The sequence below is a fragment of the Lynx canadensis genome, chromosome B4, assembly GCF_007474595.2.
Source record: "Lynx canadensis isolate LIC74 chromosome B4, mLynCan4.pri.v2, whole genome shotgun sequence".
Classification (NCBI taxonomy): Eukaryota; Metazoa; Chordata; class Mammalia; order Carnivora; family Felidae; genus Lynx; species Lynx canadensis.
Genome location: NC_044309.1, coordinates 110990815 through 111101985, shown reverse-complemented (window position 1 = coordinate 111101985; position 111171 = coordinate 110990815). Strand labels below are relative to the sequence as shown.

At 40.5% G+C, this 111171-nt stretch overlaps 2 protein-coding genes across 7 annotated transcripts; both read left to right on the top strand.

The window, feature by feature from the left end:
- Positions 1 to 10285: 10285 nt before the first annotated feature.
- Positions 10286 to 108147, top strand: POC1B (POC1 centriolar protein B). Of its 6 annotated transcripts, none has more exons than XM_030323351.2 (12): positions 10288 to 10533; positions 11195 to 11279; positions 32250 to 32421; positions 37583 to 37762; positions 55114 to 55221; positions 55357 to 55472; positions 56629 to 56762; positions 58926 to 58994; positions 60401 to 60553; positions 67942 to 68022; positions 102431 to 102649; positions 106543 to 108147. In XM_030323351.2, exons 1-12 carry the CDS (start codon positions 10519 to 10521, stop codon positions 106645 to 106647), a joined length of 1437 nt encoding a protein of 478 aa, XP_030179211.1. In that variant the 5' UTR covers positions 10288 to 10518; the 3' UTR covers positions 106648 to 108147. The 6 variants fall into 6 exon arrangements, with proteins under 6 accessions (XP_030179217.1, XP_030179211.1, XP_030179214.1 ...); XM_030323352.1 differs by lacking the exon at positions 10288 to 10533 and adding an exon at positions 28545 to 28683 and having other exon boundaries at positions 11026 to 11279; XM_030323353.1 differs by lacking the exons at positions 10288 to 10533; positions 11195 to 11279 and adding exons at positions 19211 to 21300; positions 28545 to 28683.
- On the top strand, positions 11576 to 14031 carry LOC115519410 (polypeptide N-acetylgalactosaminyltransferase 4). Its single transcript, XM_030323350.1, has one exon. The coding sequence runs from the start codon at positions 11824 to 11826 to the stop codon at positions 13570 to 13572; it is 1749 nt and encodes a 582-aa protein (XP_030179210.1). The 5' UTR covers positions 11576 to 11823; the 3' UTR covers positions 13573 to 14031.
- Positions 108148 to 111171: the final 3024 nt, after the last annotated feature.

Below are 111171 nucleotides of genomic sequence, written 5' to 3'. Positions count from 1 at the left end.
TCGTGTCCGCCCCCCCCCCCTTACAATTCACTTTCCGTCCTGGCCCCTACCTGATCCCAGTCCCTCTTCCTCTTTAAAGGCCATGATTAGATGGCCTTGTATTTAGTCCTTCCTTATCCCCTGTGGTGCATAGTTTTTCCCTCAATCTCACTGGCATCCTGCCATTTCTATCCTATTGGGTAATGGCCTTGCATTTTGGTTGGATTTACCTGTTCTCTAGAGTCTGTGGAGGATCCTGCATAGTTTAATTATTTGGCATTTGATGGGGTTTCGGAGTTTTGGGGGAGTCAGAGCTGATGGCCAAGAAGGAATTCTTGAGACGTCTTTGGTGCAAAACAGTGATTTTATTAAAGCACTGGGATAGGACCTGTGGGCAGAAAGAGCTGCACTGGGGTTGTGAAGGGTAACTGATTATATACTTTGGAGTTGGGGGAGGGAAAGGCAAAAGGGAGGCCCCAAAAGGACTTTGATATGCTAAAGAGGACTCAGAAAATACCAGAGGCCTTGCTATCGTCAAACTGAGGCTATTTTCCCTCTAATAAGGCATTAACATGAAAACAGTAGGAAGTTCCCGGAGAATAGGTATGCTGTGTATTTGCTTCAAGTATTTGTCAGTGAGCTGCCAGTTATACAGACATTTAATTTTACCTGCCATTTCCTTCCTGCCTTTGTTCCCCACATCACTATGGAGGGGAGGGTGATGTAGGAAACTGAGTCTATAAGGTTTCTAGAGATTAGGCTATCGATAAGATTGTCTTTTTCTTGTAATTTACTAAAATGTTGGTAAACTGATGGAGACTCGTGTCCTGCAGGACTGTGATCTCCAGGAGTTAATTATTTGTTTTCCCTTTTCCTTTGTTCTTGGGTGGCTGGGAGTGCCTGAGGAAGGTCACGTATCCCACTGTAAGGAGCTGGGGGCGGGGGGGGGGGGGTGCAGGGTCAGGTAGAGGGTAGGGGGTGTTGCGGGTGTCATCGTGCCTTAGCTCCCTCATCAGCGTTGACTGGATTAATTAATATCGACCTAATCCAACCAGTACATGCCACTTCCCTGACTGTGGGGATTTCTTCACAGGTGTCCTACTCCACAGGAAATGCAGGAGTTTTTGGTTTTTTTGGTTTCAGGAAATGACCCTTTCCCCGTTAGAGTGAAGAGGGAGCATGTAGTTACAGGTGTTACTGGCAGCCATCCTGTAGCCAAGAAGAATGCTATTGTGAGGAAGAAGCTAGCAGAGAGGGAGGGCAGAGTCAAGAGAACCCCTGAGACACAGAGCTGTGGCTTTGATCCAACTGTTTCCGAATCTGTTACGCTCGTTTGGTTTCAGTGTTACAAACTAAAACTATCTGTAGCATTTGTGTTGACACAAAAGCAGAATTCACCGGGTGCAATTAGAAAACGTCTTACTCCTTTTCTTCTGCTGCTCATTCAAAGCCACCCTAAAGGTTACTTCTTCACCTGTCCCTGGATGAAATATTGGTAGGGTGCACGGTGGGGTGGGGGTGGGGGGCTCTATGACTTATCTGTTGTCTTACTGATGAGAAAATATCTTCTAGCTCCTTCTCATTGCAAAACAGTTTTATTTCGATAATTAAAATATCCATTTCGACGTGATAGATCAACCTCTGTGATTCATTCAACACGAAGCCTATCTCTTCCCCAAACTCCAGCCCCTAGAAGCTGCAATGGGTGCAGGATGGGGAAGTGGAATGTTTCCCCATGTAACACAGGGGATGGTGGATTCTATTCGCATCTGCTGCGAGGTCTCTGGCTCCTTCTGAGTTAAAGCACTGGAGGGAGGAGAGGATGAAACAAGGAAGAACTTACTCGAAAGTAATATGGTGCTGGATCCTGCTCTTTAAATGTTTAATACGAACTTTCCCTGGGTTTGAGCCCCAAGAGAACTATTTTCACGGGCACTACTGTGGGTTCTCAGAGGACCTCGCTGGGACCGTTCAGCTGTGCTCCCTGTGACGTGAACGGTGCATTTGTCTCCGCATGTCACCCTCATGGCCTCTCCAGCTCCTGGGACGCCGGCAGTCCATCCTCTTACTGGGTTCATGGCTTCGCTTCAGGCTTTGTCACGCTGCAGGCCTGCTCTCTCTCCCCCACAGGTCACATCTGGTCCTGGAAACACGCTCTTGTATCCTTGCCCCCAGTGGGGAGAATCTGCTCAGGGCAGCCTGGTCTGTGCCCGCAGAGCAACTGGCCAACCACAGCCTCTTGCCTTTTGCTTTCACAGGCATGTGTCACAGGGCATCATTGTGTTGAGCGGATCCCAAGAGGTACATATCTGGAAGATACTCTAATTTCCTCTCAGTAGGCTTGAATGCAGGGAGAGATATCCTTACCCTCCCCTGATAGGTGGGAAGGGAGGCTGAGGAACAAACACACTGACTCTCTCTCCACAAAAATCCTCTTATTTCCAAACTCAGCCTCTAGACACACAACTGGTTTATTGCGTCTTCTTTCCAAGTCCTGCATAGGTGTTCCAGCCCTTCCCATTAGAATGTGGGGTGCCTACCATCTCTTGTCTTGTGGCCTCAGCAGAAACGGAGACAGAAAGGGTGGGAAGTCTCCCTCGGCAGCATCCTAACCTTTATATGCACCTTACTCCAGGTAGAACTGGGGTGGAGACAGATCTCACACAGATGTGCGTTAAAGTGTTGGTAGTACATCAGTGTACTCTATTACATCAATTCTTCTACCGAACTGTAAACTTTGAAAGTCAGTGATCCAGTCGGGTGGACAGAACTGGAAACTCGTGGACCAGAGTCAACTGGCTGAGGGACCTGGAGAACTTATTCTCCAGTTCCTGTTTCCATAGAAGGAGGGGCTGCCTTGGAGGAATAGTCCTGGCCTCTCCCCTTTTGCTTTCCTTGTCCTGGGGTGCAGTAGGCTCGAGGGGGGTGAGGAGTGGGGGTAGAGTTTTCCCGAGAGTTGGGAAGAGAGTGGGGGAGCCCACTCAGCTCAGTCTCTGCCACTCTCCCCTCTCTTCACATCCTTCTGTCTGCAAAGTGGGAATGTTCTCGTTTGCTCTCTTGGCTGTAGGGTAAACTCTGCCTTGTTGGGGGGGAAAGCTGGGTGGGGGAAGAGGAGGCTTAGTTCAGTTGAGGAGCCTACTAGCAGCCCTGTTTGGCTGTACTCTTAAGCCAAATCCTTCACTGTTGTATCGTCAGTATCATAGCTGACGTTTGACTTTCATCTACAGGTCACAAACCTGTAGCATTCAGCTGCTTCTCTATTCTGGTGGGAAAGAGAGGTCTTCGCTAGGCCTCACTTAAATACCATCACAAGCTACAGAAATTATTTTTTTCCCCACATAAATCTTTAAAAATTTCCAAATCAGCATACAACTTTAATAAAAAATATTTATCTTCATTTTTGAGAGACAGAGAGAGCAAGAGAGAACTCAAGGGAGTGAGGGGCAGAGAGAGAGGGGAACAGAGAATCCAAGCAGGTTCGAGGCTCCAAGCTGTCAGCACAGAGTCCAATGTGGCGTTTGAACCCACGAACTGTGAGGTCGTGACCTGGGCCAAAGTCAGATGCTTAACTGACTCAGCCATCCAGGTGCCCCGAGCATACAACTTTTAAAATTAGGGACATTTTAACTGAAATCTTGGATTTCTAGCTTATCATAATAATTTCAATGATTGCTAATCCTGGGGCTGCATGTCTCATGGAAACCATTCCCTAGATGCTGTGCAGCAGCTCCCCCTTTAGAAGAGGCCTGCACTTTCCCCTTCGCCCAGATTACCAGCTCGCTAGAGTTGCTAGATTTAGCAGATAAAAATGCAAGATGTCTAGTTTAAAGGTGAAGTGCAGATAAACATTGATTTTATTATTCTTAGTGTAAGTATGTCCTATATAATTCATGCAATTCATTTACGGCACCTCATACTGTATCTGGCAACCCTGTGGTCTACCCCCTGCCCCCATCCTTGTTATCTGCTTGGGTTTAGAAGGTAAGTAAGTTTCCTACCCTTGTACCCATTTTTACTTATCGTTGTATGTTTAATACCTAATATACTTCCTGGAGCCTGGTGGTGTGCTCAATCAATAATGTTTGTGGAATATAGTCTGGGGACCAAAATTCTGTCCCATAAAGAATGTCACTGAGTCTCATCAGATGAATAAAAAGTGGTAACCTCTTGCTGAGCTCATCATGAATAAAGATTACACACTTGTGGTTATTCCTGGAATTCCTGACCATCGGCTTGTGGGCTTGACTGGGTCACTCACGGAGTTGGGCGTGTCCAATGAGCCTTTCTGGAGCCCTGGTTTCCCATCTCTTCATGGAAGGAATTGATCAACTTGCTCTCCAGGATCTCTAGCAAACTGGATGTTTCTGATTTCTTTCTTGTTTTGTATATTCATCACAGAAAAAAGATTAGCGTGTGCAGAATTTGACATCGGTATTTGTCAGCAGCACCAGGAGAAAAGTCAACTAACGATTATGTAATTGGTGATGATGAATCAGTGGACATATGAATAGATTGCTGTTTCATGACCCAGGCGCTATCTCAAGAACTTCTGATCTAATACAGGAAATTGAAGCATAGAACCTTAGAAATGTATACAGCATACTACTTTTTTTTTGTTTGTTTGTTTTTTGTAGTTTAAGATGTCATTAACTGACCCCCACCATGATTTGGTAACAGCTACTTAGAGGGAAAATATATAAATTATCCCATCTCAAGTGAATTCAAAAACTAAAACAGTGATTATTATTATTTTTTGAGTACAGTTGACACACAGTATTACATTATTTTCAGGTGCACAGCACAGCGATTCAACTTCTCCATACGTTATGCTATGCTCACCGCAAGTGTAACTACTATCCTAAAACCATGATTTTTTAAATAAAAAGTATGTCTTATAATGAAGAAACTTTGCTATATATGGTACATTTAGGGATTGCTAATTATCTGAAACCTTGTGAACACCAGGAGATCAGGCCATAAGGGTGAATCAACATTTACAGAGCACGTATGTGCTAAGTGCTTTCATTTAAATCGAGGTTTCTCAACCTCAGTGCTATTGACATGGGGCTTGTCCTGTTCATAGCCAGGTGTTTATCAGCACCCCTGAGCCCAGTCTACCAGATGCCAAAAGTACCATACCCCTAGCTGTGACAACCATAAGCGTCCCTAGACATTGCCAAATGTGAGGTGGGGGTAGGGTGTCCTAGTTAAGAACTACTGATTTTAATCATCCAATTGAATTAAATAATTCACAACAAGGCAGTAGAGTAAGGTCTCTGAAATCTTCACTGTGCCAAGGTCATGCTCTTGTCCATGCAGACCTGGGTAGGAGCCCCCTCCTTTGTCACTCTGGTTCCCACTTAGCCTCCTGGCTGCCCAAGCAGTGTGGCCTATGCCAGATGTCTCACCAGACTTGACCATAAAACAGTTTCTTCCTGTGTCCCCTCTCGTGAGATTCGGACTGAGTCTGTGGGGCTGCAGAAGCTAAGATATCACAGTGCTGTTGTCTGGCCTGCCTCCCTCTGCCTTCTCTGATGAAAGGTCTTGACTCAAACCTTGAAAGGGTCAGGAGACAGAGGCGTAAGAATCTAACTCTTAACAAGCACTTACTATCTGCCAGGCAGCAGGTGGTAATTCTACCTATATTATCTCTGTGTTGCTAAATTCTAAAAGGGATGGCTCTCCTTTCTTTTAATGGAAATGAAAGGTTTTGGGCTACTGTCTGAGCTCTTGTAAGGTATATGTAGGTTCACAACCCTCTCTGAAGCTCTCCTGGTGTAAGGTGAAACCAGCTCCCATATGCAGAGGGCAGGAAGACACCCAAGAAAGAGTCAGGTAGGTGGCAATTATAATATCAGCAAAGGGAATTTACATAAGTGAATAAAAAGTGGTAAGGAAAAGATAAGAGGCTTGTCTTGGGTGGTAGTAGGGTAACGGGATCCCTGGACACGTCCTCCAAATCTTAAAAGCTTATAAAGAGGCCCTAGCTGGCTTGTTATATATACCATGCAGGTGTTTTCAACATCACATCCCCCTCTCAAGGCTCTGTCCTTGGAGCATCCCTTGGGAGTGGGAGAAGCAAGCAGAACTCACTTTGCAAGGACAGCGGAGAGGGTGAGGAGCCCCTGAGTGCCCAGGTCCAGCTCACTGCTCGGTGTACAATGTGGTGATTTGCTATTCGACTTGAAATGCTCACCACCGTAAGGTTGGTTAACACATCCTCTCCAACGCATCATTACCATTTTGTTTTTATTGTTGTTGGTGTTATGGTAAAAACGTTGAAGCTCTACTATCATGTCAACTTTCAAGGATCCAATACAGCGTGAGGTTGCCTTTACATTTTGTTTCCGCTGCGCAGAAGCTTTTTAGGTTGCTGTAGTCTCATTAATTTTTGCTCTCGTTACTGAAATGATCTGGGAGGCAGAGGAAGAGGGCGGCCTGTAGCAGGGCAGAAGACATAAGGACAGAAAGATGGGAAGATAAATTCTATTGGGAGGATACCATGGATAGGATTTGGAGACTGAATGTTGATTGAAATAAATCATTGGTGGTGTTCAAAACAAAACCAAAAAAAGGGTAATGCTTTCATGATTCAAACAGATCTGGTACTTCCTTTCTAGGTACTCTCCTATACTCTGGAGCAACCGCCTGCAAACAGGCTACAAAGTAGTTTCATTCCAAGTAACCACACAGGAAGGTGAACAGTAGATGGCACTTGTGTGCTATCCCTGAATTTTCAACCCTCGAAGGCAACCAACCCAGGAATGACTCCTGCTAACATAAAAACAAATTTTTATAGTGCTCAAGTACAGATGGTCAGTTTCTAATCTGAAGGGAATCTGGAAAAGGAGAGCTAATGAAAGGATCAGTTTTGTCTTATGCAGTACCTTGCCCCCAATGATAGCCTATAGATTTTTAAATTTTGTGGATTATTGTGGCTTTCTTCCAGATTAATAAATTTACCATTTGGGAGTGGTCCTAAATTATTGTGACAAGTGCTATTACATGAATTCAAGCAGGCTTGAGGTTAGGAAAAAAAAAAAAAAAAATATATATATATATATATATATATATATCCCCAACTTTGGCCATGTTTCTAAATATCTATCTCTGACATTTTGCTGGTTTGCAAAGGTGAGGAACAACAAACAAAACAAAATCAAATCAAATATGGAAAAGAACCATGGGAGGGGCCATTGGACTAATAAAAGAGAACAGTGGAATGGAAACAAAGAAGTTCCTTTTGGTGGGGGGGGGTAAAATTTACTGTTAGGCTAGGATACAGAATTTTACATGTTTGCAATATGCCTGCAACCATGCAAAAGGCATCAGGACTTAGTAACTAAGAATGGGGTCTGGAGGCACCGACTAAAATCTGCACTGCCTAGCTGTGTACCTGGAGCAGGTAACTTGATGTCTCCGCACATCAGTTTCCTCATAGAGGAATGCACATGGTGATTAGAGCACCTCTCTGACAAGATTCTTATGAGGATTGAATGTCAAAATTTGCAAGGTACTTAGAAGAGCATTTAGCATGTAGTGAGCACACCATAAGTATATGAAAAAAGTATTTTATTTAAAAAATTGTTTAATTTTTTTTTCTCTTTCCTTTTCTTTTTTTTTAGTTTTGAGAGAGAGAGAGAGAGAGAGAGAGAGAGACAGTGTGAGCAGGGGAGGGGCAGAGAGAGAGGGAGACAAAGAATCCAAAGCAGGCTCCAGGCTCTGAGCTGTCAGCACAGAGCCGGATGGAACTCACAAACTGCTGCTGCAAGATCGTGACCTTAGCCCTTAGCCAAACATGAAGACTGCTTGACTGACTGAGACCCGCAAGCGCTCTGAAAAAAAAAAAAAAAAAAATAATAATAATAATTAAGTCTACATTTAGGTAATGGCCCAAGAGGTGATGTATTTTTTGATAACTAGAAAAAAAGCTTAATTGTATTTTTACTAAAAGACTTAGAGAAAAATCTGTACTTTAAAACTTTTCTTTTGAACTAGTTTCTACATTTTTACCTTATTCCTTTTCTGGTAATCTGCTATACCCAAGATCAGACATATCTTGGCTACGAGAAATAATGAGGTCTTGGCCATTCCTCAGAGTTTCTAGAATTATTATTTTTATTGTAGTCAAAAATACATTAAAATAAAATGTAAACTTTATTCTTAAATGTACGATTCACTGGCATTAAGTACATTCACAATGTTTTGGACCATCACCCATCTCTATTTCCAGAACATCATCACCTCAAACAGAAGTTCGGCTCTGATTAGACAGTAATTCTCCATTCTCTCTTATCCTCGCACCCGTGGCAGCCTCCATTCCACTTTCTGTCTCTATGAATCCAACTAGCCTTTGTGTCTAGCTTATTCAGTTAGCATAATGTTTTCAGATTTCACTCACGTTGTGGTATGTATCAGAATCTCATTCCTTTTGGGGCGCCTGGGTGGCGCAGTCGGTTAAGCGTCCGACTTCAGCCAGGTCACGATCTCGCGGTCCGTGAGTTCGAGCCCCGCGTCAGGCTCTGGGCTGACAGCTCAGAGCCTGGAGCCTGTTTCCGATTCTGTGTCTCCCTCTCTCTCTGCCCCTCCCCTGTTCATGCTCTGTCTCTCTCTGTCCCAAAAATAAATAAAAAACGTTGAAAAGAAATTAAAAAAAAAGAATCTCATTCCTTTTTATGATCAAATGACAGTCATTGTATGTCCATACCACATTTTCTTTATAGATTCACTGTTAGACATGTGAGTTGTTTCCACTTTTGGACTGTTGTGAACAATGTTCCTATGAACCTTGATGTCCAAGTATCTGTTCTAGCCCTTGCTTTCAATACGTTTGGAGTTATATGCCTAGGAGTTAATTTTTTGAGGAACTGCACAACTGTTTTCCACAGAGCTACAACGTTTTACACACAAACCAGCATCCAGCATTATTTTTAAGCATGTCAGATGTCAGTCTTGTTTGTTTGTTTGTTTGTTTGAAGTCAAACCTAGTCTGGGAATAAGCAGCAAAGCTCAGAGTCCTGTCACAGTTTGTTGGTAAGTTGCTGGTATCGACACTCTTGATACATCACCTCCTAGACTACAGCAATGTTTCTCAATGTACACAGCTAAGACTTCTTTATTATATTTATAGAGCCCCGATCCCACCCTATGCATGTTGAATCAGCATCTCTGGGAATGGGGTCCCCTAAATGATCGTTATACATACTAAAATATGAGACTCAGAAACCTAGTCTGTTGAGTTCCTGAGGGCAGTGAAAATGTCTCAGTCACCTGCGTACCCCTCAGAGCCAAACAGGAGATAGTCAGCAAATTTATACTTGAATTGAACTAATACTGAAACCTAAAGCTATTTCCTGTCTGTTTAATTGCTATGTGCGGTGTTTACTAAAACTAAATTCTATCACTAGACAACTAGAGAACCCGCAATTAAGGTGTGTACTATACCTTTCATTTACATAGAATATGTGTCTTACCGGCTGTGGTCTATTACGTCATTTTTTTGCTGCCAAGAATGTTTATTTTATATGTAATTTTCAGCCGAGTCTTTCATGCTTTGAGGTAGGGGAAAAGAGAATATGGGTTTAGAATTGGAAGATCTGACTCTGTAATCTTTGACAATTATATGTAAACTATCTAGGAATCAAGTTTGCAATTTGCAAACGTTGGTAACATTTTATAACTGCATCAGCGCCATGGCGTTGCCGAAACGCCAATGATATTGTGTGTAAGAAAGCCTGCTATACAAATGGCTATATTACTATGTAGCCTAATAATTTAAACAAAACAAAAAGTTTCTTTCTAAGGCTTCCTGCAGACTTTAAACTTGTTGCCGAGGAAATTGGCTGCTCTAAAGCATACACTAACGAGCAGATTAGAATAGAAACACATAGCAGAAAAAACATTAAGTAGATGCACAACATTCATTCATTCATTCATTCATCTCTCCAGCATTTATATCACGAAGGGTATTGTGTGAAAAATAGTGATTAAGTAAATTAAAATCTGTCCTCCAGAGGTTTAGTTCCTGTGCGTATACGAATACTTAGCAAGCTGCCCCACTTCAGACCCAAACTCCTTTCCCCAGTCATTAAGCTGTCGGGGTCCCTCTTCAAATTCCTGGGCGCTGTCTCTTTAACGTGTAATCGAACTCCGATTGCATCGATCACAGACTCCTTGCCCTCTCCCTCGCCTCGGTTTCCTTGCCACCGCGGTGACTGCCCTCTTTCACGGTTTCAAGCCGCGGGCAGTGCGAGTGTTAGTAAACGTTGGCTTTCGTGCATTGTCACACCTGACCCTGGAGCGTCCCGCCTGCCTGCTGGCCTGGGCACGGTTTCCTCCGGCGCGGGCGCCGCCTCGGGGCTCGACTGGCCACGCCTGGAGCGCGGGGTTTGACTGGGTCGCCGTTGTTGTAGTGACCGGGAGGCGCCGCCGCTCTGGGCAGACGGTTCCGGGCGCCGCACGGTCCCCCCTTCCCGTCCCGTCCCCTCCCTTTCCCCGGTCCCCCCCGCCGGCTGGAGCCCGGCGCCGGCCGCTCCTCCCATGGCCTCCGCCCCGGTAAGGAGGGGCTGGGGGGCGCCTCCCCGGAGCTGGTGCCGCGGGGCCGCGCTAGCACCTGGCGGGAGGTGGAGGCAAGCGTCCGCAGCCGGGTGCTGAGCCGCTCGCCCCGCGCCCCCCGCCCCGGGGGCGTCCACGCCTCACTCTCCGCTCCGGGGGATCCCTGGATCCCGGGCCGGAGATCCTGGCGCTACCTGGCCGGATCCCGGGCGCTTCTCCCGGCGTCCCGGAGCTCGGGACGGAGCCCGGGCAGCCCCATGGCCCCCAGAATTCTCGGAGGGTTCCAGTGGAGCGCCTGCGTCAGAATCACCTGGCGGGTTTGCAAAAGCCCAGGAGCCGGGGCCCCGCCTCGTGCCGGTGGCTCCGGCGCCGGGGCCCGGGAACGTGCATTCCGATGAGCCGTCCCGGTGGCCCCGCGCGGGCGCCCGACTCTGGGGAGCGGCCCGAGCGGTGGGGGCGGGCTCCGCGCGGGCGGCAGGCGCTCGGCCTCGCCGAGTCGGGGTCCGAGCGGGCGCTGGCGCAGGGCCCTCGGGCTCCGCGGGGCCAGCGCCCGTGTGGCGGTTCCCGGGCCGGGCCCCGGCGGAGGCGGCCGCGCTGACCCCGCGACGCCCGCGTCCCGACGGCTGCACCTGCTTTCACAACCCGACGACTTTCTTCCCAGGAGGACCCCGTTCTGGAGCGGTATTTTAAGGGCCACAAAGCTGCGATCACGTCCGTGGACTTCAGTCCCAACGGCAAACAACTTGGTAAGTTGCATTCTCTCCCCCTCTTTGTGATGCGGCCAAGGCTCAGGTGGTCGGAAACCTTGCCTCCTGTCCACGCGGGGCCGCGGGAGAGCCCCCGAGGACCCGTGTGGGGGTTGAGAGCGCCGCAGCCTCGGGCACCTGGGTCGTGCCCGTCCTGGCCCCCAGCCCGGCCCCGCCGAGTCGCCTCCGGGCCCGGGCCTGGCCGAAGACTTTCTCGAACTAACCGCCAGGAGGAGTGAGTGGGAAGGGGAGGGGTTTGTCCTCGGCCCAGGGAGGGTGGGGTGTTGGCCAGAGAGTTTGTGAAAAGTTGTGAGACCAAGTGGAGGAAGCGGAGAGAGAGGAGTTGGGGCTGTGCCGGAGGCCAAGGACCGAGAGGTCTCCGGTGACCGCTGCGAAGCCCCTGTGGCTGGAAAGAAGCCGAGCGCCTGCGTGAAAGGAGGGACGTGCTCGGAAGTTCGCTCCTACCTGAGCCGGGACCTCGATCTGCTGGTCCGAAGTCCTTCCCCTGCGTGGTGGCTCTGGTGGCCGCGTCTCCGCCTTAACCATGAGGATCCGGATGGCCGTGAGGTGGACCTGGGCAGGCAAGAGCTGCCTGTTGCTGGCGCTTTTAACAGTGGCCTATATCCTGGTGGAACTCTCTGTCTCTACTTTCCATGCCTCCTCAGCAGCCGGCCTTGCCAGGGAGAGGGGGCCCAAACAGCTCTCAGGCCCCTGGGAAAAGGCAGAGGAGTTGTCTCGACCGCTTTATGAGAAGCCCCCTGCAGATTTCCACGCACTTGGGGAGTGGGGGAAAGCCAGCAAACTCCAGCTCAGCCAGGATGAGCTAAAGCAGCAAGAAGAACTTATTGAGAGATATGCCATTAATATTTATCTCAGCGACAGGATTTCCCTGCACCGCCACATAGAGGATAAAAGAATGTATGAGTGTAAATCCCAGAAGTTTAATTATAGGAGACTTCCCACCACCTCTGTTATCATCGCTTTCTATAATGAAGCCTGGTCGACCTTGCTCCGCACCATCCACAGTGTTTTAGAAACTTCTCCTGCAGTCCTCTTGAAGGAAATCATCCTAGTGGATGACTTGAGTGACAGAGTTTATTTGAAGACACAGCTTGAAACTTACATCAGCAATCTCGATAGAGTCCGCTTGATTAGAACAAATAAGCGTGAGGGGCTGGTTCGAGCCCGCCTGATTGGGGCCACTTTTGCCACCGGGGATGTCCTCACTTTCCTGGATTGCCACTGTGAGTGTAATTCTGGTTGGTTAGAACCACTTTTGGAAAGAATTGGGAAAGATGAAACGGCAATTGTATGTCCTGTGATAGACACCATTGATTGGAATACTTTTGAGTTCTATATGCAGACCGGGGAGCCCATGATTGGTGGATTTGACTGGCGCTTAACCTTCCAGTGGCATTCAGTCCCCAAACATGAAAGGGACAGACGGAAATCGAGAATTGACCCAATCCGATCTCCCACCATGGCTGGAGGACTGTTTGCTGTCAGCAAGAAATATTTTCAGTACCTTGGAACATATGACACTGGAATGGAAGTGTGGGGGGGTGAGAACCTGGAGCTATCTTTTAGGGTGTGGCAGTGTGGAGGTAAACTGGAGATCCACCCGTGTTCCCACGTGGGCCATGTATTCCCCAAGCGGGCGCCATATGCTCGGCCCAATTTCCTACAGAATACTGCTCGGGCAGCGGAAGTGTGGATGGACCAGTACAAAGAGCATTTCTACAATCGAAACCCTCCAGCAAGGAAAGAAGCTTATGGTGATATATCTGAAAGAAAATTACTACGAGAACGGCTGAAGTGCAAGAGCTTTGACTGGTATTTGAAAAATGTGTTTTCTAATTTACATGTTCCAGAGGATAGGCCAGGCTGGCACGGAGCTATTCGCAGTATGGGAATCTCTTCTGAATGTTTAGATTATAACTCTCCTGACAGTAACCCCACAGGTGCCAACCTTTCACTGTTCGGCTGCCACGGCCAAGGAGGCAATCAATTCTTTGAATACACTTCAAACAAGGAAATAAGGTTTAACTCTGTGACAGAGTTATGCGCAGAGGTTCCTGAGCAAAAAAATTATGTAGGAATGCAAAATTGTCCAAAAGATGGGTTCCCCATTCCAGCAAACATTATTTGGCATTTTGAAGAAGATGGAACCATTTTTCATCCCCGCTCGGGACTGTGCCTTAGTGCTTTTCGGACACCTGAGGGTCGCCCTGATGTTCAAATGAGAACTTGTGATGCTCTAGATAAAAAACAGATCTGGAAGTTTGAGAAATAGAAGAGCACAACAGCACTTTCTTCCTGAGCGGACGGACAATAGCTCCAAGAAAAGTCAAAGAGCCTTTAAAGAGCCTCAGTGAGATTGTGTTTTATCAGAAATCACCCACTGGTCATTTCAAGAAAGTCAAAGAGCCTTTAAAGAGCCTCAGTGAGGTTGTGTTTTTATCAGAAATCACCCACTGGTCATCTGCGAGAGCTCTGTGAAAGCTGTGTTTCATTTTGGTATAGAACGCTGAAAATGGGTGCACAGAGAGCTGCTGTTTAATATTTCAAAGTGCCTTACTTATGGGTTGTTTTATTTAAAAGCTTTGTCAATATGGTTTTTTTCTCCTCAAAGAAGTTGACTGTGAATTGATATACACAAAACATTTAAGTGCCAGACTTAATATTAAAGACTGTAAAAGTCCAAGCAGAAAGAGCGATGATTTATGTTGATGGATAAGTTCACTGCCCATCTCTTTAAAAACAAAACTCAGGGGCGCCTGGGTGGCGCAGTCGGTTAAGCGTCCGACTTCAGCCAGGTCACGATCTCGCAGTCCGGGAGTTCGAGCCCCGCGTCGGGCTCTGGGCTGATGGCTCAGAGCCTGGAGCCTGTTTCCAATTCTGTGTCTCCCTCTCTCTCTGCTCCTCCCCCGTTCATGCTCTGTCTCTCTCTGTCCCAAAAATAAATAAACATTGAAAAAAAAAAAAAAATTTAAAAACAAAACTCATAAATGTGCAGTTTGAGCTATTGCTATTCTTATTGTATGAGGATTTGAATTTCTTTTAGCCAACACATTAGGTGTCATTTTTTTATTTTAGTTTTCCTTTAATCAACTAGAAATCAAAGGAAGTTGATCTTAAGGAGAAAGGCCTGGTTTAGATGTACGTTTCATTGGAAGAGGGCATTAGTTTGAATGTGAGTTTAGAGGTCTTTTTAACATGCAGACATCTCAGAAAAATATACCCACATCTGAATGAAACGGGGAGAGATTTACATTCCACACTTGGTAAACTTGAGCTATTAGACTTAACTGGCCTGTATTGATACCTCATTTTGCTCTGATTTTGTAAGCTGTCCTCTCTGTGAACTCTTGTGTGTGTGTGTGGGGGGGGGGGGGGTTTTCCATTTTCTGATTGCACTTCCTTAAGTTATGATTGTACTGGAAAGGGACTCATTCACAATACTGTGCTTCCCTTTGTTAATGCTTAATTGTTTAAAGTAAACATGATTGTGGACTCTGCAAAGTTAAAGCCAACTGTGTTTACTGAAATGTGTGAAACTGAAAGTGGGCCCGGTGCTGCAAAGGCTGTGGAAGTCTTCTAGGAGTTCTTCCTGGTGAGGACATTTAAGGATTTCTCTTAAAACAAGGAAGAAGCTTGCCTGTTGCCTGGACGCTGCCGATTGCTGCCCTGCAGCCTGTTTTCAGCACCTAGCACCAAGCCTGGCACTTAGGCAGCTTTCAGTAGTATGTGGGTGAATGAATGATGAATGAATGAATGAATGGCTCAGCCATGGAATGTGATTTTGGTCATGTCGTTTGACCAAAAGACTCCGTTTGGGCTTCAGTTTTCTCGTCTATAAAATGTGGGTGCTGGATTAGATCTCAAAGATCCCTTCCAGCTGTGAAATGTGATTACACATTACAATCACTCGTGCAGTCTTTACAACACTTTTTATCTCTTCACTTTTAACACAGATAATGTTGTTAGGCAATAATCAGTCCAGTTAAGAACCTGGAAAAGGGGGATACTTTTAAAATTAAGTGAGCCGAGCTCAACTGAAGTGGTTTATTTTGGATTGAGTGGAAAGTTGTTGTGGTCAGTGTTTGTATTCATTTTATTTGACAGTTGTTGAACCAATTTTGTTTTTATCTTTAATCTTTCAAACTCTAAAAGTAATCTTTTGGGCTGAGAATATAAATATTTTCCCAACAAAATTAAGAAGTAACTATACTTAAATATATATATACACCACTCATTTTGTTACAAAGCTATATCCAAGAATCACAGGCTGAATTTAGAACCAGATCTCAATTAGTTCACTTTGGTCTACATTTATGAAAAATGCATACTCCATAGATAGTCCACAGTACTCTTAAGTAAAGTTGTTTTCAGTGTGTACTTGATGACTGGAGAGAAGGAACTTTGCAAAATCGGAATTTAAGAAAAACTTTTAGGATAGCCATTTCAAAAAGTAAAAGTGCTATGTATCTTGATTATTTTTATTTCTCCTTTGCTTCTCACAATGAAAATGTGTTAATAACTTTCGTGAAGTTATCTAGCAACCTTGAGGTTTATCAAAGAATTATCCAAATTTCATGTGCAAGGTACATGGCCCTGGGTGTAATTTAAGAAGGATTTATAATAATACTCTGCATTTTGCAAAAATGGTTGTTTGACAGCATTTGTTCTCCTAAACCTACTGTCTCCCCTTGCCCAGTCTACTTTTTAATTTAAATCGCCCTTTATTTACTTATTTGTACTTGTTAGCCGCCCCCCCCCCTTCAAATGGAAAAACTAAAATTGATTATTCTGGAAGTACTTATTGGAATTACTTTTACCCCAGTATCTTGCTGCTCTTGTCAAAAGATAAAGGGGGCATTGAAAAGTAAAGTACTTAATTTTTTACCTATTGCTAAATTGTAGGATGTGACCCATTATTTTGGAAGAAATTTTAGGATAGTGCTTTATTTAGATCAGTAACTTGAAAGAGTCTGGTTGTTCATTCCTCATGTAGTGTAGGTAACAGAAGGATGAGACTTTCACGCTTTTGTCTATAGGCATTGCCAATTTAATTTAAAAAAACATACTGTAAATCTACAAACAATGTCTATTTTGACGCCCTAATTCCCATTTATTGGTACCAAAGCTCTCTTTTGCTGTAGACAGTTAAGAGTTGACTTTTTAAGTTAGTTTACATATTAATATCAGTTTCAGTAAAATATTTGGTAGACAAGAGGTTTCTACTTCAAATGGTCGTTATGCCATTCAGTGTCCAGCTCTATGAGTACATTAAGTAGGCATTTCTAGCAGTCGTCTTTCAGACAAATGATAATGATCATCTGCAGGATCTCTAGAACTCACAGTAACTTGTTTGTGAAAGACAATTTGTTTACTCAGTAGTAGTAGGTTCCTGCATATTCATTGTATGTTGGCAAATCAAACTTTTCTAGGTTGGAGCCAAGAGGTTATTTTTAAGTTGTATAGTCTTAGTGGTTTTAGGATCTCAATTTTAACTAATAAAATATTTGGTTTCGATTAGTTTGTCCCTTTTGTTAAAATTTTTTTTAATGTTTGTTTATTTTTGAGACAGAGAGAGACAGAGAGTGAGCGGGGGATGGGCAGAGAGAGAGGGAGACACAGGCTCCAGCTCTGAGCTGTCAGCACAGAGCCCAAAGCGAAGCGGGGGCTTGAACTCAGTGAGCGAGCGAGTGCAAGGTCATGACCTGAGCTGAAGTTGGACGCTTCACTGACTGAGCTACCCAGGCATCCCTACTTTGTCCCTTTCAATTGCTGTTTTAATAATATTTGTAAATGAGCCCAAAAAAGGTTGAGGTTCAGATTAATCTCTTTTGAACAATGAATTTTTTTCTGTGTGTTGAGCAGTTCCCATCCTTTTTTTTCCTTTTGTTAATGATTTTTTGCAATATTAAGACATAAAATAAAATGCATTGCTAATTATTTTTGCAAATGGATTCTGATGATTTTAGTCTATGGGATCATTGTTTCTATGTACACATTTGTTGATGGTAACAGAAGAGAGTTAAGCTTGTAATTATTTAGCTTATTTGAAAATACAGACAATATTAAAAAGTCAAAGTTCCTGCATTATTTTGCAAGGTGTCATTACCCTACAAGTATTCTGAGTGGTGTTAGCACTATTAATGTCTGCGTTTACTACTCATAAACAAACAGGAAATGACTGGGGAGCTCTGGGGCTCACTGGGGGCTCTGTAAAAGGAAGCAAGTGAACACCTGGGCACATTAACATGAATTTCAAAACCTTCGGCTAAAAAGAAATATATCTATTCTGTAAACCACATAGCCTCACATTTCCCTCAACCATCGCTCTGCATCCCCCCATCCGACGTACAATTCCTTTCCACCAGCCACATCTCTTCTTCCTCTTTAGTGATTCTGCCTAATGCCCCACACCCATGCCTCTCCCGTGCCTGAGACACTTCTTGGGAATCACTATTGTAAAGACTCCGCTTTATACATCAGATGTCTTAATAGCCACATTTAGGATGCGTACAGTTGAGCTAAACATATTTTTACTGATCTTTTGGGGTTTTTTAATGTATAGTTTAAAAAGTTACTGTAAATATGTACGCTAGAATCTTGCTGTCTTACTAAGTGACTGCAACCCTGTGCAAATCATTGTATCTCACCTTCAGTTTCATGAAAGTAAAAAATGACTGGAAAAATCATAGACAGTACAAAGTGTTTGCCAGGGCCTGTGGCAGGAAGGAATAGAGAATGATTGCTAATGAGGATGGGTTTTTTAGGGGGTGGGTGTGTAATGAGAATGTTCTGGAATTAGATAGTGACAATGGTGGTACAATTTTGGGTAAAACACTGAATTATACACTATAAAAGGGTGAAGTTATAGTATATGAATTACATCTCGATTATAAAAAAAAAAAAAATCTTAAGGGGAAAAGAAGAGGCTGGAGAATTTCATGTATTCCAAAAAAGATTTCTGTATCCCTCTGTGCCTACCAGACTTTAAAACCGGCCAGCAGGATTTATTAACACTTGAGTCATTTTGTAATTTAACAGAGTTAAGAAAGTTAGATATATATGTGAATTAGACCATGAGTGAGAATCAGTATTGGAATTTTTTCCTAAAATTTCAGAAAAACCTAAATCGTTTTGACCAGGATGTAGGGATTATTATAAAAGGTGAAATAAATTCCTGAACTGAATAGTTGTCCAGGGTAGAAGTGAAGAGTAGACAAGTCCTTACAGCTTGCTAATAATCAGACATGACTTTTCCTTTTTTATGCCAAGCTCGACCACTTTCTCAGGCTGGCCCAGGAGAGTTGTCCACTGAAGGCTAGCAGTGCCCTTGGCTGTCTGGTCACCATTCTGACCCTCTTATTTGCACTTATCTGATCCTGTTCAAAGGGGGAATGATATATAAAAAATAAAAGTTCCCCATTTATCGAGTGGAACTTTATTTAGTTAATGCTACAGCATGCCAGATGCTGGCTTATGCTCTGGGTGCACACACACAGAGGAGAACAAAACAGGTGTGCTTCTTCACATGGTGTGAAGAATCCGTAGTCTGATGATAGAGACAAATATTAACAAGTAAACACACAAATCGTGTGCAGGTACAACCTGAAACAGGAAAAGGGGTGCATGCTGTGAAGAAAAGGAAGAGTGCTTTGAGGAATAACAGTGGCGACATAAGTTTATGGGGTCAAGGAATACTCCTTTGTGGAAGTTAGATTTAACTCAGGACCTGAGGGAGGAGTTAGCCAGGCAAAGACTAGAGAAAGAATTGCATATTCAAAAACCAAGAGTGGGAAAGAACTTGTCCTTGATTAAGGAAAAAGAAGAAGGCCAGAGGCACCTAGCTGGCTCAGTCAGAAGAGCATGGGACTCTTGATCTTGGGTCATGAGTTAGAGCTCCACATTGGGTGTAGAGATTACATAAACAGGAAAACTTAAAACAAAATTACTTAAAAAAAAAAGAGAGAGAGAGAGAGAGAGAAAGGCCAGAAGGGGTAGAGGCTGTAAATGAAGGCAGAGAGAGAGCTTTAGGGGATGAAGTTGCAGGGGAAGGCAGAGGTAGTAAGGCCTTGGAGGCTAGAGCAGGTTAAATAGGGGCCCTTTAAAAGATATGTTTAAGTCCCTGAAACCTGTAAATGTGACTTTGTTTGGGAAAAAAGTTCTTTCCAGATGTAATTAAGTTAAGGATCTCAAGAAGAGATCATTCTGGATTATCTTGGTGAGCCTTGAATCCAATGACAAGTGTTATTAGGAGAGACACAGAGGAGATAAGAGAAGAAGCCAGAGGCAGAGATTGGAGTCATGCAGCCAGGAGCCAAAGAGCTTCTGGAGGCACCAGACCTTGGAAGAGACAAAGAATGGAATCTCCTTTAGAACATTAGAGAGAATCCTACCAATGCCTTGATTTTGTACTTCTGGCCTTGGGGACTGTACGAGAATAAATTTGCTTTGTTTTAAGCCTCCAAGATTTTGGCAATTTGTTATGGCAGCCCTAGGAAACTAAGGCGGAGGCCATGTTTTAGGATTTTGTTCTGAGAGTTGTGAAAAGTTGTTGAAGAGTGTTAAGGAAGGGAATGGCAGAATCTGATTTAGACCTCAAAAAGATCACTCTGCTCTGTGGATACTGAACTATTAGTAGAGAAGTCAATTAGGAGATATTTTAGTAATACCAGCAGGAGTTGATGATGGTTCAGACTAGGGTGGTGCTCTGGGAAAGAGAGAAATTTGGGAGTTATTAGCATACAGATGGTATTTAAAGTTGTCAAAAGTTCAGAAATAACAGAAGTAAAACTGAGGAATCCCTGAAATAGTAATTAGTTAAAGTTTATTGTGCACATACCATAAAGATAGTTTGCAAACTGGGAACATTCAAAACATGCAGTGAGGCTCAGGGGTATGTTATAAAGCAGCTTATATAGTGAGAAAGCAGTGACTTTATTCTTCACATTGATTGCTTGTAATATTAGAGTTCTCTTAAATGATAGGGTGTTGGTCAGTAGTTACCTTGGGAAACAGTTCAAGTTTTTGCTTGTGATTTCCAGAGACATAAGCAAGAAATGACCTAGGTCAAGTTAGTTTGACAAAATAAGCTAAATTAATCTTTGTTTGTGTGATTAAACTATTTTTGTCTACTCAGGGAATTTTCAAGGCTGGCCTCCATTTGTTTTTGACTTCAGCAAAGTCATGGGAATATTTGAGATCACCTGGGAAGAACATAGAACCATGAGGGCAAATAGCCCAAGTTTAGTCCTAAAGATCCCAAACCTTTAGACAAGAAGAAGAAATGGCAAAAGAATCTAAGAAGAAATAATCAGAAAGATAGAAGGAAAGCCATGACAGTAGGGTCTCATGAAAGCCAAGGTCTAGGGTGGGGGAGAAATGTGGAATTGAGAGGAGATGTTAAATAGTCATTAGGAGAGTAGGGAGGGAAGTATTGCAGAATTGAGCACTACCGGGCAGTGTAGAGATCCAGGTGACATTAGTGGTTATACATTTACCGTGTTTCTAATCTGTTTGGGGGTGTGTCTAGCTACTCTCACTGGTACAAATATAGGTCCAGAAAAGCCAGAGTGACTGGGATTTAGCTGGGGAAACTTGAAGGAAGGAGGGAGAGTCAGGGGATTGAATGAATATATGTGTGAGAGGGGGCTTATCAGTAGGATAAAGAGAGAAATGAAGGTGATGAAAAGAGAGCCTCCATGGAGAATATAGGTCAATGGATTGGAGAGATATAGAAATTACTTGACTAAACTGTAAGGAAAGCAGCTTGTCAGAGGATGGCAGGCTTCGGATTCATGATCTGGGAAGTGTTCAGTTTCTGCTGATGACAAGATGCAGGGTGTGGCCATGGAAGGAATTGCCAAGGAAGCGTGGAAGAAAAGGGCCTTGGAGCATTCTGGTTGTCCCCTTGGTCTGAAATGCTCTTCACTTCCTCACTCTGCTTGGCTGGCTCCTTCTTGTCCTTCTGCCTCTCCTTAAAATGCTACTGATAACTCCATCTGAAGTAAGTATTCTACCTCCACACAAAATTCTCCTTATGACTTCCTGATGTAGCTTTCATGTCTGTTGGCACAATTTAAGATGTCATGTTTGCCTGCTTGTTGACTTGTTTTCCTCCTCTTCATCTGAGTGTCAGCTCCCCATTTAGAAAGTTTGCCTATTTTGTTCCTTAGGATTTCCCCTGCCCGGCCCGCAATGCCTTATGTGGTGTAAGGGTGAGATATCTGTTGACTGAACTAATAATATCAGGAGCTAGAGAGGAAAACTGTGACGTGAGGTAGGTGAAATGTGAAAGAGAAAATGATCGTCACTTGAAAGGGTTTCAGGGAACTTGGGGTTCCCAAGCAGAGTTAAGCGTAAGTGGTTGAGGAGGAGGGACTTTCAAGGAGGAGGATGTGGTTATAGGGAGATCATCTACCGGGAGTCCCCCTGGCCCACTGGCGGCTTTTGGGAAGGAGAGAAGGCATGGGTGTCAGGGTCAGCTAAGGCGACATCCAGAGAGTTATAGAAGTTGAGAGCATGTGGATGATGACTGGAGGAACTCAAGGCCTAAACTTCTGGTCATGACTCGGAGAAACAGAACATAAAGTATGGTGGATTTATACTTGATAGCCTTTCAGAAGGTGCTAGGCTCTTGGGTTTCACAGGGTGGGTTGGGAGGTGGTTGGAGGAGAGGGGATGGGAAAAACCAATAACCTGTGAAGTGTTCCCATCCTTTTTTATGGATGAAGGTTCAGGAACTTTCCTGAAGCTATATAGCTAGTAAGCAGCACAGCCTGTCTGGGCCTGGATTGGAGTCTAATTCTACAGCCACATTCTTTTCCATTAGGCCAGCTTCTCAGAAGGCAGCACTCAAATTTATTCAAACATTAGAAGAGTTTAAAAGTACTGTCACATGGTTTGTAGAACCCGAGCCGCACTTTAGAAGTTTCCATTTAAAATTGTATAATTTTAACACTGAAGTTGTCACTTTCCTCCCTTTTTTCCCTTCAAGGTTATGCTGTCATGGACCCAATTCCTATTAGCCCTTGGGTTATTTGTAGAATAAATCATGGTAAAGAACAAGTTAATTTCTTTCTTTTTTTCACTGAATAGAAGCAGAATGAAATTTGGAAGTTCTAAGTTGTTTTCTTCACAGTGAAACCATAATAAAAGTTTGCCAGAAATTCTTTTCCTATTATGGTTTTTGATGGCAACCTGTGTAGTAGCTTCGTTAAAGTTTCTCCCACTGTTACAGTTCAAAAACTTATTCCTAAGTGTTAGTGTCTGCAGAGCACAGTATGTCTCCACTTCCAAGGTACATCAGAATTAAGTGAGAAAGTGGTTAAAAAAAAAAAAAATCAGATTCCTCAGTCTCACTCCAAAGAATGTTTAATTTACTGGAAGTACACATTTTAAACAAGGTTCCCAGTAATTGTAATAGGGATAATCCATAAATGCCCAGTGCTTCTCAAAACACTGGGTTATTGGTTAAATGCCCAGGCTTTGGAGACTGATAGAACTGGGTTAAAAATGGACTACATTGCTTTCTGCCTCCATGACCTTGGACAAATTACTTCACCTCACTAAGCCTCACTTCCTCATCTGAACAAGAGGGATAATGATAATTACTTGCCTCGTTGTGAGGATTAAATAAAATAATGCTTATAAAAGTATTTGGCCCCTAGTAACAACTCTGTAAAGGTGTATGTTGTTGTGATTGTCCATCGTCCTAGAGACGTGGAATTTGAGTAAGTTAAATTAAGTTCTCCTGATTGTCATTACTGAAGATTATTTTTAAAGCACCCACAGCTCCTTTTAGACCATGCTTACACTAGCAAGATAATGACTTAGTGTCAGCTAGAAGGAAAAGATGCTTAAATATTCCCTCATTCAGGGCAGAGGAATTTTAAGTTAGTGCCATCATTTATTTATATTATTACATAGTGCTTGGATAGCACAAACTAACTCTGAAAGTATTAGATAGAGATGAAAGTTTATCTAGTGAAGATTAGAATATTATCTTTTTATTGGGCAGCCCTTTCCTTTTTATCTAAGCTTATAGATGTGTATGCTTGGGAGTGATAATTTTTTTTCTTTTTTTTAAAAAAAAATTTTTTTTTTCAACATTTATTTATTTTTGGGACAGAGAGAGACAGAGCATGAACGGGGGAGGGGCAGAGAGAGAGGGAGACACAGAACCCGAAACAGGCTCCAGGCTCTGACCCGTCAGCCCAGAGCCCGACGCGGGGCTCGAACTCCCGGACCGTGAGATCGTGACCTGGCTGAAGTCGGACGCTTAACCGACTGCGCCACCCAGGCGCCCCGATAATTTTTTTTCTTAAAAAAGTCATAGAGATCTCCTCACAGATTTCCTTAGAATATGTCCTTGTTTATTTTTCCTTGAAGAAGGCCATCTAGAGTTTCTTTTGTGACCTAAAGACCAGCATGAACCTGGAAATGCTATAGGAAGTACAAAATCATGGTGCCCTCAAACCAGAAATCTGAGTTAACTTCTGGTAGTGGAGTATAAGTGAGACATAATCAGAGTCCAAAATACATAGAAGGACCCCTGAAATAGTTGAAAAATTCAAGAATTTCTATATGAAGGTGATTTGGATTACTAGGACTTTCTTTTTTTTTTTTTTTAATTTTTTTTTTCAACGTTTTTATTTATTTTGGGGACAGAGAGAGACAGAGCATGAACGGGGGAGGGGCAGAGAGAGAGGGAGACACAGAATCGGAAACAGGCTCCAGGCTCTGAGCCATCAGCCCAGAGCCCGACGTGGGGCTCGAACTCACGGACCGCGAGATCGTGACCTGGCTGAAGTCGGACGCTTAACCAACTGCACCACCCAGGCGCCCCACTAGGACTTTCTTGAATATGGGATGGAAAGGCCTGAGAGGGAGATGATCCAAATGCATAAAGCTGTGAAAGACACTATATTGTGAACACAGACCTTTTTGTGAGTTCAAAAACATGTACTCTTTGACCCATCAATAATTTTTTTGGGAATTGATCACAATGATGTATTTGTACACATCAGAAATGACTCGTGTATATTACCGCGTCATTTGTGAAAGGGTAAATAGGGTAGACTGGTTAAATAAATTAAGGTGTGGCTGCACAATAGAATATTATGTAGCTATTAAAGAGAGTAAAGCACACTTCTCCCTCCGATCCTGACAGAGTAATTGGTAGCCAAACTTTCCCTCCAGCCTAAAAACAACTGTAAAATGACACAACATATATGAGGCAAGTGAATTCAGTCATCAAGCAACAGAGAGTGCAGAACTGTAACAGTCCCTGCGAGGCAGAAGGGAAACACACACGGTGAGCCCGCAGCCGACTTGGCTTCCTTCTCAGAGGCACTCTTCCTGCAGAACAGCCAAGAGGTAGAGCCCAAGCAGCAACATGCCACCTGGACCAAGCAATCAAAGTAAATCTCACCAATACCGGGACAAACAGACACAAACACCCTGCTATGATGAGGGCACAGTACAACCTGTGGATTCCTATAAAAAATACGTATCCTGAATCTAATCATGAGGGAATATCAAGAAAAAAACTGATGAACATCTCACAAAAATAACAGGTCTGTAGTCTTTAAGGGTATCTGGTCAATAAAGAGAAAAAAAGGGCTTAGGAAATCTTTCTTTAAGGTTTTGGGGCACCTGGGTGGCTCAGTTGGTTAAGCGTCCGACTTTGGCTCAGGTTGTGATCTCATGGTTTGTGAGTTCAAGCTCTGCATCGGGCTCTGTGCTGACAGCTCAGAGCCTGGAGCCTGCTTTGGATTCTATGTCTCATTCTCTCTCTGCCTCTCCCTCACTTGTGCTCTCTCTCTCTCAAAAATAAATAAATGTAAATAAGATAAAATAAAATAAAATAAGGTTTTATTAAAAATAGGAAAAGAATGGGTCACCTGGGTGGCTCAGTCGGTTAAGTGTCTGACTTTGGCTTAGGTTATGATCTCATGGTTCCTGAGTTCGAGCCCTGGGTCAGGCTTTGTGCTGACAGCTCGGAGCCTAGAGCCTGCTTCAGATTCTGTCTCCATCTCTCTCTGCCTCTGTGCTCTATGTGTGTGTGTCTGTCTCTCTCTCTCTCAAATATAAATAAACATGAAAAAATAGGAAAAGAATAAGACAGCTCTATGTACTAATACATCACGATCTCCAACATATTATACTAAGTGGGCTGGCAAAGGAAGATAGAGAAGCAAAATGCAGAATGACAAATAACATGCTACCATTTGTATAAAAAATACATGTAAATAGGCACATATTTGTTTAAGCACATAAGAGGGTACTCAAGAAATGGTTAACATTGGTTTGCCTCTAGGAAGGGGAGCTAGGTGGCCAAGGTCCAGAAGGAGATTTTGGTAAATACCGATAACGTGCATTTATTACCAGTTGGAAAGATAAAATAATTTAACAGCAAGCTCACAAACTGGAGGCACTACCGTTTGTTTCTAAGGATTTAGTATTCCTGATGGAGCAAACCTCTGAGTAACTGCAGGTTTGGATAAAACAAGGAGTGAGAGATCTTAGGGTGGCTCAAGTTATTGCTAGTTAAGGTGACACAGTAACTATTGGCCTTTTGGACGTGATGGAAAGCAAACATGTTCTCCTTGGTGCGTTCCTTGGTACCTCCAGAGACATAGCACTGGCCTGGGTGCACATGGACTTTGTTTTGTCTTTTGTCCTAATGAAGATTTCCTGAAACCGTGAATTATTGTTAGGGGATAAAAATCATTTTTTCAAGGGTAGATTTCCTAATTAACCTTTTCTCTTAACTTCTTCCCTTTGACATTTTATCTCAAAATAGAGCAGTTGGATGACGAATCATATAAGCTTTGGCATTTGAAATTAGGTGGTGGTGTTTATTTAGGGTGTGGTTCAGTGGAAATGAAGGAAAGTAAATTCCACGTTGACACTTTACAACATTGATATCCGTAGTCCAGTACCTTTCATTATCACAGTATTAGAGTTTAGTGGGATAAGGTTAAGGAAGTAACGAAAAATGTGGAAGAAATAAAGAGTGTATCCTGAGCCACACAGTGGTACTTGGGACATCTTGGCTTCTGGTATTTCGTAATTAATAGGCCTCTGAAGTGCCCCTTTGCCCAAAGGTGAGGCTGTCCCTGTCCTATGAACCACCTTTTCCTTCTGCTGTCTCACTTCTCTTCACCGGGCCTCACACCAGGATGGCAAGCAAGTGCTGCTTTAATGTGGGCATGCAGCTATTGACTCTATATTTGTAATTTTGAGTATCCACTCTGGTTAAGATGCTCTTTTCCTTTTCCGACAAAATATGTGAAGTCTCAAGTCCTGTGTCACCTTCTCAGTTAAGCTTCATATTCTTATCCCTGTGACCTCCCTCACCCCATTAATTGTTGTGTCACCATGATCCTTTAATACCATTTTTTCCTGCTTCTTATCATGTTGAGTGTTAGGGACCCTGTAAACCCTCAATGAATTAATGAATCAGTTGTATACATTAACTCTTTCCACAGCCTCCCTCCCATCTCTCATCAACCAACACCAACCAGCTCTGATCTCACCACTTCACGGACGCAGTTCTTATTGCCAAATCAACAACTTGTCCTCGGGCTCAGGGCCAGTTTTATGGGCATATGCCCTGTGTAGTCACTTAGGACTGGTTTAATGCCCTGCTATCACTGTCCTGAAATTCTTAGCAGTTTTTCAACGAGGACCCCCACATTGACATTTGATGCTGGGCCCCGCAAATTATGTAGCTGGTCCTTTTCAGGCCTGATGTTACTCTAATTTCTTGAAAGCATTTGATACGGCTTGTCACCCTCTCTGAATACGTCTTGAGTTCCTGGACAGCAACATCTGCTTGTCCCCTTCTGTTTCATTTACGGCTCCTTTAGGTACCTTCAACCTCTTCTTCATCTAGATTCACTCCCCAAGTGATCCTACGCAGTGTCCAGTCCTTCTCTACACAGCGACTGCTGCTGACGGTGGCACAAAGAAAACCAATAGTAATAATGGGTACCTTTGAGTGTCTTCTGTGTGACAGGCATCGATTACAAGTATCATTTCATGTAATACTTAAAACACCTTGTTTGTAGATTCAGTGTCGCAGGCATAGAAAGGCTGAGTAACTTGCCCAAGGGTACATAGCTTGTAGACGATAGCTTGGATTTGACTCAGGGAGTCTAATTCTATAGTTTGCTCCTTTAACCACCACAGTGAACACTTAAAATCTCTCCCTGAGCTCTCGGTGGGTATATCCACCCCCATACTTGACATTTCCACCTGTATGTCTAATGGGCATCTTCAGCTTACTGCATCCCGAAAAGAACTCTTGATTCCCACCCCACGCTGCCTCACTGTCAACCTCCATCTCTTTTGGTTTTTCTTTTAAACACATTATTTTTTAAAAGTTTATTTACTTATTTTGAGAGGCAGAGACAGTGCAAGCAGGGAGGGGCAAAGAGAGGGAGAAAGAGAGAGAGAGAGAGAGAGAGAGAGAGAGAATCCCAAGGAGGCTCCTCACTGTCGGCGCAGTGCCCGTCATGGTGCTCGAATGCATGAACCGTGAGATCGTGACCTGAGCCAAAATCAAGAGTCAGACACTTAACTGCCTGAGCCACCCTAGTGCCCCTCTTCTGGTTTTTCTAATATCATTAAATGGCCCTGAGATTCATCTGGGTGCCCCGTCCGAAAGCCTGGCCTGGTTGCTTCTGCTTTCTTCCTTCCTTGTATCGAATCCAGTAGCCACCTGCACAGGCTCTACCTTTAAACATACCAAATATTGACCACTTCTCCCACTTCCGTGGCCTCCAGCTTAGTCCAAACCACCACCTTCTCCTGACTGGATTATTGCAGTAGCCTCCTAATTGATTTTCTTCTTCAATTCTGCCCCCCTACACCCTGTATATTCTGCACAGAGTGAGCAGGGTGATATTTTTAAACATTTTTTCTAAATGTTTTATCGAAGTATAAGATATGTACCCAAATTGGACAAGTTGATGAATTTTCACAATGTGACATGCCCATTTAACAAACACTCAGAGCAAGAACCATTACTAGTGCCCCCAGGAGTACCCCCTTGTGCTCCCTTGTAGCTACTATTCTCCCTCTACTATTCTTTCTCTATTATTCGTCAGTCTTTTAACTACGTTATTGTCTCAGGCGGTCATGCGTGGGGTCCCGTCTGCCCCGAGTGTGTTCTCCCTGCACATGTCAGTTTGAATCACCCCTCACTGCACTCAGGTCTCTGCTCAAATACCTTTTCCTCAGGAAGGATCACGAACTGCTCCGTACAACACTAAGGGTGAAGAATATATAAAAGTCCTGTGAACATCTGTGATACTATCAGTGAACCGTTTCGCAATGAGCGATGTCAGCGCCCGCCAGGCCGCCTCTCTGTTCTGCTCAGGTTCGTCGGGTTCATCAGATATCACTGTGTTGGAAAGTAGGACTGAGTGTCATTTTTATCTTTGTGACAGGTAGCAGCTCTTCCAAGCCAGTGTAACTGTTCTCAGCTTTTCAATTTGAAGAAGTTCTTTTGAAGACTTCCATTTTAAGAATTGTGAAAATTTTGCTATGAAAAGCCTTCACTACTATGTCTTAAATGAATGTTAATTTCTGAGGTTTCGGATTTTGTGGGTTTTCCCCACCCCCCCCTTTTTTTTTTTACTTTCCTTTTATTTTATTTGCTGTACATGTTGCACATCCAGATTGCATATCTAAAAGACACTGGTTATTTTTACGCTTTCTTAATTACAACTGTTCAGTGCCAGGCTCTCACCGCACCATTTGCTCTCCTGCAAATCAACTACTTCTCATTTCCAGTTAAACAAGTAATTTTCAATTTTGTCTGTTGTCTTTTCAGCCTTTACAGTCATTTGGAATAAAAATTCAATTTCAGTGAAAAAAAATGGGTTAAAGACCTAAATGTGAGATCTGAAACCATAAAACTTTTAAAAGAAAACATAGGCAGTAATTTCTTTGACATCAGCCATAGGAACATTTTTCTAGGTATGTATCTTCAAGTAAAACAAAAGCAAAAGCAAAATAAACTATTGGGACTATACTAAAAAAAAAAAAAACCTCTTGCACGGTGAAAGAAACCACCAACAAAACAAAAAGAGACAACCTAGTGAATGGGAGAAGATATTTGCAAATGATGAATCCAATAAGGGATTAATATCCAAAATATATAAAGAACTTACAACTCAACACCCAAAAAACAAATCATCTGATTAAAAGATGGGCAGAGGACCTGAATGGACATACTTCTAAAGAAGACATATGCATGGCCAAGAGAAATATATACAGATGCTCAACACCACTAATTGTGAGGGAAATACAAATCACAACCACAACAAGATATCACTTTATACCTGTCAGAATGGCTAGAATCAAAGAGACAAGAAATAAGTGTTGGCAAGGATGTGAAGAAAGAGGAACCCTCCATGTACACTTGGTGGGATCGTAAATTGGTACAGCTACTCTGAAAAACAGAATGGAGATTCCTCAAAATATTGAAAATAGAATTTTATGATCCAGTAATTCCATTACTATTTACCCAAAGAAAATAAAAACACTAATTTAAAATGATATATGCACCCTTATGTTTACTATAGCATTTTTTACAGTAGCCAAAATATGGAAGCAACCCAAGTGTCCATCAGTAGATGAGTAGATAAAGAAAATGTGGTACACACACACACACACACACACACACAGGAATATTGCTCAGCCATAACAAGGAATGAATTGTGGCAACATAGGTGGACCTCAGAGATATTATGCTAAGTGAAATAAGTCAGAGAAAGACAAATACTATATGATTTCATTTGCAGGTGGAATCTAAAAGACAGAACAAATGAACGAACACAAACAAAAAAAGCAGAAGCAAACGATAAGTACAAAGAAAACGTTGTGCTTGCCAGTGGGGAGGCTGGGAGGCTGGGCACAGTAGGTGAAGGGGAGTAGGAGGTATGGAAAATGGATGAATAATTTCTAAAAGTCCTCTGAACATATATATTTTCTGAATTTAATTTTTTTAAGTTTACATCCAAATTAGTTAGCATATAGTGCGACAATGATTTCAGGAGTAGATTCCTTAATGCCCCTTACCCATTTAGGCCATCCCCCCCTCACACAACCCCTCTAGTAACCTTCTGTTTGTTCTCTGTATTTAAGAGTCTCTTCTGTTTTGTCCCCCTCCCTGTTTTTATATTATTTTTGTTTCCCTTCCCTTATGTTCATCTGTTTTGTCTCTTAAAGTCCTCATATGAGTGAAGTCATATGATATTTGTCTTTCTCTGACTGACTAATTTCATTTAGCATAATACCCTCCAGTTCCATCCACATAGTTGCAAATGGCAAGATTTCATTCTTTTTGATTGCCGAGTAATACTTCATTGTGTGTGTGTGTGTGTGTGTGTGTGTGTACTACATCTTTATCCATTCATCCATCGATGGACATTTGGACTCTTTCCACACTTTGGCTATTGTTGATAGTGCTGCTATAAACATTGGGGTGCAAACATATATGATATTATTAGTGAACTGTCTCCCCTATGATGTTGTGATTCCTTGAGGTAAGGGGTTCTGTCTTCTTTTTGTAGATCTTATTTGTAGCATAATACTTTAGAACTTAAATAGTGTAATGCTCATGATAATTCATTGTTTTCCCTATTTGGTCTCCCTTAGCTCCAGATAATTTAGACTTTGATATAAATATTTAATAATTTTATGAACTGTGGTGGAGCATCAACTTTTTGTATATTTTTTGAAAGGGGTAGTATACAGCATTATAGTTTGAAACTTTAAAACTCACTTTAACTTTTTAAAGTTAACTGGAAACAGTGCATACTTAAGTCCAATGAATTTTATCTATGACTAAAGAAGTGAGAAGGTTTTCAGTGACTTTATATTCTCTTTTAACAGTAATGCTAATTCTATTTCAAGTTTATAAAGTCGTATTTTTTTTTCTAAGATTCTGCAGTCTAGACTTAGTGATTCTCATTGACCTGGTTCCTATTATTGGGGTAATTTGGGGGCTACATGCATGTATAAAATTTGGTTTGGGGGCAAGAATTAGATCTAGCTTTCATTGGTTTATTTGTTCGTTCTTTGTCTAAGGTATTTATTTCCACCATTGATTGCATTTGTCTTTATTTCCTTAAAGCCTTAAGCTAATGTCTGACATACACAATTCTTTTATTAATTGTACAATGTCAGAGCAGAAAAAGATTTTCAAGACCACCTTTTCCAGCCATAAAAGACATCACTGGGTCAATTAGCAAAATTGGAAAATAGTTGGTAGATTAAAGTATTGTCAGTAATAAATTTCCCGAAGTTGATACTGCTATGGGTATGTAAGAGAACATCCTTATTCTTAGAAAACACAATGAAGTATCTAGGAATAAAGTCACCATGATAATGTATTCCCCACTGCTTGCTCTCTCTCTCAAAAATAAAATTAAATTAAAAAAAAAAGATCTGGCAAAGGGTATATTAATGTTCTTTATACTATTCTTATGTTTCCTCTTAAGTGTGAAATTATCTTCACATAAACATTTTTAAAAAATCATCATTCTCAGCTCTCTCAGGAAAAGCATTCAGTCTTCATGACACAGATGTTAAGTAACTTTCCCAGTTATCCTGAGAGTTAGAGACAGAACTACTCCTAGTCCCGAGGGCCTGTGTTAATGCTGCTATCTTCTAGTAAATAGTCATTGAGCTCCAGCCAGATGAAGGGACCAGTAATCCTGACTTGTGGCTGCATAGAACACAGCCAAGCTTGCACATTAGTGATGTAGCTTTGAGTTACTTTAAAAAATATTTTTTTCCATGACCTGGTCAGGCTTAAAAACCTCCAGCCCCTCTGTTACCTGGACATCGTGTTACTAGATCTCCTGTCCATTGTAATGAGACGTGCCTACATTCACATTTTAACAATCAGTGGTTTGTTCTTCTCTTTCTTCATAGCTACTGCTTCTTGGGATACGTTCCTCATGCTATGGAATTGCAAGCCACAAGCTAGAGCTTTCAGATATGTGGGTCACAAGGATGTGGTAACCAGCGTGCAGTTTTCCCCACTTGGAAACTTACTGGCATCTGCTTCAAGAGACAGAACCATTAGACTCTGGATTCCTGATAAGTAAGAGAAACAAAGTAACCTGATATACTCTGGATTTAGGCATGTGAAAGAAAATAAGCCTGGCTGTTCCTTCTGCACTGATCTAGAATGCCTGAACCCCCAGTTGCCTGTGCTGTTCTTAGTCTGAGTCACACGCGAGATGTACTGCCCTCGTCATAAAGTTAGCAAACTATTTCATACCATTTTTTCCTCATCTTTAACTCTGAATTATCTCTTCTATTTGAAACCTATTTCTAACCATGGAAATATGCTTCAGGTTTGTTTGTTTTTTTTTTTTTTTTTTTGGCAGGGGGATGGTTATCAATCCCTTTTATAAATCTGATGTAACCTTCACATTATCTCCCCAGAGAGATACACAATTACATATGTAACTGAAATTTTATAGTTATTAATCTACTATTGCCAGTTTGTGGATCTTCTGTGGGCCTTTGGATCTCTGTTAATCCCTGTGCCAGAACTATTCTTTGATGCATATAATTCATTATTGGGCTCTGGAGTTTTCTTGCTGAAGAAAGTTTCTGACAGATGTTTAAATCTGATTTGACAAATCATTATGACAAATCTCTCTGTTCGAGGCTTTTTAAATCCTAGCTGATAGCTTGTCTATTTTAAGCCATTATGGAGCCATGATCTTTTAAAAAGCTTTTGAACTTTTTTTTTGAACTCTTAATTATATGTTTTCAAACACACATGAACATAGAACAAATAGCACAACACTCCCTTCCCTCATACTCATCCACCAGATCCAACAGCTATCAGTTGTTTCACCCATCCTCCCCGCCCCCCCCCTTTTTTTTTTTTTTTAATTTTTTTTTTCAACGTTTTTATTTATTTTTGGGACAGAGAGAGACAGAGCATGAACGGGGGAGGGGCAGAGAGAGAGGGAGACACAGAATCGGAAACAGGCTCCAGGCTCTGAGCCATCAGCCCAGAGCCCGACGCGGGGCTTGAACTCACGGACCGCGAGATCGTGACCTGGCTGAAGTCGGACGCTTAACCGACTGCACCACCCAGGCGCCCCCCCCGCCCCCCTTTTTAGCTAGATTATTTTTAGAACAAATCCCACACATCGTATCATATCCCCCAATAAATATCTTAGAGGATAAGCATTTGAGCATTTTCCTTGGGTCTTTTGTGGCAGGATTTGATTTGTGGTATGTGACTGAACAGGCTCAGGCACTCCCAAATGAAAGTTCATGGGGCATCTTCATGGCAACGGACACTTTTTTTTTTTTTTTTTTGTGCCATCACCCAAGAGAATCTCCATGCTGAGAAATCTGAACATTACCCTAATGGTAGCACAAACTACTGAAGAGAAGTGACATGTTGTAATGACACTGTGGTGGCAATGTAGAGGGGAACTAGGAGGGAGGGAGACTGGTTTGGGGTCCAAAAGGGAAGATGTTTTCTAAAATCCTTAACTTTGGGGATTTAGGGCTAGTGGTTTTGCTGTGTTCAGCACATCACAACTTCAGGCTCCCAGTACTAATTCTAGGAACTCTCAGTGAACAAACTGTACAAGGGTAGATGAGCTAAAAGCACACTGAGTCATTATTTGTACTGGCTGATCCCAGTGCAACAGTTAGGCTTATGTAGATGTCTCTGTTTCCTCTTTCTAAATCAAATCGTATGGGGCCAGGGCAATCGTGGATTATGGCAGTGGGATGGAAGCTGGTATATCAGTTATTGCGGTTTAACAATCCTCAAAACTTAGCTTAATACAATAACTGTCATTTCTCATAATTTTGTGGATTGTCTGGGTGATTCTTGTGCCCCGTTTGATGTTGGCTTTACTCATGCAGCTTATTAAGCACCTCACTTATGTACCTGGGGCCTGGTGCTGGTTATTGGCTGGGGCATCCTGTCTTCCAGTGGCCTCTCTCCAGCAGGATAAGGACTTCTGACCATGTGCCAGCCGGGTTCTAGGACAGTAAAAATGGAAGCTGCTAGGCCCTTTGAAGGTCTAGGTCTGAAACTTCCACGGGGTCACTTCTGCCTCATGTTATTGGCCAAAGTAAGCCACAGCCAGCCCAGATTCAGAAAGAGGAGAAAGCGGTAGAATCTACCTCCTGGGAGGTGGGGGCGGGCAGTGTGTGTACAGGGATGAGAGGGATGCTGGCAGCTGTATGTGCAGACATTACGGCTGGTGACTGGCAGGCTGAGGAGGAATAGTAGGAGCAAGCGTGGAAGCAGTTCTGGCCTGGAGTTTGTCACAGTGGGCAGTCCAGAGAACTTGGGCTGAAAGCGAAGGCAAGTTTGTGGGAGGCAGAGAGCCAATGTCAAGGCAAGGTGGGGAACTGCTAACCAGTTAAACAGCTGCACAACAAACACAAGGCACTCCTTTCGTGGGTTTTTATATCCGGTTGAGACCGGATCCAGGGGTTGGACTAGGCTGTAGCCGAGAAGAAAACCCCTGAGAAAGAAGGCAAGCAGGAGAGGTTGCTGGAGTGTGGACTGTCTCCTGGCTTCCCAGTCACAGCAGATGCCAGTCTTGTCTTTGTTTTCTCTAGGCCAACCTCTCCTCCTAACTGCTACTCCTAGAACTTCCCCTTGAAACCTCACTGAACCAGGCTCTGAATGCTCCATCCCATTTCTTTAAATATCAATTTTTGTTTTTCCTGGAGTAATATATATTAGGTGATGGAGATTTTTTACCAGGTCACTTTTGCCTTCTACAGACCACTGGAGGGATAAGCCAGGATGGATCTAGGAAACTTTAAGTAGTGACTCTCACCAGTGGAATTCAACAAAATGTATCTAGCTTTTTTTATATGCCTGATATTGTGCTAGGGGCTGATCTTTAAAAAAATAAAAAATAAAAAAAAATTTTTTTAATGTTTATTTATTTTTGAGAGAGACAGAGACAGAATGCAAGTGGGTTAAGGGCAGAGAGAGAGAGGGAGACACAGAATCCGAAGCAGGCTTCAGGCTCTGAGCTGTCAGCACAGAGCCTGACGCAGGGCTCGAACACATGAGCTGTGAGATCGTGACCTGAGCTGAAGTCAGATGCTCAACCGACTGAGCTACCCAGGCACCCCTAAAAAAATTTTTTTTAATGTTTATTCATTTTTGAGAGAGAGAGAGAGAGAGAGAGGGAGAGGGAGAGGAACAGAGAGAGAGGGAGACACAGAATCTGAAGCAGGCTCTAGGCTCTGAACTGTCAGCACAGAGCCCCGTGACGGGCTCGAACCCACCAGTGGTGAGATCATGACCTGAGCTGAAGTCGGCCACCCAACCGACTGAGCCCACCCAGGTTCCCCACCCCCCCCTTTTTAGAATTAATTAATTTTTTTAATGTTTGGTGCTGGTCTTATAGGGATAAATAAATCATCATTCCTGTCCTCAAAAAAACTCACAGCTTAATAGAAGGGAAAGAGGTCTATTTTTTTTTAAGTACTGTATAATGTAATAAGCAAAATAGATGTAGCAGATAAGGAGCAATTAAGCCTGCCTGGGTTGCTCAAGGAGGTTAGGGTGGGGGAACTAATCCAGGGTGAGAAAAAGCAGGAAGTGCAAAGCCAGAGGTGTGTTTGAAGCTTGGGGACTGTTCTGAGTCCAAAGTTCAGTGTAACAGCCGGATGCCTTGTGGAAGAACTTGGTCACTGTACCTTTTCTTGGAAGGTAGCCCGTGACACATTTACACTGAGATTTACATGCTTAGAATATGCTTTTAGCGAGGGAATAAGAACAGTATGTAGGTGACTGGAGGGGATAAACGATTAGAGCAGGGAGACCAGTTAAGAGGCTTTCGCAAAAATCTAGGTAAAGGATACATAGGGTGTATCTATCTGAATGTAAGCAGAGCTGATGTGGAAGAGGAAGAATTGAAAGGATATCTGGCAAGTGATAGCAGTATTTCTATCACTAAATCGGTTTTGTCGACCTATTGGATGTGGGAGGAGAAGGGGGAGTGGTTGAGTATGATTTCCAGGCTCTGCAAATTCTGTTGCCTGATGTGTTTCAAACAGTTATGTATAAATACAACTTCCTAAATGGAAAAAAAAATTGCTAAGTCTGGATGTAGTATAAAGTGAAGTATCCGGGGGAAATTTGGAGTCCTGACACAAGTAGTATTTCCCAGATGCCACCTTTGAACTCCAGGGTGTCTGCTAGCCTGCCCCTGACTATTTTAACTTTTTTTTTTTTTTTTTTTCTGGTGTTTCTCCTAAATGCCACACATTATTTTCTCCATCTTTTCTTTCCTATTCTCCTTTTCCCATCCTAGCCAAGAAAAAAAAAAAAAAAGCAGCAGCTGAAATTTCAAAGTATTGAGAATTGGAATACAGTTGTTAACCACTTGTCCTTTGTTTTGCTTGTGGGTGTAAGATTGGGCCCTGGGTGAGCAAGGCCTCGGATATGCCCCAGGGGCTGAGTTCTCATTGCTGGTAGGTGGAAACTCCGGTGAGTCAGAGAGTGAGATTACCTAGAGACATTCTGTAAAGGGGGAAATGGCAGAAGGGATGTCTCTTCCTTCCCAGCCCAGACTGCCAGTCCACACAACTTCCACGTGACCCCAGTTTGAAAACACTTCCTTGGAGCTGTTCACTGAATTGATCTTAGCTTTTCTAGGTTGCAGGTTCCTTAAACTGTTTACTGCTATTTCTAGAGGAACAACAGGAACTTAAAATTCATGGTAGAGATTTGTCCAGAATATTGTTTCTGTAGCTTCTAATTAAAACAAAAACAGCAAGTGCATTTCTGGGTGGGACCATGAGGGTCTTTTCTTGTTAAGTATCAGTTGTGACTTCAGTGAATAAAACTAGCTTTAAAGAGGGTTGATAGGGGCGCCTGGGTGGCGCAGTCCGTTAAGCGTCCGACTTCAGCCAGGTCACGATCTCGCGGTCCGTGAGTTTGAGCCCCGCGTCGGGCTCTGGGCTGACGGCTCAGAGCCTGGAGCCTGTTTCCGATTCTGTGTCTCCCTCTCTCTCTGCCCCTCCCCCGTTCATGCTCTGTCTCTCTCTGTCCCAAAAATAAATAATAAAACGTTGAAAAAAAAAATTAAAAAAAAAAAAAAAAAGAGGGTTGATGAAGAAACTTTTCATACTTTCATCAGTTCTTTTACAGGAGTTAAACTGTTTTAAATGTTTCAAAGACTGTATACTGATTAGATATTGATTATACCTAAATCAAATTTTATAAATATTACACTGTTTATTTCCAGGAGAGGAAAATCCTCTGAATTTAAAGCTCATACAGCTCCAGTTCGAAGTATAGACTTTTCAGCCGATGGCCAGTTTCTAGCTACAGCTTCTGAAGACAAATCTATCAAAGTATGGAACATGTATCGCCAGCGTTTCTTGTATTCCTTGTACCGACATACCCACTGGGTACGCTGTGCCAAGTAAGTGTGAAGTTTCCTAATGAGATTTCCGCATTTTCTTTTTCCTGCTACGGTCTGTGTTTACCTCCCAACCCCCAGAAAAAGGGATCAAGGACAAATTCATTCATTCTTTCATTCAGCAAGTATTTGTCATGTGCCTGCCATGTGCTGGGAATAATAGTAAGCAAAACAGTCAGAACCCCCTACTGTCATGAGCTTCCATTCTAGAAAGGGGAGCTAGATAATAAACAGGTAGGAAAATGAGACAGTAGGTCAGATGGTGGTAAGTGCCGTGGAGAAAAAAACAGCTGGATTGGAAGAGGGCTGCAATTTTAAACAGCAACCGCCTCGCAAAGACAAGGTGGCCTTTAAGCAAAGATCTGACAGAGGGCAGGGGGTGAGGCTTGCATGTGTTTGGGAAAGGCCTGTCTCAGAGGAAACCAGTACAGAAGCCCTGGGGTGGGAGCTGGTGGCTGTTTGAAGACCGGCAAGGAGGCTGGTGTGGAGGAGAGTGTGGGGAAGCAACAGGAGCGCCGGGGAGGGAGGCTGCAGCTGGGTCGGGAACAGCTGATGGATGTTCTGAGCGACAGGAGATGCCACTGGAGCATGTGCATCTCTCTGACTAACATTTTATGGTTTTTTTTTTTTTTTTTTAACGTTTTTTATTTTTGAGACAGAGACAGAGCATGAATGGGGGAGGGGCAGAGAGAGAGGGAGACACAGAATCGGAAGCAGGCTCCAGGCCCTGAGCCATCAGCCCAGAGCCCGACGCGGGGCTCGAACTCACGGACTGTGAGATCGTGACCTGAGCTGAAGTCGGCCGCTTAACCGACTGAGCCACCCAGGCGCCCCTCTGACTAACATTTTAATGCGATGGTTCCGACTGCTGTGCGGAGAAAAGCTGTCAGTCAGGGCAGAAGCAGGGGATGTCGTTAGGAGGCTGTGTGCAGTAGCTCAAATCTAGCTTGGACCAGGGTGTTGGCAGTGGAGATTTCGAGAAGTGGTCGGATTCCACCTGCCATTTGCAGATACAACCAACATACTTGCTGTCACATTGGATGTGACAGGGAAGGAGGAACTAAGAGTGACTCCACAATCTGGCAATCTATTGGGACAAGTACTATTGTGTTACAATGTCAACTAACAGCCATGGAGCCCTTTCTATTTCCAAGAGACACCGCCTAAGTACTTAAAATAATTCCCTATCAGAACTGCCCTGGGAGAGTAGGGCTATTGTATGGGTTTTTTATTATTATTGTTTTAAATTTTTTTTTAGGGCTATTGTTTTTTTCCCCTGTTTTGCAGCTGAAGGAAGTGAGTTTCAGAGTTAAAGTTAGAACTTGTCTATTTGAAAGTGATAGAAGCCCAAAGAAATTATTTCTCTCCTCTCCAAGTTGTTAATTGGCTGATGTTTGGTGACCTTGGAGTAGAGAACCAGGGGCTGCAGGCCTCGAGAAAGACTGTCTACATTCCGGCTCTGGTGGTGAGGTCACTGCCAGCTCTAAGCCGAAGTCCTCATAGCTTTGCGACTGGACAGGAAAAGCTCCTACCTTCAGTTAGAAAAGAACTATGGGCAACTCTCAGCTTGGAACCCGTGCCCATCCCTTCACCAGGGAGTAAGATACCGTGGTTGTCACAGGTTAGCCAGGCACCTGACAGAGACCAGTCATCCCAGTCTGAGGGGTGAGAGGGCATACCAACCATGTGTTCTGGTGGTGGACAGAGAGGACAGCTCTTAAAAGAAGGGGGCTGGCATCGACGTGGTCCCCGGGGGGAAATTTGTGCAGGCTGCAGCCAGCCGACCGTGTGCACACTGTATGAAACAATGTGCCAGGCATCTTCAGCTCTGACGTGGTGGAGTGGTAGTGGGAGCCTCGCTCTGTCTTGCCTTCTACCCCGTGCTGCTGTCATCATGCTCTTAGTGGGACATTATTGTTCAGGTGTTGATTATAATCTATGGTAGTGAGTCTAAGAAGAAGACAAAAGGTTCTACTTTTAGCCAATAGTTTTTTTCTTCTAGAGTTGTCAGCTACTTTTGACTCTGGCCAAAAGAAATACAGAAAGTATTATTTCTATATATGCCTTATAGCTGTGTGGTCAAGAACATGGACCTGGGACCTAAATATATAGGTTAAAATTCCAGCCCCAGCACTTACCAGCTCTGTGACCTTTGGGAAAATTACCTAACTTCTCAGTGCCTTAGTTTTCTTACCTGTAAAATTAGGCTGATGATAATAGTAACCTGCCACACAAGTTGTCATGGTATTTAAGTGAGTACATATACATAAAACATTTAGAATCATGCCTCCCATGGAGTAATCACTAGACAAATCTTAACCATCATCCTCATCCTCATTGGACATCTCAATCTTGTTTTGTTTTTAAAGCTATTATATAACTTGAGTTGATAATTTTTTCCCACCTAAGGAGGTGACATATGTGAAGGTCCCAAGAGGCTGGTCAGATCACTTGTATTTATGTATTAAGTGATGTACACAGAGATCTATCATCTAGTGGATCAATCCCAGAGAACAGACAGAGGCACAAAAAGCTAGGCCAAGTACTGGGAGTCATTATTTAGCCCCCACTAGGACTGACTCTGGAGATGTTTGGCAAAGACACTGGTTTTTGTTACCTTTATCAGGTGGCTCAGCAAAAGCAAAACCATTGAATGAGAGCCATTATTTATCCAGTGGGTCCCTATGTGTCTGTTTTCTTCCTGAAATAATTTAAGGTGGTTTATAATAAATGCCATACAACTAGAGGGAATGAAGAGACATTTCTATGTAGAACTGTGTCACCTTGGGTAGTGCAAATTTGGCGGGTTTAGCCTGAGTTTCCTGCAACCAAGGGATTGATGGAATGATGGTGGCTGACATGTCTTCATGTTTTTAAACAAAAAGGAATCCCGACAAGTTGTTCAGATAAGAGAAAATTTTTCCTGTAGAAGATTCTAGGAGATATTTTATTCCTTGTCCTTGTACCGAAGCATGTATGTATAATATAAATGCTAAAGAAGGGGCGCCTGGGTGGCTCAGTCGATTGAGCGTCTGACTTCAGCTCAGGTCATGATCTCCCGGTTGGTGAGTTTGAGCCCCACCCCACCCCACCCCCTTCGGACTCACTGCTCTCAGACTGTCAGTGCAGAGTCTGCTTCAGATCCTCTATGCCCCACCCCTGCTTGCGCTCTCCAGTTTTTTTAAAATAAATGTTTTTTAAACATTTAACATAAAAATAAATGTTTTTTGAAAATGCCTAAGAAAAGGTATTGCTACTGTAAGAGGAATGTATAAAAGGTTGAAAAGGTCACCAATAATATAAAATTTTGGTCTTCAAAATATTCCTTTTATTTTTTTTTGGTCAGTCTTTCAAAGTTTTTATTCTTTTTTGTTTGTTTTGGGTTTTTTTGTTCCTGCTTTGTACCACATGTCTGTGCTGCGTGTCAAGTAAGTAGAAATGAGAACTGCAGTCTTAGCCTCAAGGAGCTTTTCTGTTTTATGGTTCAATGGAAACAAAACACATACAAAATAAGTATAAAATGACGTCTCCTATGGGAAGATGATGCACAAGGGGTAAGGGCAGTGGGGCATTGAACTGGACTTGTGTGAGGAAACGCCAAGGAGGACATTGCAGGCCCAGCACTGAGGGACGGACAGGAGAAGAAGAGGCTTGCAGCCGTCTCGTCAGATGGGGACTGGTGGCCAGCCACTCACAGAGGGAAGGAGCAGGAGTAAGCTCTGTGGCCTGGGAAAATGTTTTGTGCTCTGGGAATGTTAAATTTTCAGCTGTTGCCTGGCACAGGAAGTAAAGTGGGATGAGGGAGAGGAAAGTTGGGGAAGGCTCAGGGCCATGGGTGTTTTGAAAAGACTTTGGACTTCATCCTCCAAGTAACACGGAGACACTGGAGGGCTTGGGATTGGGAAGAAGCATGATCATTCCTGAGCTCTTTGTAAAATGCTCTTACAACCCACAGCATGACTGCTTTAGATGGTTGGCGTGAGATAGGTCAGGATTCACATGCCTGCCACATCGTTACCCTCGGGCGAGTTAGTCCATGGCTCTCAGCCTCAGCGGGAGGTGAGGGTAACGAGGCTTCTCAACTGGACTGTTGTGAGGATGAGAAATATAGTGTTCAGGACTGCGTGACGCCACAAGCCTGCCCTACCTCCCGCTGAGTAACTTTAGGGAGAGACTTAGGAACTGGGGAAGGGCCCAGCATTTGGTTTTAAACCTCTCATCAATTAGAGAGAAGACAGTGGTGGAACCCTGCACTTCTGTCTGCTTAGCATCTGTTCTGTTTTCTGGTGACGGTGCCCAAGCATTCCCTGAGCTTTCCCTGAGCCCTCCCCTACAGTCCCTCTGTATGTGTATAGGTACTGGTGTGGCCTGATCTCCAGTCCCAGAAGAGGGCATTCAGCTCAGGCTTGCCATCCAGAACAGGGCATCTCCCTCCTACAGGAGTTAGTGAGTCTTGTTAGAAAAGCAGGCCTTTCCCCTGAGATTGCTACTTTAAGCTTCTTCTTTTTTTTTAGTTTATTTATTTATTTTAATAATCTCTACACCCCATATGGGGCTCGAACTCATGACCCTGAGATCAAGAGTCTCGTATTCTTCCGACTGAGCCAGCCAGGCACCCCTTGGGCTTATTGAAACCTGTGGTTACTGAGGGACACCGTTGGCTAACAGTTGACCTGAGAGTGGTGCTGATTCAGGGGACAGCAGAGCTGTGAGCTTGAGAAGGAAAGAATTGCTATCTGATTACATGGTATGGTTTCTGGATACAGTTATACCTGGTTTTATTAACATGTGTTTGTGTGTGTGTGTGTGTGTGTGTGTGTGTGTGTGTGTGAGAGAGAAATGAGCCTTAAAAATTCTCTCACTTTAAAAAAATTTTTTTAATGTTTATTTATTTTTGAGAGAGAGAAAAAGAGACAGAGTGTGAGCAGAGAAGGGGCAGGGAGAGAGGGAGACACAGAATCCGAAGCAGGCTCCAGGCTCTGAGCTGTCAGCACAGAGTGCAACGCGGGGCACAAACTCACGAACTGTGAGATCGTGACCTGAGCCGAAGTCGGGCACTTAACCGACTGAGCATCCAGGCACCCCTCTCTCACTTTTTTTTTTAAGAGGCACTTTCTGTAAGATTTGATAGCAGAACAGAGTTTGGGAAAAGTGGGGGTTATTCTCACATCCAGTGATGTGCACTCAAGACATCTGTTTTATCTTCACCCCCAGTGCCACAGTCTTAGTTTTAGCATCAGGGGCTCTCATAGACACTTTTGCAGTAACCTCCTAAATGGTCTTCCTAACTTCAGATTTGCCCCATTCTCCCACCCTCACCCACCCCCACCCCCCCACCGCCCTGCCGCCTCCAAAGAGACCTTTGTGAAATGCAAATCTGGTTGTACTGTTCTCAGGTTAAAGCTATTGGTGACTCCTTGCCCTGGCTTGTCTGCTCTGCCTTCCTGTCACAACTTTGTCTTTGTCCCCTTCCCCATCCCCTTCTTGCAGCTATACTGAGATCCTGTGTGTGATGCTCTGCTGCGTTCTGTGCCTTTTCCAAGTGCTGCCCGCTGTGCCTGGAATGCCCCCGAATCCACCACCCCTTTCCCCATGCGGCTCTGCAGCTCTCCTTCCAGGAAGTGTTGACGGTTCTCCCAGGCCCCACTTATTACGAGTCCTCTATGCCACTGAATTGTCTTGCTTATGAGGTCCTGTCTGCTTAGGCCTCTCTTCCCTATTAGACTTTGAATTGTAAGTATTTTGTTCAGATTGTATTCTCTTGACAGGCCCTGTTCGAAATTCTGTAGATACCATAGAAAGCAAAACAAAACTCCCAGTCTCGTGGAGCTCCTTCTACCAAAGGGAGATAGACAATTAAAAAATGTACTAGTGATATGTGCCCTGCAGGAAAATACCGTGGAGTCACAAGGTAGAGAGTGATGGGGTTGGCAGGTGCTCCTTTACACACGGCTCAGGGAAGACATCCCTGCTCAGGTGACTCTGAAGGGAGGGAGCTGATGAGGTGGGTGTGAGGCAGAGTCAGACGGTGTGAGAAGCACTACAGTGTCATGATGGGGTGGGGAAGTCTCAGAGGAGTTGTGCAAAAATGTGGGTTGAATGAATCAGTGAGGGGTGTGCAGGTAGTTTTGGTAGGAGTTTTCCAGGGGCTTCTTCAAGGAAGAGTCATTTCTGTGGATTTTTAATATCGAAGGTAGGAGGACTGTACATGCATGTTAAGAAGGAGAATGTTTATGGGGCTTCACTGTTCCGTTTCGGCCGATCCCTATTCAGATTGACAATTTTGTACTGAGCTTGCCTACTCTTAATGGAATGCCTTTATCTCTCTGGTGCCTTGTGGTTCTGTTCTTTTGTTTTTATCTGTTCTTTTCTTACTGTTTGGCATCAGTGATTCATGCGAAACTCTTCCGAGGTCTCTCTGGAGGAATGTTCTTTGATAAATAATTTGGTTAAATCGAATGGGTAAGGATTTCATCTTCTTGGCAACTTTCCATATGTGTGCTCTACAACATGTTTAGAGATTCTTCCTCATGTGTTTATTGTAATCTTTTTCTCCTTGGCTCATGCTACTGTAGTTAGACAACAGGAGCATTGAGAGGGCCCAACTGACCACTCAGGCCCACTCAGGCCAGCTGACAGTCTGCAGTGTTTGTCTTCCTGTGAGAACTTAGCCTTGCTAGGGTCAGCCCAGTTCAGGACTTTCTTCCAAAGTTCTGAAGGCCCATTTTCACTTTTTACTCAGAGGTGAGAATGCTCAGGGGGCACTGAGTCATGCTTAATAAACTTAGGAGAGTCTGAAACATAAGCCAGATGCCAATTTATTTATTTATGACAACAACACTAACTTTCAAAGGGACTAGAATGTTTGTCTGTCTCAGTCAGGGCCTTCCTCCTTCACTGACAGAGTGAGAACAAGAGCTCGATGGGCCCTGGAATGAAAGCAAGAAAGTTTGTTGAAAAAACAAAATCTTGATGGACAGTTTTCTCAGGTTTGAATAGAGCAATGGGGCCATCTCTGCCACATGCACACACCTGCCAAGGAAACTGCATGATCAGCTGGTTGGGTGCCCCCTCCCCCAGGCCAAGCAGGAGACACACTGACGACTCTTGCCTCTGGCGGTTGCTGGGTGCTTCCTCTCTGGTAACAAGTGCTGCAGTACAGTTGATTGGATTCAGCAGAGAGGCAGTGCCCTATAGTACAGCTCCCTCGCATATGATCCTGGGAACACGCCTCAATCTCTCCGAGCCTTGCTTGGTCTGCTCTCCTATAAAATGGGTACAAAGAGGTACCTTCCTCATAGAGTCTTCGTGAAAATTAAAGTGAATGAATATAAAGTGTCAGTTCATGTCAGCTATTAACTCCCTCATATTCCATTTTTTTTTTTCTTCCTCAGATTTACTGGAGTCACCAATTAGGTTGTGTTCCCAAGTCATTTCGCACATTTGCACACAGTGTTTGGGGTTGCTACTACAAGTAGCTACTATTTATCCATTGGCTGTACTTCATGTATTTAACTATCAGAGGGTAACTTTATTTCTAAATACTTGGGTCTGAAAATCTCTGCCTTTTAATTGGAGAGCTTAACCCATTTATATTTATGTAACTCTTCCTATGCTTAGTTTTAAGTCTACCATCTTACTCTGTGTTTTCTATTTGTCCCATTTGTTTATTTCTTTCTCCCTTTCTTTTGGATTACTTATTTCTTAGTATCCCATTTTATCTCCTCTTTGGGCTTTTTAGCTTTATTCTTTGTCTTGGGTTTTTGTTTAGTGGTAACCTCTAGAAGTTACAGTCTTAATATATCCTTACATATATCACATCTTAATACATCCTTAATATATCACAGTCTACTTTTGAATTAATTTGTGCAGTTTTATATATAATATTAGAACTTATAAAAGTTCTAATGTCAGAACTTAGAAAAATTTATCTCCAATTTCCCAATTCTTAACAGTTTTACATCTGTATATGGTATGAGCTCGCAATTCATTTCTTTTAAATAAGAAACAAAAAAGTCTTTATATTTGCCCTCATATACTTTTCCAGTGCTCTTTAAACTAGATCCAAGTTTCCACCTGGTATCATTTCCCTTCAACCTAAAAAACTTCAGGTACTATTTCTTGTAGTGTGGGTTTCCTGGTGATGAATTCTCTCTTTTTGTGTATCCATTTTGATTTATCTTATCTTATCTTATCTTGAGAGAGAGGGAAGGCACAAGTTAGGGAGAGAAATACTCTTAAGCAGGCTCCATGCCCAGTACAGAGCCTGATCTCAAAACTGTGAGATTATGACCTGAGCTGAAATCAAGAGTTGGACCCTCAACTGAGCCACCCAGGCACTCCTGTTTATCCTTTTTTCTTTTTTTTTAATATGAAGTTTTATTCATATATGGAAACTAAACACTACAAAAAAGGGCAATCATGGGCCCTTTGGAATCAGACAAGAAACATGATAAAAATTTTTCCAAAAATTCTTATACAATCATTTGTATGAGAAATAGCTATTTTTGATATGCCCTGTTTATCCTTTTTAAATGATATTTTTGCTGAGATGTAGAATTCTAATTTAGTGGATACTTTTTCTTTTAGGACTTAGGGGATGTCCTTTCATTGTCTTCTGCTTTGCATTTTTTCTTTTTTTTTTTTTCATGTGAAGGCAGCAGTCATTTTTATTGTTATTCTCCTATATGTAATGCACCTTTTTTTTTTTTTATAGCAATCTGACTGTAATGAGCCTACCTATGGTTTTGTATATTTTTCTCATGGTTTATGGAACTATGTGGATATAAGGATTGATATTTTTATCACATTTGGTAAATTTTTGTTTATTCTTCATATATCTTTCTGCCCTCATTTCTTTCTCATCTTTTTCTGGGATTCCAAATTCACATGTGTTGAATTTTGATATCATCCCATAGTTTTTTGAGGCTTTGCTTATTTTCTCAAATTTTTTTTCTCTTTGCGCTTCAGTTTGTATAGTTTCTATTGGCCTATCTTCAGCTTCCCTGGTGTTTCTGTTCCAGCAATGTCTAATCTACTGTAAGCTTACCCATTTCTCTGATGAGATTCCTCATTTGCTTGTTCATTATGTCCATCATTTCCTTTAAATCCTAAACATATTTATAATCATTGTTTAAAGTTCTTGTCTGCTAATTCTAACATCTATGTCCTATCTAGGTCAAGATTCTCTGCTTCTTTGTATGTCTTGTGATTTTTTAAAAATTGTGTGCCCACTTGTTGGGAGGAACACTGGGTGTTGTATGGAAACCAATTTGACAATAAATTTCATATTAAAAAAAAAAATAAAATAAAATTGTGTGCCCAAACATTGCTAAGTGAGAACATAAAGTACTCTATCATCTCTAAAAAGTGTTGAGTTTTGTTCTGGTAAGCAGTTAACTCTTTGATGGCTCAACTAGATTCTCTTGAGGTTTGGATTTCGACTGTTTTAGAGTAGCCTTAACACTTGGGCTATAGTACTAGTGGCCTTTCTGGGGCTGCCACCAAATGTCTGAAGCATTCTGCAAAATCTGCCCAGAACTTGAACATCTCTCAGTTCAATGTAACCTCTGGCATCTTTGTTCAGCTCATAGTCTCCAGTGGTTGTTCTCTGCCAAGCCTTTTTGCCCAGAGCATTAGCAGCTTTGTTTTTGACCAAACTCAAGGGGCCTCAGAGGCAGATTTTTTTTGGTTTCTGCTCTTCATAGCTCCTCTCTCACACCCTGTCTTCAAACTTCCAGCCCTTTAGCCCAGTTCTGCATTCTGATTTTTGTTTCCTCTGCTCAGTTGGACTGCTGCTGTCTCCTTGGGCTCTATGTCTTTGTGCCATGGTTTGGAAAATACTCCTGGGTAGAAATCTGGGATAGGTTTGGTGTTCGCCTCGTATGTGTTATCTGCCTCTCACGATTCACAACTGTGTGCTATCTCTTCTCCGGTGCCTGAAAACAGTTGCTTCATATATTTTGCCCAGTTGTATGATTGTTTATAGTAGGAGAATAAGTCTGATAACCATTAATCCCTCTGTCTAGAACTTCTGTCAAAGGAATTTATTGGAGCCTACCAAGCCATTTCAGAATTCACATGGGTGAGTTAAACGTGTAAGAATAGCCAACAAAAAAAATGACAAGAAAGAGAATAAGAAGAAACTTGTCCAACCAGCTGTCAGAACACAGTATAAAATTATAGAAGTGGGGTGCCTGAGTGACTCAGTCGGTTGGGCATCTGACTCTTGATCTTGGCTCAAGTCATGATCTCCTGGTTTGTGAGTTCAAACCCTGTATTGGGCTCTGTGTTGGCAGTCTGGAGTCTGTTTGGGATTCTGTCGCTCCCTCTCTCTGCCCACCCCCCCTCCTTGTGCACATGCATGTGCTCTTTCTCTCTCCCTCTCTCTCTCTCAAAATAAATAAATAAATAAACTTAAATAAAATAAAATTATAGAAATTAAAATATGGTGATAATTGTATAATATTAGGAAAAAAAGGTCATAGAAAGACTAGAAGCATAGCCATGTATGTTTTATGATAGATGATATTTCCAATCAGTGGGGAACTGGATGGACTGTTTAATATAAAGTTAAAACAACTGGATTTCTGTTTGGAAAAATATGTGGGATTTCTATTGCATACCATACATTTACCAAATTTGTAGATGAATTAAACAACTAAACATTAAAAATTGTTCAAGTGATACTGCTCTTCCTCCTGATATATGAGCAGTGTATTGAAATGAATGTAGAGGGTTAGCAGAGCAATTGTTTTTCCCTTTAGTATTTGAATTTTAAACATACACCGTGGACTTAAGTAATTAAAATTCTGTGTCTGTCTGTGTTTAGTACTTACCATAAGTTTGTTCTTGGAGCCTCGACCTATTCTCTGTGGCATAGAGATGGTGCCTATTCGTGTAGGAGGTGATGAATAACTAGCTATGTTCTTTGGAGTAGTGTCGTTTATGATGATACATTTTAATTCACAGAAATATTTTTAAGATATGCTGTCTATTGGAAAATATATTCATGCTTTTAAAATATAAATTAGTATAGTCTTTTTAGAAATCAATTTGCAAACTATATCAGATGTCTTTGGTGCAGTGACTTCACAACTGGAAATGTATTCTAAATACCCTTTTGTATGCAAAAGAAAAAGCTTTGTATTCAGAGGTATTGCTTTCAGTATAATTTATAATGGTGAGATATTGGAAAGAACCAATTTTCCAAATAAAACTATTTCAAAAAATTTATACTATTATGTAGCCATTAAAAGGAGAGTATATGCAAGTAATAACATGAAAATGTTCATGTTGGGGTGGGGAGCAAAATTCAGAACTCTAGATTATAATATAAAAGATAAAGTACCTGTCATACGTACAATGGTTAAGTGTGATTTTGAGTGATGGCACTATGGACTGTTTTTTTACTTACTGTATTTTCCTTTTTTTAACATTAAATTTTTCTTTAATGACTAATGAAGAAAACATTGATCATTATATATATATAATGTTATCTTTTTTTAGTGGCAAAGAAATTTTCTAATAGGTAAAATTATTATAGCCCTGTATTTTTTAAAATAATGTATATTCTTGGATAATGTGTGCTTTTTTATAGTGTCCTCAATCAAAAATAAGTAGAGGCTATTGAGCCAACTTGTCCAACATTATTGCTTTTCCAGGATTAATTTTTAGGGGAAAAGTCTACCTTTAATTTTCAGTTGTTGGTAGTGTTACAAGTGATCTTTGACCATCTGAATTGCAGAGATTTTTCTTTGTAGTGGCAAGAGATATATACATATAATACATATATGTATGTGTGTATGTATATATATAATCGACCTTACCATTTTAACCATTTTAAAACATACAGTTAGATGTCATTAGGCATATTCATGCTGCGTAACAAACTGTAGCTTTTAAACAGCAGCTTTCATTGGCTCTAATATTAAGTTAAACCCAAATATCTTAAACAAATTTTTTAACTGTCTTAAATGTTTCCTAGGGACCTACTCCGTGCCATGCACGGTGTCTGGGGATGCAACAGTGAACAAGACAGACATGGTTTCTGTCTTCTTGGAGCTTACATGTGTTGGGGAAGTAAACAGAATGCTTGATTGCAAGGATGACCTAAGTATGAACCGGAGCTACTCTAAGACCACATGCTGAGGAACTAACCTACTGGGGGTCAGGGGGTGGCAGTCTGGAAGCCTTCCTGAGGAAGTGACACTGAGCAGAGACTTGCAGGATGAGTAAAATCTTCTTATGTATTTTAAACTAGATAAAGAGTAGGGGGCAGCATTTGAGGCGCAGGGAACAGCACATGAGGAAATGCCCGAGGCAGGAGCAAGGACCTGAGAGAAGAGGGGTGTGTGCCAGGAAGAGTAGGGTGATAAAGGGACCGGAGGGCAGACCCCAAGGACCTGGTAAGCAGTGGTAAGGATGCTAGGCTTTTCACCAAGGGAAATGCAAAATCATCAAAGGGTTTTAATCAGAGAAATGGGATTCAGTGTTTAAAGATCACTTTTGTTGCTTGCGGAGGATAGAAGACATTGGTTCCCACTGTGGTTTGAAGAGGCAGGAACTGATGTGTGGAGTGTGGAGGTGTAGAGGAGGAAGAGGCACAAAGCATGACTCCTAGGCTTCTGGCCTGAGGGACTATTTGCTGAGAAACGGCACACTGGAGAAGGACAGTTTAGGGAGGAAGACGATGAGTTCAGATTTGGACAAGCTCAGAGTTGGAGGTGCCTGCAGGATATCCAAGAGGAGACGCCCAGTAGGCAGTTACACTTATGGGTGGAGATCCCAGGAGAGAAGTCTGGGCATATAAATGGTAAATGACCCAACAAATAATTAACATGTTTCATGGCATACTTAAATCTTTTTATATCTCTTTCATCTGCTTTCTGTCTCTCAGCAGCTGTAGGAATGAATCCTGTTACTGCAATTAACAGATGGGTTCTCTTCTGATGCTGACCAACACTTAAAAAAGTATAAATGTTTTGCTTATTGCCTTGAACTTCACCTTCAGTGTGTAAACACAGAATCCCACCAAAGCAAACTCTGAGACTGCCAATATATTTTTTTAATGAGTCTATGAAAGTTTAGTTCTGAATGCAGTCCAAACACCCTCATTATACAAATAGAAAACAGTGGCCAGTGTGGTTTTGAATTTCACAGGGTTACATAGCCGGACAGTTGCAGAATTGGCCCTAGAATTCAGGACCGTGTACTGACTGGGCAGTCTATTTCCACTACTTTTTACTGCTTCCCCCTCCTATTGAATAGCTGCTGGCTTCAAAGTCCAATTACTAATTATTTATTTCTCAGTAGACATGGAACAGTGCCTACTCTGTTTGGTGTCAGAAGCCTGAGGGCTGGAAATGTTTTTTCTATAGAACATTTATTCCAATGATAAGAGATTTCCAAAGGAAGTTTTTGGTTTCTTATGAAAGCACTTTGAAACTTCTCATGGTTCATGGACCCCTTTGGCTCTCTAATATGTGAATAGCTCTATGGCTGTGCATATGGTAATACAATTTTACATACAGTTGCAGGAACTCCATAGATTCCAAGTTAAAGAACTCCTGTTATGTCACTGGGCTATTCTCAATGACCTGTGAACCAGTTTTTCTAGAAAGAAGTTCAGTAGTTTCCTGATTCTCTCAAATAAGTACCAGTATATTTAAGAGATTGAACAGTGGTTCAATTAACTTCCCAGATGCCTTACAGACAGTTCCTGTCTGATCATCTGCCAGTCACTATTGACTAATATAATGTCTATCTCTATGACACACTTTCTGGAAGTTTTAAAAGGTAGTCGAGTGGTGCTGAATTAGAGAGAAATCTGGTGATGTCTCAGTAGAAATTTTATATCCTCTTAACACTCTTAAAATTGATAACCCAGTTAGATGTTGCTTAAGTCCTGACAAAGGAAAGGACTGTCCTTTACTGACCGAAGTCAGGGCAAAGAGAAGCCTCTTTTATTGGTGCCAACCTATTTTTGATGTATCTAATTCAAAATAAAAGGAGAGAAGAGAAGATACAAACCACCAGCCTCACTTATAACCCTTCCCAAGGCAACCCCCCCCCCCCACAAAACAAAACAAAACAAAACACATATATAGAGAACATATGCAGGCATTATAACGTGGTGTCCGGAGGAGGGGGACAGCCTTAATCTCCAGTCCCCCTTTGGTCATGTTGAGCTGGGGTAGAACACCCCCCACCCCACCCCTCCCCAGGTTCTTCCCCTCCTTTCCCTCCACTTATCTGACTTTTGCATCCCCTTCATTTCTTTAGTACCTAGAAGTTCTCCGGGGCTATAGCCCTTCCTGCTCAGGATGAATTTCTAGCCGGCCAAGATACCCCCTTTTCTTTATTCACAAGTTTCTTTAAAATCCTGTTGCTTCCGTGGAACTTCTGTTGACAAATTGGCACCTTTGTGTTTCAAACTCTTTTCTTAGCACTATCTAAAATGCTGCTGTGTGCCCTTCCTAGAGTGCAAACGTCATGAAGGCAGGGATCTTACCAGTCTCATTCATGAACACTGTATTCCAGTTACCCAGGACAGGGCCCAGTGCCTGGTTTTGGAGGTATAAAATATTTGAATCAATGAATATGTTCCCCCATAAACTCCCCAAGGACACTGACAACGTATGGCAGCAGAGGCCGGTCTTTATTAAAGGATAGTCTAGTGGTTAGCCTGTCAGGTAGAGCCCAGTCACCTGGCCTCCTAAGAGCACTGCCTCATGGTTTCCCTCCACTTTAGAACTTTCCGTGGTTACCCAGAAGCCACACTGAACTTCTGTGCTCTAAATAATTTAGCCAGTTGAAGAAAGTTGCCTTTCTGTCAGGGACTTAAGCAGAGTGACCGAGAGGTTTGGCTGTGGAACCGGACTGCCTGGTTCAAATCTTCCTGCTGTGTGACTGTGGCAGTTTACCGATCCCTTTATGTGCCTTGGTTTATTCGCCTGTGATACGAGGCGACCAGTAGCACCTGTTTAGTAGGATTATTTTGAGGATTAAACAAGTTGTTATAGGTGATGTGTTAAGAACCATTCTCGGACATGTGTGCTCAATAAATGTAGGCAGGATAATGATAATGGAGGTGGTGGTATTTGGCCAATAATGTCGAAGTTGAGTATTTTTATACTTTGTTTTTAATTTGATCACTTCATCTTTATATTAAACATTTCTTTTATCATGGCTTTCTTAAAATGTAAGGATCAAGTAATCTCTTAGAAATACTTATTTAAAATACTCACATTAAGTGATTTCTAAAAGGTAACTTGTTGGGGCACCTGTGTGACTCGGGGTTAAACGTCTGACTCTCGATTTCAGCTCAGGTCACGATCTCACAGTTCGTGGGATCAAGCCCCATGCTGGGCTTTGTGCTGACAGTGCAGAGCCTGCTTGGGATATTCTCTCTCTCTCCTTCTCTCTCCCCCTCCCCCACTAATGCTCTCACTCTCTTTCTCTCTCAAAATAAATAAACATTAAAAAAAGATAACATTAAGAAACAGTTTGAGGGGCGCCTGGGTGGCTCAGTCGGTTAAGCGGCCGACTTAGCTCAGGTCACGATCTCGCCGTCTGTGAGTTCGAGCCCCGCGTCGGGCTCTGTACGGACAGCTCAGAGCCTGGAGCCTGTTTCAGATTCTGTGTCTCCCTCTCTCTGACCCTCCCCTGTTCATGCTCTGTCTCTCCCTCTCTCAAAAATAAATAAAACGTTAAAAAAAAAAAAGAAACAGTTTGATTCTATGTATTAGTTGCATTACTATGTATTATTATATTTTCATAAGGATACTGAGCAGGTTTTTCTTCCCTGGTCTGTATAACATATGCTTCATCTACTTGAAGCCTTTCTATAATACTGTCCTTCATATGTTAATCTTTCTCACATATTTTCTGGAGGAAAAGATTAATAACATACTATGTTATTATAAAATCAAACTGAACTACCCAGCTCGGAAGACATTTTCTTGCAAGGTTACTTGCCCGAATTTAAAAGATTATTTCACAAAGAACTTAATTACGTTCCTATGTCCCTTTTTTTATATGGTAAATCCATAAATGACAGATTCAAAGTTTCTGTCAGGAAGAATTATTTTTAGGTTAGCCTTAAGAACAGAGAGGGAGGAGAGGAGTGAGAGAACACGAAACACCCCTTCAATTATAATCCACACCCTTAACTGATGACCTTTATAGTAATCTGGGCATAGAGGGAAAGTACAAATAAAGTGAAACATAATTGGTCTATGACCTAAGTCTGTCGTTTTTTGTTATTACTAAAATATTAATAATAAAAAAACTATTCATAGTTTCCCAATGGTCTAAAAATTTTCAGTTTTTTTTTTTCTTGGTCTTCTACTCTTCTGTTTTTCTCCTACCACTTAGGGGAAAAAGAACGAACTTTGGAAAGATTCTTAAAGGAAGAGAGTGCATAAAAACAGTAGATGAAATGTCTGAGAATGCACTCATTTGTTTTTAATGGGACATGTGGATGATAGGTGTGTCCATGAATCAGGACCTTCAGTTCTGTATAAATGAGCTATCCACTGGAGATTTAGGGCCTCCCAAGGTCCAGGAAACTACAGGCTTGGGGAGTTGATGCTTTTGTTGGTAGTATTATTTAATTTTAATTCTCAACATGCCGATCTGTTTCTTCTGAAGAGCTTCAGTACAGGGTTAGTGGGATGAATAGTAAAGGCTCTCTTAGGTCACATGGATAATACCAGAAAATGACAAAAATAGAAGAAAGAGACAAAAAATACTTATGGGCCACCTGGGTGGCTCAGTTGGTTGAGCGTCTGACTTTGACTCAGGTCGTGATCTCGGGTTCGAGCTTCTCATCGGGCTCTATGCTGACTCAGAGCCTGGAGCCTGCTTCAGCTTCTGTGTCTCCTTCTCTCTCCCTGCCCCTCCCCCCCCCCCTCTCTCTTTCTCTCTTTCTCTCAAAAATAAATAAATATTTTTTGAAAAAAGAATACTTACAAAAACAACAACAAGGTACTTGGCTTAGGAGGAGGGCAAAGTTGAATCAAAGACCTAGAACAAGTGCTATAAAACTAAATCATTTAAATAAAGTAAGAAAAGGAAAAAAAATTGGCTGGTCTATATAGTATATTTTGATTTTTTTTAACGATCTGTCATTGTGCTTATAATTTGTTATGCTTATTTTTAGTTGGAGAGATGGTTGTAGGATATGACTTTGCTGCATGGTGTGCTAGCAGTGGTCTCTGGTATTTAATATATGTACAGCCTGATGTGTGTGTGTGGGAGTGTGTGTGTGTGTGTGTGTGTGTGTGTGTGTATAGGGGGTGGGGGTGATTGTCAGGAGCCTTTCACAAAGATAATCTTCTTGTGCTTTCCAGATTTTCACCTGATGGAAGGCTAATTGTATCATGTAGTGAAGATAAAACTATTAAAATTTGGGATACCACAAATAAGCAGTGTGTTAATAACTTCTCAGATTCTGTAGGGTAAGTCCATTCTCTTTGGGCATTTATGTGGTTATATGGGTTAGTTTGCTAAAGAGGCATTTAATTATTAAGTTCAAATAAAGAAATAAAGGTGAAGAAATCAAAATATTAGACTATCTTATTCTTTCCTTCTAGGTTTGCAAATTTTGTGGGTTTTAACCCTACTGGTACATGCATAGCTTCAGCAGGTTCTGATCATACCGTGAAAATCTGGGATATAAGAGTAAACAAATTGCTCCAGCATTATCAAGGTAACAGTTTCCATGACAACAGAGTCCAGGTGCTGCCTGGCCTACTCCAGGAAACTCTTAAACAAACCCGCAGCCTATGCTTCTCAGTGGGGTGTGGCTCTCTCAGACAGGGTCACGGGCTGCCTTTGATTTGACTAGAGGACAATTAGTTGCATCAACAGCGTGGTCTGAGAAGCTGGCGTGGATGTCAGAGTGGAGAGAGAGGTGGAGGGACCTTAAAAATGATGCCAGGGCGGTTAAAAAAGAAGTTACTGAAAGCTGTTCACACGTTGGTTGTCTGCATTACATGAGAGGTCGGGGGTAGAATTGGACTCTGAATTCTGAGTCAGAAGGAGTTCTAGGAGCACAAATAGGTGTTATAATTGGTAGAAAACAACATCCTGCCGTGGCTGTGCTTTGAAGCTAGAAGAGAAGTGAATTGATTTCTTGTTTCTTTTTTATTGGATTTCTATTAAATCCACATTTTCCTTTTAAAATAAGTATAATACTTACCATGTGGCAGATACTGTGTTAAATCCTTACAACAGCCCTCAGGAGTATTATTAATATTGTCCCCATTTTAAAGATAAGGAAATTAAGGGTTAAGGAGGGTAAGTAACGTGCTAAAATAATTGATGGAACTAGCTTGGGCCTTCTGTTTACAAAGTACTCAGAACAGCCTTCTGATGGCTGTGTCGTACTGCCTCCTGTTGGAAGGATGGTGTCCAGAAATGAATTCTTGGACAAGCTGGCAAGACCATGTGCTCCTACAAATATACTTCCATACTCTTCATTCCTGAGCCTCAAGCCACTAATTGGCTATGAAATTTCATTTAAGGCTAGGTTGTATATCTTATGTGAGCTGGTGGTGATCAATTGTTGGCTACGTTATATGGGTAATGTATCTGAAGAGTTTAGAGTTACATGGTTAACGAGATCATCTTTCCATGTCACACTTTCACTTTTAAAGCTATTCTGTCTCATTAGCTGGAAGTTTAAGCTGTATGATGGCAAACTACTTACTTGTGTTAGTGAGCTACATGGAATTTTGGTGTTGTGGAGACATTGTCTCTGATTGATTGTTGTTTCCAGCCTAATATTGCTAATAGGGCAAGAGAACATCTTTAGAATTGACAATTGTTCTCTGAACGTTTTGCTTTTGTTTTCTATAAATCAGTTCACAGCGGTGGAGTTAATTGTGTATCATTCCATCCTTCGGGTAACTATCTCATCACTGCGTCTTCAGATGGCACACTTAAGATTCTGGATCTCTTAGAAGGAAGACTTATATACACACTTCAAGGACATACGGTATTTGACACTAAGATTTGTGCTTTTTAAATTATGTATATTTTAAAGTGTTGATCCATTTTATATGTCTTTATTATCTTTCCAAGTGTGGCACACGTTGCTGGTATCACAAAAAATGTTTGCTTTCAGGACTTGGTTTTTATCCACTGGAAGCAACTCTTAGAAATATTATTTATTGTAATTCTTGTCAAAATCAGTGTGTCTTTCAATGGCTGTGAAATTAATCCCCCACTGCTGTCTTCCTCAGTATGTAGCATAGGTTTGACTGGTCAAATGGCGGTGGATAAGCCTTTTCCTTACTCTGGTCTTTCCCCTCATGTGGAGGCTGTTCCACAGCTCTGACACTGAGCCTCTCACACCCTCTCCCTCCTCGTCACTAATCTCACTGGTGAGTTTAGAAGGAGAAATTCCATGAGTAGAGCCCAGTGCCTTCTACTCTTGGGAGTCTGTCTTCATTGTTTTTCCCTGCTATTTCTTGTGGGCAGGCCTGCCCTTGTCCGGTCTTGCCTATGACTGGGTACTCAAATCTGACTCATACTGGGATTCAGTTCTAGAAAGCCCATTTACCTACAGATAAAGAGCCACATTTTCTCTTTAAAGCCCTTACCAGTAAGAAAGATGATATTCCTGTGTCTTATTTTTCAATTGATTTAGAATCCTGTGGGGAAGAGGCTTCCTATTTATTGAGCCTGTTCAGTGATACACGCGCGTGTGCACACACACACACTCACCAGCATATAATGCACTAAATAAAAACTCTACTTAAGTGTATAAAGTATTCCTCCTTTCTGGGTAAATATACAAACTTCTCTAAGTTTTTTTAGAATGCATCCTGCATTCTCTCTTTTTTTTTAAAAGATGTCCTCGGTACTTCCTTTTAACCAATTATAAGCTGTTTATCTCCAGAAATAGAATAGGCTTTGTGGTCTAGGGGAGAAGGACTTCTTTCTGCCTTCATGTATCCTGCCTGGCTTCCTGCTTTGCTTTATCATTTGTCCTGCAGCTGTGTTAGAGCAAATCCGAAATAGACACTAACCAGCTCAGATATGTGTGTATCCATGGATTTAGGTTGAAGAAACAACCAATAGAAGTGGTCAAGGATCAAAATATCCATGGAAGAAGTACAGAATAATAGAAAAAAAGATAAGCAAAATATTTTAGGAGGAAAACACTACACACGATGGAATTTTTCAGTCTAAAGATATTTATGAGGCTATAATAACCTAAGTCTGTGTGATGATCTACTTGAAAAATACAAGATGGTTTCCCCAAATTTTTCTTATATAGAAAAAGCATTAGTATCCTCTGTTTGTTTTTAATGTCCTTGGACATCTTGTGACTTGTCCAACTCCAGAGTCCTGGCTTAATTTCAGGTTCTCACTACCTCTCACCTAGGTAATTGCAGTAATTTCTTAACTGGCTCCAACCATTCATTCTCAGTCCAATTCATCATTCTCACAATCGTGACCTCAGTGTTCAACAGTCACAGCTCTCCTCCTGTCTGTGTCCTGCTGGCAAAACTTTCAGTGACTCACTATTGCCCATGTGAAGAGAGAACTCAGTGAAGCCTGTTGTGGTCAGGAAGGGGCTTTGTTCGTCTTCCCTACAGACTTGTCATTCGGTTTCTGCCAGTGATTTGTTATTCTGAGTAAAAGAGTCCAAAGCCAGAAAGTCTTTTTTTTTTTTAATTTTTATTTATTTATTTTTTAAAAGAGAGAGAGACAGAGAGAGACAGAGAGACAGGCAGCAATTCTCCCAAGCAGGCCCTGTGCTGTCTGCACAGAGCCCGATGTGGGGCTCGAACTCACGAACCATGAGATCAGGACCTGAGCTGAAATCAAGAGTTGGAGACTTAACCACAGAGACATTCTTGTTAACTTACACACATACAAGCTTTTCTTTAAAGGGAAAAACGTGTATTGCATATTTTTATTAGTCTTGCTTTGTAAATCTAGTATCATTTATATGTGTTCAAATATAATTGGGTTGGTGCTTTGAAATCTTTACTCTGCCTACATTAGTTGCCAACAACTGGATATGTTCTATCAGACTTATTGCATAAATAGTCTATATAGAATAGGATGAAAAATGAATAGTCTTCCTGGACATAAGAAAACAATACCAAGTGCTTAAAAAAAAAAAAATCTCCCTTTATTTTTTTAGGGACCTGTCTTTACTGTTTCATTTTCAAAAGGTGGAGACCTATTTAGCTCCGGAGGTGCAGATGCACAGGTTTGTAAATCTTTCAGCTCCTTCTTTGATTTGGTTAGGGAAAAGGAATCCAAGACCTCAGCTAAGGTTTTTACAATCAGCTCTTTTGTATATGTTAAGAGGATTATCAATGAGTTTATATTTTAACTTAATGCCAGGAAGTCTGCTGTCTCCCAGCTGAAATAGTGCCAGTTCTGATATTTTCTGGAACTCAAACAGCAGCTCATCTGGACACTTAACTATATGTGTAACTCACTGAATTCCCAATACTGGTGTGGCACTTCCACTTGAACTCTGCCTCATCTTTTATCTCTACATCTTGTTCTTCAAATGTTAAGCTCCTCCGAGGATGGTAAATGTAAATTGTTAATGTAGCAAATTTGCATTTTTGCCTCCTATGTATGACCCAAAGTCCTACATATGACTTTGGGTCATACATAGGCAGATTTATTGAATAAGGTGGACTATCAAGCCAAAAACATGATTTTGAACTTTGAAAAAATAAAAGGGAATTTTATTTTATTTATTTTTTTTTTATTTATTTTTATTTTTTTTTTTATGAAATTTATTGACAAATTGGTTTCCATACAACACCCAGTGCTCATCCCAAAAGGTGCCCTCCTCAATACCCATCACCCACCCTCCCCTCCCTCCCACCCCCCATCAACCCTCAGTTTGTTCTCAGTTTTTAACAGTCTCTTATGCTTTGGCTCTCTCCCACTCTAACCTCTTTTTTTTTTTTTTTTCCTTCCCCTCCCCCATGGGTTCCTGTTAAGTTTCTCAGGATCCACATAAGAGTGAAACCATATGGTATCTGTCTTTCTCTGTATGGCTTATTTCACTTAGCATTACACTCTCCAGTTCCATCCACGTTGCTACAAAGGGCCATATTTCATTTTTTCTCATTGCCACATAGTATTCCATTGTGTATATAAACCACAATTTCTTTATCCATTCATCAGTTGATGGACATTTAGGCTCCTTCCATAATTTGGCTATTGTTGAGAGTGCTGCTATGAACATTGGGGTACAAGTGCCCCTATGCATCAGTACTCCTGTATCCCTTGGATAAATTCCTAGCAGTGCTATTGCTGGGTCATAGGGTAGGTCTATTTTTAATTTTCTGAGGAACGTCCACACTGCTTTCCAGAGCGGCTGCACCAATTTGCATTCTAAAAGGGAATTTTAAAGTAGTAAGTTGTTTCTTAGTATGAATTTTAAATTGGGCATGAGGGCAATTCCAAGTGCTAAATCTTTCCCTTCCACACTTGACAAATAGTATTGAAAAAAAATAGCATTGTTGAAATATACATCTAGCTCTCCTATTATAAGGGACAATTATGTATATTGGTTTTTGTAAAAATAAAAATCAGTTCTGGTGCTTTCACATGCAAGTGGATAACTGCCAACATACTAATTTTTTAAAGGTCTTATTATGGAGGACTAATTTTGATGGCTTGAATTGTAAAGACATTATTAAAAGAAATCTCAAAAGATTACATTTTGATTCATCACCACATCTTGTTGATATATACCCAAGAACACCACATCCCCATGAAGGAAAAATTGAGACTGTTGAAGTGAGTACTTTGCCCATATTTGTTCTACTGTTTGTAAGTGTACATTTTGGGGCTATTGGTCAACTAGACTTCATTCTGTAAAACGTAGTTAGGCCTTAAAACATCACTTTGAGAAACAATTATGTTGACTGATACAATAACACTATAAATAGTGATAGCGTGTAATACTGCTGAAGCCTCTCGTATTTGCTTCTTGAAGGCCTAGAAATAAAGCTTAAAAATTGTGTCAATAATAGTGGAAATGAGAAATCAAACGTAAGGCCGGTGACCCTGAAGCCTGACTTAACTTTGTATTCCTATGTGTTTAGGAAGAGTATGTAATGGCTGTCTAAGAACAGGGCTGAAGGGCAAGAATGTTTATAACAGTCATTGAAATAGGTATCGTGAAGCCTTTTAATGGCAAAAAGAAAAAAATCTCGTGGACAGTAAGAAGAGATGTAGGCATTAAACCTGATAGTTGAGACCATTTTACTATTTGTCTGCATATATTTTGAAATATTTAATTATCTATGTAGCTGTAGGTTTTGCTTCACAAGTTCCCTCAGGTCCTATAGATTTAAATGTTCTACTCTTTTCAAAGACAAAATTCATCTTTTCTGGATACTTGGCTGGTATTAGTGTGCTTCTTTCCATTTTGCATGATTATTCGTAAGCCCCTTTCTCTTCCAAGAACTGATATCAGAAATCATTATTACCTATTTATCTGAATTGGTTTTTCATCATTGACAGAGCCTTGCTTTGCTTTTCAAGTAGCTGTTTTGAGTTCTTAACATGTACTCCTGAGTGACAGTTCAGTCACCAGCACTGTTTACATGGTGGTCCCGTACTCCCTTCCACGGAAGGTCCCTGCATTTCCACCCCAGTCAGCTCTTTGATTCTTGGATTTTGGTACCCTCAGTCTTTAAAAGTTAACTTTTTTGGATTCTTTTCTAGATTTTGTTTAACCACATGTGGGGATTTCTTTCGTCATTTTTTCTTGCTGGTGTTTATTTTCAGTTTTTTTGCTACAATTTTTGTCCTTTCTACCTTCTGGCCATCTTTCCAGTTCTTCTAAACAAAGTATTTAGTACCTCTTTGTGCCATTATTATATCATCATTATTACTCTATCATTTTTTTACTTGTTTGAAAGAAGTAATGTAATATAATTTGTGGTTCGTCACATTTTGTTTTCAGCGTCTGCCGTGATAGATGTAGTTGTCGATTCCCTGTGATCGCATATATTCACCTAAAATGTTTGGGAGACATATTTTAGGTTAAGTTCTCTCTTCTTGTTTTACCCCCAGCTGGTTTTGTTGACTCATGGTGTGTTTTATTCTGGCCTGTCTGGGGCTTGGCCGGGCTTGGTCCCCTGTGCTGCCGCTGCCCTGTCATCCACTCAGCCACCTTCCCAGGGTGGCGCGGGTAGAGCTGCTGGCTGAGGAATGGGGACCCGGGCTCCCCATTCAGCGATCTCTCTGTGACACCACGCCACCCCCGCCTTAGAGAGCCAAGCCATTTTCCCTGTGGTTTCCCGCCAGCCCCAGCCCACTTAAGAGTTCTGGACTTTCTCTAAAATGTCAACAAGTTGTCTGAGAAGCGCTGCTCTGACGCAGCAGCCAGAAAGCAGTAGCGGTGGCGGGGTTCCTTTGTTTGGCGAGGTCAGGGTGACCCGGGCCATGCAGAGCCACCCTCAACCATGCTTTTCACATGCACACTTGAAAAATCTATTCAAAACCATCTTTTCATCCTGGAATTAGAGTTCACTTATACTAAACAGAAAAGTGAGCACTGTGACTGAATTGTTTGTGTCCTAAAGAATGTCAGCCTCCGTGTACCCAGTTTCAATTACCTGTAAGCACTCACAGTTGCATAAATTAAGTACACGGTATGAATGTTTATCTGCAAAACACCTTCATTTCATGTGACGTGGAATGCCACAGAAGTGATAGGACGCTGCCTGTGAACAACCAACTGTTTGCTTTTTGTTTTTTTCCCTTAAAAACTCTTATGATAAAGCAAAGGTGTAAAGTGTTCTGGACAGAGGACATCTTTAATATTACAAACAAATGTTAAATATCAAATTTTTTTGAAGGCTCCAAGTTAATGTCTGGGGATCCCTCATAGAACCAAAAGACTGTTAGTTTAAAAATATCACCTTGAATGGAAGAGTTTGAATCATAATAGACGTTGTATTGTGTCTATTCATGATTAGTAAGTTTTACTTTGAACTACTAAATTTGGGGGGTTCATTTCTTTTCAAAGGTTTAGGCAGGTTACATATGCTACTTTGGAAATATTTGAAAATTAGAAAACTTTTCTCTTTTTTTGAGGTAAAGATTCATGATTAACAGGATAAAGAGATGTGGAAAAAATGGCTCCTAAGTGATCTAATTAATTTTCCTAACTTGCTCTTTCTACAGTAACCGTGAGGATTCCATTTCTGAGTCTGAAGCATCATAGTATTCCCATGATTTATGTTTTTTATGTGTCTTCTGTGAGGTTCATTTGAATGGCATAACCTCAGTCTTCTGGGTGAAATCGTGCAGCCTTTTGCAAAAGCCCCTATTTGCCAGCTCTGTGTGCCTCACTTGTTAGAAGGTGGGGTGTCCTGCAGAGTCCTAGACCTTGGGGACCAGCTGACTAAATATGGAAACTGCTAATCCTTCCATGGAAAGAGAGGGTGATCACAGATTACTTTTAGAATAAATGAGAGAAGGCCGCATGAAAGAAGGCATGAAACACGCAATCCTAGCTTTAGCTATGTGAAACAGACCCCTCCTGTGTCCTTTCCAGTAACCTAACTGCACATCCTTTGTAGCACTCCTGGCCTAGGCACACCATCTTCTTTTTTTTAATGCATATTTTTAAATTTTATTTTTAAGTAATTTCTAAACCCAGTGTAGGGCTCGAACCTACAACCTGAAGTCAAGACTTGCATGCTATATGGACTGAGCCAGACAGGCACCCCCTACGTACTCCCATCTTAAATAAAAACATGAGGACAGCTTTTTTTCTCATTTTGGTGGGAAAGAAGCCAAATTTGAAAACTAGGTAACTTAACTCTGACCACGCTGTGCTATGGCACGTCATTAATTCGTGCTGGCTTTATCTTCTTCAAACTGGTATGAGCCGAATCACACAGTTCTGCCCCCAGGCAGAATCAAACTTTCCTTCTTGAGTGGGAACTTAGTGTATGTGCAGTACCCTAGATTTTTAATGGGAAGACAATAAATCCATCCTAAGGGCAACAGGCATCAAAATAGTTATGCTAGGAGAATTACAGAATATTACTGGAGGGGAGTATGGTTAGTTAGCTAAAAAAAATTATCAATAAAATAATTGTTCTGGTGGCTTTTAATTTTATAATGGCCATTTGAGATGAATTTGATCTATAAATTGCACAGGAAATTCTGTGTGATATTTAACAGGTAGGAAAAATTCCTTTAACTTAACCAAACATCTATGTAATAGTATTTTGTGATAGTCTTCCCATGATTCATTGTTGAAAATTGATCAATTAAAAACATTTTTTTAGTGTTTATGTAGAGAGAGAGAGAAAGAGAGAGAGAGAGAGAGTGTGTGTGTGTGTGTGCACGCGTGCACGTGTGCAAGTTGGGGAGGGGCAGAGAGAGAGACACAGCATCTGAAGCAGGTTCCAGGCTCTGAGCTGTCTAAACAGAGCCTGATGCGGGGCTCGAACTCATGAACTGTGAGATCATGACCTGAGCCAAAAGTCAGCCACTTAACCAACTGAACCATTCAGGCACTCCTGAGAATGGATCAATTTAAGTCTTCAAGTCTGAGACTGGGTTTTTATTTTAATCTCCGAAGGTTGAAAACATAATTTCAGGTAAAAAATGACCACTTCTCCGCAAATTGTATATTTTATTTCTAGCCATGGCATATACTTATATTGTTTTGGGCCTCCATAAATGTTCTTCAGAGATTACATAATAATAATATTAGTAGTAATAATAATAATATTGAATACATACAAAGCTATTCTAATTGGCTTCTAAAAATTGTCATTAAATCTTCCTTAAAACGCTACAAAGTGCTATTTTTATTCCTTGAGAAATCGAGGCACATGTAAGTTAAAGCTTAAAGTCAGGAAGTGGCCATACTAGCATTTCAACCCAGGTGCACTGGTTCTGTTTTGTGCTTTTAACCATTTTGATGGAATGCTTCAAAATAATCAAAATTAAATTTTATTCTGTTAATAGAGAATGAGTATCTATGTGCTGGACGTTGTACTAGCTTTAGAGGGTACAACAAAGAACAAGACAGGCGTGCGTATTCCTTGCCCTTCAGAATTTGTTAGTAGCAGTCCTCGTGCTCCTCACAGAGCCCCACAGTGGGTGGTGCGTGTGAGGGTTTCTTTATGCACGAACCCCTCTGTGACGTGCCCTTGTTCAGTGATGGAACACTCAGCCCTCAAAACGCAGCCCACTCCATTTCAAGGTGAGCACAGTTATTACAGGGTCCTTCCCTTTAATAAGGATGGAGAGCTAGAACGTACTGTTAATATTCCTGGAGATTAGCTAGCACAGAACCAGCCCCTCCACATATTCTCTTTTTGAGAAGACTGTAAGGCTTTACTTAAAGAACGTCCTGCTCCATTTTAATGTATGTGTCAGCAACTTGTTAGCTCCATCAGGAGTTTTCCAACTTGTAGAAAGCAGCTCAAGGGGAAATCCTATTTCCATGGGATTTAGATTTTTTGAACAGTTCCAATTTCAGATGGTAAAACCAGATTGTATTTTTCGTACGTAATTGATTTCATGTATACACTAGGTGGCAGTAGATAAAAGAGAATAAAATGTCTGCAGGCAATCTCTCCGGTGGCCTGGCTAGGCTGAGACTGGAAGGAAGGTGACTGATCCTCAGGTTTCTTATCTCGGCCCCCAGTGTGGACTCAGAGCTGATAGGAGGGGGGCTGTGTTTTCTGCTGTCTGGAGCAGCAAGAAAGAAACCAAGGTGCTGGCAGGCTGGGCCGATAGGCCCTCGTCTGCATCCTTCGCTGTGCTAACCCTTCTCTGTGGTGTGGGCATTCTGGGGCCTGCGCCTCTGACGCAGGTGGCTGGGTAATTATAAAAGCCTCTTAATGTTTCCCAAACTACAGCTTTACCCATCAAACGTGATAAGTGCTTTTAAAATCATTCAGCTCCTCTTCCGCTGGTCTAAGCCCTGATCACCCCAGTCCCGGGCTGTCGCAATGGTGTCCTCACTGTTACCCTACATGCCTCTGTCCGATCCGTCTTGCTAAAGCATGTCATGGGCCCCATCTTTTCTGTGCCTTCCCCAATTCCCTCACCTGTCACAATTTGCCCCTTGCAACCTCTCCTGTTACTACCCTGTGCAAAGGTATCACATCAGCATTCTGCCTCTGTGCTCAGGAATGCTCTTGACCTCCTCTGTGTCTCTTGGCTTTTGTTTTCTAAACCTTTCTTTCAAAGATCCATCTTAAGCCCTTCCTGTGTTTTCTCCATGGGGAAGATTTTCTCACGAAGTCAACAGTTTCTTCTTTGAGGTTCTTATATACCCACTGCTGGGACCATTCATTTGATACAAAGTTCTGCTATCTGTGTTTCCCTTGGCTAACCAACTTGTATTCACGATCTTTAATAAATAATTGATGATGATGTGGTTTTATTTTTATTTTTTTCTTTCATCTTCTAGAATTCTGAAGTGACCTTCCTCAGAAATAATAGCCAATCTAGTTAGCCAATCTTGCTTTTCTTTTTCATTTACTATATATATTTGAATCTATAATTAGATGTTATTTACTTTTAGATGGTTTTAAACTTTATACAAATGAAGTCATACTGAGTATATTTCTCTATAAGCACTTTTACACTTAACGTTAAAATCCTGAGAATCCTACATACGGATTCTGAATTCATTCATTCATTTATTCATTCATTTATTCATTCATTCACATGTTGTTACATATTGTATTTTATTCATCTTCACGGCTGGGTAGGATCCCAATGAATTTAGTACAGTAGTAATTTGCACGATTTATGTGTCTTTTCCACTGTGGATGAATATTTGGGGGCCTTTGGTTGTGTGTTTTTTTTTCCACCATTGTAAAAAGTGCTGCCATAAACAAGGTTGGCATCACTGAGCTTTCTCATTTTTTGGAGCCTAATAGATGTTCAGTGGTATTTCGCTTTAATCTGTGTTAATTACTAATAATGTTTCTGAAAATCTCTCAATATGCTGGTCAACTGTTAGGTTTTCTCTTCCATAATTTTTTCTTGGGATCACTGTCTTTCACATTAATTTGTAGATGTGCAAGAAAAACCTACTTTTTCAGTTTCAGACATCATAATCTATCCTCCTTTTCCATGTTCTAATGGTTAACTTTGTGGTGTCCGTTGTTAAAAAGAAATTTTTGGGTTTGATGTAATCAGATGCATGAGGTTTTTAAACATTGGTTGTTTTATATATATATATATATATTTTTTTTTTTTTTTTTTTTTTTTTTTTAGAGAGAGAGAGAGAGAGAGAATGAGAGAGAATCTTAAGCAGGTTCCACACTCAGCATGGAGCCCGACGTTGGGGCTCAATCCCACGACCCTGGGATCATGACCTGAGCCTAGACCAAGAGTCAGACACTCAACTGACTGAACCACCCAGGCTCCCCTAGTTAGGTCTTTTAAAATATATTTTACATTAGTTTTATTATTTTTCCCACACAAACCTTTGTGTGTTTATTCTGATGTATTTACATTTTTATGGTATCGTAAATGATATCTTTTTATTCTTTTTAAAATTTGTTTAATGTCCAATGTGGGGCTTGAACTCACCACCCTGAGATCAAGAGTCACCTGATCTACTGACTGAGCAGCCAGGCACCCCATAAATTTACATTTTCTGACTGTGTGTTGAAGTATAGACGTGCACTTGATTGTGTGTATCAATTTTGGATCTTCCTAATGAGTCAGCAGTAGATTCTCTTGGAATTTTTCCATAGATAATTATATATGAATAACAATTTTATTTCTTTTGTTCCAATTCTTATATCTTAACACCTTTTATTTCCTTTTCTTGTTTTAATGAACTGGCTAGGACTTTTTTCTGCATCTTCTGAGGTGGGTCATTTTATTTTATTTTATTTTATTAAAAAAAATCCCTTTATAGGTAAATTATGTTGATTTTCCAATGTAAAATCAACTTTTTTTTCCTGGGATAAATCCACCTGGTCATAGTGATCTTTTCTTATACATTGATAGACTTGATAGGCTGATACTGTACTTAAAATTTTTTGTATTCATGTTAGTGAATTTAGCAATGTATTTTAATTTTTAGAATATATTAGGAATACCTTCTAGGTTATTGCAAATAGCATTCCGTTTTTTTGGTAGAAAAAACTAATGTTAACTTTTCTTGTATATATACACAGATTAATCCAAAGCTTGAGGTAATCGATTTGCAGACTTCTTCTCCCCCTGTTATGGACATCCTTTCTTTTGATTCTACTACAGTAAGTTTCTTTGACATTTAAGTGGCATATAATTATTTGGAGAATCCATTTTCCTTAAAAAGTGTGTGGGAGAGGGGATAAAAAATGGGCTAAATAGCCTAACATTTTAGCATTAAAAAAAACCTTGTACAAAAAGTCATATTTACAATATGTCTAAATAGCCACAAGGGGGAGCAGCACCAATTATCAGAAAAGGCTTTACTTTGATAACCTTGAGCTCAGTCTAACCCGTACTCATTGTCTCGTTTCCTATTAGGGTGCTATCCAGGTGATATTTCACTGTGTTGTCACAGAACAGATTTTCTTCTCTGTTAATTGCCTTTCAGAGATGCTAAACTCACTTCTAGTTTTCTCCATAGAAGCTATAAGTAAAGCAGCCATTTCCCTTTGTCCCTGTTAGTGGATAATCCCTATGGTGGATTATCCAGAGATTAAGTACTTTTGGTATTTGCAATTTTGTTTATAAAAACTACATACATATAATTTATTTACGCAGTGTAAAGTCAAAGATTCAGACTTCAATTGGAGTCTGTTAGCCTTTGCAAGGCTAATCATCGTTGCCATCAACTCCTGCTAGTCAATGCAGAACTAGTCCTAAGAATGAATGGGAGGCATTGCATACATGGTCTTTGGTGACACTACTCGGATGGTGTCAGTATAGTTAAATATTCTGGAGAGATTATTAATGTGTGGCCAAGAAAGGAAGTAAACCAAAACACTTGACATTATGACATTGTACACTTTCCAGCACATGTCAAGAATAATATTTTTTGTAGAGGAATCCTGCAGAAGGACTAGTCCATCCTGAATCTATCCTGTACCAGAAAGAACTGTACTTATTAAAGTATTAAAGGGTTCTTTCAGTGTTAATCCCAGGGAGAGAATACTCATAGATCACTCATGAGAAGTTCCACCCACAAGAAATCAGCCTGGGGGCTTGGGAGGAGGGCGAGTAACCAAGGGGATGATTGTCAGAGGGAAGGAAGTCCAGTAATCGGTGGTGACATCTAGAACCTCAAGCAGGCCTGTGGTCTTGTCTCTTACAGTATTCATGTTTATAAAATATCCCTCCTAGCATTTCTGCATTAGTAGCTTACTTATGACATTAAAAATTAACTAGACATCCAATTCTTGCCATATTGATTGGTGACTTGTAATAGTGCTCAATACATTCATGTTTGTTCAATGAATTACTCAAAAGGAATGCTGTTGAAACTCATAAATTCTAATGGGTTGGGGTTTTACCTCTGTAGTAAAAGGAGCAAAAAAGTTAGGTGGTTTCTGAGATTTGATGCCTTCTTATGAGGTTATCAGTCTATAAAGTTGGGCATGCCTGACCTAGAAAATATCACAGATCATCCAAAATCTTTGGCCTACACTCTCCCTGCCAGTACCCTTCAACCTTTGCAAGGTCTCATGACATGAATGATCCAGATGTTTTTGAGAGTATGCTATGGAAGTGGCATAATTGGCACCTAGCAAGTGATAGCAGGGTGTCTGTCCCTGGATGGTAATCCAAGGGTGCCCAAGTCAACTAGTTCATGTTATAGGACCCTAACTCAGGGACTATGATGTATGTGGGACTTTGAGAGGACAATTTTATATGATAAATGCACAACAAGTTTGCAGCTATGCTACAAAACTAATAAGATTAAGAGTACAATTATTGTCCACATAAGGGATAATATTAGGTGGGATTATATGAAATTGCCATTCTGTAGGCAAAAATGGTGTAATGTCAGTGATTTCCCCATGGTTCAACCCAACATATAAACATTACAAAGAAGACTGTACTGTTACTTTGAGTTGTGTGCTTGATGCTTCATACAAATAAAACAAAACATAGGAAAACAAAAACATATTTGCTCTAAATTGGTTTAGCATTAGGTTAATGAAATCCCCTCTAAGTAGATTCTTTTACAATCTGGAAGATAGCTGGTTGCCCCCAGGTAAGGTGTAAAGACTCCTGATGTTACTTATTTTACTAGGACATTCTCTGAAGACAAAACTAGATGCTCATAAAGCATCTTTTTATAAAGATTATCTTTAACGCTTCTTCCTTTAAATTGTCAAGGTATATATCTTTCTTTTAGCTCACTGTTAGCTAATTGGTTAGAAAACTATGGTGAGGGGCGCCTGGGTGGCTCAGTTGGTTAAGCATCTGACTGGCTCAGGTCATGATCTCGTAGTTCATGAGTTCGAGCCCCGCCTCGGGCACTGCTGACAGTTCAGAGCCTGGAGCCTGCTTCAGATCCTGTCTCTCCCTCTATCTGTGTCTCTCTCCCACTTGTGCGCGCGCTCTCTCTCTCTCGAAACTAAAATAAACATTAAAAACATTAAAAAAAGAAAAACTATGGTGAAATCTCTTTAAATGTTCATGTTCCATTAATCTACTGGCGAGTCTTAATCTGTAGTCCCCTCTGTACTTCGGCTGCTTTTCTGTTCCTTCTGCACAACAAATCAGGCATAATTGTAGAGGATATTTGTGTCTACTGTGGCGCGAAGCACCGCTGCACTGAGTATTCGTGATGTGAACTTTGCATGTCATTGTAATTTTAAAACCCAGAGAAATATTAGAAGCCAAACACACAGTGTTTAAAGGTGGTTTGGGGTTTTGTTATTGTGATCACTCTTTGTTTGGGGTATTTATTCGTTTGGTTTTATAGAAGACTGGAAGAAATTTTCAAGATGAGGCATAAAAAAGATTACTCTTGAAACCTTAATTTGTCAAATTTCCTAGTAGGATAAGAGCAGATTTGTTATGGTATAGGGAACAGTTGGCTTCTGTTGCTTCTTTGACCTGATTTACTGTTACATTCAGGATGATTTCTAGATCTGAGGATACTGATATCTGGGCTCTGGTGCTTTCTTACTTCAGAGAAGAAATTGTGGCATACAGTGTAACAGTTGGTAGCTCTGTGACTTGCACTTGTGCCTCCAATGCCAGGCAGGAAATCTGATACGATATTTCAGCATCAAAATAAGCTGTTACCAATCTGCATTTTTAAAGCTTAATTGTTTAAATAAAAAAGAAGAAGAAGAAGAAGAAGAAGAAGAAGAAAGAGGGGAGTGGTTGTAAAGGGTTGTACTGGCTGTCATATAGATATAGTTTTAAAATGTTGATCTCACATTCCTGAAACTTTATTCTCATTACATTGTTACTTATTATATACTGATTTTCTAAGGGTTTTGCAAGATTCATTGAGTCTTTTAATGTTTTCATTTATTCAGTTAGAACCAGACCAAGATTTTATCATCAAAGTTGTACAACAGCATTTAGCATTGGCATTGACATGTGATGTGGGATGTTCTAGACCCTTCCCCATCGTCACTCCTCCCCTGCAAAAGGCAGGCAAGATAGGAATTTCTCTTCTGAATCCTAATGTAAAGTCTTTTTTAAAAAAAACAATACTGATGATAAAAAAATTGTTTTAAATACTCTAGAGTTATTAAAATATTTTAGGTAAACTATATTCCTAAGGTTTGATGTGTTGATTTTACTCTTATTTGTCCTACAAATGAACAAAATGAAATTGATAATCTTGTACACGTTCTTCTGATTGTCGAAACACTGGACTCTCTTCTGAGAATCAAAGTGATTCTCCTCTTCATTCTGGCCACTGTGTAGAAGATGAACGTAATGTGGATGTCTTTCCTTAGAATTGGGGACAGTATTTCAGGTCAAATTAATCTTTATAATACACTGAGAATTTGTGATTGTATTGTAGGAAAAAAAAAATCAAGGGTTTTGGTGCTCCAGCAGTCAAGATATTTAAAATTGTAGTGCATGAAAGCATTACATGAGATGCTCAGTGGCCTGTCAAGCTGCCTACCTGACTTCAAGAAACTTACAACCTAGCCCAATAGAAATAAGAGTTTAAGAAATAAGTGGCAATTTCAGTATACTAGATGAAAAGTGTGTATGATTGCCATAAGAGATTATTGATGGAAATATTCTGAAAAGATCACTAATGGGCTGGAGAAAACTAGAGGACTCCTCTAGAAGGAAACTTTTGACCAATTCTTGACCTAACCAGAGTTGGATAGGATTTTGATAGGGACATTCCAATTGGGGAAAGCAAGTTGTAAGTAGACACCTCAGAAATAGTTGAAAATACGTACCACGGTAATAGAAGTGCATCAGTCTAGTTTGGGATCTTTAAGTTGCTTGCCTCACCGGGTAGCCCCTGCAGTGAAAGGCCAGGGATGTGCCTGTTTGCAGCACACGTGTGTCTCAGCCTGCACTTAGTAACTGTTCTGTGCCATTCACTGTTCTTGACTTTAGAAAAAGCGAACAATAATACCTGCCCAGAGAAGCCGGCTTTCAACATTCTAGTGGGGAAGACGGGCAGTTCACAGGTTAAAAAACAGACTGTATAGCATAATAGAGCCCAGCGCATATAGGCTCAAAACATGCAAAGGTGTAGAAAGCACTAAAGGCAGACAGGACTAAGGGTTCGTTTTAGGTAGTATGTTCAGGACAAGGGTCATGTGAGAGGTGACGTGAGGAATGAAGGGAACATGCCACACGGGTACCTGGGAAGGCACTCGAGGCAAGTGGGAGCAGTGCTGGAAGCTCCAGTTGAGAGTGAGGTGGGCGCCTCCAGAGGCTTTCCTTCGGAGGTGGGACTTGTGTGACTTAGGTTTTAATGGGTTCACCGCGGCCACCACCATGTGGAGAATCGCCCCGGGGGTGGGGGTGGGGAGGAACAAGAAGACTTGCTGGTTAGGAAGCTAATGAATAGTCAGCAGAGAGGCCTCCCTTGACCCACAGTGGTAGCAGACGAGGTGGTGATAAGTGATCCATTCTGGATGTATTTTAAAGGCAGAGCCAAGAGGATTTCCTGACAGGTTTGATGTCAGCTGTGCGATTCCCTGTCTCCTTTCCCCAGGGACAGTAAGGTGTACCCTTGAGGAACCTCAGGGCAGCTGAGATTATCTCCTGGCTCTGCATCATTCTGCCAGAGGGGTTGCTGAGGGAAAAAGAACCGTGGTTTTACTACATCCTTTTTTAGGCTCAGGAAAGTGATCAGTTGAATCAGTGCAAGAGATCCTCTGCTATTGCTGTGACTTCAGGAAGTGAGCGCAATGGTAAAAAACACACGACTCCTTCCTAGATGTCATTTAGATTTGTATTTTTCAGCAAAGTGCACTGGTTTCCCTGTTGGAAAGATTTGTGCTTCAGCATATTTTTAGAAAGAAAAATGCTACCCACTTTCATGGAGATAGTCATACAGTAGATGCTCTCTGAAAAATATTAATGCATTGACAAAATATATGGACATACAAAGAGTAAACTTGCAGATACAGAGAGACTATTTCCACGGATGTTGTGGCAACAGTTTGTCCTGGTTACTAGACAACATTGCATAACTAGTTCAGAGTGATTCCAGTTCCTAACTGCTTATGTAAGCAAAGATTTGGAAAGACTTACTTGAAAGAACACAGTGTATGCAAACCTAAATGTCTCAAAACTAAAATTTATCACTTTGAAAGTGTAAAATGGTAATATGCAATTTATTGTCCCCAGATTCCCCATTTACTTTTCCAGGGAAATCCGTAAAAATCAGGTTGCACAAGCCTCCCGCTTTCACTACTTTTCTGTATGCTAACATTGCTGGTTTTACGTATAAACCGCCTCTAAATTTGGAGGTAGGTGAGATTCTTTTTTAAGTTTTTAAACTTTGCAATATTTTTATAAGGTGGCTTTTGATTTGCAAGTTTAGCATAGGATTTCTGAAACTAGGTGTGTTGTTTGTAATTTTGTTGCTGCTTACTAAGCTTTAGGAAAACAGTTTAATGTTATCCTTGGGCATTGGTTTAGTGGCCCTGGGGTATCTTTCTCCTGGCCCTTGCTCTAAGCATTTGAAAGGAAATGAACATACATGTTTGTAGAATCTGTATTCGGGTTCACTAGCTGGTACCTTTTACAGTTTTCCTTCTTTTAGTAAAAGACTTTTAGTCTTCATTTCCGACAATAGTGAGCATGTCAAGTAGGATACAGTAATTTTTTTTTCTGTTAATCTGGTAACTCAAAAAGTTAAATGTAACTCTAAGATGCTTAGTAGAAACAAAAGAATTCTTATCAGGGTTGAGAAATAATTTTTTTTTTAATTTTTTTTTTAGTGTTTTTATTTATTTTTGAAGGAGAGAGAAGACAGAGCATGGGTGGGGGAGGAGCAGAGAGAGAGGGAGACACAGAATTCGAAGCAGGCTCCAGGCTCTGAGCTGTTAGCACAGAGCCCGACACGGGGCTCGAACTCACAAACTGTGAGATCATGACCTGAGCCCAAGCTGGACGCTCAACCGACTGAGCCACCCAGGCGCCCTGAGAAATAATTTTAAAACATTGCCCTTTGAAATTGTAAGAAATGAAGTAATTGCAAAAGACATTTTACAAATAAGACATACATGATAATCAACAGAGGTGATAAGAAAAATGTTTTCACAGATCCTTTACCATTTAAAAGAAAACACCACTTTTTTTTTCCAGATACAAGTTATTTTAGAGATATGAGCGAAAATATTAGAGATGGAAAGAGACTATTTTCAATTAGTCGTATCTTTGCTTTTGAAGTATATCATGACCCATATGTTATAAAAACTACCAACAGTTGTGAATGTGATAGTTGACCTTTAAAAAATGTGTTTTTTGATTTAAAAAAAGGGATCCAACTAAAACTTTTTAGTCTGTTAAAGGAACATGACTTTTTTCTTTTTTAGAAGACACAGATCTCATCATCTGTAAAATTTACTAAGATAGTACAACTATAAAAAGAGATTAATAGTGTGTGTCAGAAGCTTTCTTTTTTTCTTTCAAATAAAATGTAGTTTTTAATAAAAATCATAATGGCCATAAGTCCCAACTGTTTGATTTAGCTATACTGAAAAATATACTAATTTGAGCTTCATTCCCAATTTCCAGGTCACAAGGAAAGAAAGCTTACATTAATGAGGGTTTCCTTTTACCAAAAACTGTTATTCTAATTAAATTTCAACAAAAATGATTTAGGACTTAAACTCTTCTCTGTGAAATGTAAAAACAAACAAACAAAAATAAAGAGACTCTATCCAAAAAGATTGTATAAAATACGTTACTTAGGAGTCCAACAGAGTACTTTTTAGAATTTCCTTCAGAATATTAGCACATTTCTAGGAACTGGAGGTGTGAAGTTCCAGGTATTTCTGCCTTCCAAATTCCTGAGCTGCTGTCTTTCTCTCCTCCTCCTCCTCCTCCTCCTCCTCCTCCTCCTCCTCCTCCTTCTTTCAAATATAATTTATTGTCAAGTTGACTAACATACAGTGTGTATAGTGTGCTCTTGGTTTTGGGGGTAGATCTCATGACACCCAGTCAGTCAGAAATGCTGTCTTTGTAAGCTATGACTCCTAACTGCTGCAGGACTACGCTCGGTCCGAGTCTGGGGCCCTAAGCCGCACCCCCAGTTCCCACAGCTGAGACTGAGGCATGCTGAAAATGCCCAACAGCTCTCTCTGCCCACACATCCAGTAACAACTGGTTCCTTCCTCTTCCTGTGGAAGAGCAACATCCTCTGAGATGAGAAGAAATGCACCCTGAGGAATGCAAGAACAGCAGTGAGCTTTTCACACAGGAAATTACTACAGTAGCACTCTGAAAAGTGCCCAGTCTCTTGGACCGTCAGCCCATAATGAGCTTCCTGCTGCTGACCCAGAGGATGATTTACTGTGGAGTAAATGCCACCTGTGGGTCTGTCAGAGTTTCGTGGAAAACCGTGAACTCTGCTTTCGGCGGTTCTGTACATCTCTACCTGTCTGGTTTTGAGTTGTTGGGTGCTGCAGACACAGTAAAGCTAGGTGGCTTTGTCCTTCTCTCTGTTTAGCCACTTGGCAGTTAACTGTTTGGCAGAAGTAGTCAGCAAGTCTGCTAATAAGAATTTTCAGTCATTTCTTTGGACTTTATGAAATTAGGACTTGTAAAATATGTTAGGGCTTCAGAGAGATTAAAAACCCTTATAATCCAAGTGAACTGGTTACTAAGGCCCAGTGCTGGTCCTTGTCTACTTCTTTCTGTGTCTTTCAATTTCCTTTCTTTTACTTTCTGAGGTAAGCATCAGTGGAAGGTCCCATACTGTGGGTATGTCATACATGCTCAAGCATGGGTAAAACTGTTGCTTTGAACCGACCCTGATCATTTGCATTTCAAATGGATTTTTACAACTAGAGAATGTTTTAGTATAATTTACCTTTAAAAAAAATAATTCCTCCAGCGTTTTCTCTTTCCTTTGCATGAGGTAATGATGGCTGCCATAAAGCCCAGTTTGTGTATTACATGTACATTTTAAATTGCCTTCCAAATCGCTACAGGATTTTGCTAGGTTTCAGTGTTTATGGTGGCAAAATTCTTTTACTTTTCATGTATTTGTTTGGATTATTTTACTAAAGCACATACAAGTTACTTGTTGTTTGTTTTGAGTTGAAGGGGAGATGGAGAAGGAATGCCAGTCATTTCCTCTTCTTTTTCAGAATATCTTTTTAATGAACACTCCTCTTCTCTCCTTTGAACAAACCATCTCAAGTTAGCTGGGGGCCCCTAAGTGCCCAGTTTCCAATAATCCAGCCTATTTCCTTTGTTCCTCTAGCCCCAGAGAGGTAGTTGTTTCATGCATTTACTATTTCTTCTTACCTCCATTCTCCCTTTTAGCCTTTACAAGCTTCCAAACTCTGTTTAACCAGTTCCCTGTATTAAATTCTCTCTGTTAAAATAACTGTTGTGATTTCTGTTTTCCTGCTGAATCCTAAATGATCATCCTAAAGATCCTAAATCATCTTTAAAAAAAATACTAAGATGTACTGTCAAAGACTTCAGATAATTTTATTTTCAAGTTATTTTTATTCCAGCATTATTTATAATAACAAAAAGATGGACACAAATCAAATGTCCTTTTAGAGAGTATTAGTTAAATAAAAGCATAGTATATATCAGTAGATGGATTATTATTTTTTTTTTTAGTAGATGGAGTATATAGCCATACCATATTTAACAACAGCTAAATACAATGTGTGTGATTCTGGATTTGATCCTTGGTCAGTGGGAAAATTGCTATATAAGGACATGATTAAGACAATTGGCAAAAATGTAATATGGGCTGAATATTAGATAATAGTATCAGTGCTAAATTTCTATTTATGGAAATGGTCTTGTCCTTAGGAAATATCCACTATAGTAATTTAGATAAAAGAGGCATAGTGTCTATAGCTTCTCCCAAAAGATTCAGAAAAAAAAAAAAAATAGATAATGATATACCAGATGTGGGAAAATATCAACGCATGAATCTAGATGGATATATGAGAGTCCTTTTCATTATTTTTGCAACTTTTCTGTATGTTTCAAACTATTTCAAAGTGAGAGTTAAAAATCACTTATATATCTTTATAGGGAAGTGTGATTTTTATTTTTCAAAGTTTTTAAATATGAATTTTATTTATCTTTGTATTAAGTGAAAACAGTATTATGAGCAATATGATTCTAATTTTGTCAAGGGAAACAAATATTTTTATCCATTTAGTGGAATTCTTAGCATCTTGTATGTATTTTATACTAACCTGGGCATCTGAAATTTGCCCAAGGTCATCCAGTCAGTGTGTAACAAAACTGGATTTTGAACTCTATCTAGCTTTAGAGAGTGTGCTTTTAACCACTGTGTAGTGTGAATATGTATGTTGAAAAAAAAAAAGCAGTAATTTTTCCTAATTATACAAAGAATGAAAAGTAGTAAAAAAAAAAAAAATGAGAAAACACATGTACACCCTCACACAAAATACAAGAAACAGAAAATTACCAGGAGACAACTGTTGGTAACATGTAAAATATAGTCTCCCAGGAGAAGGTTGCTGCTGTTAGAAGCTCAGAGACTTGAAGAAGAGGCCCTGCCCTCCGAGCTCAGAGGACATACCCAGCAGAGGTGGACCCAGATTTGTGAGGGGCACGGCCACCTTGTGCTCATGCCTCGGTCAGGGTCAAGGCTGTTGTGGGAAGAGGCTGACTCAAGCAGCAATCAAACAGGGGGAAGAGTCTCTCTCCTCTGACCTCTGGCCTCCTTTTGGCAAAGCCTACCAAGGAAGCCACTGGAAAGAGAAAGCTGTAGCTTGCAGAGAGGCCCAGTGTCAGCATCACAAAACAAAGTTTGAATGGTGGATTTGGAACCAAGAAGCACACTCTGTGCGAGGAATTACTGAATCAAAGGATAGGAACTTTAGGGGCTCCCGGGGCACTCCGTGGGTTAAGCCTCTGACTGTTGATTTCGGCTCAGGTCATGATCTCATGGTTCATGAGATCGAGCCACTCCTTGGGCTTTGTGCCGGCAGCACAGGGCCTGCTTGGGAGTTTCTCTCTCTCCCTCTCTCTCCCTCTCCCTCTCCCCCGCTTTTTCTCTCTCTCAAAATAAATAAGTAAACATTAAAAAAAAGAAGGATAAGAACTTAAAAACAAACTGTAAGTTAAGTTCGCTCTAGAATGTGTATACAAATTTGGATTCCCACTAATAATATATGGGAGTGCCCATTTCCCGTACCTTAAAACATATATATCAGGTGTTATATTTATTTAATTATTAATTGTTTAATTTTTAAAAAGTCTTTGTAATAGATGTTAATTTTTTTAACAACTTGTGAGCTTTTTAAAAATATTCATTTTTTACAAAAACTGGATATAGTTATAATATGTACAATGTGATGTTTTAATATATCAATACATTGTAAAATGAGTACCACTGTCGAAATAATTAACCTATCTGTTGTCTCCCATGGTTACCATTTTGATGTGTGTGGTAAGAACCGTGACTTGTGAGCTTTGACTTCTTTTCATATATCTACTCATTTGTATTTCTCAGAATTGCCTATTTGTATGTTTTGGCCATTTTTCTATTGTTTTGTTCATTTTAAAATTGGTCATTTTATTTTTTTAAGTTTATTTTATTTATTGAGAGTGGGAGAGAGAGAGAGAATGAGCAGGGGTCAGGGGAGAGAGGGAGGGAGAGAATCCCAAGGAGGCTCTGTGCTGTTAGCACAGAGCCCAGTTCAGGGCTTGATCCCACAAACTGCAAAATCCTGACCTGAGCAGAAACCAAGAGTGGGACGCTTAACTGACAGAGCCACGCAGGTGCCCCAGATCCTTAGGTCATTTTAATTAATAAGGTTGACCCCCTTTGCTATCTACAGTATGTTTTCTTTATTTCCCCTTGAATTCTCTTTCTGATTATTGATAGGTTTAGTTGCATTAACTTCTTGAAAAATATCATTAATTTAATTTTATGGTTTCTTTGGAGTTGATGCAGAGAAAGTCCTTCCCTACTCCCCGAATATATCTCTAGCTACTCTTCTTAAGGTTTTATTTTTGACAATTAGATCTTAAATTCTAAATCAATTAATTTTGATCATAAGGTACAGATTTGTAGTTAACAAAGTTATCTTCCATTTGTATTGTTGCTTTCCCTACTGATTTCTACTTTCTTAAAACTAAACTGTTATATACTTGTGTCTGAGACTTTGTCTTCTGTCTTACTGATCTGTTTGTTCTCGATCTATTATCATACCTTTTTCATTATTGTTGCTTCAAGTATTTCTTCAAAATATAGTGCACAAGCTTTTCCTTCAAATGTTTCTTGGATATTCTGGCCTGTTATTTATCCATATGAACTTTAGAATTATTTTGTCAGTTCTCCAAAAACATCCTTTTAGAATGTTGATGGGTGTTGCATTCCATTTATAAAATAATTTGAAAAGGATTGCCAACGTTACCATCTTGTGTTTGCTCATCCAGGTATATAGTATTATAGACATTAGGAGCATTCTCCTTACGTGCCTGTGGTTTCCATAAAAACAGCCACCATTTTATGTACGACTAAACATTTTATCTGCTTCTTGAGAATGCACATAGTCTCTCTCCACAAATTAGTGTTAAAGAGGTTGAAGTAACCAAAGTCACACCAACCATGAAGTGATGGAGGCAAGCTAGGGTCAAGATGGGACTAAATCCGGAGCTCAAACTCTGACCTCCTACACTACTTCTGCCCAAATACTTAAGCTACCCAGACCACATGACTTGTCATTTTGTATCCTAGTTTTAGCTTCCTTGTTATCAACATGGCTTATCCTGTAAATATGTTTTCACTGTCGTGTAATATAGTAGTCAAAAAAGCCTAATGAGTATTTTTGAGGGGAGAGACGGGGACAAGTATTGAGGACCTCTGGTTGGGAGCATATGGAGAAATAGGCCCTAGTGTCAATGCTTATAAATAATTGGTTGCAGAGCCTACTTTGGGATTTTATACATTACCTATTCCCACTTGCCTGAGTACTTAAATCTTCTGCATATACCAGACTTTAGCAAGCACACACATCCTTAGCTTAGTATTAGAATCCTCACCAAAGAGAATTGTGTTTAAGACACACTGTCTCTCATTGATTATCCAGGAGGTGTGCCATATGGTGTGCTCATCATAGCTTATTCAAGCCTGATTGTGTGGATATAGCTTCCTGGTAAGAACGGTTGAGCTATCATATCTTTAAATCCCGTTTATAATAATATTATGGCTTTACCTCCTTGACGGGGCTTTGTTGTGAGGTCTCTTTTCCTGCTCCCCCCAGATCCACAACCTCATCCTATTAACTGATTTTCATTTTTATTTTGTTCATTGTTTTTTAAGAAAGGATACTCTTTGTGGCAGGAATTGTAAGTGCGTAAGTTTTCTTTGGTGGTGTTAATGCTATTGGTGTGTGCAGGTTTTATTTCCTTTGTAGAATAGATGATAACATCAGTTTCCATCAGATTTGGTTACATGTGGTTTTTATTAAGTGAATCCTGTTTTCCACTGACTTTTATTTATTTATGTATTTTATTATATTTTTCCCCCCACTGACTTTTATTTTTAAATGGAGCTAGGTTTTCTTGGTGAATATCCTTAGTTTGCTGGGCTAGAAATCTTGTGAGCAGTGCTTGAAAGTCTCCCCAAACTCAGAATATTTTATTTGTTTGTTTCTATTGATTTGAGGCACTTTTTCAGCTGTACACTTATTTGCAGAATCCCAGCCGTCTCCTCCGAACTTTCTTTGTCTCTTGCTGTTATTATTTCTTAGATCACAGAGTTCCAAAGGATCCAGTCCTTCCACGTTCTCTGCTCCTCAGACCCCCCTCGTATCTCCTCTTTGGGAGCCATTATGTAACATAATTGTGTTACAGTGTCTTACCTTGTCCCCATAGGTGGGGACGTCTTGTGGTTCACTTGGACCACTTCTGTTTGAAGCTTCAGGTTCAGTAAAGTGGATCTGTGCCCTACTTTGTCCATTCTGTAAAATTATATTATGTAAAATGAATTCATTTTAAGTGACGTCTAGTATCAGGCAAATTACCATGCTGAGAAATGTTATTCCAAATTCTGAAATATGAACTTTGGGATAATAATTAATAACTTAATGAAATTTGGGGATGATAAATAATTACAATAATTTCTTATCTGAAACAGAATTGGAAATGCATTATTAATATAAAGTGAAGACAATTGTGTGCTTGGGAAAATCAATGGAAAATTTGAAAAATTTGACTAAGAAATGTACTCTCCCAGATTTGTACTTTTAGAAAATTCTGTGTACTTTCTGTATAATTCAGTACACAGTAAAATTACTGAAAAAAATCAAGATGTTAGTGCTATTTAAAAAGTTATGTTGTTCTTTTTTTAAGAAATCATTTATATGTGTGAGTATTCTGTGAATTATAAATGCATAAAACTATGGCTATTTACCGGGGCACCTGGGTGGCTCAGTCGGTTGAGCATCTGACTCTTGGTTTCAGCTCAGGTCATCATCTTCTAGCTTCATGGGTTCGAGCCCTGCATTGGGCTCTGCACTGGCAGTACAGAGCCTTCTTGGGATTCTCTCCCTCTCTCTCTCTCTCTCTCTCTCTCTCTCTCTGTCCCTCCCCCACTCACAATGGCTCTGTCTCAAAATAAACAAACAAAAATAAATAAATAAATAAAATCCACTTAAAGAAAAAAAAAGCTATGGCTATTTACATTTTGGGCATGAATATATCAGAGGGTCACAGCCTTTACTCCCACCTCTGGGAAAAACAGTCACTTTCTGGTATACAATTAAGTGACATGAACAATCTCAATGCAAATAAGAGTATCGTTAAAGAAATACATCGCCATTTTTCAAATTGAGTATACTAATAGGTTTACCAAACAGAATTGAGAAAAAAAAATTAATTTCAAATAAATGATAAAATAAATTATCTCTTCTCTGAAGTATACTTAAAACTCTGTATTTAGAGAGCAACAATTTTCTCTGAGATGTATTATTAACATTTTAATGAAGTGTTAACATCTTTTTATTTGTGCGACTGAGCTAGTACTATTTTAACTATTCGTTAGTCAACGGAAATGACATCCGTGGAGTTTGTATCTCAGACTATGTTTTGTTTATTTTTAGTTTTTGCTTTGGCACTTCCTCCAGGCAGTTCTCTCGGCAACTGTGACGTCGGTCCTGCCTGTCGTGTGTCTTACGCAGTTAAGCTCTTCCATTCTTTCATGCAGATATTCTAGCTCTTGTATCTAGTCATTAACTTATATAATATTTCCAGTAGCATTTTTAGTCAATTTTTTTCCCTAAACGCAAGAAGGATCGAGATTTTATGAGAATCTAGGCAATGAATTTTAAATGGAAAAAAAGATCAGAATGTACTAAAAGTTTTTGTCTTTTCCTCCTGCCTCTATCCCTGCTGGCGCCAAAATATTTCTCACACCAGTAGGGGAGATTTGGATCTGGCCATGATAAGTAGAATTTGCTTTTTTTTTAACTCTGTTTCTGGTATACCTGGCACAAGAGCATCTGGAGTACTGGTTGACTGTACATGGAAACTGTGGCCAAAACCACACTTGTTATGATGAATAAAAAGGCCAGTACATATGGAACCATTTACTCTTTGGCCATAGGTCAGCAGGCCCCAGTTGAGTGACCCTTGGGAAGGAATAGAAGATCGCTCAGAGAACTAAGCACAGATGAGCTGGATTTCTGCAGGACTCGAGCTCAGGGTGGTGAGCCTTGTGTTAGTGTCATGAAGGGAAGTGATTCGGCCTATGAGGAGTGGGCTCAATAAGCATTGTTCATTCATTTCTCAAAAATGAATGTTCCAGGTCCTAGTGGAAGCAGGAGTCTGGGGAGAAGGATGCATGTAGGTTATAATGGTAAGCAACAGATATCATGGGGAATTACATGGTACGGTCAGAGTATGAATTGGAGGCATTTGACTACATCAAGTGTGGGGGGTAAGGTGGAATCACAGAACATTCCCCTGCAAAGACATTTGACTTGTCTTCCTATTCAAAATGTCGTCCACGCGTGGTTTGCTTGAGCATCACCAGGAACCTTCTTAGAAATGCAGATTCTCCAGTCCTATCCTAGACCTGCTGAGTTAGACTCTGCATTTTAATAAGATTTACATTGAAATATGGGAAACACTGATCTGAAGCTTTAGCTGAAGTTGAGATGAGAGGGTTAGAAGTACTGGAGGGTCCTAGACAGAGGGAACTGTGTGTGTAGAGACTGGCTCGCAGGGGAGCTGATATGCCTGAGGGACTGAAAAGAAGGCTGGAGCCAGGGACGGATGGGAGCATGTAGTATCCTGGCGGCCAAGAGAGGAGTGTTTCAAGGAAATGGTAATATCAACATAGCTGAAAGCCAAGAGAAGGACTAGAAAATGTTTGATGAGTTTAGCAGAGATTTGGAGGGCTTTTTCGATGGACTAATACAGGTGCAAACCAGTGTGAAGTGAGTTGAACAGTGACTACAAGGGGAAGGGTGAGCAAAAGAGACAGCTAGAATAGATTATTCTTTCCTTTTTATTCAATACATTTGCTGAGCATTGTTATATACCAAGCAGTGAGAATGTACAGATGAAAGACTAAGTCCAAAAATAGTGATATATGCCTAAGTTGCTATGGGAGTGCATGAGCAGAGTGGCTAAATAAGGAATGTGTGTGTGTATGTGTGTGTGCGCACAAGCACACATATGTATGTGCAGACTAGAAAATTAGGATTGGGGACAGAAACTTTAATCAGAAATAACCTCCAAAACAGGGCTGATACTTGAGCAGATTCTTTAAGAATTTTTCTGATACAGGGAGCAAGGACAGAGCTCAGTTTCTACATAGACCAGAAGGCTTGAGAGGGGATGGTGAATTCAGAAAACTGTGGACATTACTGGTTGGCTGGATCGTGAATGACCTTGAATACCATTTGAAGCTTTTTGAATTCACCCTAAGAATCTTTGGAGGACCAGTGAAGGATTTTAAGCAGGAGAGTAATGAGCAAATCTGAATTTCAGAATACTCTGAAAATGTGTTAAGGGAGGGAGAAGAGGGAGGTGAGACTGGGGGCATAGAAAATTAGGGGGCAGTTGCAGTGGTAATCCAGATACAAAGTGAGGAGTTCTTGGTCTAGACCAGTAATATAGGGAATGAAGAAGAGGTGGCTGATCTTAAATTTGGAGCTGCTGGCTAAATAATGGCATGTTTACCAAGTTAGGAAATAGACATCGGTTGGGTATGGAGCATCCCATCCAGATATAGATTTGAGAATCTTTAATTGATTGATCAAGCCATAAGGTCGCACAGGGCGATCCCTAAACTTCACTCTGTAGTAAATACTTTAGTGATTATGATGAACAGATGACCAGCGTTAATCTTACCCCATTCCTCAAGAGGGATCATTAGCAGACTGAGATACTGGTTATCTGATACATACTGTGACTAAAATATGGAACAGATAAAACTGGTCATGTTTGGTGGCTGTAAGTATTGGACCTGCTTTAGTGGTGGCACAGCTTCCTCTTTAAGAACTTCCTGCCTCTTCGTGTGTGTGCGTGTGGGAGTGCACGTCCGCACACAGATTATCCTGGTTGCTAACCACTCTTTTACACAGAGAATCTGGTTTATGTTCTCTTTGACTCATGGCACCTGTGAAAAGTATGTTTGAATTTTATGATGGTATTTGTTTTTTCCAGGAGGATATTAAGTCGTTTATTAATTGTGCCTGATAATGGATGATACATAAATTTCAGTCCCATCTATACTTTTATCTGATACCATAATTCAATTTGGATATATTGCATAGGATGTGCCAACAATCATATTAATCACCAAATAAACTCTGTGACTTTCCTTGGGTGACCCTTTCACCATGAACTCCAGGTCACAACACATCAACTGTCAGTTCAACTACGCCAAAGTTTTTGGAGACTGTGGCTTCCATGTCCAGGCACATCGCAAATAAATCTCAAATGGAACCTGGTGTCACTCTGAAGGAATTCTAACTTTACATTATTGAGGTAGTTTACCAAGGTGGCTTCCGAGTAAGCTAACTTTACACACCCCTTTTTAAAAAAGACACATTGACTCAGCACCATGATCAGACTATTGCATTTAGCAATTTGCAGCATGGGTGCAACAAAACAAAACAACACAAAACAACAAAAACACCCTACATTAAAACCCTTTCTTGGAATGCCTTATATTGTCCACATGACAGAAAGTAAAACAACCTGTATATAATTAATCACAAATAGTCTTTGACTTTTCTGCCCATACACATAAGTATTGTCTAAAACATTTCTCTGTAGCTGCTAGGCCCTGCTACCACTGTGCTTGGCTGAGTTCATAAATCTCTTGTAACCAGTAGCTTCCCTGTCACTTTTCTGGCTTTCCTCTCCTGCTAAGCTTGATTTCCTGGCAGTAATTAAAACCTTCTGCCACTGCCATAGCTACTGCTGCTGCTGGAACCACCATAGCCACCTTGGTTTCGTGGTTTGGCAAAGTATTGGCCTCCACCACCATCGTGGCCAGAGCTTCTGCCTCCAAAATGTCCTCCTTTTCTGGGTCCAGAATTTAAAGATTGTTGTAGTTACCCAAACCACCGCAGCTCCTGCCACCCCTAAAATGACTTTCCATCATTATCAAATGCAGTCTAGCCATCCCCTCTGCCGCCATAACCACTACCACTTTGATAGCCACCAAAGCCACCTGACCCATGGATATTTCCTCCATGACCAAAGTTTCATTCCCACCAAAACCACCTTCGCGACCACCACCAAAGTTTCCTGAACCACTTTGCCATCTTTGGCTGGATGAAGCAGTAGCCATCTTTTGCTTAGATAGGGCTCTCCTTAGTTGTGGCCATTCACAGTGTGGTGTTTTTGAATGACAGTCTTGTCTACGGAGTCATGGTCATGAAAGGCTACAAAAGCAAAGTCCCTCTTGTTGCCACTGTCTCTGTCAGTCATGATGTCAGTCATTTCAACTTTTTCATACTGTTCAAAATAATCTCTTAGGTGATATTCTTCAATGTCTTCTCGAATGCCACCAACAATCTTTTTCACAATTAAGTGGACACCAAGTCTTTGAGAATCTTCTCTTGAGAGAGCGCTCTTTGGTTCTGCAATTCTTCCATCCACTTTGTGTGGCCTTGCATTTGTGGCTGCATCTACCACGGTGGCATATGTGACCAACCCAGAGCATCTGCAGTGCTTGGTGTTTGGATCTCTCATTACCCCCAGTCCGTGAGTGTTCCCCATTGCTCAGAATGGCTCCTCAGACTCTCATTGGTTGTTTCAAAGTTCACATCTCCAATAAAGAGCTTCCACAGCTGTTGGGACTCTTGGAGACTCTGACTTAGGCATGATGGGGCAGGAAGGGAGACCTTAATGCTTACTCAGCCGTGTCTAGGGGTAGAAAGTGAGTTTTGTCACAGTATTTGAAAGTTATTTCTTTCAATTACCATGGGGGGGGAGTTAGTTAAAAAGTATGGTAATTAGTTAAAAAGAAAAAAAAAAATCTTTGTCTATAAATGCAGTCATTATTTTTATTGTATTTGGCTTCTGGATTTCTTCCACCAGCAAAATAAGAAAGGAGGAAACACCCACATCTTTCGACACACAAAAATGTAACAAAGAAAAATATTGTATCTCTATCAAAGAGTACACTGTTATCATAGCGTCTTATTTTCAGTTATTTATAATGAAATATCTGTTACTGATGGTCTACTCATAAGCTATTCTTCCTGGAGGTTTTATGCCATAATTTTCAACTACATCCAGTTATATAATCTTCATCAAGGGGTTAAATATTTTAGATGAGATTCATACATTTAAATGTTTGATGTTAGATTGGCTTCCTGTATTAAAATCAGGAAACCATTTTTTATCCATTAAAATGAAGAGACCAAATTTTTAAATAGGTGTTGTATCTTTGCCTACTAAATTTCTTTTAAAAATATTGCCTACATTTTTCAGGCAACTGCCTGACAATGGAAAACTTGTTTGTTTGTTTGTTTTCTTTTTTAAAATTACATCTGCAAATGTCTTAATATTTTATTTTGATTTGTCAAACAGTGATTTTAATTTTACATGTGCATGCAGCATATACTTACTCATTTACCATCAGATAGCATTTATTTACTATGGTTCATTCATTTATTTATTGAAATGCAACCAGCCCTTATATGGCTTATTATTTCATTTGAGAAACCAGACATATAAAGAGGAATATAAAAGAGATCCTTGGAGTATAATGGATAGAGAAATATCTTTAATTCAACAAATTTTATTAATTTGTGTGACCCTTACACCTTATTCAGCAAAGTGTCACTGTGTAAAGAAAGGTAGCTATGGCTTCTGCCCTTCTAGAAGCTTGTAATTTAGATTGTATAAGATTTGGGACAGGACATAATAAGATAATACTGATGATGGTAGGTAAGTGAACACAAACTATATATTAAACTCTTCTATATTATTTATTTACTTATTTATTTATTTATTTATTTATTTATTTATTATTTAAATGTTTATTTCTGAGAGAGAGACAAGAGTGTGAGCACGTGAGGGGCAGAGAGAGAGAGAGGGAGGCAGAGAACCCAAAGCAGTCTCTGGGCTCTCAGCCTGACATGGGCCTCAAACCCACGAACTGCGGGATCGTGACCTGAGCCGAAGTCGGACGCTTAACTAGCTGAGCCACCCAGGTGCCCCTGTATTAAACTCTTTACTTACATTTTCACAACAACCTTATGATGTAGTTCAATATCGTCTTCTTCATTTTATAAGTGAGGAAACTAAGGCCTAGACAGGTCAAGTAATTTGTCCCATGTCATACAGTTAATACACAGAAGATACAGGGTTAACGGTCTGTGTGACTTGATGTCCCATTCACATGGCCACCATATTATAGCATAGAAAATTACATGATGTTACAAATAGCAGAAATGCAAGGAAAAATTGTTAATTGTCTTAAGAAGTAAAATTGAATTTTTATAGAGATTTAAATGAGGGGCAAATTTCATCTATTTGGGGAAGATAAGGAAAGACTTCACTATTTAGCAGATGCAAATTAAAGTCAACTAATACAATGTACACTGTGTATACTGAATTCTCATAGAAAGCTTTCACTCTCTGTTTTTTGAAAGGTTTAATGAATGATAAATAGACAGAAGAGTGGTTCTCATACCCAGCTGTGAATATATATAACTGTTATAATCACAGTTATTGTTAATTGTACTATAATATTCACATTATGCTACATGATGAATAGAACAATAAATAAATAAATACAATATTTGCTCTCTAAAAGATGTTCTGTAAAGCTTGCCAGTTTTCTGAATTGTAGCTTTGTTAAATGATTGGATAAATTCTTGTCTTAAAATTGCCTCTTCGTAGCATTAAAAAAACAAATACAGTAAGGGAGCTAAAGTCTTATTCAAGTGAGCAAAGCATGATTTACTTTGTGTGTACAATTGAAAAGAATTATCTCATGACTTTTAACACACAGCTCACTTCTTTTGAATCTGGCACTTGAAGAGTTTTGAGGAACAGAGAATAGAGCCTGTGAGAAGGAAACGGCATCATTTATCTCTGAGAATAAGCAAGCTCAGGAAATAATTTTTCAAAAACATTTTCCAAATAATGCCCCTGATTCTAGGATAGCTTTATGTTTCACAAAAATACTGAGGATGGTTATTTGAGGATATACTTTGACTTGTTGATCTGGTTGGCTTTCTGTGTACAGATCTTTCTCGACTTCGCAACACTGTTACATCCTGATAAACTGCATTTAATACACCTAACCTGCCAAACATCATAGCTCAGCCTTGCCTATCTTAATTGTGCTAACTCCACATTAGCCTGCGGTTGGGCAAAATCATCTAACACAAAGCCTATTTTATAATGAGTTGTTGAATATCTTATGTAAGTTATTGAATATTGTACTGAAAATGAAAAACAGAATGGTTGAAAGTGTATCAGGTGTTTACCGTTGACATTGTGTGACTGACTGGGAGCTGTGGCTCATTGCCCTTGCCCAGAATCACCAGTGAGCATCATACCCCATGTATGTTGATAGCCCAGGAAAAGATCAAAATTTAAAATCTGAATTGTGATTCCACTGAATGTGTATTGCTGGTACACCATCATAAATTTGAAAAATTGTAATTTGAAACATCATCGTAAATTGGGCACTGTCTGAATAACTATTATGATACTAACATGGTAGTGATATATTTGCTTTTGAGGCACATATGTTGAGATTGAAATGATACAGAGAATACAGAATAACATGAAATTAATAAAACATTACATGGCATTTTTGGAATGTCATGTTTGTAGATAGGGTGGTTCAATGTCATTACGACGTTAATTCTCCTGAATAAATCTACAAATTCAAGGCAATTCTAATAAACCTCCCAGTAAGATTTTTTTTTAAAGATTTATTTATTTTTGAGAGAAAGCGCAAACTGGGAAGGGGTGGTAGAGGGTACAGAAGATCCAAGGCAGGCAGGCTCTGTGCTGACAGCAGTGAGCACGATGTGGGGCTCGAACTCAAAAACCGTGAGATTAAGACTTGAGCCGAAGTCGGATGCTCAATCAACGGAGCCACCCAGGTGCACCACCCCCCCCCCGCTTTTTTTTTTTTTAACATTTATTTATTTTCCTCCCAGTAAGATTTTTAATGAAACCTAAAACGTTGGTTTTAAAGCTCATATGGAAGAGGAAGGGCCAAAAATAGCCAATTTTTGGAAGAGGACAGTTTTGAAGAAATTTGAGGATTGGAGATTCATTAAGCTCTAAATGTGGTATTGTTACAGGGAGACAGAGAGCCCACAATGGGGAGCACATAAACAGAGCCACACAATTACAGATGGTCGGTCGTGAAAGGCCCGGCTTTGCAGACACATGAAGATGGACTGGTCACTAAATAGACCGTTCAGTAGATGCTGCTGGGACAACTGGCTAATTGGGAAAAAATATATGATTATTTTCTTACTTTTAGCCACAAACAGAATCAATACCAGAGGGGTTAAAGGCCTAAATGCAAAAAACAACACTCAGAACATCTAAAAGAAAACAGGAGAATATACTTATACATTCCTAGTGGGCAAGGATTCCTTAAACACAATACAAAATGCAAAAATTACAAAGGAAGATTTAGCAAATCTGACTACATTTAAAACAAAAACTTGTATGAATAAAGACAATCCCATAAAATAGAAGTGAAGACAAACCACAGAGTAGGAGACATATTATACATATAAACAACAAAGTACTGGTATCCAGAATGTATAAAGAACTCTTAAATTAGGAAGAAGAGAGGTAGACCAATTAAAAAGTGGACAGAGGGTTTAAACAAACAATTTACAGAAGAATGATAATATACATATAAAATATACTCAGGTTACCAGTAATCATGGAAATGCACAGTGAAATGAAAACCATGGAATTCCATTTCCTGGCCATAATTTTGTTAAAATTTAAAATGTCTAACAATTAAATACTTATTTTGTAAAAAAGGGGAGATTGTCTTCTCATATGAGAATAAGTCTGGGTAATATTTCGGAAAATATGTGGTAAAACTATGACTTTTCCAGTCTAGAGAAACGGTTGCACCTGTATACAGGAGACATTTATAAGACTGCTCGTTGTAACCCTTAATACGAGTAGAAAGAATGTATAAATTGTAGATTAGTCGATCAGCGGAATAGTATTTGACAGTGAAAGTGAACTAGACTTGGCTGCATCACCATAGACAAATCAAAAACTGTTGATTTACAAAAAGTTCTAAAAGGATATAATACAGTAGCATTGCATTTTTTAAATGTGTAGTTCTAATACATGCAAAAGCTGTACTATTATTTAGGGATGGCTACAGATGTGGTAAAAAGTAAAGGGACATGAATTGGGATGATAGATAACATATTCAAGATGGTGTTATCTTTTAAAAGGGAAAGGAAAGAAGATCAGAAAAGGGTCCGCTTTCTTTCTTAAGGTTGCTTTATTATTCTCTATACATTTTTACTGAAAATTTTAAAGCATAGTTGGCACTTTTTAAAAAGACAGTTATTAGTTGGATAAAAGAGAAGGATTACTGATTCATCCAAAAATGTTAGTAATGGGGCACCCGTTAAGCATCTGACTCTTGATCTCAGCTCGGGACTTGATCTCAGGATTGTAAGTTCAAGCCCCACATTGGGCTCCATGCTGGGCATGGAGCCTACCTAAAAAAATGTTAGGATTGCAGTGAGGTTGCATTTCTTATTCACTCATGTTTTAATTTCTCTTGGTTGCTGTTGTGCACACAGAGAAGGGCAGTTTTCTAAAAGGTGAACAGATGGCTCTTTTGAGACATGTGGGTGAAACTAAACCAAATATGGCTTTCCACGTCAAACTTCCATTTTCTCCAAGATGTAATACTTGAATATAAAATATCTTTAAGAAACACATCATTGTATAATATAAGCTATTACCTGCCTCAAAATTTAGATACACGCACATGCACACACTTTTTTTAAACAAAGAGTGAAGTGTCATAGTTTGCGTTTGCCTAATCATGTAAGAGGTAAATCGTATAAGGCCGTTTTTGTACAGATTTTATATGTCCTCGTTGTATCCTGCAAGTTCGTGTATCCTTCAAAGTTAATAAGCTTCTCTAGAGATGAGAATGAAGATTAAAGACAAAGACAGACAGTTGATTTGTTGCCACAGCTGCCTTTTCCAAGGGGATTGAATTAAACATTCAGATGTTATAGTTGATAGCTGCATGGGGATGTGTTTTTCAAGTCTTCTGACAAAAACAAAATTTCCAATTTGGTTTGAAGAAGAAAAATCAAAACCCTCTGTAAAACCTTATCCCTGAAGCCTGAAGGCTCTTTCTTTGAAGAAAAGACATATGATTTCTCCCAAGGGACAAGCAGAAGTCTTTGTCAGCTCAGCCAATTTAGTTTGGGAGACACAAATTTCACATGACATTCTCTGATTTTATCCAAGAGATACTCTTAAGCCAGTAAGACTGGCACAGGTGGGTATGTTTTTACAAGGTTATACAATACGCTGTGCAGATGTACACAATAGAAGAGATGTGGTTACCTCCTTCAGGATTTCCTTCCTAGCAATTTTAGAAATTGCGAATGAATCTTGTGCTGTGGTCCTGTGACAATCCCACACGGGTGACTCTATAGCTCCTTTTTCTGTTTTCCTGATTGGTTTATCTACTCCTGTTAGCACAGGCTTCTGATCTGAAGGAGAGAGCTAAAGATAGAGCAGCACTCTGAGTCACTTCTGAAAGACAGCCATTTTCTCTCTGTCAGGAATCTCAGATGAACCCAGTGACTGTCTGAATCCTTTGTGCTGATGGTAAACTCAGTGTAAAGCCTCCTACTCTTTGGCCACCACTTCCTCCAGTCCTCCAATTTTGATAATTCATCAACTCTAAAAGGGTCTCCGATCCATTGAGCCTCCTGCTGTCACTGCCCACCTCCTGTGTCTGCGTCCCTCTCCTTTTCCTCAGATTCTGTAGTCCATTATTATGGCCATGCTCTTGTCCCTTCCTGCCTCTGTTGTACTCACCCAGAAATTTTCAACCTGGTTAAATCTATTTCTTTGCCTACTCTGCCCTAACACCCAAGCAACTGATTTTGACTAGACAGTCATGCTGACTGATTGCACCTTAAGTGTATTTACACAAAGTTCCAGGGCACTCAGCACTGCCTAGCCAACTCATTCACTGAGTAGCTATCACCTCACGGCCCTGTGACATCAGTGCTCTCCTTCTGCTACTAGATCTTTTCCATCATCTTTAAAAAGGAAAACTTCATCTGACCCCTCTTCCTTCTCCAGCTCCTGTCTCGTTGCTCTGTGAAGCTCCTGTACTTGGGACTCTTCCCAGACCTTGCTCTGTGTATCTCTTCATCTGGCTGTTCATTTATAAAAACTGGTAAATAGATACCACTTATCACTCTCCACAACTTCTCCACAGAAATCTAGAATCCTATACTTCCCGTGGCATTCATGACTATCCCCTTTGGAAGTGTCTCAAACTTGAGATGCTTAAAATTTATTTTCTACCTCTCCTACTAAAAAAAAAATACATCATCAATGAAGCTATATTGTAAGATAGCACGTTACCCAGCCTTCTCTTCATAGCCCTGGTGATTACCTGACATCACGCCACATATCTGTATATTTATTTTCTTGTTTCACCCACTTGATTATAACCCCATGTTGACGGGATCTCATTTATTCATTCCTTATAGTAGGCAGCATAACGATCCTTTAAAGATGTCCATGTTTCTATTCCCAGAATATGTGAATGTGTTTTCTTACATGGCAAAAGAGACTTTGCAAACGTGATGACGTTAAGGATCTTGAGTTGGGGAGATTATCCTGGATTATTCGGGTGGGCCCAATACAATCACTGGGTTGCCTGTAAGGGGAGGAAGGAGGCATGAAAATTAGAGAAGGAGATATGGTAATGGAAGCAGAGATTAATGTAATACAGTCAGGAGCCATGGAAAGCAGTAGTCTCTAGAAGCCGGAAAAGGCAAGGGACAGACTCTCTCAAGGGTCTCCACAAGGAACACAGCTCTCCTGGCACCTCTGCAAAACCTATCTTGGACTTCTGACCTCCAGAACTTTAAGATAATAAATCTGTGTTGTTTTAAGCAACTAAACTTGTAATTTGTCACAGCAGCAGTAGGACACTAATGCACTTATGTATCCCTGGCATTTAGAATTTCTCTGATGTGTAGGTGCTAAATAAAATAATGCTGTTTGAATGAGTGTTAGATCTTCATTATTTTAGATTGCATATAGAGATTATTGAAGTTTCACATTTGTATTCTAAATGTTATTGAAAGTAAATAATCCATTCTCTATTTGAAAAATAATAGTTACCTTTATTTTTGTCCAGCAAAAGATTTTTTTGTTATCGTAGTCTGTTTCAGGCAGGCATTTTATAACTGTGTGTGTGTATATGTGTGTGTGTGCGAGTGTGCAGTGATTTAAAAATTTCAGAATATCCTTCGGCTCAGGTCATGATCTTGCGGTTTGTGAGCTTGAGCCCTGCGTCAGACTCTGTGCTGACAGCTCGGAGCCTGGAGCCTGCTTCGGATTCTGTGTCTCCCTCTCTCTCTGCCCCTCCCCTGCTCGTGCTCTGTCTCTAAATAAATAAATAAATAAATATATATTAAAAATTTCAGAATATCCAGAATGGAAGGGACTTTGAAGGGCATTCAGTAGAATTTCCTGACCTGATGCTTGTATATTTTTCATAATATCCCTAACAAATGACCATCGCAAGTCTATTTTAGCATTTTCAATGATGGGAAACTCACATTAGCTCACATCAAGACCACTTTGGATAGACCTTTCTGACTTTTGTCTGTTTTATTCTGTAGTTACAGAATTAAACCAAGACTAAAATCACTAGTTATAAGCCAACACTGACTTATTTTAACCCATTTATTATATATCTGAAGGCCACGTCATTGGTTATCTTTACATGTGACATGCCTACTTTTGCATTCCTATTTGTCAGAAAGTCTTTATGCTAGGCCATTAGAAACCATCAAGTATGCTGGAGGGGGGTGGTGGGTAAAAATCAAGAAGTGATTTGCAGATTTGTAGTTAAGTGATAATTGCTTCCATTGCTCCCTTATTGTGCCTCTGAAGGGGCATTTCAGACTAATTTTTAGTAGAGAATGGCATTAGCTTAACTTTGGGTTTTTGCTTCTCTCCAAATACTGTCAAATTATCAATATTTATATTTTGTTCATGGTTCAACCGATATAGGACAGTGAATTCAGTGAATCGCAATCAAAGTTCCACAACAGCTGAGCCCTATCAGTGTCTCATGCACTGTACTAGACACCTGAGAAAAAAAGATAAAGTTATGGCCACTGAACTCAAGAGACTACCTCTCATAAACTAACTAGTTGGGAACATAGACATATGAACACAAATATAACAAGAAATGACAGTGCTCTACTGATGGCAGGAATGATGACTTATGAGAGTGAAGTTACACCCGTGATTAGTTCTGACTTGCTCACCCAGACGGAGTGAGTGAGAAGAGGAGGAGGAGGAGGAGGAGGAGGAGGAGGAGGAGGAGGGAGGGGAGGGGAGGGGAGGAGTGGAGAGGAGAGGAAGGGAATGAATATAATACATGATCTATGGAGCACCACAGTATCTTGAATGTTCCATTGTTCATTATATAAATAGTAATAGTTTAATGTGGGGCCCTTGATTACATTGTTGCATGGTTAATTTCCTGATAAAAATTTGCTTACAAATGCCACAATTTTCAATTTCTATTAATGTATTAAAAATTCATTCTCTAAGTGACGAGTGAAAAATTGTGCATTAATTTTTCCATGACATCTACACAACCTGCTAAGAGCCCTTTGACCCCAGAATATCAGAGCTTTTGTATATAGCTCTCCAGCCCATCAAAGCTGTTTGCATTAGTCAACTCTGTACCTCTTGTTTTATTTTGTATGTTCCGATGGGGAGTCAAGCCTTTTAACGTGTAGAAATAAGGGTTTCTCAGCCACTCAGATTTATTCATGCAGTTGGTGAGGCTGCATTTTCCATCTTTGAGATGGCAACCATGGGCCTATCCAAGGATAGGGGTGGTGATTGTCCTGCCATCCTTTTGGAGGAAGCGGTTCCTTGGAGAACTATAAGCTCCATGAAGGAAGGTGCCACATCTCCCTTGCTCTTTGCTGTGGCTTTAATGCCTACCATTGGAGGCCTTCGTTTGCTGACTCAGCCAGCGAAAGAGCTCTTCTTACCTCCCTGTACTTCACGTGTCAGCAATAAAAGAGATAAGGGAACATAGTGTGATTTCTTCCTTTTATGAAGTACCAAAGCATTTGCTCTTTTCTGCAGTCTTCTAGTCATTTGTCTGCCCGTGTTTCTTGTTCATTCTGCAGTGCAAGTGATGTGCCAGGCACTGCAAGGGTTCTGGGCCTTGCTCTGTCTTCATTCTCTCACCACAACAGAGAATTCTTGAGAGCAGAATTCTTACACACTTCTCTTGCACCATGCTTACATTTATTTTTTTTTTTTCAATTTAAAAAAAAATGTAGGTCCACATTAGTTAACATATAGTGTAATATTGTTTTCAGGAATAAAACTTAGTGATTCATCACTTAGTTACAACACCCAGTGCTCATCCCAACAAGTGCCCTCCTTCATGCCCATCACCCATTTAGCCCATCCCCCACCCAACACCCCTCCAGAAACCCTCAGTTTGTGGATATTTAAGAGTTTCTTATGGTTTGTCTCCCTCTCTCTTTTTATCTTATTTTTCCTTCCTTTACCCTATGTTCATCTGTTTTGTGTCTTAAATTCCACATATGGGTGAAATCATATGCTACTTATCTTTCTCTGACTTACTTTGCTTAGCATGATATATTCTGACTCCATCCGTGTTGTTGCAAATGGCAAGATTTCATTCATTTTGGTCAGCGACATAAAATTTAACGTTGGTAAATGCTTAGTATGATGTTGGTGCTTGGGAAGCATTTACCCAGGAAATGAATGCTTGCAGCTTTGAGGTAGGGGAGGGCCTGATGCACTGAGAGCAGTAGGGACCAAAGCCTCACTTGCTGGACTTTGGATGGCCCAGAATCTTAAACATATTTTTGCCTTTCTCATTTTTTTAATTTTTTTATTTTATGAATGAGTGTGTTAAAACTTCCCCAAGCTGTGCATCTCTCTCTCCCTGTACAAATAAGATGCAAAGTTGGGGTTGGTTCATGAGAAAGAATCTGCTAATTTCTAGGCTCTAGTACCTTTGAGAGACAGCTACGTCAGGTAGCTAATGTAGAATGAAGATCAAGTTCTTCCCCTCTCTCTGCCCATACCCTTTTCTGTGTTTTATTCATCTCCACATGTCATATCATAGTAATCTATTTGATGCTGGTCCCAACAAGAAAAGCATTGTTAAGACTGCATTGAGATCTTTTACTCCCTAGACGGTCTAGGGTCTTAAAATCTTTCCTTTGTCCACTTCCTGTTACCCGTTCTTCACTAACCACTCTGACTGCAAAGCCCCAGAATTCAATGACTGGTTTCTTAATTAGGTTGAGGCCTTTCCCCATGAATGGCTGGAACTGTTGCCATAGCATCACTAGTGATATTTGCATGTACTTATGTAGGTGTGATGTGACTCATGTGAAAAAGACTGCCTTGGTCATATGGAGTGTTTGGTTTCCATCTTTGAGAACAGTAATAAAATCTGCATACAAACGCGTAACATATTCAAAAGGATTCAAGTTCCTGCCCAGTTGAGGGGATGCAGTGGTAAAGGAGTGGGCATAGCACAGTCTAGTGAGGAAGACAGACAGTAAACTGGGAGCAAATATGTAGACACCAACTCTGATCAGTTATGGAGGAAAACATCAGGATGCCATGTTGGAGAATGGAAGGTCCAGTTTCAGGAAGGTGGTCAGGGAAGACCTTCTGAAGTGACAATTAAGCCGACATTTAGAGATCAAAAAGAATTCAGTTCTGCTGGAAGGGCAGAGAAGGCATTGCAGGCAGAGCAGAAGCAATGTTAAAAAAAAAAAAAAGCCTGTTCTTTGAGGAGGAATTATTTTGGGATGAGGATCATTGCATTGTACATGGCCATCCACACATTGTTCCCGATCGGTGAGATGACTGCCCAGGATCTGGAATGCAGGCCGTGATTGTGAGGCAGGGCTTCTCAGCAAATGCTTTTTATATTTCATACTCATCTTTATGGGGCTTTCATTTCCATCATTGCCACCAGCCACTAGCTGGGGACCCAGGTAAAGAAATTCTGTATGTTTCTTTCCCACTTCCCTTAGCTCAGAGCATGAATGAGTGGGTCATAGTTGCTTCTGGCTAATCAGTAACATTAAAAATCCTTTGTGTTAACTTGTTCTTCCATGGTCTGTGATTGCTAGGAATTTTGCTTCTGGACATTTTAATGACAATTTTAGCTTTACTTCCCCACGTGGAATGAATAATTCAAAGGGTTAGTAATGGGATTGTTTTGGGGTGTGGATTTTAATGAGTGCTTCATATCCTAAAATAATACCACTCAGGTATTTTAGGTTCACACTTTAACATTGTCAGGCACATCACAAAGGGGGAAAATAGGGGTACAGAGCAAAACTGCTCAGCGACCAGGATGGTTTTTGAAGATAAATATAACCTGCTAGACAATAAAACAAAAATATAAGTTTATAAATTTCAGAGGGTGAAAAGTAGAAAAGATGTATTACCAAATGACTGAAGGGCTCAAGCTTCAGGAGAGCCAAGTCTTGGGTCATGCTACCCACTGCTAGGTTCTCACTGCCTAGAATGGTGCCTAGCACAGAGCAGGGCCCCGGGACTATTCGTTGAGTGAACAAACAGAGAGACCCTGAGCCAGATACACTTAGCTAGGTAGGAGTACAAAGATGCATTTTATACATACTTTTAAAATACACTTGAATTGTGAATGGTGGATTTTGAGTTTTTTATTATTTTCAACAAATGGTGAATTTGTAAGATTGTGACAGAGGAAACTTGAAAGTTTTCATATTCCTAAAAAAATGGTTGGAAGGATCATGGAGATTTATGATTGGTTACGTCTCATACATCTTTCCTACGTGTATGTATGGCCTTGGGCAAGTTACTCAATCTCTCTGTATCTCTGTTTCCTCGTTGGTAAAATGGGAATATTAGTAGAACCTACTTGATGGGATTATTGTGAGAATTAAATCAGTTCATGTGTGTAAAGTACTTGAAACAGTACCAAGTATAAAACAAGCCCTGTTGTCACCATCATCATCATCATCATTAAGGTAACATGTTTGAGGTGACCTCTCTCAGGAACTCTCATGTGATAACCAGAAATGTAAAATTGATTAAAAACTTTAAAATTTTTTCTGTGATATGTATTTGGATTTTTGTTTGTTTTTCACAATAGCTTTAACAAGATATATTTCACATACTATAAAATTCACCCTATTAAAGTGTATGATTCAATGGTTTTTAGTATATTCACAAAGTTGTGTAACCATCACCAGTATCTAATTTTAGAACTATTTTATCACTCCAGAAATAATCTTAGAACATTTTATTTCCTTCCTTCCTTCCTTCCTTCCTTCCTTCCTTCCTTCCTTCCTTCCTTCCTTCCTTCCTTCCTCCCTTCCTCCCTTCCTCCCTTCCTCCCTTTCTCTCTCTCTCTCTCTCTCTCTCTCGCTTTGGCTCCATACCCAACATAGGGCTTAAACCTTGAGATCAAGAGTCCCATGCTTTACAGACCGAGCCAGCCAGGTGACTGAGAATTTTAGATCATTTTCATCACCCTCATACCCACTACCAGTATCTCCCCCTTCTTCTCTCCTTCTAGCTCCTGGCAACCACTAATCTCAGTCTGTCTTCATACATTTATCTATTCTGACCATTTCACGTACATGAAATCATACAATGCCTGGCCCTTGTATATCTTCTTTAACTTAGCTTAATGTTTTCAAGGCTCATTCACATTGTAGCATATATTAGTACTCCTTTCCTTTTTGGGTAAATAACATTCATTGTATGGTTATACCACATTTTGTTTATCCATTCATTATCACAGCATTTGGATGCATATGAATTGTTTCCATTTTCTGGGCTATTATGAATAATGCCTCCATGACATTCATGAGCAAGTTTCGTTTATCTTCGGTATATACCAAGGAATGGAATTGCTAGGTCTTTTGGTAATTCTTTAACATTTCAAGGAACTACCCAAACTATTTTCCAAAGTGGTTGTAACTTTATACAGTTGCACTAGTGAATATATTGAGGGTTCCAATTTCTCTACATCTTCACCAACATTTCATAGATTCTGTCTTTTTTGTTTTAGTCATCCTAGTGGGTGTGAAGTGGTATCTCATTGTGGCTTTGATTTGCATTTATTTCCCTGATGGCTAATGATGTTGAGCATCTTTTTATGAACTTGCCATTTGTGTATCTTTGGAGAAACATCTATTCAGATACTTTGACCATATTTTGAGGTATTTTTCTTTTTATATGTGATTTGTAAGAGTTCATATGTTCTTTATATGTTCATCAACAAGTCTCTTATCAAATATATGATTTGCAAATATTTTCTTCCATTCTGTGGAGTTTTTTTTTTCAGTTTCTTGATCATATCTTTTGAAGTACAAAAGTGTTTCATTTTGATAAAGTCCAATTTATTTAGTCAGTTGTTTGTACTTTTGGTGTTGTGTCTAAATAGCCTCTGTCTATCCAAGGTCAGGAAAATGTATTTGTATGTTTTCTTCTCAGAGTTTTATAGTTTTAGTTCTTATATTTAAGTCTATGATCCATATTGAGGTAATTTTGTATATGGTGTGAGGTAAGGGTCCAAATCCATTCTTTTGAACTTAGACATCTACTTTTTCCAGCATCATTTGTGAAAAACACTATTCTTTCACCATTAAATTGTCTTGGCAACCTTGTTAAAAAAAAAAAAACAATTGACCATAGGTGGAAGGACTATTTCTGGACTCTCAGTTCTATTCCGTTGATCTATGTGTTTGTCTTTATGCCCACTGCCATATAGATCTATTCCGTTGATCTATATGTTTGTCTTTATGACTACTGTAGTTTTGTAGTAAATTTTTAAATTGGGAAGTGTGAGTCCTCTAACTTTATTCTTCAATATTATTTTGGCTATTCTGGCTTCCTTGCATTCCTTATGAATTTTAGATCAGCTTGTCAATTTCTGCAAACCAGGCAGCTAAGATTTTGATAAGAATTCTATTGAATCTGTACATATCAATTTGGGGAGTATTGCCATCTTAACAGTATTAAGTGTTCTGGTTGGTCTATGAACGTGTCACAGGTGTGGATGCCTTTCCATTTATTTATATCCTTAATTTCTTTCAGTGATGTTTGCAGTTTTCAATGTATCAGTCTTACACTTCTTTTATTAAATTTATCCTAAGTATTTTATTCTTTTTGGTGCTATTGTAAATGGAGCTTTTTTTTTTTTTAATTTTATTTTCAGGTTGTTCATCACCAATTGTTTGGAGGGTTTTTATGTTTTTTGTTTTGCTGTGGTAAAATATACACAACATAAAATTTACCCTTTTAACCATTTTTAAGTGCACAGTTTACTGGCAATAAGTATTCACAGTGTTGTGTAATCATCACCACTATCTATTTTGAGAACTTTTTCACCATTCTAAATAGAAACTCTGGACCCATCAAACAATAACTCCACCCTCCCCGTCCCTCCTGCCCATAGTAACCTTTACTATTTCTCTATGAATTTGCCTATTTTACATACCTCGTATTAGTAGACTCATACACTATTTTCCTTTGTGTTTGGCTTATTTCACTTAGCATAGTATTTTCAGGGTTCATCCTGTTGTAGCATGTATCAGAATTCCAGTCATTTTTGTGGCTAAATAATGTTCTATTGTATGTGTATACCACATTTTGTTTATATGTTTACCTGCTAATGGATACTCCTGTTGTTTCCACCTTTCGGCTATTGTGAATAAAGCTGCTATGAACAATGGTGTAAAAGTATCTAAGTCTCTGCTCTCAGTTCTTTTGGATTTATCCTTAGGAGTGGAATTGTTAGATCATATGGTAATTCTATGTTTAACTTTTTGTGGAACAGCCAAACTGTTTCCTACGGCAGCTGCACCATTTTATATTCCCACCAGCAATTGCATGAGCGTTCTGATTTCTCCACATCCTCACCAATACTTGTTATTTTCAAATTTTGTAAAAATAATAGTCATCTTGATATGGTATTTGTTTTTAATTAAGAATTGGACTGCATCTAACAGTCTTTTTAGTGGTAGAATGCCTCATCTTTCAGACAGATACATACAAAGTGTATTTCATTAAAATACCAAGGGAAATAGTAAATTTTCTCTATTCATTGTTAGCTTTATTTTCTCCCTGCAATAGTAATTTCTATAATACTGTAATTGAGGGTAAATAATTAAATGAAAGCTGGGTATTTAGAAGAGGAATATTGAAAACTCCTTTTAAGGCTTGGAAAATACAACTCTTCCTATCTTTTCTATGATGTTAAAGACAACAGATACCACTGTTAGAACCTTAGCAGACAAAGGTGAAGAGATCAACAGTTATTTCTTGAACCCTTCTTTATTGTCATCGGAATGTTCACCAACAACCTCAAAAAAGAAAACAGAAGACACGAGTGACTTCCCTTCTGAGAGCCAGAGAAGCATACCACTCGCCGTGACTGATGCTTTAGAGCACATCATGGAACAACTCAGTGTTTTGACACAGGTGGGTTAGCGTGCTTTACGTGTACTTCAGGGTGAGTTAAAATAATCCTGGTTGCGGTAGTTTGCAGAACTTTCAGAGCAGGGGGAAGTTCTTTTTTCTCAGAAAGGCAAGCTCAGGGTGGCCATTGATATAGCAAGGCATGCTCTGCTGGGCTGCTCTAGTAAGATCTTACAGAGGGCACGCGTGTGTGTGCCCGTGCATGTGCGCGTGCGCGCGCGCATACACACACATGCTCTCGCGCGCGCACACACACACACCTGCCATGGCACTTTATCTGGCTTCTGGGGGCCAGAGGGCACGGTGGAGACTATAAAGAATGGCACTTGTACTCCATGCAGTAAATGTATTTGATTCTGCTCAGTAACATTTTACTCTAAGATTTTTGATGTAGTATGTTCAGATTAGGACATTATCAAAGAAATATTTAGGGCTATTGAAAAAATGGTGAAGAGTTTTTGGTTAGAATGAAATTTTGACAGTTTATAGTTCTTCCCTTAGAGTTCTTCCCCCTTAGAGGCAAGGAGCAGATATTCTCACTGTCCAAGATGTAACTTTCCTCACTTCAAAGCTTTTTACATTGATGTTGTGTTCTTCTGGAGGTGATAGTTTTTATAGTTTTTGCATTCTTGTTTTAGAATTTTAACTTGTCCGTTGATGCCATTTTACATTTGCAAAGAAGGTATACTATGGATCTTTATGTACCAAAGGTCTTCCAACTCTCAGTCAGGAGATAATAGATGTCAGTTAAGAGAAGTTGTGTGTTGAAATGGATACATCAAAGGTTTCTCCTCCAGCTCTGCTGATTGTTTCCTTTGAAGAAGTCTTATTGTTCCTGCAATACGTAGAATGAGCAGACCTTGTTATAAGTTATACAGAAAGAGAGGCTATAATGTGAACTGGAGAGATGTCGGTTACTTTTCCATAATACATATTTCATGTTGGAATAGCTCTTGCATAGAAATCATCTCATTCTGTTCTCATCAATGCTGTACGTTATAATCACCTGGACAGTTCTAAAGCATACAGATGGCCAATTCTCATCTCCACAGAATCCATTGCCATTGGTCTGGGGTAAGGCCCTGACATTTGTCTCGTTGCCCAATATGATTATGTTTTACGGCCAGGGTTTAGAACCACTAATTAAATGAATACTAAAAACCAGGGATAACATCTCAGGGCCTTTAGAGGCAAGGGGCATATATGTGGATTTGGGGCCCTGTCAGAATGTGGGAAAGAGCCAGGTGAGAACTTGGAGTCATCATATGATTTGTTCAATGAAACTCATATTAAAATCACCAATTTTCATTTTGCAATATTGTGCTGGAGGTGACTTTCTCTGCATTTATCAGACATTTCTTTCCTTTAAAGGCAGTTTCCCTTTCAGATTTAGTTTGGGTTGGCTTATTTCCCATACTGCCCCAACTTCTTCACCTATACTGTTGCATTCGATGTTAGAGACTCTTCCAAATGAGTCTGTCCACTCTCTATTCTTTTAGCCTCATGATCCATCTCTCCAAATTCAAGGCTAAATGAATCACTTTAAGCTTTATTGACTGTTCCTTTTAATTTTGAAAGGCTGGCTTTCTTTTTACAATTAAAGAGGTTAAAAGCAAGCCCAGCACACTTGCAAAATAGAAACACTGAATCTATGGGCACGTAGCAAGTAAAATAAACATGTTCTGATGCACTTTAATTACAGATGACTGAACACCTAACTCAGTGTTTATGACCTATGTGTACTGAACTGTAATTAGAAATAAATTAAAATAAAATTACATTTTATATGGTAGATGAATGGAGTTAACCGGTGTTCAGGGTATTGATAATATACATATAAATCCCTTCAGTGGGATTGGAATAATGTGTATAAAATATATGGCAAAAGGCTTGGTCCATATACGTACTCAAGAAATGGTAAAAAATATTATCAGCATCATTTTTTAATTAGTCATAATATATAGTATGAAATATAAAAGTAAAAGCTGGTAAATAATGGTATTTTAAAAATTGTTTACCTTCAGAGGGTGATAGGGAATCAATTCATTATCTTGAAACTTACTAAAATAACCAAGCATTTATTTTGCCTTTTTTTTTTTATTTAAAAAAAATTTTTTTTTAACGTTTATTTATTTTTGAGGCAGGGAGAGACAGAGCATGAATGGGGGAGGGTCAGAGAGAGAGGGAGACACAGAATCTGAAACAGGCTCCAGCCTCTAAGCTGTCAGCACAAAGACTGACGCGGGGCTCGAACTCACAGACCGCGAGATCATGACCTGAGCCGAAGTTGGATGCTTAACCGACTGAGCCACCCAGTCGCCCCTATTTTGCCTTTTTTATATGAACTCTAGTACTGGATAGCCACGTAGTAGATGAGGAAAGTGTCTCTTATTAATGAATTATCCCAACTAATACTTTTTTAAAGGATGAGATTAGAATATCATCATTTACCATCCTCAAGAATGAATAGATTTATGCATTGAGCAGTTCCCAACATCACGAGAAAAGGAATGATCAAACTTATTAACATGGCTTCTAACAAAATAGACCACTACCTGTAGTCTTATCTATAGATCTCAGTAGATCTGTAGTCTTACAGACCTAATATGGGTCTCCTCAAGCCTTTGAATCCAGCTGCCAATTTGTGGAGCATACAGAGAACCAAACGGACCAGACTGTACCCTCAGCGTGCTCTTTTTCACCTTCAGACTGGTGGCAGTGCTACAGGCAGACTCTACTTGAAATGGCCTGAGTCTGCCAACAAACAAATTATAAAGAAAAAAAAAGGAGAGGGGATGAGAAGCTGTAGATTAAAAGGAACTTTAAATGACATGTCAAACTTTGCAAATGGGTGAGACAAAATTATAGTGTCTAGGGATGTACACCTGAAAGATAAAACCATAAAGAGACACAAGAAAGTAATTTGGTCAGGAAAGTGGCTACTATTGGGGGAGGACAGAAGTGGGGACTTTGCGAGGCACCTGGGAGTAACTCTGGGGCGGCTGGCAGCGTTCCAGTTCTTGACCTGGGTGCTGGTCATGAGGGTACTTTTCTCATGAGAATTCACTAAGGGACATGTGTTTTGTGCAACTTCCTGAATCCATTTTATTTTAGAATAAAAAGTTTAAAAGAAATAGAAAAGATTAAAGATGAAGTAGTCAATATCACAAAAAATTGGATTTGCCACATTTAAAAGTAGCCGTGTGTGTGTGTGTGTGTGTGTGTGTGTGTGTGTGTGTGTGTTTAGCCAGAAGCTCATTTATTAGCCAAAGGAGTTAGAATAGCTAAGATTCACCAAGTCCTGGGTGCCAGGCACCAGCATAAGCATTTTACATGCATTATTTCATCCAGTCTTCCTAACAACCCTGTGAGGTGCTGTTACCATTTTCAGGCTGTGAGAACTGATGCCAGTCATTACAATATTTTCAAAGTAAACTAGGTTTCCAGCTCCCTGGGGTGGTATAGCTATGGTCCATCATGGATTGATCGTGCCAGAATGGCAGTGATGACATTTAAGGAGCCCGTGGGCTGGGCGGGTGGCGTTCCGCCCCCACTCCCCACACTGCCGTGTAGCACGAAAGCCCACTTAGAACAGTTCGTGTGGCCTCTTCCCTGGCATCCGTGCCTTAGGAGGCCAGACAAGAATGGTCTACAGAGTCCTCATCTTTTTTCTCACCAAAGGCGTCAGATTTTATCTTTTCCTCAAATTGCTTGCTAGTGCTTTTTGCCCCATGGTAGAGCCCAGAAGCTGAACAAGCCCTGGGGCTAATTTTGAGCCCCTTCCTGGCAAAAGGGTGGACATTCCAGTTCCTAAAAGGATCCCCTATGCAGAGATTACCATCACCGTCCTCACCATCAGGTCACCAGGCATTGACTATTTTGTCCTCCTTTTACAGACTGTTTCAATCTTGGAGCAGCGACTGACTTTGACAGAGGATAAGCTGAAAGACTGCCTTGAAAATCAGCACAGGCTTTTCAATGCTATCCAGCAGAAAAGTTAAATAGAAAAGTATGAGCAGAGGCATGATAAACGAACACATGTACATAGGCTCGGGAAGGTAGTACGAGACGCTCCCTTCATGCAACACAACCATGTGCTGATTATAATGATCATGGCATCTCTTAAAAGGGTGAGCAACAGAACCAAAGGCAGAAAAGGCACAATTAACGACCAATTTAAACACACAAATCAATGTCAAGGACTAATTCAAATCATTACTGATTATAATTGCAGTAATAAAGTGGTAAGTATTCAAGTGGCTCTATATTTTCCCCCATATTATTTTAAATGCCAGTTTTCATTTATAGTCCAAATCCTGCCAGGAAAGTAATCAAATCTTTGAGTTTCATTGTTAAATCATTGCAGTTAATCACGTTCAGGCAATTCCTTAAAGCAATGGATGTGTTTCTTTAGTGAACAACACCGTTGGGGTGAAGTAATACAGTTACCTCTAAAACAGCATCCTGTATGCAGAGAATGAGTTAGTGCTCTGACTCATATTTCTTTTAGCTCAAAAACATTTATTCTTTCTTAACAATGCCCTGAAATGCTGATCTTACAAAATTCCCAAAGTGTAGAATTTCCACAGCAAGAACACGCTTATTTTAATTAGCAACAGCACATACGTGGCACAGGGCGGTGGGTTGTTACTTAACTTATGTTGTACATGGCTTATCCTTTGCTCAACCTGAAAGAAAATGAAGAGCTAAAAATGCGAGAAGCTCACGCGTCTTTCCTCTCGTAGATGAGTGCACTGAATGATTTGGGTTGTGTCCAGACCTAAGCCCTGGTTTACAAAGCCGGCATTAAGAGTGGTTTCAGTAAGCTCTGGAGCTTGAAAGATGCAACGGTGATATTTACAAATACACACACATGTACATTCATGTGCTTCAGAAATGTTGCTGAGGGTGATTTTGGCAGCTGAGTAATAAGTCCGTATAATAGTCACATCATTGTCTTCCTATTTTTTTTTAAATGAATGTGATTTAAAACAAAATGAAATTGAGCCTGGCCTTCTAAAAAATGCTTAGGGTGATTTGGTTACAAATTAAGAATTTTGTTTTATCTAAAACAAGGGATTAAATTGAAGAAAAACAGATTAATATTAGCTTGTTTTTCTGTTAACCTAAATCAAGAACAAAGAAGGTGGGAGAGGGCAGTCACATTTATGCTGTCTGTAGGTAACATGGGGAAAATGTTTTGAAAAAGAAGCAAAAGTCAAATCCTATTTATGTATGAGTCTGTATTTATAAATTTTTCCCAAATAATTTCAATCATATCTATAAGGTGGTTTTTAAAAAAAATCATCTCATTCTGTGTTTTAAGTGCCTTTTTGTATTGTACTAAGTGTGAACTTGTAGACATTTTCAAGAGTTTATAAAGACTAAGTGGTATTGTATTTTTATAACCTTGTACAAAAGACCAAGAAATGAAATGTCATAATGTTTTTTGTTTACAATTTCTTAAGCCTCAAACAATAAAGACACTTTACCTTAAAAAAAAAAAAAGTTGTTCCTTTCTTTCTAAATGATTAAACCTTGAAATACTAAACTTCTTATCCAGCTCAGGCACCTTTAACCGTGTATAACAATCTCCTGGAGCATCTGTCCAAGTGTCCTGGGCCCTGTCCCCTGAGTGTACGCCTCACCAGGTTGGTTGGGACCCAACCGTCTGCATCTTGAAGAAGCTCACAGGTGGTGTAAATGCTGGCTGGCCTAAGGCCCACGCTGTAGAAACCAGTGGTGAAGCTATAGCCACTTCTTACAAGACCCACGTATTTTTACAGCCATCACAGACCTTTGTAAGGGATCTAAAAACAGTGATGATATAAATTAACATGCCTCGAAACTGGGGCATCTGGGTGGCTCAGTCGGTTGGGCGTCCGACTTCAGCTTGGGTCATGATCTCACAGTTTGTGAGTTCGAGCCCCGTGTCGGGCTCGGTGCTGACAGCTCAGAGCCTGGAGCCCGCTTCAGATTCTGTGTCTACTTCTCTTTCTGCCTCTCCCTGACTTGTCCTCTGTCTCTGTCTCTTAAAAATAAAAAAATGTTTAAAAAAACATTTTTAGTGCCTTGGAACTTGTTCAAGAGAGTCACTTATGATCTCTTCCCTCTTTTTCCAGCTTCTAATTGGTCTTCATCCGATTTCCAGCCTCTCATCTGTCCTAACCTGTGTATTCAACTGCCTCATCAACACCTCCACTTGGAAGACTAGTAGGCCTTTCTGAATATGTCCGAAACCAAACTCTGCTCCCCCAGCCACCAGCCAGCTCCTCCCCTAGTCTACCCATCTCTCCTGGCAGGTGCTCAGCCCAAAGACCTTAGAGTTAGGCTTGCCTCCTTTCTCTCACACCTCACATTCCATTCCTTCAGCAGATTTCGTCTCCATCACCTGCCAGGGCCCAAGCCACCGTTGCCCCTTACCTGGACAACTACACGTGCCTCCTGGCCGGCCTGCCTGCTGCCCTCCTCGCATAGTAGGCCAGAGCGGTCACTGAAAAGCGAGTTTAAATGTGTGGCTCTTCTGCTCAAAACCTTTCAGGGCTTCCCATCCTACTTGGAGCCAAAGCTCAAGCCTTGACAGTAGTGATGTGACCCCTATCCCCTCTTCGTGGACCTGCTCTCCCTTCTGTCTTGGATCTCCCTTACTCACTGCCCTCTGGCCGTAGCGGCCTCTTTGCCTGCCTTTGAAGAAGTAAAACAGCTCCCACCTGAGCGCATTTGTACTTGACATTCTCTCTGCCTGGAACACTGTCCCCTCATAACATTCCAGCGCCACTCACAGCCTGCCTTTTCAGAGGTGCCCTCCCTGAGCACCCAGTGTGAAATCATTCACTTCCACTCATTCCCTGCATGTCTCCGGTCCAGCGTAGACAGCAATACAGGTGCTATTCTGCCTCTTCCACGGTGGCTCTACGTTCTCAAAAATCAAGCGCTATCTTCAGATGCCCCACCGAGCACATCGCCTCATGCACAGGAACTCGGCAGATACTTGTTGAGTAAATGAGAACTTTCATTGATTCGAGTGGTTTTAAAATGTTTGTTGTTCAATCCACTTCCAGCCAAAAGCAGTAAAAACTAGATCGAGGGGATTGGAAGAAATAGCATAGGTAGCAATTTAGATGCTTGATGTTTGGGGCAGAGGGGTCATTGCCCTGACTTGCTGTTTGTTGCATAGCTTAACAGTGACATGCTAGGTCCTAGCTGTGTGACCTTTAGGAAAGGTACTCACAAAGCTGAGTTTCCTTACCTATAAAAGGTGACAATAACAACTGAATTATGTTTGTGAGATGATTAGCACAGTAGCTATCACAGAGTGAAGTGCTCAATACACGGTGGGTATTATTGCTATTTATTAATCATTTTGTTTCCCCGGACTGCATTTTCAAATACTATTTCAACTGTAACTGTGGCAAGGATACAGGTATGACGTGGTAACGAATGGAAGTGTGATATTTAATCCAAAATTAATGTATTAAAAGTACAACAAAAAGAATAAATGCGTAAAAGAAATTAGCCTTCCGCACACAGAAAACCTCAAGGTTCAGGCCAAAAGCTAGCCTCTGAGCAACTTCAGAGGAATTCAGCCTGAGAATACAAATGCCATAATTACCCTCAATAAAGGCAGGGCAAAAATGGGAAGTGGGAGAAGGGCCTGGAATGTGAACCAGTAAGTGCCAGTAAGACCAAGACTTACCCGGAACTCATATTATCCTTGGCCTCTGACATTTGGAGAACAAGTATTATTTGCTTTCTGCCTTTTCTTGAAAGACAAAGCAGTCCAGATCGTCACTTAACATTTCATTCCCGTGAGGAGCAAACTTGGAGTCTGTTGTTCCCAAGATAAATCCTGTGCATCTAAGAGGATTGAAAGATGAACCCTCTATCCCTGGGTGGAAATATTTGGGTGCCGAAATGATTCCCCTACTTGGAGGTTGCTGGTGAATAATCATGTTCAACTCATGAGCAAACTTGATGGTAAGCATAGATGGGTCTCGAACAGATGTTTAAGTGGAATTGTGTCTTTAAGACGTTGTATGCTTCATATTCCACTATGTTTTTGCCATATGAAGTCACGAGGTTTTAGACTCCATGCACCAGGGGATTTATGAATGTACGCTGAATCTAGGAACACAGTGTAATTGTCAGTTTGCCCTGCATAAGCCTCAAATGTGACTCAGTCAGGTAACACAATGGCAGCTTGGGCTTACTAGGAAAATAGGGCGGTGGCTTGCCGAGAGGCGGAGGTTAATGGGGGTGGAGAGGGTGTGCACAAGTATTTTTCTTTGCAAAGTACAAAAGTTGCATTTTCTTCCCAGTCAACTTTCAAACATGTTCCTAGTAAAAATAAAGTCTCCTATTTGCGATTCTTCTCATAATAAAGTAGATTTCACAACAAAAGCAGTAAGGGAAATAGCCCAATCATGTAAAATTTCTAAATTTATAAAGCAGACAGTACATGGCGGGAAAAAATGGACAGAAATGCAACACAAATGAGAATATCAACTGTTCAGAAGTAGAATTTT

Bases quoted from the DNA above. Each gene is read 5' to 3' on its own strand.
- POC1B (XM_030323351.2), top strand. The intron at 60,554-67,941 runs GTGAGTACTTTG...ATATATACACAG, and splicing joins GAAAAATTGAGACTGTTGAA to ATTAATCCAAAGCTTGAGGT. The intron at 68,023-102,430 runs GTAAGTTTCTTT...ATGATGTTAAAG, and splicing joins TTTCTTTTGATTCTACTACA to ACAACAGATACCACTGTTAG.
- LOC115519410 (XM_030323350.1), top strand. From the start codon at position 11,824: ATGAGGATCCGGATGGCCGTGAGGTGGACCTGGGCAGGCAAGAGCTGC.